The sequence below is a fragment of the Eumetopias jubatus genome, unplaced genomic scaffold (assembly GCF_037043125.1).
Source record: "Eumetopias jubatus isolate StellerSeaLion01/CBP00866 unplaced genomic scaffold, mEumJub1_p1.0 scaffold_3, whole genome shotgun sequence".
In the NCBI taxonomy this organism is placed as follows: Eukaryota; Metazoa; Chordata; class Mammalia; order Carnivora; family Otariidae; genus Eumetopias; species Eumetopias jubatus.
Window position 1 is genome coordinate 120,877,945 of NW_028274809.1, and position 144,179 is coordinate 121,022,123.

At 39.7% G+C, this 144,179-nt stretch overlaps 3 protein-coding genes and 2 pseudogenes across 7 annotated transcripts; 4 read left to right on the plus strand and 1 right to left on the minus strand.

Annotated features, from left to right (window-relative positions):
- Positions 1-6,148: 6,148 nt before the first annotated feature.
- LNX2 (ligand of numb-protein X 2) lies at positions 6,149-85,658 on the minus strand. Of its 4 annotated transcripts, XM_028104716.2 has the most exons (12): positions 84,248-84,449; positions 49,165-49,241; positions 46,985-47,195; positions 39,741-40,254; positions 28,250-28,497; positions 26,816-27,015; positions 21,509-21,877; positions 18,071-18,211; positions 14,490-14,667; positions 11,478-11,709; positions 8,435-8,593; positions 6,149-6,596 (listed from the first exon to the last, which is right to left on the minus strand). In XM_028104716.2, the coding sequence occupies exons 4-12, from the start codon at positions 40,145-40,147 to the stop codon at positions 6,461-6,463; spliced, it is 2,070 nt and encodes a 689-aa protein (XP_027960517.1). In that variant the 5' UTR covers positions 40,148-40,254; positions 46,985-47,195; positions 49,165-49,241; positions 84,248-84,449; the 3' UTR covers positions 6,149-6,460. The 4 variants fall into 4 exon arrangements, with proteins under 4 accessions (XP_027960517.1, XP_027960515.1, XP_027960522.1 ...); XM_028104714.2 differs by lacking the exon at positions 46,985-47,195; XM_028104721.2 differs by lacking the exons at positions 46,985-47,195; positions 49,165-49,241; positions 84,248-84,449 and adding an exon at positions 85,603-85,658.
- On the plus strand, positions 31,265-32,302 carry LOC148164740 (RAD51-associated protein 1 pseudogene; annotated as a pseudogene).
- LOC114211931 (transcription factor BTF3 homolog 4 pseudogene) lies at positions 72,242-72,854 on the plus strand (annotated as a pseudogene).
- On the plus strand, positions 84,674-87,457 carry LOC114210456 (DNA-directed RNA polymerases I and III subunit RPAC2). Its single transcript, XM_028104730.2, has 2 exons — positions 84,674-85,933; positions 86,884-87,457. The coding sequence occupies exons 1-2, from the start codon at positions 85,908-85,910 to the stop codon at positions 87,257-87,259; spliced, it is 402 nt and encodes a 133-aa protein (XP_027960531.1). The 5' UTR covers positions 84,674-85,907; the 3' UTR covers positions 87,260-87,457.
- Positions 87,458-106,773: 19,316 nt separating this feature from the next.
- On the plus strand, positions 106,774-127,645 carry LOC114210464 (protein POLR1D-like). Of its 2 annotated transcripts, none has more exons than XM_088021786.1 (3): positions 106,774-106,932; positions 113,261-113,335; positions 127,103-127,645. In XM_088021786.1, exons 2-3 carry the CDS (start codon positions 113,319-113,321, stop codon positions 127,365-127,367), a joined length of 282 nt encoding a protein of 93 aa, XP_087877912.1. In that variant the 5' UTR covers positions 106,774-106,932; positions 113,261-113,318; the 3' UTR covers positions 127,368-127,645. The 2 variants fall into 2 exon arrangements, with proteins under 2 accessions (XP_087877912.1, XP_027960547.1); XM_028104746.2 differs by lacking the exon at positions 106,774-106,932 and adding an exon at positions 109,288-109,408.
- Positions 127,646-144,179: the final 16,534 nt, after the last annotated feature.

Genomic DNA, 144,179 nt, shown 5'->3' on the forward strand with positions numbered 1-144,179 from the left:
CTCGGCCTGGTTGGCTCCATCCACCGGGCCACCCAGGTGGCCTACTCCTAAATTAGTATCACGTGCGCCCCAGCAAACATCAGTGCTCTTGTTGCAGAGTGGCAGGAAAGGAGGAGTGGAGGTCTGGCCAGTGTGCCCAGAGCCCATCACGTGGGCACAGCCGGCCCAGGTGAGTCATCACCACCACGTGATCCGGTGGTCTCTAAACCCACAGGTGCACAATCCAACTGCAGCAGTGAGCCTGTATCCTGCCTGTGATGCTTTCCCTGACCACCTCTCACACAGCTCCCTCCCCCTGCATGGCCTCCGTCCATCTGGCTTTCGTTCCTTCCTAGCATGTATCACCACCTAAAAGTAAACGATTTCTTCATTTTATTGTTTATGCTTCCCCTCTTTAGAATGTAAGCTAAGAGGTAGCTGGCAACTCTTGGTAACTGATGGGTTCTGAACCCCTAGCACGGTGCCTGGCATGTAAGCAGATGCTAAATAAATCTTTGTTGAGCAAAAGGAAAAAAAAGTATCAGTATTTTGTGTATTGTGCCTGCAATGAATATTTACATATTCATTTAATATTTAATATGCATTTTTAAAGATAACAAAAGAAGAGCTATCCCCCTCTCCCGAGTGTCTACACTCTAGCTGGGGAGAAAGGCAGGGGCAAACTATTACCGAAAGCTATCATTTACAATTACAAACGGAGTCATGAAGTCCCTGTCATGGAAGCATTCAAACAGGGGCTAAATGACCATACTATAGAAGCGATTCCTGTATCAGAAAAACACGGATAAGGACTTCCTGACTAAGGTTCTGTGATTTGGGGTCAATGGGGGAGAAGACTATCGAGGGTATGGGGACTTGCATGACACAAGGTCATCGCATCCTTTGGAAGGACTTACAGGTGAGAGGAGACGAGAACTCATTTTCCTTACACATTCACTAACTCTTCACAGGGTGAGATTTGCTGCTGTGAGCACCCACCTCTCTGCGTAGCACTCACCTTTGTTAGCACAGGCTGTGACCCCAGGAGCAGGAAGATAGCCCACGCTGTCACGAGGGCGGGCAAGACCTGGAGGCTTGCACCACGGAGGAAGGAAAGGGGCACAGAAGGAAGGGGGCAAATCTGCAAAACTGCTCTGGGTTGTCACTTCCCCGGGAGGGCTGGTGGTGGGAGGGTCAGGGTCATGGGTATGTGACTCAACACCTCCCATGACCTTAGACATTCTTGCAGAGTTGTGGGTGAGAGAGAAGACTTCCTAATAAAATCTCAGTAAAGATGTCCTTTATTTATTTTTTTTCCAGCTGCCTCCACCCTCAGGACCTTGACACTGGACAACCGTGGCTTCCCTACATCAGAGTCTGAGCAATAGATGTTTCCAACATGACCTCTTTTCAACTAGCGGTCAGTTTTTGGGCAATTCAAGGAAGGGTTGTTGGTGGATTCACTCTTAAAACTCAAAACTTTTGAGGAACAAAGCAAACGTACTGGTAGGAATTTGCAAAACAGCCCAACTTCAAAGCATGACGTGCAGGTGAGTCATTAGGGTTCAAACAGAAATCTTGGAGCACTCTGCATGCAGTCACCCTTCTGGCTGGAGGCATGCCTTCTGCTGTGTGCGGGGAGGTTGCTACGTCTTCAAGGGCTCGAGTTTACTCCGTGTGTGATTACATTTCAGCACCTCTTACCTTGGGTGATTTACAGCCTGTAGGCCCTGAGCCTACATGTTCAACTTCACTTCTAAAGAGCTTTTGTGTTGCCATAGAAATTAATTGCTAGCATAGTGCAGTGGAGATTTACACTGTAAAATGGCCAAAGCTTTCTAATAAGGACCCTGAGTTGAAACCTTTCCTTCAGCAGGCAGAGAGATTTCAGAGAAGGAGCTTGCTTCATGACTTCCTGGCCTGTGACTGGGCAGCAGTTCACCCTGCCATGTAACCTATAAGGTTTTATCACTGGATATGGACAAATGGAAGGTGTGACTTAGGAAAGATGAAATCAGGCGTTACAAAGAGGTGATCCAGAGCCTAAGTGTCACGCACACAGTAGGTGCTAGGTGGACTCTTGTTTAAATGACTACATGGGAGAGAGAACTACCAATCACTGGAACGGGCCTGGGTATTCAAGTGCTTAAGGCAACTTGGAAACTGTATGCTTCAGATGCAGCTTAGAGCTTAGATACCCCACTCTCACTTTTTAAATGTTGATTTAAGATACTCATTCTTTATATAAAGTGCCAAGGTAAATCCAACTCTGTTTAAGCTTTCAAATTCCAAATTAGTTAAGTCTGAATTAATGGGACCTTGATGTATTATCGCATGGGTGCTTTAGGCATGATGTACAGGCTGAAGTACCCTTAGCAGCTGAAATTCAGGTTTGTTAACTTCAAATTTAAACCATCCACTTATCCGACTAAGGCTTCAAACACTTGAGGAATCATAAAGCAACAGCCTGCTTCAATATACAAAAAGAATGGAAACCAAGTTTGGAAGTTACAGCAGTACAATCTGCAGACCACACTGTCTTTTCGTGAGAAAGCGCAGCAGCTAGTTTGGAGTGTGAGGACTCCGCTGTTTGCGAACCTGCTGGCAGGGCACAGTATCCTGAGAGGATACACCCTCTAAGTCCTCCGGGGCCCCTTCTTTCCACCCACGAGGCCTCCCTAAGCAGCACCAGAGACCCTCTCGTTTTGCTGACCAGCTCAAAAAGCATATAATCCTCCACACCTATGTGGGCTGTGCACAGTGACTTCTGTCCAAAGACAACAGTGTAGAGGGAAGAGCAGGCAACTTTGCTGTGGAGAAACCCGACACACACTCTCCTTAGGCCAGGTGGACAAGGTCAACGCCAACAGCCACAGGTCATGCTGACGGTAGGCAGCCTTGCTGTACATGAGGGAAGGGCACTTTACCGGCAAAGCCACCACCCCAGTCTAATCATGAGGGGGGAAAAGCAGACATATTCCAATAGAGGGCATCCTACAACATCCATGACCAGTGCTCAACATTGTCAAGGTCCTCCTCAGCAAGGGAAGTCTGAGAAAATGGCCCTGGCATGGGGAGCCCAAGGAGACATAACTAGATGTAATGTGGCATCCTGGAGGAGATCCTGGGACACAGAAAGGACACCAGGCCTACACTCTCCCTCTCCCTCTAGAATACCTGGGCTCTTCAGAAGATACAGAATCTGACATTTAATGTCCAATTTTAAAAACTGCTAGACACAGTGGTAATCAAGCCCCTACCTGCAAGTTTTTCTTCTTCCTAGTACACATCCATGACCAAAAGTATAGTTTAATAAAACCTTTTAAAAAAGAGACAAAAAAAAGGGCTAGCCCAGGAGGTTTGTGAAGATTTCCCAAAAAGAGGTAATGCCACTTGAGCCAGGTCAGCCCGAGAAGGCACAGGCATGGTGGCAGTTCTTAAATGAGGCAAGGAGTGGGGAGGAGAAGCAAGGGGAGAGATGGGGGCGGGGGCAGATGGTGAGGGGGCTTTTCTGCAGCACCAAGATCCCTAAACAGTGAAATGACCAGAGCAATGACCAGAGTTAGGGTTTGTTGTTTTTTTTTTTTAAGATTTTATTTATTTATTTGACACACACACAGACAGAGAGAGACAGTGAGAGAGGGAACACAAGCAGGGGGAGTGGGAGAGGGTGAAGCAGGCTTCCCACCCAGCAGGGAGCCTGATGCAGGGCTCGATCCCAGGACCCTGGGATCATGACCTGAATTGAAGGCAGACGCTTAAAGGCTGAGCCACCCAGGCGCCCCTAAAGTTAGGGTTTAGAAAGGTTGCCGGTAAGAGTTCAGACTGAGAGAGAGAGAGAGTGGAGATAGATAAGTGCATGAGAAAACTCAGAGTCAGGGTGCAGAAGTGAGGTTAGGTGCCTTCAGTCTGCAGACTGCGGGAGCTGCAGCACCAGGGCCTGAGCGGCCTTCAGAATTGCAAGGTGGCATCAGACAGGACTTACAACTCTGAGGGTACTTAGGTCAGAGCCATATAAAGGCAGATAGAGGCCTGCGGAGATTCACCTTCACACGGAGGGTAATTCTCTTGAAAGCGGGGAGTACGGGCCGGAGAAAGCTAATGGGCAGCGTTCAAGCTACGCCTCCCATTATGGCGCACCCTGGCCATGCACAGAAGGGCGACTACAGGCGTGTGTGTGGAAGCAGGACTGAGGGTGTGGGCAGCCTGCCGGGCCATGAACCAACATAAAGATCGCATACTGAGTCAATGTCTGCTGCTCAAGAAAAGAGACAATGTCACTAGTATGTAAAGGATGACTTTTATTTCCATCCTAAATGATTATCACACCATTATTTAAACACATTTGAAAAATCCTGAAATAATTTAAACCGAAGGCACAGAATAAATCAAAATATTTGAACTATTTACGCTTAAGATGAGAAAATTCAAATATTTCAACAGTAACAATAAATTATGAACAAGTTTCCATCACCAAATATCATTCTGACCAAAAACTATCATGTTTTGTAATAAAACCAAATTAGCTCAAGCGGAGTCTGAGATTTCCATGATAAAAATAAAGTCGAAAAAAGTGTCTTCTTTCAAAATACTCATTATATCCCCAGGTTCAATGTAAGTATTTTATATATAACAAAGTAGCCATTAGGATATTTGTTGATGGATGGCCACTCCCCAAGGAATGACATATTCTTACAAAATGTTTAAAAAAATAGCAAAGTAGGATATAAAATTTCTATTTGGGGAGCAGGAAAAAAAAAACTTGTTCCATGTCAATTAGAATATCAAAGCATTTCAATACCAAATTGCTTCAAAAGCCAATCATCACATAACAGTAATATACTGTATGGGGCATTCCACTGTATCTTGGTTATATGTTGACCATACAGTGTAGCTAAGGGGTTGGACAAATCAGTAGCAATTACTATTGCCATTTCTTATTTATTCAAAAGCGATATGTTTAAAAAAAAAATCACTAAAAAACTAACAGGAATAATCAGTGACATGCTACAGACACAATAAGCCCTAGCAATACAATTGCCAGTTTGAAAATAAAGTGGTCATGCTTCATAATATACTGTAGTGTTTTTGAAATATATTCTCTGATAATCAATACCATTTATTACAGAGGGCACTTGTAAAGGAGCTCAGATTCTGAACTAGGTTTCTAAGTGAAACTCTTTTCAAGTATGCGTAATATTAAGAAGATAAAGAAATTTTGATCTTATTCGCTTCTTTATGCGTTCTTCCAAGGAACAATCAAGTGGAATGAAGGACTAACAAAATGGGCTGGTTGTAGTTTTCAAAAGCATTTAGAAAAATAAGAAATAGCCTCGTGACCAAGAACTGACTGAAAGATATTAACATCTAAAACCTACTATTTTAGATAAAAATCCAGGCCTTTCCAGTCTTTTTCTTGAAATAATTAAGTTCACAAGAAATAATGGGGAAAAAATAAGGATTTCTAGAACACTGAAGGCTCTTCTCGGAATGAAATAAAAAAAAAGTATACCTTCTCCTACACTGAGCTGCGATATAGATCAATGTGTGTGGAATAGCAACACGGTTTTATCTTGTTTAACTACAGAAATCACAAAAAGCATGTACAGCCAAGACTGCTGATAAGTACAATACAGACTCTAGAAAATGAATTTTAGCAAAATCTGCTTCAAAATTTCCCTGCATAACAAAACATTCCTTTGGAAAGGAATCTTTAATGCTTCTGGACTTCTGCAAGTAAGTGTGGCTTTTACCATCTCCAGCACTAAACTATAGTTACTTCCCAAATGCCTCTGTCAATGGAAAACGTGACCTTTGATTATCTAGTATTCTAATTAATGGTACATTATTCTTTAAAAAGCTCTTTAGTAGTGTGAGACTTCTGTCTTCAGCATCTATGAGTACTAAGAAATTAAAGGAGAAACAAAACAGTCAGAAATATCACTTTATAAACAGTATGAAGTTTTGAAATGTTGGCACTGATGGGGAGAAAACGGGGAAGGGCTTCCGCTAAACTGAAGTACATCTTCATCCGTTCATGGCGCCGGCTGCACCAGGGGCAGCGAATGGCACAGCTGCGGGCTCCATCGGCCCGCGCGCTGGGACGCGAGCTCACTCTGTGATTCGGGCGGGAAAACCAAGGACCAGACCCCCCCCCCCCCCCGCCCCGTCCTCTAAGCCAGCTGGCTAGATCGCAGCCTGTGCGCACTTCTTTCATTATTTTAGGTCACATTCTGACGATGGAGAGTCTGATTTTTGAAAATACGAGCTTACAAGGGTTAGTGGAAGACCAAGCTAAAAGAAACGTGGCTAACTGGAGGAAAGCCGTTTTACTAATAACAAAAGGACAATCTCAGTGGTTTTGGGCCCTGCAAACACCAGCTGTGTCTGTAGCTCCTAAACAGAAACACAATCCAACGAAAGGGGTTTCTTTCCAAAGCCTAAAAAAGGAAGATGTTCGACTCACAACTGATTTCAAATCCTACACCAGGCTTCCAGGCCAGCAGGTAACTGTCAGAGTGACTTTGTTCCTCTGCTCCTTCAACATGGGAACTAGTGCGGAGTGGCTCATGCCCACCGTTGACAGGCCGTTGACGGCTACGATCATATCTCCACATCTGGCCAAAGACAAACAGAAACGGGCTGTTAACTATCTTCACGCAATTAGAAAACATTATCCTAATGGAGATTTGTTTAGCACGAAATTCACAGCTTCACTTAAGCATCAGCTGTCAATGATGAGGGTATATTTTCTACTTTGCAAGACATCTGGGGCAATTTTTAAGCCTGTATTGGCCTTCCCTTGCCAGTCACGGGGCACCCCTGGGCCCACCCCTCTTCTAACTGCTGGGTGATTTTGAGGGCAAGCAAAATAATTTTCATGTAAGCTTAAGCAAAATGTAATTAGGAGAATAAATGTGCTGGCTCTTTAAGAAATACTAAATAATGCATTCGGAGGGGGTTGCTTATTATTTTGATGGTTCTTTCCCTGTTCATTCTTAAAACTCATACATTTGAGGGTTCAATTACGTTGAGAATAAGACCCACACCTCCTCTTCTCTCAGCTGCTGCTGCTTGCTGTCCTGACAGGATTATCATAAATGGATGATAAATCTGAAGGCCTTTCTCTCCTTTATGATTTTTGCTCTTTAGTTTGTAATAGCAATATGCTATTTTATTGTTAGCTACTTCAATTTTTTTGGAAGTAGGTGGAATGCAGATTATAAATTAATTAACTGAGACCCAGATTGGTTGAGTAACTCAGCTAAGAGAATGGTTAATTCATTTCCCCCCTACTCTTTCCACCTAAAATACTGATTTTTTTCACCCATCTCTGTCAATGTAGTAAGACTGATCGGGAGCATACTGACCCTGATCAACTTTTCACAAGACTATTCGGATGGCACTTTGTCTTTGTGATCAGTATACACTCTCCATTTGTGTGGCACTCTAATATGTCAAGTTACTTTTTAAGAATTGGCTCTTCCATCAAAAAACCAAGCACTAAGACCTTACACTAATCCATTTCCTCTCTGTTTGTAGAATCTCTTGATCTAACACCTCTTTCTTCTCCCAGTGCCTGAGCTTTGATAAAGGAAAGAGGCTGCATGAGGTTGGCTGAGGACTTCCTGCCCAGAAGAGGGGTAAACAGCCCAGGCTCTGGAGAGAGAGTCCTGGGTGTGAACTGCAGTCAACCATTTCCAGCTATTTGACTTTGGGGAAGTTTCTTTATCTTTCTGAGACTTAGTTATCTCGTGTATCAAACAGGAATAGCAATGACAACACTAACCTCCCAGGGCTATTAAGAAGATTCAATAATACAATCCCAAGCATTTAGCACTGTGCCTGGCAGCTCTCACACATTCATTCATCAAATATTTATTGAGACCTTACTATTTACACAAGGCACTGTTACGCTGGCCAGGAATGTAACAATAAATGCAACAAAGCCCCCCACCCCAACATCCCTTCATGGAGCTTGCATAAATATAATGTTAGGTAGACATAAGTGCTGTGGAGAAAAACGAGCAGAGTCATCTAATGACAGGACTAGACCTAAAGGGTGTGTGTGGAATGACTGCTCAGAGCTAGCTGTCGTATCTCAATGTGTTGAATCAGATGACTCAGGTTTGGTCCCTGTTATTAGATTAGCAAAATAGAACTATCAGCTGCAAGATGGTCAAAGTGATGCTTCAGTCGAGATCTGGCTGGCACATTGTTTCTGTAAAGAGCCAGTTAGTAAACAAGTATTTCAGTCTTTGTGAACCACATGGCCTCTGTCACAATGACTCAACACTGCCACTGTGGCTCACAGGCAGCCACGGAGGATGTGTAAGCAGACGAATGCAGCCACGTTCCAGGAAAACTTTATTTACAAGGAAGGACAAAGGCTGGGTCAAGATTGTGTCCATCACAATAAACATAAATCACATTATCTGATTATCACAAGACTCACTTTAATCTTCCATCATAATAAGCAGGAGTCCCCAAGACGATGGTTTTAATGAAGAAAGGCTGATTGGTGTGGTTCTCTTCATATCCACCAACAATACTAAAGCCCCAACTTCCCAAGTAGCTTCTTCGTAAAACTATATCATGGCAGCTATGAAGGGCACTATAACAAACACAAAGATCAAGAAAAAATTAATGGGGAGGCTTTTATACCCTGTTCACCTTTGTTGTAACTCCATACTTACCACTGCTGGGAAACGAAAAAGGGCTACTTTATTTCCTTCTGAACACATTATTCTGACAACCCATTTTCTAGCAGACTCAGTCCTAGGTAGACTGGAATTTCTCCAACATTTTTTGGTCTTCTTTTCCCAAGTGAACACACACACACACACACACACACACACACACCCACACACCCACAGAGCTAAACACGCCTGGTTACAAGTTACACCACAGAAAGTCGTATAAAATGGTTCTGTGCCTACGTTTGCCCTCTGCACTGTCAACAATGTCCTCAATTCGGATATCCATCTGTATCTACAGAGTTTGTATCTACAAAATGGTGGTACAGAAGGGATCCAGTCCTGCTAATCTCAGCACTAAAATGAAAGAAAGGTAGAAAACTTTCTTTTTAATCTATGTGAGGAGTTATTTGTTGTTCTTTCCTCCTTCCCTTAAAATGCACTCATGTTAAGGGAGACAACTGACAAAATAGAGAACTCAATCTAGACAACACTAATGAAAATCATCTCTTCCTTCCCCCCTCCCCTTTTTTATTTTTAACCAGGGACACTGAGATGCTTCAGTTAAAATGCCACTGTCAGTTGGAAGATGTGACACGTCAGAGTTCGATGAATAAAAACTTAAAAATAAAAACAGAAAAAACCCCCACCTAAATGATATAGAAAAAACCTCTCTTTATATGAAAGAAGTCTCTTTCATTTTTAGAGGAAATTGGATCTAGTCATCTAAGGCAAGGTTTCCTGTTTTTAATCTATTAAAAAGATTTCTTAATTCTGTAAGCGATATACGAAATGCTAGAACTTTTAATCTGGTCCAGTTTCTTAGCTCACCGATAAGAAAGGGCTTTTAAAAAGGCTTCTGGCATAGAGCAGGGTCCCAGGCATTAGCCTGGTATTTTAGAGACGATACAGATTATTTTCATGATTCTGAATCTTCTGCAAAAAACAATCAAAACAACACAACACAAAGCAAGTAACTGTTTTGTCTGGTACACCCCTAGCCAACTGCAGAGGAAGAACCTCCCTTTTCAGAAAGAGCAGAGCTGCTACCCTGTGTGATGTGAAACCTGCTTGAAGGAGGTTTCTGACACGTGGCCCTTCTGACATGTGGTTGTGAATACAGGTCTGCACATAACAGAAGACCCCCCAAGACTCCACAGAATAGTGACCGTTGATTGACAGATACTCTTTCGATACAGGTGGACCCCAAAACAGATTTTACTATCCCGTGTATTTTTCATCTGAAATATTCATTAGTCTTCCTGGTACACCTGAAAATGCTCTGAAGACAAGAGGTAAAGAGCTGACCACAAAGCTAGCCTGGAATACGAGATAACGAGAACCAGATAAGAAGCCCCAGCGCGGCACAGCGCCAGTGTCTGCCTGGCCACCAGCAGCCGTGCGCATGTGCAAGGCCACTGCACAGCAGGGGAGACCACTTCTCACCCACTAGTGTGGGAGGGGGCCTTCCTGACACGCTAGGTTTCAAGTGACAGGTCAATGTATTGGGCTGAGTACTTAACAAGATCAATGAGTTCCCTCTGATGGCTGACATCTCACCATTAGGTAGCATGTCTGCAGTTTCTTAGCAACCGTTTGAATCGATCCCTACAGGTCCCTGAGACATGAATTCTATTACAGTTTTAGGCCTTTTTGGTCTTTTTCAACCAAGAGGACAAGTCAGAAAGTTAGATGATTGACAAATGAATTCCATTCATCCTTGCTTTCTCTGCTACTCTTTATGTGAAAGTACTTTTCTTTAGTAAATCATATAGAACTATACAAATGCTAGTTACTACAAATTACATCCAAATGAAGCTAGATGGCTCAGAAACTGGCATTCCTATTGTATATTTTTATTTTAAAAAATCAGTCATTTTCATACTTGGCTCAGAGTCAAAATGTTTCATCATAGTTCAGTTTTAGGATTCCTCTACACATTAAGAATCTAAAGTGATCTGGAAACAAAGACAGTAATACACATTCTTCCTATCTCAATACCAAATTATACAACCCTCAGGAGGTTGCAAACACTTTCATGACCAGACAATGACCACTTGCAGAATGTATTGGCAGGTGACAGTCCCGAAGCAGTGAACTCTTCACTAAGGTCACGGTGAGGGGCACCTATTCTTGAACACCAATGGTTTGGCTTAAATGTCCAATAAAAACCGAGTTTTACAACCTGCCTTTTTAGGGAGAATTAAAAAGATTAAGAAAGGGGTTTTAGAAAAGCTTCTGGAGTAGGGAAAGGCCACACACTTTGACCTGGTTTTTCTGGTGAAAAGTGCACATGAAGTCTAAGCATGTATCGGAATGCATGGTGGTAAATGACAGCTTTTCTAAAGCAAGAGACTGAACATGGCTGGTCCACTTGAGAACCTTAATAGGAATGGACAGAACAGCTTTATTCATTTTTACAAACAGATATAGTAAGTCTTTTTAGCCTAGTTCTTATTATTAAACTTAACTTACATTTTTTAAGAATGTTTTAATTTTTTAAAAATTAAAAAAAAATTTTTTTTTAAAAACTCATGACCCTGAGATCAAGACCTGAGCTGAGATCCTGAGTTGGATGCTTAACTGATTGATTCACCTAGGCACCCCTTAAATTTACCTTTTAAAATATAATATTCTAAGAAAAAAATACCACTTTCTTTTGTAACTTGATATGCCATTGCCACTTTTATCTCTGACTAGGGCCTTCCCCCCGCCCCCCAGATGAGTGAATTTACCATGTTACACACTGAGAAAGGTTGTCACTACGATTATTCCATGAAACCACCAAAACGTTGTCAGTACCTTGGAAGCCCAAGCCACATGACCCATGATGGGGACCAGCTGGCGTCATATTCATTCTCACTGAAGGTGCCGGGCTGCTCTTCAGTGGCCTGGGATGCCTCCTCGACAATCTGGACCTCAAGTGCTTTCAGGACAACAGCAGGGGATGCGGCACTGGCTTTCAGCATAGCAACGGCCTCACTATGACTTAAATTGGTCAAATCAATGCCATTGATATTCAGCAGTATATCACCTGTCCAAATGAACAAACAAGAAAAATGAGATGAGCTACCAAGTCATTATCTTCCCTGTACATCTGTTATTTGTAATTTTTTCACTTCTCTGTCATTGTTACGATACCAAAGGAAAATCCAATTCATGGAAAACATTCCAAAACAACTCAAAACCTTAAGATAATTTCATCATATACAGGAAAAAGTGTGGCTTGAGGCACTGTGATTCGACAGGAAGTCCAAATCATTAGACCTAATTTTGCTATGTGCAGGACCTGGGCATGTTCATTTCTCTTCTTTGGGCTTCAGTGATTTCTATAGTTCTTCTCTGCTCAAAAATTATTTGATCCTTTGCTCTTAGAAATGAATTTGTAATATATCCTGTCTTATAGTTACACAGTTTTATACATAAAGATAGCCCTACATAGTTTGCTCAGCGCTAACATATCAGAATACTTAAAGAGAAGAGATCCTTGGGCCCACACAAAGAAATGAAACTTGTGATTTGAACATCTTCTCTTGCTTGAGGAAGAAAAAAAAGTGTTTGTTGCCCTGCCAAGTAATATAATAAAAAAAGGGCAACGAGGATTATGTAAAAGGTTAGGAAGGAAAAGTTTAGTTTTGTAGGTACCAAGAAAACCTATGGAAAGTTCTTCTCTCCCAATTCATCACTTATTTTTCAGATTATGAAAACAAAACATTCTCATTGCAGAAAACCTGGAAAACAAAATTACCCTAAATTCCACAATTGGGCAAATAACATTTTTTAAAAAAAAATTGCAGCCTTATGAAGGTATAATTCATATACCACTCATTCCACTCATTTTAAAGTATACAACTTTTGGTTTTTAGTACAAACACATTGTTGTGTAACCGTCACACATCATTTTTAGATCCCTCCCCCCAAGAACCCTGTATTCACTAGCAGTCACTTCCCATCTTGCTGCACACCCCCCGCCCCCAGCCCTGAGCAAACTTGAACTATTCTACTTTATGTCTCTACAGATTTGCCTATTCTGGACATTTCATATCAATGCAACCAAACATGGTCTTTTGTGACTGGCTTCTTTCACTTAGCATAATCTTTTCAAGGTTTATCCATACAGTAGCTTGTGTTAATACTTCATTCCTTTTTTTTTTTTTTTTTTTTAAATACTTCACCCCTTTTTACGGCCAAATAACATCCATTGCATGGACATAATACATCATGTTGATCCATCCATCAGGTAGTGGACATATGGATGATTTCTACTTTTTGACTATTATGAAAAATAATGTATAAGTTTTTGGGTGAGATGTACATTTTCATCTCTCTAGGAACAGAATTGCTGGGTCATGTGGTGACCCTGATTTTAACTTTTTGAGGAACCGCTAAACTGTTATCCAAAACAGTTGGACCATTTTATGTTCCCACTGGCAATGTCTGAGAGTTTCAATTTCTCCACATCTTTGCTAATATTACAATATTACTGTCTTTTTTATAATATTCATCCTACTGTGTATGAAGTGGTTTTGACGTGCATTTTCCTAATATCTAATGACACTGAGCATCTTTTCATGTGATTTTTGGCTGTTTGTGTATCTTCTTTGGAGTAATGTCTATTCAGATCCTTTGCTCACTGAAAAACTGGGTTATCGGTCTTTTTTATTACTGAATTGTAAGAATTCTTTATGTACTCTAGATAGGAGTCCTTCATTAGATATAACGATCTGCAACTATACCCTTCCATTCTGTGGGTTATCTTTTCACTTTCACTATCTTTTTGCTTTCTTGGTGGTGTCCTTGGTAGCACAAAAATTTGTGATTTTGATGAAGTCCAGTCTATCTATTTTCTTTACTGTGTTGCATGTGTCTTGATGTCATATCTAAGAAAACCGACTAATCCATTACCTAATCCAAGGTCATGAGGTTTTATGCTTGTGTTTTTTTCTAAAAGTCTTAACTCTTACTTTTTTTTTTTAAGATTTTATTTATTTGAGAGAGAGAGAGAGAATGAGAGATAGCACGAGAGGGAAGAGGGTCAGAGGGAGAAGCCGACTCCCTGCTGAGCAGGGAGCCCAATGCGGGACTCGATCCTGGGACTCCAGGATCATAACCTGAGCCGAAGGCAGTCGTTTAACCAACTGAGCCACCCAGGTGCCCCTTAACTCTTACTTTTAGGTCTTGGATCCACTCTAAGTTAATTTTTATATACTATGGGAGGTAGGGATCCAACTTCATTCTTAGAAAAATAGCTTTTAAGACTCACTTTCCCATATGAACAAACCAAGTGTATGGAGAAAGCTCTTTTCACTACTACCACCCCTACCTCTACAAATTGTACAGTACTGGTGGGGGGTGGGGTGGGGCAGGGAATGTGAAATTATGAGTGAGTTAATCCCTAAAACTGTATCTTTTTATTAAGATTGTCTTCCACTCTACCTCTTCTGTGAGATAAAGTACATAGGTACTTTATCATGTAAGCAACATCTGTTATTTTAGTGAGATAGTCCTTTAGAGTATCCAGTCTGCCAGGATGTGAGAAGTGTTAAATCTTTTAGAGGGTCTTTTCCAACAGAAAATAATCCAATGATCTGAGTAAACATTAGAAAATAATGGAGACATCATCAAACTGCCGCAACTTTCCTTCACATTAGGCGTTTTTCTACCTTACAGAGAGGTTTACACTTATATATGAAGGGACATTTTAAAGGATTAAAAAAAGTCATGTTTTAATAGAAAACTTTCTAGATACTTATTTTTTCAAACATGAGCTGAACGCAGGGAGATGTGGTGAACCTGGTCCCGGCCCTGTCTTACCTCTCCTGACGCGGCCGTCACGTGCAAGGCAGCCATGAGGTGGCACGCTGGTCACAAAGATGGGCAGCTCACCACTCTTACTCCCTCGGCCCCCAGCCACTGTCATTCCCAGGGACTCGTGTGGTTCCTTCTTTACCGTAATGTGTTTTTCTTGGCACGTAACACACTGGCTAAGATCCTAACACATGAGAGGAAAATTTATTGGATAATACATAATACACAGCTGAAGTAAAGTAAAGGAAACTGAAGGAAAAAGTACCATGACAATGATGAAGTCATTTTTAAAATCACTTACTATAGAAGTAATACACAGTTCTTCGTGGTACAAACACTACATCAAACACTGGGGATCACAATGTCAAACTTTGGACTGCTGTATTTTCATATGACTATTTATGGAACGGAAAAATCTCAGGACTGCTGACATACGGAAGTCAAGATAAAAGAAGCACACCATTTGTATAACTATCTTGGGCTCCAAGATATGATTCATTCTACCAAAGTAAATAATGAATTTATTCTGAATGCATTCTGATTCTGAAGACAAGCCAATTAATTTTATTTCCATCTCTGTCCTCTGTTCTTTGAAAGAAATGCTGACAGAATAGTACAAAAGTAAAGTGCGGATTTCATTAACTTCCAGAAAAAAGCTACAGATCTCTCTTCTGTTTCTTACTCATGAGGATTATCAGAATGCTCAATCATGAAACAGGTGCAAAGTGATCTTCAAAACCTTCATGGAAAGCTACAAAGATATGAAGTAACTCAATTTTTTAAAAAGTTAATGAAGAGAAAAAATTCCCAACAAACTATGTTCTCAGGAAAAAGCAATTTTTACTGACATTTATTGTTGCTACTTATGGAAACACTCCTAGAAGAAAAGGAGAATTTAAAACATCACCTTTCTTTTTAATTAGAATGCAATAAAAAACAAGGTGTACATATGCAACATCAACATTAAAACAGCAACAGTAACTACCATGTATTGAAGATTTACTATATGTGTAAAGTGAATGGCTTTACATGCATTATTTCGTTTTAATCTTCACAATGGTCCTGAATGTAAATCCTATTGTTGGCCCCATTTTACAGATGAGGGAACAGCCTTAGAAAGATCATGTGATTTGCCCCACATTATACAGCTATATGTGACTACACTCGGATTTGAACTGATTCAAGTTAAAAAAAAATTACATACACACACCTATGCAGTATGTGTATATACATATACATGTATTCATATATGGTTTGTGTATGTTCATATAGCACGATGCACTATGTATATACTGGTTATACGCATCCACACTACAAGGGCACTATCCCATTAAATGGAACAATGGAAGTTAATATCTCAAAAGGTTCCTAACACTTATCAACTGTAAGAGCGTACTGTAGATAATAAGATAACTTTAAAATGATTAACAATATCAACAACAGAATTGTAACATTTCCTTTAGTGACACTACTTCAGAGCGGACAGGTACCTATCTGTTAATCAAGCCCTGGAGCTGCAGGAGCATCTGCTCTTCTCTGGTCCTGGAACCCATACTCTTAAAATTTTATTAAGGTAACTACTTATTGTCAACATCCTAGAGTTCCCAGAATTTTGACCTCGTAGAAAACCTGTAAACGGCTAAAGGTGGTATGCTAGCCTTATGACATCTATGTTAGCATCCTGCAAATCTGGGCAAGACCCATGTTATTATGAAGACAATCCAGGTAAACTCAGTGGTGAGTACATTTATTTCAACAGTTTTGGCTGTCAGGTATTTAATCAATTAGAGGCAGTTGTTTTATTCCTCTATTTGGCTGAGAAGTATGCATTTTAGCCAAACTTCACAGATTACACTTGGTACGCTTCACGGAAACTTCTAAGGGCTTAACACCGCATGAATGTTTATCCAAGCAGTTACGCAGAGGCTTACTAGTACACTAATGTGCACTTTAATTTTTAACAATGATTATCCTCTGAACAGATTGTTTTGGTGAATCTGTGTTTGTTTTCCCTAGGAGACCTTTATTTTTCTAAATCAGGACTTGGCATAACAAATGCTGTATGTTAACACTAAATTGTTAAATTAACGCTTAAAAGTACATTTCTTGTGGTTGTTCCAACCAATCAGGTTTGTAGAGTACCTAGAAGAATTCAGCATTGCTATTTAAAACACTGCCACATAAAATTAAAGAATAAGAATTAGTAAAAAGAAAAATATATGTGCCTAAAACAAATAAAATGACATAAACAGTTCTCTATATGAATGTTGAAATGATTAAGTAGTTTTTAAAATGTCTTAAAATTGTAGTGTCTTCGGACCCCCATATTTCAAATTACTGTAGAATTCACTGATATAAAAGATTCAATGATCAACTTTTGCCTCACATTGTAATTCGTTAGGAATATGTGTATATACGTAACTTGTAAAGCAAGGACCAGCTATGTGAAACAATAACCACTTTTCATAGCCATCATTGTGAAAGCAAAATTAGAGGTTTCCTTCACACATTTCATCTTCTGTTCAAAATTAACAAGTTTGTGGTTATAATTTCTTAGAAGTATTAACTGAACCTAAGATCAGTGACAAGTCTATACTTCAGCTCAGAAAACCAGATAAACCCAATGGGCCAAAAATACTTGTGCCTTTAAGCGATGCATTCTTGGGCACCTGTGACATTCCAGAGGTACTCTTTCAAACTGTACTTACATTAAGAAGCCACTTTAAGCTAAATATGAGCTTCTAAAGTTATTCTCAAGTAAAATTAAATTGCTTTACTAAATAAAAACTTATTTATTGGTCAACTTAAAAACTATAGGAAGTTTCCTATGTGCAATTTTCACACAGTTGGTAAACAGCATTGCTTTAAAATGTCTGGCCTAGTGGAAGTTGAGTTCAAATGAAAGATCAAATGAAGTAAATAATACTGAGAACACAGTAAAGTACCACTGTTTTTGATTTCTACATCTAAAGTGAGACAGCATCAAAATTCTCAGCACAGATAAATGACCTAAGAATATATTATAAAAGTGGTGAAAGAGTAAAGATGCAGAAAACGCTCAACATAAGGGAATTTAAAATGATTTAGGGTAGTATTCCTATAAGCTATAACATAAAGAGAAATGCTTTACATGCTTTGCATGTACCTATCAGAATGTATGATTTATGCTTAATATTCACATAGAGAATTCTGTTGTTGTAGGCAACCTGCCCAACTGCTAAGTATGGACTTTTCGATCATTGTCTTCATTATGCTTTTTCAATCACACAACCAATTGTTACATTTGAATGAGCAAACCAAGATAAATCCCACTTTAAAGAAGGACCAAACAAAGAAGTTTTTCTAGAAGATCAAACACTTCTCATCAATCACCTGGCAGAGGGACCTTCTTACTAAGAAACCACCCCTACTGGCTGAGGAACTGAGACTGTACAGTGACTCTCCAGGTAGCCAAATACACATTTCACATCCCAAACACTTGAGTTCATCTTTTCCAACAGAGTAACAGCCCTCATTTAAATCTTACCAGCTTGTAACAAGGACCCTTGAGGGTAGATGAATGAAAACATGCAAACACAATGCCTCACCTTATGTGAGCTGGGTCTGTTGTTATACAGCGGCTGTGCATGATGCTGGCTGCTACTCTGAGCTCCTGTGTCTCGGACAGGGTTACCAGGCTGGGATTTCCCTGGTCTAGCAATTGTTAAATCCACCCTCTCTCCACTAGCCTAGAGAAAACACACATACATAACCACCAGTCATTAATAATGCTTCTCACTTAGAAGATTATAGAGAGTATAATTTTCAGTGCACTTATCATCTCTGTACCAGAGCCTCACCTGAGTGGTGACTGCAGGCACCTGCTGGGTGGGGGCGGGAGGGGGGAGTTCATTTCAGGAGCTAATACTTTAAAACTTCTGCAGTTAAAACACCCAACACAGGCCTCTTGGGTAGGCCTTCCCTAACCCTGGAAATACCAAGGACATAACCAAAGCAAAGCAGTCGAAGGGTAATTGGAGGGTAACTGTCTTTTCGTTCTTCTTTCCCCTGCAAGACTGACCTTAGCACTGAGACAAAGAGAGCAAAGGAAAGAAGATAAAAGGAAGAACTGGTTCAAAACTGGATTAGAATCCTTTGTGACTTCTGAAATAAATTCCAGGGTGGCTACTTTGAGAGTGATAATCAATGAAAATATGTACAGCTTTGTTTCTGCTTGCTACAGGTTTAAATTAAAAATAGGGTATCAGCTTAAACAGTCCTGAAAAGAATGGTAACAACGGTCCTGTAAAACAAGATTAGTATTTATGTACATTGCATACTGTGTGCGTATATATATCACATACGTGCACACACACACAAATGTTATGTTAAATTATTTTGGAGGTTATGACTACCACCTTGAATTTAGAGGTCCATTATCTGTATTTATAGATCTATATTTGAAACACAGATTCACATCTATTGTATTTTTTAAAGCTATTTTATCTTTGCTTTTAATGTACAGGCCTGATCTATTTGATGCTGATTCTTGGTCATGACTACAAGTTCCCAAGTTTACTATTAATTCCTACGGTAAAATCTGACAGCTTGCTTTCAAGAAGCTATTGTGGAAAGTAGAACCCTCCCCCATGATGATAGTCAATAATGTTAAGAAATCACTCCATTTTCAGTTCTCAAGTTGGAAAATGAGTGAAAACCAATTTTTTTAAAAAGATTTTATTTATTTATTTGAGAGAGAGAGAGAGAGAGAGAGAGAGAGCAGGGTGGAGGGGCGGAGGGAGAGGGAGAAGGCAGCTCCCCGCTGAGCAAGGAGCCCAATGTGGGGCTCGATCCCAGGAGTGACCTGAGCCAAAGGCAGCCGCTTAACTGACTGAGCCACCCAGGGGCCCAAGTGATAACCAATCTTAAGGCCCTATTAAAAATCATTTACTTATTCAAACATTTCATTAAACTAGTTTCAGATAATTCTTCAAAATAACTGAAAGAGTAACACTACACATGCGGCCAGAGTCTGGGGACTTGATCTAACAGGTAAATGCCAAAGTAGAACATTTAGAATCCTGATATTTGAGATCCTGACACTTCCAATTATTAGATCACACAGTGTGAAGCGTGAGGAGCCCCTTTGTGATCTCATTTCAATGTACAGAATTGTTTGCTTTATTGCATAACACTCACCAGCACCAAATACTCTATAATCAGTAATTGAGCTTTATTGGAAGGTCACTGCTTATGCAAACCCATTAACATTAACAAACAAATCCCTGATCTTTCTTGATTTCCTGAAAGACAAAATTCTGGGCGCATGATAGAAGTGGACATATAAGCTTTAAACGATGGTTCTACATTTCGGTTTAGGCTAGTTTTAAATAGCACATCTAACACTTCAGGGTTTCAAATACAACAAAAGAATTCTGTTAAAGTCAAGATTTTTAAAAATGCAGGATGCCTAAATGACAATACCTGTACTTCATAAAAAAGTGGTATGCCCTACTGCTGGGAGTATATATTGTTATGATCTTTCTAGAGGGAAGTTAAGCAAAATGTCTTAAACTTGAAAACAAAACGTTAAAGTCTGTCAATAGGGGAATGATTAAGTAAGCTTTAGTACAACATGCCTCCTACACAGCTCTATCATGATGAGTCTATTTTCAGGGTAAGAAGTCCACAACACTGCTGACATAAAGAAAGGTTGGCAAACTGAGAATCTGCAAGATGAGTGCATGTGTAAGTATCTACGTAAATATGTACCTATTTATTTGCAGTCCTCTACAGAAAAATGTAACGATGTTCTCCAAAATATTAACATCAGTTTCTTATGGAGTTTAGATTGAATGTGATTTTAACTTTCTTCTTTATTTTCTGTATTTTGTCTTCATTAGTCTCCTTTTTAGACATGCAGTACGTGTTACTTTTAGAATCTAAAACAGTTAAGATTTAGTTTTTTTCACAAAGAAACAACTTGAGCAATACATAATATTTGATATTATATATATTATGAGGTATCTGTATCCTCTTTTTTTAAATCTCAAGTCTGTGACATGAGACCAATGCCTGAATCTCCCTCCTAATACAATATGGCTACCGGGTGTGTGTGTGCGCGCGTGTGTGTGCGTGCGCATGTGTATTATGGTTATAATGAACCAAAAATTTGTGAAAAGGAGTAAGTTAAATGGGATTGAGACTTGGGTTTTCTTATACAGTAGCTTAAATCTTCACTGTTATTCAATTCTGTCTACTATACACATTTCTCAGTGACTATCGACCTACTTTAATTCCTGATGCTCGATTATGTTAATGCTTGGTTTCCTTTATGTAAGAGTGTTTTCTTGTGCTTACTTAAAAACACAAAACAAAACAAAAAACCACACACATCTTTGTTTCAACCTTATCTCTGTAGGAGATACCCATCTCGTTAAATGCTGTGTCAGGTTACAGAACTGGAAGATCTGCTCTGGATGATTTTCTACTTTATATTAATGCTCTTATTGAAAAAAATTTTTCTAATAATAACAGTATATATACTGTAAGAACACAAGTTATGATGTGTTTGAAATGCTCTGAAAGCTTTATAAAAAAGGCACTATAAAGAGTTATTCTTAATAAAAAATTATCTCCCCCCACTTGTATGAAGCTGAAGCAGAGAGGGAAAATTACGAAAGTAAGGTAAGAACTTTGGAGCCACAGCTCCTTCAAGCTTTGCTTATCTCACCTGTTAAATGTGGACACCCCCGTTTTTATGTCTGGGCCTAGGCGGAGCCCAGGGAGCAAATGAAAAACCCATGTGAAAATGTGGAGCCTTCACTCTATGTAAAGAGCAAGGCTGAACATCCACAGGGATACAGTTTTCCAGAAAGGATTCTACCTGTAATGAAGTTATACTATTGTGCATTTTGAAGGATTTGGGAGCCATGTTTGATTTCCCGATGAAATATCAAATATCCTTGGGATTCTCATGTTATGAAAACAGACATCAATATACAGTAATAAAGGTTGAGCATTTGGAATGAACATCTGGCATGTACCTGAATGATCTGGGCGGCAAGCTCAGGGGTCCCGTGCTTCAGGTCATGTCCATTGATGGCGAGCACTCGGTCATTGCTGCTCAGCCTTCCGTCCTGTGCAGCCAGCCCCCCCTCCAACAGGTCAAGAATAAAAACGCCTGCCTCATCGGTCCTTCGTACGAGTTTAATGCCAAGCTGTTCACCAGAGTCCCGTTTGTGAAGGACCACGTGGAAGACCTCTTCCCGTGGAGAGCTCCCATCGGAGTGGCTGTACGTCCGGTTCCCAAAGCGCCTCTCTCGCAGCACAGTAAGGTGCAGCGTGGTGCAGGGCTGGGAGAGGGCGGCTCTGGCATAGTTGTGAGATACATTGCTGATGTTACAGTTGTTGACCTGGAAGACAAGAATTATGACCAAAGTGTGACGATCTTTTATTTTCTCAACTTGTAGAAATGCTTATACACCATTTCCAAAAGAAACTAACTTTGGAAAATGACATACAGTCATTATTTATAAAGAAAAGCACTCCAAAGATGTTTTAAAATACACAGTTCCTAAGCTTCACTCAAAATGACTAGCATGAAGTAGAGAATGACAGCATCTCAGGCTTCAGTGATAGTGTTGAATCACAGTCCTTGGTTCTGCCACGTACTAGCGGGACGGATGTCCGAGTGTCTGTCCCCTTGGAGGTGAGATGGGTTTACTCTCCACTTCACGGGACCAGGAGGAGAATGCAGAGACAGCAACAGCATATGGCAAGGGCTAATGAAATACTAGTTCTAGTAGAATAGAAACTGAAGTTCTATTGGATTGAAGTGGCTTTTCCAAATGAAAAACACTTAAGCTGGAAAAAATACACTGAGTTTTATTTTAAGGACATTCCAGGTACACAACCTGATCTCAGATCAGTGATTTTTTACTTCAAAGAAAAGCAGGTAATTACAGTTTCACTCTAAGTGTTCAGCACTCAAGTGTAATATCTAATACAATAAGCGTAACTCAGTACTCACAGAACATTTATTTACTAAACCTTATGGCCCTAAAATGAGTACAGTGACTGACCCTGGACATGTAACATCACTAAGAAAATACACCCAGCTTCCATTATTCACCTAGTCAGAGGAAGGGGCTGGCACAATTCTTAGTATTTATCACAATTAGAATTCCTCTCTTCGTCTGTCTGAAACAACAGTGAGGGTAAAATCAACATTCTCCGAGCATTGGTTATGTGGCAGGCTCTGGGTTAGGTGTTTGTGATCACCCAAATCCTTCAATCTTTTTCACATGAATCTATGTTAAGGAAGGCCTTCCCCCTTCCTATTCATCTAGGGTTGATGGTTTTGAGCACTAGTAACTTGAATTTTGTTGATTTGGGCCTGTTGACATCTTTTAAAATTCAGGCATCAAATATCATAGATATCACACACAGACTTGCTATTCTCCTAAGTTTGCAACATCTGTGCGTTTGGTCGCCATCCAAATCCTTGATTAAAAAGTTGAATAACACAGGGTCAAGAACAGAACTTCAAGACGGATTCTAAAAAACCAGCCTGACATGGATTTGTTAGTCAAAACTCATCATTTCTGGTTATTCAGCTAAAAAGCCACTTATTTCTAGGTTTTTATTTTTCTATCTTAAATTCTCATCTATCAAATGACTTTACAAACATCTGGCTGGAATCCAGCGATAGCCACGTGCAAGTATGTAGCTTTATATCATCTTTGTGATGTGGGTTGTGGAATACCCTACAATTAGAAGATCTTCCCTTCACAAATGCGCGGTTGCCAGTGAAACTCAGAGAAAGCAGAGACCAAATAAAATACTGTTTCTAGATTTTGTAAAAATAGCACCAACATAGTAAACTCTACCAAATCTTTAGCTAAATATATTTTGTACCAATGCAGTCAAGACATGACTGCAATTCTTTTCCTTCAAAACCAAAAGGGAATAAATCGCTGACAACTCAGATCACACTGACAGTACCTTTTTTTTTTAATTATGTTATGTTAATCACCACACATTACATCATCAGTTTTTGATGTAGTGTTCCATGATTCATTGTTTGTGTATAACACCCAGTGCTCCATGCAGAAGGTGCCCTCTTTAATACCCATCACCAGGCTAACCCATCCTCCCATCCCCCTCCCCTCTAGAACCCTCAGTTTGTTTGAAAATATCTACTCTTAATAATGTTCTAAAATTTATATTATTTTTAATAGTGATATTGATGTAATCTCTTACAGTATTTTACTCTTCAAACTGCTCAAAATGCTGCACAGCAAAAGGCCCTGAGGGTATATGGTTCTCCTTTTCAAAGAAGTTATTTAATAGAGTAACGTGTATGCGTGTGTGCGTGTGTGCGTGTGTGTGTGTGTGTGTGTGTGTGTGTGTGTGTGTATCAGGCAGAAAAACCAAAGCTACACATTGTTACTACATTTAGTTTGCTAAACTAAAAGCACAGGCTAGCTAGCTCTTTCGTCTGTAAATAAACCATTTTAATGACTCTAAGGTATTTTCAAATTGGCTCACAGCATTATTTATGCAGCTTATACAAAGTGGAAGATAACCAGGTAGTAAAAAAAATACCAAGTAGCCTTCTTTCCAAGTGTTTCCTTCTGAATGACCATAAATACTTCATATTTGGACAAGTGGTGTGGCTTTACTTATTGGCTCCAGCATACCAGCCAAAGGCCAATGAGAGAAGTCAGGCCCACAACAGGAGAGACCCTTTGTGAATTCACTAATCAGGTTATGTGCTCATAGTTTTCTTATCAATTTGAAAACATTAAACTGGATTTAAGATTGCCGTTATTAGAGTTATTAATACGTATGCCTCCATAAACAATAATAATGCACTGGAATTTCTACAATGCAGATTTATAGCTTTGAGCTAATTCCCCAAATTACAGCCAATAATTTCAGATAATTAGATTTTTATTTGAGGTATATGGATTCAGTTATGTTATTAAACAATTCTTGTTATTAAACAATTCTCCAGAGCAGACCGGTAAAAAAGCCTACAGACAAAATACATTAGCAAACAAAACCCGAAAACTAACCTCAATTATACTCAAAGAAATGCAAACAAGAACAAAGCATTTATTTTTACCTTTAAAATTCAGAAAAAGAATGAGAAATGTGTAAAAACGTTAATATCTAAAGCTGGCACACTGCTGGTAGCAAAGAACAAAACACAAAAAAACAAACGTATATTCAAATTATAGCTAGAAAGGCCAGAAGTGGAGAAAAAAAGAACACTATGTAAGCTGCAGAAAGGGCAATCTGGTTCTTTTGGCCTTGGCCACCAGGGTGTCAAAATACAGGGCAAGGTGTCCAGAGAGCTGTGCCAACCTCACGCAACCAGAGTACTAACATCATAAAATGACAGCAAACACAGTAATGCCGTAAGTAGCTAGCTGTGGCTGGATCAGAAACTGGATTTTATATAAGCTGGATTAGTTATGCTTCCTGTATTCTCCTATTTCCTCTTAGGATTTAGTAAAGAACAAAACACTGGAAGTTCAGTCTGTGTCAGCCAGACTAAGTGCAATGAAGGAGGGGAGTGTTGAAGTGGAAATAATATACTGCAAGAGGCAGAATACAGATGGGAATGCAAAGCCAGGAGCCCCGAAAGGAAAGGTCAATCCTTGCTGCTCTGGGAACTTAGTCTTTTTTCCCCATCTGGACATTTCTTTTGAAGAGCTAAAAATCCTAGAGGTTCTAAGTTTTGTTTTAATGAGGGAGACGGCTATTCCCGATAGGATATTATATCCAAATCCACTCTTTTATTGATTCAGCAAATATTTCCTGGGCACTTACTCCAGGCACAGCACAGTGGGAGGTCTGTACCATAATATGTACCATTAAGGTGGCGGCAATCACCATAGAAAGACAGTGCATTTGAATACTCTGTGATTGATTATGTGTGAAGTGGTGAAGAGAAAAGCAAGGAATGCTGTCGGTACCTAAAGTGAGGAGAGGTCTGAACAGGTGAAAATGGCAGGGCAGGGCTTTCAGGATGAATGTGGCGAAGCTGCAGCACAGTGGGGACAGGCTGGAACGTGGGAATAAGCTGTTTGGAGGGAAGCAAGGAGATTGCTAGGTCTGGTTTCTCTGCTAGATTATAAATTCCATGAGTGCAGGGGCTGCTTTCTGCTCTTAATTATACCCTCAGCTCCGAGCACCATGCCTATGACGTTTCAGCAATACACAAATGGCTATGGCTGAAAGTAAAAGCAAGGGTTAAGGTTGAGGTGACAGACCACAGACGACCCTATTAGATTAATCAGTCTAGACTTGATCCTCTGGTCAAATCTTCCCAAGGAAAGCAGAGTCACAGCTGTATTAATCTGGCAATGGTCGTGCCGGATTTCAGAGCAGAGAGCAGGGAGGCAGGGATGTTGACTCTACTGGGTTAGACGTGAAGCAGTGAGGGCACAGACCAGAGAGGTGGCAGGGAAAACGGAAGGGGTGAATACCAACAGACGGTGAAAGAGGCAAGAGTCCTTGAGCTTGGGTTCCTAGAAGACATCTTTTCTCATTCATGACTATTTCTTCTCTCCTAAATATCCATTTTTTTTTTTTAACTTCAAGTATCACACTTATCTGGGTCGTATATGCAGGCCAATTTTCACATAAACTCTCGTCCTGTATAGTAAAATTCTGGCCATCCCCACCCCCTCAGTGTCAACATGCCCTCTACTATAACAGTATCTTGTCCTAAGCTAGTTCTTTTGTTGGAGTAGCTTTTTCTCCTTAAAGAGAAGAGGGAGAGGGTAGCATCAAGGGTTAGTGCAGAGTCAGGTTGTTTGGGTGGAGGAGAACAAATTTGAGAGCCACAGCCAACAAGAGGTGGCCATGATTTCTAAATTCTATCTTAAGTTCAATGGTATAAGTTTTAAGTAACTTGTGCTGCATGATCTGTCTTTTCTAGATTACAGTAATCAGTGTAGAGAAGGATAAGTTAGACAATGAAGCTAACTGATGGATGGTACACTGGATTAGGGATACAGCCAAGGCGACAAGAGAATTTAGCAGTGAAGGTGGCCCTGAAATAGCCAACCAAGCCAGGAAGAATCCAGCTGGCCCAAAGAGCCAAGCACTGAGTTACACGTGGGATCAAATTTAAGATAGGGAGGAAAAAAATACATTCCATGTGTTTGGGGAAATAGGAGAAATTACAGATAAATTCTGATCTGTTTTGCATATAAAAAACAGTAAAACTTACCTTTATATAATTCAGGTTCTGCAGTACCACAATTTCCTAAGTTTTAAATTTATGAATAAGAGCAAAGAAGATGCAAGTTAACAAAATAATTTAAAATTGATACCTGAAGAATCTGATCTCCAGCAAGGAGTCTTCCGTCTCTGGCGATTACCCCATCCCGATAGACTTCCTGGATAACAATGTTAATCAGTGGCGTTTCATTGCCGCCCACAATGCTAATTCCTAACTGAATATAAGGATTAGACCGGTGAATTTCAATGGTCGTAATTTCGCCTTCCGGTAAACTAACTGGCTGTTGTGTAGCTGCCAAGTTAAAAATGAGAGAGAGAAAAATAGATGGAAAGAACAACATTTTATATTTTGATTATCTTCAGGTAAGTAAGTTATCATCTATCATTAGTGATCACCTTATGTTAATAGATGATTAATAACAAAGCAATACCACTGGATAAGAAAAACAGAATGACAAAAAACATCTATAGGTTAAGATTACCAAAACACTTCCTCTTCTAAAGGTAATCAGTAAATAACCAACAAATAACCACTATGTATCAGATCACTAGGGATGACACAGTGATCTGATAAAGAAAAATACGGACAATGTCATCTTGTCCTAATTGATCAAAGTTTGACCCATGAAACAACTGTAAATAATGCAAGGCAGTACATTAAAAAAAAAAAAAAAAAGACGAACTCTGTGGTATACAATCACCACAGTGGTTGACAGAGTAACCAGATTAAGCTCTAAGAAGAGGAGGGTCTTGATCTGAGCATTAGGAGATGGAAAAAGTGTTATAGCCGTGGCCGGGAAAATTTGGATTTGGAGCAAAATTTGGAACGTTCATAAGAGAAAATCATATTTAAAAGTAAGACGTGGGCCAACTATCAAGATATGCCCAAGATCTATGACTAGAGGCTCTCTGCCTATTTCCTGCTGGGTCGTACAGACAGATCAGTGGCTGCTACCAGAGGACAGCATAGTCAGAAGCATGACCTTGGAGTCAGACACGTACGCAGCCATTTCCTGGCTCTCGGACTATGACCAGTTGATTTCTCAAGACTCAGTTTCCTCACCGTTAAAAGAATCCAGTACTGGTACAAGCATTTAATCAGTTAATATATGTCAAGTGCTTGGCACAGTGCCTGACAGAATAAGCACTTAGGCTGAGGTATTACTTTTGTTGTTCTCGATGTTGTGGATTTCTTAGTCAAGAAGCAACAGGCTTCAAAACAAACAAGAAGCAGCCTATTAATGACCAGTGAATTCGTGGACTACAACAGAAGAGGGGCAGGGGGAAGGATAACCAGCCTCAGGATAAGATTCACCTTCTGTTTCTAAACTGGAAACTGTTAGAGCTGTACACTTAAAGGGTGAGTATGCGGTATGTGAAGCCTAGCTCAATAAAATTATTTTCTGAAGAGGAAAAAAAAAACAAAAAAAACGCATGTCAGGAAAGTAATAGGGAGTAGTGGGAAGAAAGGAAATGTCTGATTTGCAAAGAGGGATGAAAGCCAAAGCAAGGTGAAGAGCACATACTGTCAGTGGCTGCGTTCTCCTCGAAGGCGGGATTGTCCAGGCCAGGCTCCTCAGTCCACGTAGGAAGAGACGCTGACGTCAAATTGCGCTCAGCAGGCACCGTGCCTGTCCCCGAACAGTCTGTTTCAAGTGATAAAGTACCTGGTAGATCTATTACAGGGGTTCCGTTTTCATTCTCAATCTCTGTCTGAGTTTTACCAGTTTTCCTCCTCTCTAGGGCAAGTCTCCGATGAGAAGCTCCAGGACATCTAGAAAGAGACCATCAGGTGGTTCCCAGGTGATTTGAAAGGAAAAACGACTAATAGCTTGTGCTACAACAATAGAATAGCCATGGCTTCGATGCAAAACTCACCAAGAGTGTTGCCTTAGTTAAGTGTCAAGTTTCCCATTTGTAAAATATGTAGTATGTAATCCTGATTTTAACCTCTGCTCAAACTAAGTTCCTACCACACTGCAGAGCAAATTTAAAACAAGGCATAAGGCATGGTGGCTTCGTGCGTATTTCAAAGAATACTTCAATAAAAAACTGTATTCAGATATATACTAGTACTAGAAATATCCCGGTACAGTTGATACTACACTGCAAATATGATTCTGAAATTCTGATTACATAACCCTTTTTTCACAGGTCAAACGGCTTAACCACAGGAGTGGAAACAGCAGACTTCTTCCACAAAGTGCTCTTGCATCCCGACTTGACCCTGAGTGACACTGTGTCTTTCAGCTCTCACAGCCAAGGATATACATTCATTTATTAGTGAGTAGCAATACATTTGAAGCTCTGCCACTTGCAGGAAAGCACAGCAAAGGCCCAAGAGGTTGCATACAGTGGATGGTGGTCTTGCATCTAGGGCTGCAGACTTCATTCAACGACAATATTTTTAAAAATCTAAAATTTCATTAAAAATTAAGTACAGGATTAAATTCAATGAAAACTGAAAGCTATCCCTTAACTGTAAAAGTAATACATTTCCCCTCACAAACTAAGATAAGTTGTGGGTTTCAAGTTCTTGAAAAAGATCATTATGGAATTTCTTTATTCAGCTTTTTCTCATTCCTTGTTTTCTCATCACCTTGTTAAGAAAGGGGACAACTGATATTTCCTTCTGCATTGTTGTGGAGCACTCCAGGAAATGTTCCTGCAAGGGCCTGATGAGTATCTTGGAAAATTGTATCTCTGAGAAAAATTATTTTTGTCAAGTAAGCAGATTTAATGAGAAATGCATTTTAAAAAATATTTCATTCAATAAAAAAATGGTGACAGAAACTGGATCACAAAAAAATATTTGAGACTAAAAATACAGGTAAAGATTCGATTCCCCAAATGCGTATCACACACTGGTATCCACATGGGAAACAGCTGGTCTTTGATAGGGAAATGGACTAGGAACAGGAAGTGGGGAGGAAACACAAGCAGAATGTACACAGCTGGGAGAGAGCCTAGCTAACATCTTATGCAAGAATAAATTTAAAAAAAAAAAAGGGAAACCTGAAGTCGTTGGAGAGAGGTAAAGAAACAGGTGTACTTCCATCCCAATGGGGCAGCAGATGGCTAAGAGGGACTCGATAAAGGTATCGAATTGGTGTCATGTAGAAGTACGGAAGAACGTGCTCGTGCGGCACCCGAGGAAGGTTACAGAGGGCTGCGCACTCGCCTTTGAACGGACGGGCTAGATGCTCAGAGACAGGACAACGAGCCAGGAGGAGACCACGATAGAAAGACTTCAAACTAAACAAGGGAGGCAAGAGTGTCTACAAAGAAAAAGTGGCCAGCAGTGCAAATGCCACAGAAGAGGCCAACAAGGTAAGGAGCAAAGAGCATTTCTCTGACTTGGCGGTTAAAAGGTCATGGTCACCTTAGAGAGAACACTTTCGGGCATGAGCGCAGAAGCCCAGAACTACAGTACAAGCATGTCTGCTCACGCAGTGCATGCCTTCTCTAAAAACCGCACCCTAAAACTCACTGGGCTTGGAAAACGATGATTGGGATAGACGATTCAAAACCTGGGCATCTAGGGAATGGCTGCTAATGGGTATGGGCTTTCTCTTTGAAAATGTTCTAAACATTCAGTGATGATGGCTGCATGCTTCAGTGAATACACTAAAAGCCACTGACTTGCACATCTTAAAAATAGGTGAATTCTATGATAGGTGAAATATACCTCAAAAGAACTACTTTTTAAAAGACTGTTAGGGAATGAGTAAATCAGAGCAGGCTTGGAGCCACAGACAGCTCAAAGCCATTGTTCCTCCAGTCTGTAAACACTTGGAAGTGAAAGAGAAAGGAAGAATCATTTGTTGAGTGTCTACTCTGTGCCAGTCACTGTGGAAAGCCCTCTATCTACCATATTTCATTGAATCCTCACAACCACTCTGTTATCCCTATTTTACAGATGGGAAACTTGACACTTAACTAAGGCAACATCACACAGCTGTTAAGTTGCAGAGTCAAAATCCAAACAAACTCAGATCTGATACCAAAGACATCTGCTCTTTCCACTACATCATGCTAAATTCATTCTTTGTTTTCTTAAAGATATTTACTTGAGAGAGAGCAGGGGAGGGGCAGAGAGTGGGGGAGAGGCAGAGAGAGAGGGAGAGAGAAACTTTAGCAGACTTCTGTGCTGAGCGTGGAGCCTGATGTGGAGTTTGATCCCAGGACCCTGAGATCATGACCTGAGCCGAAACCAAGAGTTGGAAACTTAATTGACTGAGCCACCCAGGCACCCCTTTGCTAAATTCATTCTTATGAAGTTCTTTTTCTAGGCCAAAGTGAATTTGTTCCACAAAGTGGTGTCCAGAAGCACAACCAGAGAGTATGAGAAAGTCCTGAGTGAAAATTAAAAAGCAAACAAAAATCACAAACAACAAAACGGATGCATCTTTTTAATTGGAGAATTTAGCAAAAACACCACAAACCACAACTGGCATCGGGGTTAACTTGGATTATTCAAGCAGGTAGGTCAATGTAGCAGGAGGCTAGTATAGAAAATATTAACAATGAATAGAACCAGGATGGCTGGTAATCACTGGAGGACTGGTGGCAGGGGGTGCAGAGCTCCGGTGTCTGGTTGTGGGTGGGAACTGAAACCGCACTGCAGCCAACAAGACCTTGAAAGCTGCATGTTTCCAGCCCTGAAGGGGGCCACACTGCGGCCCGCGAGGCATAACAAACCAGTCAATTACTCGTAGTTTGAGGACTCTGACGGCAGTGACGATTTTGTTTCTGCAACTGCACCTTGAAATAAGAAGCCCAGAACAACACCAGAGTTAAGAACTAGAAACACCAAAACCTAAAACTGAAGAGTCTCCAGAAAAAAGACATTCCACTACAAGAGAAAACCCCTAGAAAAGGATGGCTTTGGATGAAAAGCCCTGCCAGAGAGACTTAAGAGTCATACTGGCTCTATCGGTGAAGCAACTCAATAGTCACCGTGGATGTGGAGGAAGCTCAAGATAAAAGCAAAGGAAAATGGGCAACAGTGAACAGAACAATGACTAAGTCTCCCCATATCTCCAACTGCTGTGTAACCAGTGATTATTTAGATCTGGGTGAAATTCCAGAGGAAGGGGATTTTCACCGTGTTCCCGGAAAAGAAAAGCAGCAGTGCATGCCAGGGTATGACCCAGGAAGACCCACAGTGGTGGGGGCAGGGCGAATGACTCTGAACTAGACTCTGCAACTGGTGAAGAGTCTGAGGGTGATTCTGATTTTTGTGAGAGTGAAGACATGATGTAGATGTACCTATGAGAAAGAGTAAAACCAAAGAAATTAAGAAGTGAAGATAAAATCCCCAGCTGAAGAAAAAAAAGAGAAGAAAGCTAAATCCAAGTATAGTACTTTGAAGGCCTGTAGGAAACCATCACAAATACTCAGTCTGTCAGCAGGAAGCAGAAAACCCAGGCGGGTCCCACGGGTGGTATGCGGAAGTAGCAACAACAGCAGGAGCCCAGGGGCAGGAGTGTCTGCTAAGGCTCCAGATCAGTCCCCGCCTTGGCTTGTCCAGATTAGCAGGAGTTAAACCTCTGCATCCAAATGCAGCCAGGAGCTAGGTGTGGTAGTAAAGAAATGTTTCATTAAGAGAATCAGTTCTACAAGTGTTTATACTTGATGTGTGTTTCTGTTTACGGAAGGTACCTAAAATAAAGGAATCCTTTAACGTCATATAAATGATTTCTGCCCGTTCTGTGATAATGTTCTCTGAAGCTATTCAAGACTTTGATAAGAGATTTGTTTACAAGAATTATACTGTAATATCATTTCCTTCTGAAGAACATATTCTATTTTTCTTATGTATGGTAAGTCATTGTCATTAAGTGGTTGTCAGTTTGACATGGAAGAAATCCACATTACACAATGTTCTTTTCTAGTAACACGAAGTTCCTTTCTAGCCTGGTCGAATTTATGGTACCTTAACTTGAACTGTTTAGAGTTTATCTGGCAAAAGGAAACATTCCCATTTTTTTCCAGGGGACACTTCTGAAATCTTACTTAAGTTACATTGCCAATTTTGTTGCAAAGGTGTTTCATATTTTAGCCATACATTTTTATAGAAAGAATTCAGAATTATTTTACACATTAAAATGGTTGCTATAAATGGCATGTGTCTCCAACTTAGAAGTAGAGGTTTACTGTATAACAAATGGAATGTAATGACATTTTATAAAGCTCTCATTGTCAAAACCTTTAATAAAAGCGAAAAGGTTTTGATACACTCTTTTCCTTGATACCATTGTATCCATGTCTGTTATATGATTAAATGAATGCTTTGGGGGGAAAAAAGGAATAAAAATAGAAAAGAAATGCATGCAACAGCTAATGAGATCAGAGTAGGCATGTGCTGACACAATGCAGCCGGAAGGGGAGCTCTGAGACAGCGGGCTGCCCCTTAAAAGGACACTGTGATGTGCCACAGGCTGAGGGCCACACCGCCCTATGGAGGTATCTCTATATGCTGGTGTGTCTTTTAACTGTCTTAAATAAAACCAAAAGGCTCTTACAGCAAGCAGAGCCAACGTTTCCTTTCCTTTCCTGCTGAAGGTGTTATACCTCTATTCCCACTATTCTGGCTCTCTTTAGGAAGAAAATTACATTGAACTAACTTGATTTAAGATACAGTAGCATCAAATTAAAAGAAAGAAAGAAAAAGATATAGTAGCATCATTTCCTGATATAACAACGATTCTAGGAAACATGCAGTGTAACAGAACACACTGTATAGTTAGGTGGTGTGGGTGGTGGTGGCAGCAGCAGCAGAATTAAAATGAAATGATTTACAGTAAGTACCAGCACAATGCCCAGGTAAGGTACTTAATGAAACTCAAAGAACATGAGCATCTTAAAACCAAGAAAAATGATAAAACTTGTTACGAATTAAAATATTCAAAAATCAGTTCAAGTGCTATCAGTGAAAATGGTAGATTAAGAATGTCTGTGGAGCTAGAGTGTATTATGCTAAGCGAAGTCAGTCAGAGAAAGATAAATACCATATGATTTCACTCATGTGGACTTTAAGAGCAAAACAGATGAGTATAGGGGAAGGGAAAAAAAGTGAAGGAGGCAAACCATAGGAGACTTAACAATAGAGAACAAACTGAGGGTTGATGGAGAGAGGTGAGCAGGGGGGATGGGTTAAATGGGTGATGGGGATTAAGGAAGGCACATGTTGTGTTGAGCACTGGATGTTATATGTAAGTGACTAATCACTAAATTGTACTTCTGAAACCATTATTACACTATAGGTTAATTAACTAGAATTTAAATAAAAAAATAAAAAATAAATAGGTGATGGGTATTAAAGAGGGCACTTGTGATAAGCACAGGGTGCTGTACTGAAGTGCTGAATCACAACATTGTACACCTGAAACTAAAATTACACGGTATGTTAACTAGAATTTAAATAAAAATGCACAAAAAAGAATGTGTGAAAATCCTCTCCTCCATAAAGCAATGAGAATTCTGGCAAAAATCATTGGAACCAACTATTTCTGAGCTCTGGAAATTAGTCAAAGTTCTGTAGGAATCTGGAGTGCATTTATTCAAAGAAAATGGTGGAATCTCAGTAGGAACAGTATGTCCAGAGAGTTTATTAAAAATGTCTAGTGTTCAATACAAAATTAAGTACCATGCAAAGAAACAAGGAAGTATGGCCCATATATAGGAAAAAATAGCAGAAACCATCCCTGTGGAAGTCTAGACATTGGCCTTAGCAGACAATGACTTAAATCAGGTATTACAAATATGTTCAAAGAACAGACAAAATCTTTCCTAAAGAAGTAAAGGAAAACCTAAGAATGATGTCTCACCAAATAAAAATGTCAACAAAGAAATAAAAGTTATAGTAAAGAACCAAATAGAAATTCTTGAGTTTAAAAGTATAATAAATAAATGTATTCACAGCAGATTTGAACAGGCAGAAGAATCCATGAATTCAAAGATAGGTCAATTGAGATTATCCAGTCTGAGGAACAGAAAGAAAAACAATGGAAAAAAAAAAAAAAAGGATAGAACCTCAAGGACCTCTGAGATACTATCAAGAGTATTACTAGTAGTATGTAGAATTGGGAGTCCCACAAAAAGTCAGAGAGAAGAGGGCAGAATAATATTTGAAGACATAATGACCAAAATCTTGCTGAATTTGATGAATCTTGAAAGCAGCAACAGAAAAGTACCTCATAACACATACATCTGAGCCTCAATAAGACTGACAACTGATTTCTCTTCAGAAACCATGGATGCCAGGAGGCTATAGATAACACAAAGTGCTAAAACAAACACTGTTCACCAAGAAGCCTATGCCTAGAAAAACCATCCTTCAAAAACAGGAGAAATGAAGACAGTCCCAGATGAAGACTTTGTTGCTATCAGACCTGCCCTACAAAAAAACACGAAAGGAAGTCTTTCAGGCTGCTATGGAAGGAACTTAGTATTTCATACCCACACGAAGAAATGAAGAGCACTGGTAAGGGTAACTACATAAACATAAAAGCATAAAAGTAGTTTTTGGTTCATAACTACTTTTTTGTCCTATCTGATTTAAAAGACAACTGAACAAAGAAATAATTATAATTGTTTTGATGGGCATATAATGCATAAAGATGTAATTTGTATGACAATAACAGCACAAAAAATGGGGAAGGAACAGAGCTATCTATGAGCTGAGTTTTGTACTCTAGTGAAATTAAGTTTGTATTAATCTGAACTAGACTGTTATAAATTGTTAATTATAATCCCCAGGGCAACCACTAAGAAAACAATTAAAATATATATATATCAACAGAAATGACAAAGGAATTAAAAGGGAATACTAGAAAATACACATTAACACAAAAGAAGTAACAGAAAAACAGAGAAACAAACAAAAAAAATGACAGAACAGCAAAATGGCAGACATAAATCCTGCCTGATCAGTAATTACACCAAATACAAATAAATTAAATACTCCAATTTTACAGTGATGAAAGGTTCGATTTATCAAGAAGCTGTTAACAATTATAAACCTAACTAACAACAGACCCTCAAAGTCCATGAAGGAAAAAATGACAGCATTAAAGGAGAAACAGAAAATTCAACAATAGTTTAGGACTTCAATACCACACTTACAATAATGAATTGAACAAACCGACAAGAACAGGAAAAGAGAGACTTTAATAACACTACAAATCAACCAGACCCAATGGACATCTGTAGAATACTCCACCCACCAATAGCAGAAAACACATTCTTCTTCAGGATACATGGAGCATTTTCCAGGGTAGACCATGTGCTAGGTCATAAAAAAAAGCCTCAATTAAATTTAAAGGACTGAATTACACACAGCATGATCTCTAATCACAATTAATTAAAAATGGATCAAAGGCTATAAAAGTCCTAGAAGAAAACAGGTGTAAATCTTTGTGACCTTGGATAGGCAGTGATTTCTTGGCCATGACACCAAAAGCATAAGCAAACAAAGAAAACAGAGAAACTGGACTTCCTAAGATTAAACCCGTCTGTCCTTCAAAGGGCATAGGAAAGTAAAAGGACAATCAAGAGAACAAAAGAAAATATTTGCAAATCATATATTTAATAAGGCTCTAGTATACAGAATATATACAGGATGCTTACAACTTACAAAAAACAAACAACCCATTATAAAAATGGACTACTGAAGGGGCGCCTGGGTGGCTCAGTTGTTAAGCGTCTGCCTTCGTCTCAGGTCATGATCTCAGGGTCCCGGGATCGAGCCCCGCATCGGGCTCCCTGATTGGCGAGAAGCCTGTTTCTCCCTCTCCCACGCTCTCTGCTTGTGTTCCCCCTCTTGCTGTGTCTCTCTCTGTCAAATAAATAAATAAATCTTTAAAAAAAAATGGACTACTGATGCTGAGCATTCATTCGCATGCTTATTGGCCATTTAAATAATCTTCTTTGGAGAAATATCTATTCAAATTCTTTGCCCATTTAAAACTGTGGGTTACTTGCCCTTTTTGTTGGGTTGTAAAAATTCTTTTTATATTCTGAATACTTTCATAAGGTATATGATTTGCAAATATATATCTGCTTTTTACATTATACATAAGAAAAGTATGCTGGTAAGAATGTTCCAAACACAAACCCAAGCCAAAGGCAGATGCTTAACCAACTGAGGCACCCAGGTGCCCCTGAAATTCTATGAATTTTAATGAAACTTATCAATTTCTATCAGATGAGTGAGACTGTGTGCAGAGATGGCACAGTCAGAATAATCATATTCTGTGACTCACGGTACCACTCAGTTGCCTGTGTTGGTTTTAAAACACGGCTGCAAATGTTTGACCTCCTCCCATCACAAAGTGAAGCCCACGCCCCCTCTCCCATTGAATCTGAGTGGACTGCTTCAAACAGAGTGACATAAGGGATGCTATGTAACTTCAAGGCTAGTTCATACAAAGCCATGCAGCTTCTGCCTTATTCACTGGAACACTGAATGCCACGTAAAAACTCTAAAAACCCTGAGACTGCCATGCTGGAAAGGCCGCCTGTAGGCTCTCCTAGCTGAGCCGGTGTCTCTGGTTATCTCCATCAGGGAGCCGGACATGTGAATGAAGAAGCCATCTCAGAAGTAGATTCTGCAGTTCCAAATGTTGTAGTCCCTGGCTTTCAGTTCTTCCCTGCTGTGGCCCAGATAACACATAACAGGGACAAGTCATCCCTGCTGTGCCCTGGCTGAATTCTTGACTCACAGAATCCATGAGCAGAATCAAATGCTTGTTTTATGTCACTATATTTGGGGTGGTTAGTTTCTCAGCAACTGATAACCAGAACGTAGATTAACAATTTAATTGAAGAAATGTTAGCTGAGTGTCGGTTTTGGGCAAAGGGATGAAAAGACTCGTAAAGACAATATACAACCCAGCATTAGATTCTAACTTGCTCTCAGCTTGCGGAGACTACTTAACATCAACATTTTTAACTGAGAAACTAGAGAAAGGTCAGGCTGTTCCACCCATGTCTTTTCCAATGGGATATAAAAATTATACTTTATAATTTCCCTTTTTATTTTTCGTAGTCAATAATCACTCTTAGCTGTTTATATCAAGCAAGTCATTTACCTTTTCAAATCATTCACCTTTTTCAATTGTTCCCTTTTTCTATCATTCACTATACAGGCCTAAGATGGTTTGGAAATGACTGAACGAGTAGCTCAAATATTAACAAGCTTACTTGGAAAATGGAACTTGCAACTGGGCATGACGGCTTAGCCTTTATCAACCTACAAATGAGAGGAGTTTGCTGTCCCAAAGTTTTTATATCATCAACATAAACTGCTTGATCCAAAATACTAATGATACTTCAATTACATATTAAATTCTTGTAGGCATTTTAGTTAAGTGAATGTTCCCAAATATTTGTGCAACATTTATCTCACTGCTCACAAAATAATTGGTAACTGAACCGAGACTTTGTTCAGTTCTTCTGACATCCTATAACTGATGTTCGTAAAAGAGTCACAGAAGAAAACTATCCCCTAAAAAGAAAAGTCCAACTGAGAGAAATAAGGCAAGCCTAAGATATTCCTCAACCTCAGTAAGTAGGCCCCACCCAGAAGACCACATTCACAAGTCCGGCATCGATTTGCACCAGGTCTCTGCTGTCGTGCTCAGATCCTACACCTGCTGGTGACTGAGGACACACGGAAACCTAAGGCCACATGCACTTTCACAAGTCTCTGTACCTACCCTACACGTTTTCTTACCTCTTACTAGACAATACAGCTTAGATTTAAACCTTTTCTATTAATCTTACTGTTTCTGACAATGTAATAACATCTTGTTCTTTCTCATATATCTTAACAATTTCTAATGAGTACCCTCATTTTATAACACTGATATTTAGGAACAGAAGGACCACATATACTCATGTCTATAGGAAACTTACTACCACACAGCAGTAGGGAACACGATTTGTTTGACCTGTGGTCAAGTCAGTGCAGTATATTAGAATGGTAAGTAAGAATATTAGAAGTTTAGGCCTAACTATACCATTAACTAGCTCTAAATCTTTGTGATTCAGTTTCCTGATTTGTAAAGTGAGGGGATAAGATTAGATAATCTCCGTCAATTCTATGATACCCCATATATTGTACTGTGAATTTTTTCACAGCAATCCCAGCTTTCTACTGCACAACTGGCTGAACTCTGAAATCTAGAAATCAACACATTTATTTCTGTCATATTATATGATTCTTCATACATAAAACATGAGATGTATTTTAACCCTTCCTAAGGGTATAAATAATTCTAAAACTCAAGTTTTTCACCAAAGTCAAATTATGAAACTCACTGATCAGCTCAATAAATTACTTGACCTTTTAAAAAGCTTTGTTAGAACAAAAATCTCCATTGAATGCTTTAAGGTTTCTAACCCCTAGTTCTTACTCAGTCTAGTCCTTGAACACAGATTCTTTATAAGATTCTAGTAAATAAAATCAGTACCCTCATTTCCACATGGCAACAAAATTACCATTTGTATTGTCTGCATAATATCCCATGGAGTTGATGTACTACGGTAGGTTTAACCCTTCCCTACTGTTAATTAGATCGACTCTGATTTATTGAACTATGCACAATGCTGCAGTGAACACACCTTTATACATAATTTTTCCTTCTTTTGGATTATTTCCTTAGGATAACAAGCTACATAAAAGGATATTCACATTCACAATTTTTGAAACAAACTCCCAAACTGCCTTGGAAAAAAGTCTATCACTATACCCTGCTGCCCATATGAATGTAACAGCTTCATATTATACCAGCAAAAATATTAATAGGTACTTCTTCACTGAAGTTTTTGTAACTACGTTTTTGAGAAATCATCATGTAAAATACTGTTCCACACAACTTATTGTCTCTCTTGTATTTGATTTGTCCATTTACTTACTGATGCCTTGATACTCTTTATGAAGTTTTTGTCTGACCAACCTTTTTATAAAACCTAGACTTTACTTCTCTTTCCTTCATATTTTTTGCTTACCTGTTTTTAAGATGTGCCTCCAGATCACAGCGTTGCATGACATCTTGGCACACTGAAGAAAATGGACATAACACTAATAATTTGTCCAGAAGCTTATGAACTAGAATACTAGACTTCTTACACAACTTAAAGTGGAGTCTTTTCCGGTCCAATGGACAAAAATCCTTCTCCTGTAAGAAGTTTCTGAGGCACTTGCAGCAGAACGTGTGTCCACAGGGGGTGTCTAGTGGCTGCAACAGAGGCTGAAGGCAAATATGGCAGACCAGGTCGTCATCTACTTCATTCTGGTAATTGTATAAGTGGTTCTCTCTTGTCCAGTGCTGCTGGCCACATTCAAAACACAGAGGATTGAAGGAGGAGGAGGAGGTCTGCTCCACAGACACCATCTCATCACTTGTGGTTCCCATTCTGAATCAACCAAAGCAGTTTCTGTATCTTCATACGTTAGACTTCCACTTCAGGTATGGTTTCCTTTAATGGGCAGTGATGTATTTGACTAGAATCAAGGTTTGTTCTAGATAAACAAAACAAATCAAAAATGTAATTAGTATCAATCAAGGGGGGCTAAAAGTTATCAATATAGTATCACTAGTTAACTTTTTTTAGGTAAAAGGTAAAATAAAATTTAGACCAGGTGATAAATTAGTCATAAAAACCTAACTAATTTGCTAGCTGGCTAAGCTACTTGGCTACATTGTCAAGTTCTTGGTGAAAAAAGAACTTGTGATTAAAAGCAAAAGATGCTGCATATAGTGTGACATAAGAAAGAATCAATCTGTTTTACTGACTGAAATCCTCCAATACTTCACTGCTCAATGGTAGTTTTTAAAGCCAATTAATCTACACAGCATGCTAATAATGCAAATTGAGGTATATTATGCAATACATTTGCATCTGTCATCCCAGTCATGGTTCTTTGCTTCTGATTTTATGGATTTACATTGCTATACCAAAGACTGTGTCTTTGAAATGTTGCCTCAAGGATAATTCAGTGTCTATTTAAAAAATGACCTTTGCCCTGTACTATATTTGGAAAAAATGGATTTCAGAATATGTATGATTTAAATATTCTCTATATAGCACAGATTATAGAAAGATAAACTACACAGCATATACAAATAACATCTGTGCAAGTTCCATAAAGTGCAATACTGTTTTAAGGCATTAAAGGAAAAAGCCCACTGTAACTCAATTAAATCGGTAAGATGTGATATAAATAACAATTCCACCTCATATTATTCCACACTTTGATCTGTTCTTGCTTGCTCAAAACAGCAATTTGTGTGTGCGTGTATGTCTGTCTCCTCTCCAACCCTAAGACTCTCAGAACAGCCTCTCCAGTTTAGTGCAAGGCCAGCTAGGAATGCTTCCCTCCGGTTCCCCAGAAGCACCAGGGGTTAAAAATCAACTGCAGAGGCAGCAGCTGTCTATATCTGCTCTTCTGTAAATATTTATAGTCTCTAGTATTTGCTACACATTGAACCAGGAGACAGGAGAGGTAGGAAAAGGAGAGTTAAGAAAACCCATCATTAAAATTCAATGTACTCCGAGAAAGCCACATGCAGGAGACTATTATGTGAATACAGAGAGGGATGAGGAGAACTGGCCTCTAACTCAAGTCTGGCTTTATAGCTGGAAATATTTTCAAAAGGGGAAAAACATGCACTGCTGAGTTGTGATAGGGTGTGTCGGTCAGACGGAAGCAGACAAGGGCCGCTGTGCGGAATTTCAGGGGCTTCAGAGCACCTGGCACACTCAGGGAGTACGCAGCAGGTCAAAATCCCCGAGGCACAATGTGCTCAGGATACCGGAATCATCGAACCTGGGTCTCCCTGCCACAAGAACGGAGAGGGCAGGGTACCATGTCAATGCTCCCAACATCTGTTTCAATGAGAAAATTCTCCTCCCATCACACATACGTATTTATTATTTATTTGGAGTTTTTATTAGAAAAATATTAACATTTTAACAAAGTCAACAAGAAGTGCCATGAATTACGAGCAGGTGGGACAGGATTCAGATGGGATGGCTGACCTTCGATAAACTGTTTTTAAAAACTACTTAATAAAATAACAACAGTAGCAGCCTGTGATCTAAACTCCTATCAGGACCAACATTAAGAGAGCAAATGCTTCTTGTATTTTGTAACTCACGAGGCTTGTTCTTCACCCTCTGGGCATCATAACTTTTCAAACATCAGTGCAAAGTATGAGATTAAGAAGAGAAATGGCATTTATCCCACACAGACAGACTAGGTATTTTAATACAGAATGCCTACAGACTCTTATTCCCCACCCAATTAGCAAGAAAATTCACATATCCTTTGCTCTTCTTTCTTTGTGATAGTGTTTATTCTAATTTTTCTTTTCGTCAAGAAAATATACTGCAATTCTAGCCTCCCACATAATGACTAAGAAAGCATTTCTCTTAAGACTATTATGTTTTAGTTATTTTTTAAATCTCTAAATAACTTTTAGTTCTTTATTTTCATTTTATCACAAAATCTTTTCATGAGGAAAAATAACATGTTCCCATTTAAAACACCAAATAACAACTGCATTATCTTCCATCCCCGAAATACCTCTGTTACCATGAAACAAACATTAAGTGACAAATTATCATGTGTAGATCACTAGCATGTGCACGTAGCATGTAAGTACGATTAAAGAACTGCAAGGCTGTATGGCATAAGTACTTACTTAAGAGCACATACTCTGGGGCGCCTGGGTGGCTCAGTTGGTTAAGCGACTGCCTTCGGCTCAGGTCATGATCCTGGAGTCCCGGGATCGAGTCCCACATCGGACTCCCTGCTCGGCAGGGAGTCTGCTTCTCCCTCTGACCCTCTTCCCTCTCATGCTCTCTATCTCTCATTCTCTCTCTCTCTCAAATAAATAAATAAAATCTTTAAAAAAAAAAAGAGCACATACTCTGGAGCCAGTCTGTGAGGGTTCAAGTCTTCGCTCTGTCACTTACTAGCTTGACCTTACTACATGTCTGTTTCCTTCTCATATATAAAATGGAGGTAATCATAGTGCCTATTTCAAAGGTTTGATATAAAGAATAAATGATGTATAAAATAATAAATGGGTGTAAAAAATAGTGCCTGGCACATAAGAGGTGCTATATAAGTATTAGCTATTATTACCATTATTAAAGATAAAGAAACAAAAGTTCAGACAGATGTTACGATTTGTACAAAGCCAAACAACTTATAATTACTTGGTAAGAGATAAGGAAGATAAATCTAGTTCTTTCTTGCTTCAAAATAACTCAATAGTAAATTAAGTAATTATAAGAAAGAGGAGAGGTATTTCATGAAAGCCTTAGTTGTATGAATTTTGTAAGGACCAAAGGCAGCCTGATCCTGTCTTTCTAACCCCTAAACCCATCCCTCTATTCCCAACCCAGGCAGATGATTTCATTCCTTCTTAGTGTGCAAGTCTAATTCAACATCTAATACTACTTCTCATACTAAACTGTGAGCTCCCTAAGAGCTGGACCCTCCCACAGAAGAGCAGCTCAGTAAATGCTGAATGACCACATAGGTGACAATTTACTTGTGCACTCTTACTACATTTAGGCGGCCAGAAGTACATCTATGTTTATAGGAGGATATGCCCAAGTTAATATATAATTTTGATTTCAGATATTCTATGAGCACAATCTGAAATATTAAAATACAAGTTAAATAAGCAAGTCTTAAATATTTTTCATAATATAAAGGTAAAATGTAGTATAATGTGTATCTTTACAAACTACATTGTCTGTATAGATAATATTCCATGAATAGTAGAGATGGAAGTTCTTAAATTGAGAATATTACAACACATCTTATTATTTTTTATTTTTTTAAAGTTTTTATTTATTCACTTGAGAGAGAAAGAGAGAGCAAGCTAGCAAGCAAGCAAGCAAGCAAGCACGCACGCACGCACAATCAGGGGGAGAGGCAGAGGGAGAGGGAGAAGCAGACTCCCCGCTAACAGGGAGCCCACCACAGGGCTGGATCCCAGGACCCAGAGATATTACCTGAACTGAGGGCAGATGCTTAACCATCTGAGCCACCCAGGTGCCCCTTTCAACACATTTTAAATAATATCTTGAAAAACAGCCAGTACAATGGAAAGAGAGTAAGAAGACATTGTTTTCTACCTAACTCTAGTTACGAATAACAGGCTTGCTCTTCCTGGTTTATGAGATAAGAATACCCTGGTGCATCATAGAGACTCTCAGGAAGAGCTATGGTTTTTCATAGTTAGTTTGCAAATTCCAAAACTATATATTATTCAGATCATTTCTCTTGGGCTTTTTTTTTTAAGATTTATTTATTTGAGAGAGAGTGCACAAGAGAGAAGGGGGAGAGCGAGAGACAGAATCTTAGAGAGACTCCCTGATGAGTGTGGAGCCCGACTAAGGGCTCAATCTCACCACCGTGAGATCATGACCTGAGCCAAAATCAAGTCGATCGCTTAACCAACTGTGCCACCCAGGTGCCCCTCTTCAGGTTATTTTTAATTCAGACTGAAGGTGTCCTCACGGTCCCTAACCCTGGAGATCCAGCCCAGAAAAAAGGCCATGAGCTAAAGATTCCCACCAAAGTATGGTTAGATGGGAAACCCCTAGGGTTCCTTTGACTCATCAACATCAAGAGTCTCAGGCTACTCTCTCAAGTGTCCTCCTGGCAAATTCCTACTCAAACTCTACTTGCTCTGTAGAATCCATCAGCCTCCCTCCTACTCTTGGGTACATTTCCCTTCCCTTATGCTCTTGCTGCTCTTTACACATGCCTTCATTTCAGCATTTACTACATTTGCCTACTTGCTTATCTGTCTTCTCAGCTCTTTGAAGGTAAAGATAGCATCTTCTTTATCTTTTGTATTCCCCATTCTTGGCACATATTATGCACTAAAAATTTTTTTGTTCTCAGGCTCATACTTGAGCCTGAAATGTTTAAGAGTCCTGAAATGTATAATATCACTATATAAACATATAGGAGAAAACCTTGCAATTTATGGCACTGCAAAGCAGTCGATATATTGGACCTTGCTCTATGATAACAAAGAACGAGACGTAACTTCCTTTAGTCTTCAAAAGTCTGAGAATTTTAAAGTTATTTTTTTACTTGATATCAATACAAGAAAACTCTTATTGTATATGTTACACATCAACTTTGATAGTACCTTTGTATAAAGCAATGGATGTCAAACTTTTACACCTAGTGATCCCTTTATCCACTCTGGACAAGTTTGGCAGTTCCTTAAAAAACTAGCATGCAACTACCATACAATTCAGCTACTGCACTCCTGGATATTTATTCCAAAGAAGTGAAAGTCACGCATAAACGTACAGCTTTATTTGCAATGGCCCCAAACTAGAAACAACCCAGATGACCTTCAGTGGGTGAGTGGGTAAACAAATCATGGTACATCTGTACTGCAGAATAGTACTCAGCAATAAAAAAGAATGAATGATTATTGCTACACACAACCTGGATGAATCTCCAGAGAATTATGCTGAGTGAAAAAAGCCAATCCTAAAAGGGTGCATACTACACTATTCCATTTAGAGAACATTCTTGAAATGACAGTGGAATTAATTGTTTAAATATTCATTTGTTAATGAAACAATAAACCCATTACATGCCAGGATTTTTACGAAAAATAACATTTCTTTTTCCAAAATAAAAATACAGTGAGAAGAGAGGCCATTGTTTTACATCTTTGTAAACCTGGAGTCTCAAATCTGTTTGCTTTCAATTTGCTGTGAGATCACATGTATCCTTTGGAAACTCCATTGGGCACTCATGAGAGAATGACAGTGAGAAAGGCAGATAATGTCTTAGCATTAATGGGAAAACAGTTTTGACCTTGTGGACCCAATATAAGAGAATAAGGGACCCTGGGTCACACTTTGAGAACAACTGGTACAGAGCACTAAAGGGTTCTGATACCCTTTTTTCACAAGAAGTACCAGTAATAACTAACACTACTTTTGAAAAAGACAAAAACTGAAAAAGGTAAAATGTTGAGATGAGCCTATACTGGAGAAGTCTGTCTTTCCTGGAATAAAGTTCTTTCCCCTACTGGAAGAAGCACGCCTGGGTATTTAGCTGTATAAAAATACTTAGCATGCTAGATGACAGTCTTAAATAAAGTCTATTCCTTTTTTTTTTTTTTTAAGATTTTATTTATTTAACAGAGAGAGAGAGAGAGAGTGCACAAGCAGGGGAAGCGGGAGAGGGAGAAGCAGGGAGCCCGATGCGGGGCTAGATCCCAGGACCCTGGGATCATGACCTGAGCTGAAGGCAGTCGCTTAACCAACTGAGCCATCTAGGTGCCCCAAATGACTTCTATTCTTAATCAAAACTTATTTCCTATTGCATGTCACTAAGAAAACTACCAAAGAGCAGTTTCCAACAATTCCTCATATATAATTCTCTTTTTCTACATAAAACTGTAATTCAGCACACTTAACTATTTGTCTATCCCTTCTTATGGTGTTTGAAAAACCTTTTTAAAATTCTTAAGATGCTACTTGTAGTAGCATGTACCCTACTTAATAATCTAGAAAATTAGTAAGCTAAGCAAAAAATGCTAGAAGCTATGAAACTTAGGCTCTAAGCTCTACGCCAGCTGGGTAACTAGGTCACTATGCAATTAACTCTTTCATTCACCAAATGTTTATCCAATGTCTACTATGTGCTAGCATATCATATATATTCTGGTGCCTTGGCTTCCTGTGTATAAACTATCAGCTTTGCCTAAATACTAATTGATCTCTCTCTCTTTCTCTCTCTCTCTCTCTCTCACACACACACACACACACACACACACACGGAGTTAAATGTAGTTCTAAAATTCTTATGATTCTGTCTTTTTATATTTAATAAAAGGCTCAGTGATATGTCATATTTACCTGTCAGTCCCAACATTTGTTATTTTTTTTGGTAACTTCAAGATTTAAATATTCTATAAAATGGAGGTTAAATTGTGGTGAGCAGAGAAATAACCAATCTGAAATGTCCTTCTACCTTTAATCTTCTAGTTTTGAACCACTAAGCTATGATGAAAAACTTTTTTAAATGCAAAAGGATAAAGGCCAAAATCAAATTGCATTACCTTCCCATGTCTCAGAGGTTCAGATAGTGATACTAAAGCTGTATTTTTAAAAAATCATACTATATTATGTTACCTTAGAGTAATTTAACAATAGAATTGATATAAAACTATTTCGAAAAAGAAACATACCATATGGAATGCTAAACATGTCTAGACAGCTAAGTATCCAGACAAACCTCTGCCAATAATTAAAGACCTCTGTGGAAAGAACTTTATTCCAGGAAAGACAGGCTCCGGCAGCACGTGGGCTCTTCCCAACAGCACTCCTCACCAGCCAGCTGAGTTGGGGCAATTTCTAATGTCTTAGAGAGTGTCACAAATTCCTAAGTGTTGCATATACCTAAAAGATACAGGGTTGGTGGTGAGACAGAACTACGGTTTTCATTGGTTCGGTTTTATTGCAGAGGTTTACCTGCTGGCTATCATTTAAATGCTTCTATTACATTCAAAGGCGAGGGTTCTCATCTTAATAAATTAAATAATCTGTTTTCTCCTAAAGGATGAAAATTTTAACTTCTTGCACAGTACATATAGAAAACATTTGTTTCCAAGTGATAAGTTCTTAATTTTAAGGTCTTTTAAAAAATCTCTAGTTTCAATGACTGTAGATCACAATTCCTCCACTAACTCTCAATTATCCAAGGGAGTGAAAAGCATCGAAAGAGCCCCTGGAGTTAGTTTGAGGATTTGAGACCTGGGTTCAAAATTTGGCCCTGCCCCTCCCTCCCTCACTAGCAATGTGACATCGTGATGTGCACAGCACTTAAACGTCCATAAATCTCAATTTCCTTATGTGTAAAATAACAACGGTTTCTTGCTTACACACAGGATTAATGTGAAGCTAAAAACGTTACATAGCGGGAAAGAAAAAGAAAGTACAGCAGGGAAGACAGTACTGGGAGAAGGGCAGTTTTTTAAGTGGGGTGATCAGGAAAAAGCTCACTGTCAAGGGACACTTCACTTAAAACCAAAAGGAGTAACTAGAAAGCCACATAGGTACCTGATATAAAAATGTTCGTTCCAGACAAGTGCAATACTAAGTATAAAGGCCCGGAGGAGAGAATGTGCCTGGTGTGTTCACCGAACAGTGAAGTGGCCAGTGTGGAAGAAATGCACAAAGCAGAGGGAAGAAAACAAGTCAGAGCGGTAATGGGGGCTAACTAAATCTTGCAGGGCTTATAGAACTTTGGCTTTTACTCTGATTAAGTACCTTAACAGGATCACTGTGGCTGTTGTGCTGAGAACCAGTGAAGGGGCCAAAGGCAGAAGCAATTAGGAGCCTACTGAAATAGTCCAAGCAAGAGAGAACGGTTGAAAGAACCAGGTGGGCATGGCTGAGATCATGAGAGGAGACTCAATTCTGGATGTATTTTGAAGACAGATCAATATTGATCTGCTGATGAATAAAATGTATGCATGGGCTAATTGTGGGGGGGGGAGTCATAGATGATCCCAAGGTTTTTGGTCTAAACTAGAAAAACAGAATTAACATAACCAAGATGCAAAAGTATATCAGAGAGTAGGTTAAATGGCTCTGCTCAAGTTTGGACATCTTAAGATTGAAATGACTATCAGATCTCCAAGTAGAGACCCTGAGCAGGCAGCTAAATATACAAGCCCTGTTCAAGGGAGAGGACTGAGCTGGTCATATAAATTTAGGAAGCATCAGTGTGTAGAAAGGAAAAGTGTATAGATAGGAAAAGATCACCAAAGGAGAGTGGATGAGTATAAGCAGAAGAGAGGTCAGGGGACTGAGCCTTGAGACAGTCCAACATTATAAAGTCTATGAGATAAGACGGGACCAAGCTGAGGCAGAGTGGATACTGTGGTAGGAAGAAAATTAGGAGAGTACGGTGAGCAGAAACCAAATAAAGTGCTTCAAGGAAGAGAGAAGAACTGACTGTGTTAAATCCTGCAGGCGAGTAAAATAAGATTAAGACTGAGAAATAAGCCTTGGATTTAGCAACATGGAATTCACCAGTGACCTTGATATAGTTTTGGTGGAATGAGAGGAAAAGCTTCCTGGAAAGAGTTCAAGAGAGAACTGGAAGAGAGGAATTTGAGCACAGACAATTCTTTTGAGAAATTATGCCATATGGAAAAGGGGAAAATCTTGAATTCTGGGAGGAATTGAGACTATCAGAGGTCAAAGCAACCCCCCCCCCTTTAACAAAACACTTTTCACCTCCACATGTTCAAGATTATTGTATTCACATACATCCTTAATTCCTTTCTTCTTGCAACAGATCTCCCAATTCCCTGTCTGAAGGTGAATTCCCCACCCCCGACCTGGGCTCAGTGTCTCATACCTTTGGCAATCTCTGTCATGTTTCCTGTTTTTCCTCAACCTCTCCTTCCCCTCCACATGAAGTTCATGTCTTGACAGCTTTAAAAATAAAAACAAAAGATTTGTCTACAATTATTACCCTTTCCCCCACCTTCATTTCAATATTTCTGACATGTAAGACCATCAGTGCAGTCTCCAATTCTTTACCCAAAGGGTTTCCATCTCCATCAGCCCAAGACTGGTTTTGTTGTGGCCAGAAGGGTCTAACTGCCAAATCTCACGGTCACTTCTCAGTTCCAGCTTCTGCTTTACTTCCAAAATTCTGACTCCTACCAGCAATGTGTAAGCATGCTAACATCTCCCAAACTGTTCTAATCCTGGTTGATTTTATTCTTTTTATTATTTATAAATCTGACCATTGAAAATACCAGTGTAATATCTAATTTTTCCTTCAGTTTGCATCTCTTTGACTCTCACTTTATATGATTATTATACTTATTTCTCTTGTGAGCACCTCTATATCCTTGGCCCATTTTTTTTCTATTGAATTATAGTGTTTTTCTTGACATGAACTTAATATATTGAGGATCAAAGCTCTTTATCGATTATAATTTTTTCCCAGGCATCCTGTGTGCCTGTGTGTCCCGACATAGAAAAGTTGTCCATTTTCATGTAACTGAATACATTCGTTCCTTCAAAAATTCTTCCACTACTCTGTTCTTCCATAAAGATGTGCCTCTATTTTCTTTATTTGTATAGTTTTTAATAAAACGATTATCACACTGTTCCGGTCAGTATATGAGAACAGATCTACCTTTATTTTTCTCCCAATAGGTATTACATAATTGTCCCAGTTCCCATATATCTGACTCACACTTATGTTCAAAAACCATGTCATTATTTCCTTCTAAATAATCCTATTACAGCACTTCCTAATGGCACTTCTAGTCTCCCAGCACCCTGTAACTAGAACCAGAGAATCCTGTTTCTTTCTCACTCTCTTCCTCATTTTTCAACACCCAGTCAACAAGTTCCCACCGACTCCCCCTCCAGAACATGTTACTTGTGTGTCCTCTACCCTCCATCCATTCCACTACTACTCCCAAATTAGACTGCAGTTATTTGTTGCACCTGTTCTTTTAGCCATCACTCAAAAGGGTTTCCAGGCATGCTCCTCCTGTCTTAGCTACCCCGTACAACACTAGCAACCCCAAAACAGTGATATTATTTTCTTCACATTCTTCTGCAGCCCCCAATTGCTTCTACAAAAGGAAAGCCAAATTCTTCAACCTGGCACTTAAACCTTCCAGATCTGGCTCCTCCAGTTTCATTTCCTGACACAATTCTACACATTCCACCCTTTGGCTATGCTGAACTACTTACAACTTCCTGACCGCAGCATGCTAGTCCCTCTGCTTGGAATGTCATCTCCTACCTTGTTGGTCTGCAGATCCCCTGTCCATTTAATGGCCAGCTCAAGTGAACCCTCTGCTACAAAGCTGTTTCTCATCCAGCCAAACAAAATCACTCATTCTGTCCCGTGAGCCACCATTTTATTATTATTTCATTATGCCCTTCACTGCTGTAGTGTGCAATCACTTGCTTAGATGTGTCTTCCCTACTGGGCATCCCTTAAAAGCCAGGCAGCATGTCTTACATTAGTCATAGGCCCAGCATCTTGTAGCATGCCTGACACAACACGTGGTTAATAACAATCTCAAGAATGAATAAGTCCTCCGCTTTCACTTGCCTCACCAAATCTGGATTCTAGCTCTAGAATTTTTATTCCCACTGCCTCTGTTCTAAATCAGGTTCCTGTTACTTCTTGATTACCTCCCATCTCTCGTTTCACCTCCCCATCACAAAAGGTGATCTCATGACAAACAACTATGATTCTATCATTTCCCCCCAGGGGGGGAAATCTGTTAATAGAAGAAAGGCCAAGTATCTTAAAAGATACTCTGACTCTTATTCCCACCTCTAAGGCTCCAAACCCTGTATTCTAGCCAGACGCTGCTTCAAACCACTCCCTGAACACAGACCTCATACCACTCTGTTTCCAGGGACTGCTGGTTTGTCACTCTCCTCTGATAATATCTTCCTGAGTCTCTCCTTCCTTTTTCTCCCTACACTGTCCCTCTGCACCCCCAACATTATACTCCCATTACTCTTCCCACCAATTTCCTAGGCTTCTTCCCTGTTACATACTTATCTTCTTAAATAGAAAATATTAACCATAAGTTTTTATCTAAAAATTATTATATATATATATATATCCATGGGATTCTTCCACATAAAGCATTACAGTTGAGTCAATTTGTTAGTTTTTCTGTCACCTCCCTTAATGTTTGCCACCTAATGGCACTTCTAGACTCTCAGCACCCTATAACTAGAACCAGAGAATGTTTCTCTCTCTCTCTATCCCTGTCACAGATACAATACACACACACACACACACACACACACACACACGCACGCACACTTGTAGTTTGTCGCTGCTAATCTGCTCTAGGCTGGGCATTCACATATCCAAACTTGTTAGGAACCTCGAGTCAGGAGCTGGGCTTGGTGAGGCTTGGGAAAAAAACCACAAGGTGTGTGGCTTCCATGAAGTAAATTGGACACAAATGGTTATGGTGCTCGCCAGTCTTTTTCATGTCTGGTATTTCACTGTTCAAGGTGGCTTCCTTAAAAATGAACTCTAAATGAGAGTACCCGATGGAGCAAAAAGTACTAAGATTGGTCAGGATTCCAGCCGATCTCAAGAGTGACCCAGCACAGCTGAGTTACCAGAGCTGCATTATAGCCTTGCCAACGTAAAAACTCAACTGGATTTGTTTACTCAAGAATGGTTGGTTCTCTCTCTACCCCTCCTGCTCATGCTCTCTCTAATCAATAAATAAAAACTTTAAAGAAAAAAAAAGAAGAAGAATTTTACTATGAGATTTACCATTTTCAGATACAATATAGGGAGAGGAATTATTGGGAAATGAAAAAAATCAAATCATACTGTAGAATAGGGTTACTTCTGGACCATTTTTTGTCGAGTACCTATTCTTAAATATGGGATGTAGATTCTTGTTCAATTTCTCAAAGACTGACAGTTCTTGAACATGTTCTTAAATTTTGTGATTTTTTTTTTGTCCTGTTGGGGCTTCTAATTTAAGATAAATATTATGAGAAGCTTTTGAAAAGTGGCAATAATTACCATTAGATATTTCAATGGTTTTATCATTAATATTAAGAGACCTTTAGCTAGAGACAATTTAAGAAAGAAGAGATTTCACAATTCTTATTGGTTCCTATATCCTAGTCCTAAGTAACACCTCCACAAAAATCTAATGGTCTTGTTGAAAAAAAACCTTAAAATTTAAAATCATTAATACACACACACACACACACACACACACACACATATATGCTACTATTTGACATAGTCATTTTCTACTCCAACATCTTGTACTGTTGCTTTTCTCAAATTTATTTATTAAGAGAGTGGACTTAAAGTTTTTTACTTTATTTCTCTCGATGTACTAATACATTCAGAGTTCATCATAACACTTTAGAAATGCTTCTTCACTTTTAAGAATGCCTAAAGTGTTTTGACCAGTAGGAAACCTAGTTTAGGGAATATGAAAAATATCCTTAATTCCCATGTTTTTTTACTTAAATATAGAAATTTAAAAATTATACTTCCCTTTAAATTTAAATGAATTCACATAAACAATTAAGCAATTATAAGTTACCAATTACCTTATATTTACATTTCTTGTTATTAAGTACATCTTAACATATGGTATAAACAGCTCAGCACCATATGCTTATTTAATATTCTGAATGATGACTACGTCCTTCTAGCTATATTTCTGCAGTGGTTGGAGATACACAATAATACACATGAAAAGCGTTGTGTTGCGACGTATGTATGACGTATGTGGGGGAGTGAAATGCACAATATGTAAAATATTATTTCACCATATAACAACTTATAGTCAGGCTTAGTAAAATTACATTAAGTATATGTATACTATTTTTAAAGTAGATGAAATGCTATTAACTACTCAAATGTAAATAGCAAATATTAGCTGTAGTGCACTTAATAATTGAAAAGGGCAGTTAGATGAGTCAGTCTTTATACCATATAATTTACAAATGCCCCAAACTTCTAACACCAAATTTCGAAGTTGAAGGAGGAATGAAAAAGATATTACCGAGTATATTAACTTCTGATAGAAAAGGAGTTAATATAAGTTAATTATTGATTTTAAAAATATTTTCCCTTAAACACTATCATCTTCTAACTATCATCGCCCAGGCAATTGCCTTTATTTTTTTGGCAGGGGCTGGGGATAAGTATGCTTATCATTTAAAAATATTGACTTAAAAATTTTAAAGCCATATATTATTCTAATTTACATCAATGAATTATAAATCATTGGCAAACTGGTCAAATAAAAAAATGGCTATATTAGACTTAATATATTTGTCCTTTAACTTAAAACATAACATACAGAACATTAAAAGCAGTACTAACTGGGATGGGGATCACAGGTGACTATTTTCTTCTTATGTTTACCTAGATTTGCAAAGTTTTCTAAAATGGCCATGTACAACTTGTATAATAAAAATCAAGTTCATCTGTTTACTTAAGAAGCAATACATACTCTCCAAATGAACAGACTAGTGTGTGAAACTGATAAATGAAGAAGGGAAAGGAAGAAAAACAGGACCTACACAGGGACGGGGCACGTGAGGACAGTTCCCCAGCTTCTTAGCAAGTTCGAAGGTTTCCTACAATTCAAAGGTGGAAGCATGACACGGATGGAGTATAAAGATCTTCAGGATCTCTTTGGCGTTATTATTTCTTTCCATATGCTAAATATAAATGTCTAGATTAAACTTTCTTAAAAATGGAGGATTTCGGTAACATATCCCAAGGAGGTGTTAAATGGGACTGGTTAGACCAAAGAATTCCAGAGGAAGGGGATCAAATAAAACAGCAACTTCTGTTACAGGAAGCTCCCCATCTCCGTAAATGCACTCACTCAGAGACTACCACCCCAATGAAGCCAGGCATGTGAATCTGAACAGGATCTACCCTTCCATGCCTCCCAGGATAAATAACTGTGGAGGCCCAGAATTCGGCCAAACACCTGTGGAAATTAATAAAGGGAAAGTTCACTAAATAGAGTGCAGAGGCTAGAAGTAGGAGCCATACCACTCAACCATCAATTACAGGAAGAACCGTCAATTACAGACTACAACAGAAGAATCCTGAACAGGAAAGACTCAACCAATTACAGGCCCCAACAGGAAAAGATGGACATTGCACCTCCTACAAGGAATCAGCTGCCCCTGACAACTCATCCAATGAGAAACCATCATCACCCTGAACTCTTGCTTTTCTCCAAGGGACTTTTGTTCAAAACAACCCCTCCCAACTTCCTCCTCCTTCTCCATAAAATGACATTCCTCTCCTTTGTGGGACTTGCCTATTGTTCTGCCAAACCTTGCATGTCCTAAATTAAAATTCTCCACTAGTCCCAAAAAAATTCATTTTTGCTGTTAAAGTAACTTTTATTTATAAGGTTAACACACATAAATAAGAGTACAAAAAGAGTTCATTCAGTTGTATCTAATCTTTTTGCATGAAAAGGGCTTATTAGCCTGTGAAGAAGTCCCAAGGACCAAAGGGTCCTATTTTGACCCTCTCCATCCCAATGAAGAGCTTAATAATCTAACAGTGTTTGATCAACTCAAAACAAGTAAGCCCAGTTATTCTCTGCCCCTATAGTCCTCTATACTCGACCAACTAACTTTTCAGCCTCTTTACATCTCAGGTGTAACTGCAACCCCCTACTATTACTATTCTTGGACCATTCATTTAGTGCCCATCCCAGAGATCCAATGACCCATAATTTGCTCCCTCCCCACAAATCCTCTTCAAATACAGATTTCCCCCACTATCTGAGAGCAGAGCATTCCAATGAAATCTATTGCTAAGTTGAAATGACATAAAGCAAAGAAGCAATCACCATTAATTTATATGGAAAAAATTTTGAGCATTCCCAGACCCCAAAAATAACCTCTCTTAAGCTTTTCTGATACCTTAGGACACATCCTGCCAACAGATGCACAAAATAAACAGAGACAAAGCACAGATGCTCACAGACACAGTTCAAAGCTGTGGCAGCTTGATGGCAAGATGCTGAGTGCAGCTCTCCAGGAAGGGCTGTGGGGCCGCTCTGGCCACTCTGGCCAACCCGGATGTGCGCTGCCTCTGTTCACTGCAAAACAAACACTGAATGCTGTTTTTGCTTTTGGGTTTTTTTGTTTTTTTGTAAAAGCAAAAATCCTCTTTGGATTTCTTTCAATTAGTGAAAACAGATACTACTGTAGATCCTCTGAAAAAGCAAAGTGGCAGAACACAAACTTTTGAAAAGTGGGGATACCTGTTATTTTGCCTGTGTAACTACTCTTAATAATAAAATACACACATAAAATTACTGAGAGCTTCAGTTAAGCATGAGAGCCAGTTTTTCAAACGCAGAGGTGTTAAAATGGTGGCTGCCTATTTTACTGAGTTAAATAATTCCACGAACATACAGAAAACAAGGAAATTTATGGCTTTTGAGAAGTTTATTCAGCTTTTCAAAATATTATCTCAGGATATTGCTTCTGAATGGATTTAGAATTTCACGGCCATAGATATTATACTGTGGCCTTTAATGTAATTTTTAATTACATTAATTACATTCATCTTTAATATATTAAATTGCACCCCATGAATACTTACTGAATGTCCAGTACGTGCTAGGCTGGGAACTAGGCAAATAAAATTAAGTACCTAATACACAATTCTATTAATTGAACACATTTACATCTCCATTTTCAACCTGTATATTTAACAACAGTTTTTAAGAGAACAAATTTGATCAAAATTGGAAATAATAACAAAAGAAAAATTCATTTTAATTTGTGGCTCTTGGCAGATAAAATGTTTTCAATGTACATTCTCTTCATTTTAATTCATTTCACTGGAATTTGAAAAGCAGATAGAGGCACACGGTAAATGCCCATAAAAGGAAATCCTTTGGCTTAGAGAACAATCTTAAAGCAGGTCAGAAATCCACTACACAAAAATAAATATTTTCAACTAAATATGACTTATATAATTATTGTGAGGGCGACTTTTAATCTACATGAGTACTGAAGTATCCAGTTCACAGAGTTTACAGATTCATTAGTTAGCTAGATGAACTTTACTCTAAAAACAAATTCTAACAGAAAATATGGTAAAAAGGAAAGGACCTGCTGGAGGGACGTTAAACTTAGAGGTGGGGCCAGTCCTCAGATGAATGCTATGTCATGAATTTATTTTCTTAATCTTTTCTCTCATCCCTGTCCTTCCCTTTCTCTATTTCAATATTATTCTCTACCCTTACCTGCCTTTTCTTTTTTAAACAAAATCTAAGGTAATAAATCTCAATAAACTGGTTTGTATACGATCTATGAAAATTAATATACTACCTTGTTCTAAGGACATTTGTTATATACAGAAGACAAAATGAAATATTAAAGGAACAAATATTTAATTAATTTAAGATACTGCCAAAGAAGGATATCTGAGTGGAGCTGACTTAACAAGGAGATTTTCTCATACTCCCATTATCATAAGACATGGATAGATGCCTCTTTGTAAAGTTTAACCTGCTGGCATGAGAGTGTTGCATTTTCCCCTCAAAAACGATCAGGCTTCCTGTCAGCCTTCCTGTTTTTTCCGTTATCAATAGTAAAACTCTCTATCATTAGATAGATTATTGCTGGAGGGAAATGATGTGAATAGGTCCGCATGTTGGGGAGAGGACTATGGCAGCAGATTTGGTACAGGTTAGGAGGTATGGCAATAATGCAAGAAGGCAAAACAGGAAGTTCCTGCAATGGTCAAGATGAATGGTAATGAGAACCTGAACTAATGTAATGAGTAGGAATAATCAAACGAGGGGTGGATTTGAGCAACAGTGTAGGATGTTCAAATAATAAAGAGAGAAACAAGAGGGCAAGGGGTCAGCATATCAAAACCAGCACAGACATATCAAAGAAAAAAGAGCTATAAGTGAACTTTCCTCATATTTCCCACCAAAATACAACTACTTTCCCTATAATTCAAGATTAGTTTCTCAATCATAAATATAAGAATTTCCTGATACTTCCTAAAGCCCAAATTTAATAACCCATTTACTATCATACTGTGATTTATCCTCTATGGAGAAATAAAATGTCTTGCAAGATTTACAAAAAATGCCCATCGTCTGGAGGAGTTGTAGTCTCAGGCTCTAACCTGCTTTGAAGAACAAAGGCACTGGGCTAGACAATCAGCAAAACTTCTTCCAGCTCAAACATTCCAGCATAGCACTGGGCAGGGAGTAGGGGGAGCTTAGAGGAAGGAAGTCTCGCCACTGTTCAAAAGTAAAACACAGAACAGCTACGGTCAACACCTATGGCCCACCCTGTCTGAAATATCGATGCCCAGTAAGCTAAGGAAAAACATACAGTGTAGCCAGAAAAAAAATTGAGACCCAGGCAACTAAAATGAGAACAAGTGAAAAGAACAAGACCATGGGGAGAGGACAAAATATTAGGATTTTTGTTGTTAGACAAGGGCCATAGGACTGATACCATGAAGAGACAAAGAGTGTAAATTAAACAGGGATTAACTCATGAGAGCAATTTTAAAATATAAAAGGAATCACTGAGGAGATAATTATAATAGCTGATATGTACTGAGTGCTCACTCTATGTCAGGCATGGTATTAACTGAGATGGGGAATTAAGATTTAATCTTCATGAGTTTGATACATCAGCAGCAGCAGCAACCTCATTTTTCAGATGAGGAAGCTGAAAGAAAGAAATATTAAGTAACTTGCCCATCATGCCAAAGCTAGTAACTGAGTGAACATGATTCAAATCAGGCAGTCTGATTCCAGAGCTATAATTTTGTAAGTACATACACTTACAAAATAAATATGTAGAGGTTGCACAAGCCAAAATATGCCAAACTCATATATGTTCATATAAATAAATGGATGATAGACCCACAGGGAAATTATTTACCCTCTGTTGGTAATTGTAGAGGCTAACTTCCAGAAGAAAATAGATATTGCTATTTGTATAAAAGGGCCAAAATACTAGAGAGACCTCATATTTTTAGTCTCAAGGGAATTTCCAGCAATTTTGCATTTTCATTTTTATTTTTACTGTGATAAAACGGGGCCTTCAAAATCAACATTCCTCTTTAATTCACAAAATCCAAATAACTTTTTGCTTCTGCATTCAATATCAAAATCAATTTGAATGAACATAAAACTGTATAGCATCTCAATTTTTGAGCTGTCCATCAATCTCTAAAAGCTTCTTGGAAAACACTCACTTATATTTGCCATGGGACATAAAGTTTTTACAAAGTTTCTGAATGTAACCTTCATATATAAAAGGGTATATAAAGAAATGTTTTAACCATACTTACAGCTTTCTTCCTGGGCCTTTAAGGTATAAAAGGAAAGTTTATGTTTCTTCATTGCAACAATGCTGTCACCCAAGGCCATCTACTACTACCTCATAAATTAATGTCTCAAGATCTGGAATCCCACCTGTTTTTTCTTGTCAGTGGCTCTGAGTTATAGAAGTAGTTTTGGATATAAATGCCTCTATCTCTACCAGCATCCTCAATGCAACATGAACTTTTTTTTCCCCCAAAGATTTTATTTATTTGAGAGAGACAGAGAGTGAGAGAGCACACACACAAGTGGGCAGAAGGGCAGAGGGAGAGGGAGAAACAGACACCCTGCTGAGCAGGGAGCCAGGCTCAGGTCATGATCCCAGGGTCTTGGGGTCAGGCCCTGAGTCGAAGGCAGACGTTTAACTGACTGAGCCACCCAGGCACCCCAACGATCCTAACTTATGATTCCTAGTAAGAGAGGTTCACTTATATTACAGACAATATAATTATGTTCTAACTATGTAAAGGTTTATTAGTAATACTTATTAACAAAGCATTCATTAGGAAAGAAAATCAGTAAGTGATAGACAGTAGAATGAAAACAAACAACAAAGTTATCTAGCAAAAACAGAACAGCATTCATGCTTACCAACACCTGGAGCTCTGCAGCAAACTATTTTAATGGAAAGGAAGACCTTCAAAAGAATACTGGAAAAAAGTGAATATTGAACAACTCTCCCTCAAATTAAATTTTTATACTTTGGTTCTCAAAACTCAAGAAACCTCTATCCGAAAACTTAAACTTCTGTGTCTTGGTTAACAATGGCAGCAGCAAATATCACCTACAGAGTATTAAGAGTAACCCCAACAATCTTGGTTGCTGTTTCCATGGAAACAGTCCAAATTAAGAAAACCTAACAGTAAAACATAATGTATTAAAAAAACAAAACACTTTGTTTTTCCCTATCAGTTAACTAACATGGCATATAACAGGTACATAAATTAAGCACTAGAAAGTTCAGAATTCACTCAAAAAACATTTGCTAGTTATATGCTATGTGCCAGGCACTGTGCTAGGGGAGAGGGTTACTGTGGAGAAATAGACAGACAGTCCTTGCCCTCACGATCTTAATCTAGTACAAAGGTCTCAATTAGCCAGTGATACAAATATATATAAAACAATAAAAATACATGATATATCTTTAGAAGAGCTTAACAAGGACGTTCAAAGTAAAGCTTCCCTGAGAATGTGACATTTTAGCTGATATTTGAGGAAGGTCAACTGAAAAGTCCTCAGAGAGCATGAGGAAAAGCTGGGAAGACTGCAGGGGTGCAAGTAATTCACAAGACACTAGGGACAATGTTAAGGATTTAGATGTTTATTCTATAAACAAAGAGAAAATAATGAAGGGTTCTAAGGACAATGACGAGATGAGATCTGTAATTTCAAAAACTTATTCTGGATATATTGTGAAACAAGAATTAAGGGGAAGCTTGAAAGAATGGAGGGAGTCCAGTTAAAAAAACCATGAGAGTAGTCTGAAAGAAAAAAGAGAACTTGAATTAAGACGCTAGCAGTATAGAGGGAGAATGATTATCAGGAGGCAGATAAGGACTGAAGAGACTCCCCACATTATATTATACCTACAAGATAAGGAGCCACAAAAGGAAAACTATCTGGGGGAAGGTGGCATCCTTCATAGAATGATAAAACAAAACACATACCTGGTTGTTTCAAAGACACCATAACAGACCCAAAATCAAACCCAAGATCATTTCCACCAAAATTTGGCCCTCCACTGGAGAATGGGCTCATTAGCACTCACCATATAGGCACATAAGCCAGAAACTCAGAAGTAACCTTTGATACTGCCCTCTCCCTTACCTCCCACACCTAACCCTGTATAAAGTCCTACCAATTATACTCTGCATAATTCTGCTCTGACTTCACTCTCCAACTATTACTTCTTCCACAGTCCTCATGCATTTCACTTCTCTATTCCACAGATTCTCTATTTGTTCCTTTACAGTGTCATGCCCCGTTTTGACTCAAGGCCTTTGTAAATGTTCCATCTGCCTGTAATATGTAATACTGTAATACTCCTTCTCACTATCCTCTCCTAGATAACTCGTTTTTTAAAATGTGATGTCTAAAAAAAAAAAAAAATGTTCCATATGGCACTCAAGACTACGACAGATCCCCTATTACCTGGTCTTAAACACCCTTGTGTTTCCCTCTTAGTACTTATCACAGTAATTATTCATCTGTATGATTATTTAATATGTCTCCCCCACCAGAACGGAAGCTCTGTGAGTGATGGGCTGGTGCTCTGTTCAGCATTACAGCCTTAGCACCAAACATACCACCTAGCACACAGGAGAAGATCAATATTTTTTAAATCTATCATTAATTCAAAATTACTGATAAATTACCCAGGATATATAAAGGAAAGAATTTAGGCTAGGTTTACATATCTATACGAGAATGGAAAGTATTTAACAGGAGTAAGATAGTCTTTTCCCTCAAAGAACTTCCAATCTAACCAGCAGACAACCATTATATAAGCAAAATATACATACATAGAGACATAGAAGCCTAACTGGAGGATCATACACTAAGTAACGAAGCCCCTAAGCAACACTACTTATAGATACAAACTGAATGAGCGTCTCTGTAGGATTCTCCCAGTTGCAAATGATAGAAAATCTGACTGAAACTGGCATAAGTAAAAAAACAAAAACAAACAAAAAAACAAGTCAGGTGACTGGACTTAGGACTCTCTCCCTCTCTCTCTCTCTCTCTCTCTCTCTCTCTCTCTCTCTCTCTCTGCTTCCTCTGGACACACAGGCTGTATGAACCTGGAGCTGGGAAACTTTTTACCACTCCTTCCCTCTTCCCCCTCAGTTAAAGAAAAAAACAAAAAGGCATTATATAAACAACATGCAATAAACTCCCAGAGAAACCACACAACTTATAATAATCTATCTAAAGACACTGCCACTCAGCCCCACTTTTTCCTTTTCTTTCTTTTTTCTTTTTGCGAGGTGGGGAGGGGCAAAGCGAGAAGGAGAATCTGGAGGAGGCTCCATGATGCGGATCTCAATCCTACACCCCTGAGATCACCACCAACCCGAAACCAAGAGTTGGAATCTTAACCAACTGAACCACCCAGGTGCCCCCAACTCTTTGTTTAAAAAAAAAGAAGAAAAAAAAAGGAAAACTGACAAGCCCAAAGAAAGACAATTGTATTAATGAGCTAGAATTACTTCTCTGTACTCTGACTCCTCAAATAAGGCTATGATTTAGTATAATTAAAAATACAGACTAAATATCACCAAAGCAAAGAGAAATAAAGTTTATATAACAAATCATGCATGAAAAAACAGGCCATAAAAAGTTCTATTATCAATTAATATTTTTCCAACAATTTACTTTGAAAGTTTTCTAAGTTTAACATTTTTTACAGTGAATGCCTGTATCTTGCAAATCTACCATTAACATTTTATACATTTGCTTTATCTCCTATCTACCCATCCTTCCCTCCATCTTAGCTTTTCAGGTACTTCAGAGTATAATACAGAGGTCAGTACACTTCTCTCTAAATATTACAGCATAGATATCATTAACTGAAGTTTTATATTTGTTGATATTTTTCTTTTGAGGTAAAATTAATATTTCTGCATTGTTTAAAGTGTATATTCACTGAGTTTCTGACAATTGCATACATCTACATAACATAGACCTCTGTTAAGATATGGGACATAATCATCACCCCAGAAAGTTCCTTCATATCCCTTCCCAACCACTGCCCTGATTTTTTTTACAATAGATTAGTTTTGCTTTTTCTAGAATATCATATACATGGAAACACAGAGTATGTACTCTCTTGTGTAAGACTTCTTTTACTCAGCACCCAAGTTGTGGTATATATTTAGCAGTCTGTTTCTTCTCATCCCTCAGCAGTATCCCACTTTATCATGCTGCTTATTGGTGGACAACTGGGCTGTTTCCAGCTTTTGGTGATTATAAATAAAAGCTTCTATGAATATTCTTGTACAAACCTATGAGCATATGTTTGGGTAAATACCTGAGAGTGGAAGGCTTGGGATTCAAGACAGGTATATGCTTGGTTTTATTTAAACACACAGTGGGGTGCCTGGGTGGCTCAGTTGGTCGAGCGTGCAACTCTTGGTTTTGGCGAAGGGCATGATCTCCTGGTAATGGGATGGACCCCGTGAATGGAAAGTATTTAACAGGAGTAAGATAGTCTTTTCCCTCAAAGAACTTCCAATCTAACCAGCAGCACAGCAGACTCTGTGCTCAGCATGGAGTCTCCTTCAGATTCTCTCTCCTTCTCTCCCACTCACTCTCTCTCTCAAATAAATAAAATATTAAGAAAAAAAATAAAATAAACACACACACACACACACACACTGCCAGATCTTTCCCAAAGTGGTCGTACCAGTTTAGGCACACACACACACACACACACACACACACACACACACACACACACACACACACACACACACACACACACACTGCCAGATCTTTCCCAAAGTGGTCGTACCAGTTTAGGCTCCCACCAAGAATATACGAGTGGTTGCTCCATATCCTTGCCAACATTTGATATTGTCAGCCATTTTATTGTTAGCCATTGTGTTGTATGTGATTAGTTAACACTTTACTTTTGAGTTGCAATGATTTGAGATTATTATAGCACAAGAATAACTGAGAGGTACATAAAATATAGGACAATATTAAGAAAAATTACAATATTATAAATTTTATATAGAACTTTTATATAAACCTTTTTCCACTTTCTAGAAGTCACATGACTGAAAGTATACTTTCTTCTATAAATTTTAATTTTAATGTATTTTTTATTCTAATTCTAGTAGTTAACATACAGAGTTATATTAGCTTTAGGTGTATAATATAATGATTCAACAATTCTATACATTACTCAATGCTCACTGTGATACTGTACTCTTAATTCCCTTCACCTATTTCACCCATTCCTCTACCTTTAGTAACCATGGGTTTGTTCTCTATATTTGAGTTAATTTTTTAGTTTCTTTTTTTCTGTTTTATTTCTTAAATTCCACATGAATGAAATTAAATATTTGTCTTTCTCTGATTGACATATTTCACTTAGCATTATACCCTCTAGATCCATCCATGTTGTTGCAAATTACAAGATTTTGTTCTTTTTCATGGATAATATTCCATCACACGCACACGCACACACGCACACACAATCTTCTTTATCCATTTATCTATCGATGGACACTTGGGCTGTTTCCATTAATCTGGCCATTGTAAATAATGCTGCAATAAACATGGGGGTCTATATATCGTTTCAAATTAGTGTTTTTTAATTCTTTGGGTAAATACTCACTAGAAAATACACTTCCATTTAGTTGTCTTAGGAAACAATTATGCTGTCATACGTTAGCACTTTTACTTAGGAAACTGGAGTCAAAATACTAACTTTTCTTTCTGTTCATCTCCTACTACTTAATAACTTCCAACAATTCATGGCTCACCTAACAAGCCATAATTCAGGATTAATAATATGAATTGAAACACATTTGTTAAACAGAATATTGCCCAAGTCTCCCTTTAAAACATAACTCGTTTTCTATTACTAAAAGAATGTCTTCACCTTTCCCAACATAATTCCATTTTGGAATTGTAGTTAATATCTTTCAATTAAGTTCTAGGGGGACAAGAATAGCATCTGATGCCAACCCTTTAAAATAAAAACAAATACACACCTTGGTACAATGGCATATTCTGAATTACCTTATAAAAAGCAAGAGCTTTTTATATCCTAGAATATCCTAGAAGCAAGAGCAAATCATTACTTGGATATATTATGACCATTTCCCATAGGATATGCCTATGTAAGTGATGCCATTATAGAACTCAGCATGTGATTATCCCAGTTAGTGAACTGCCATACATCCACCGATGACAAAGAAATACTAACAACAGTGGCTTGTGGAATCCACCAGGAATGCTTGAACAGGTGACCAGCTTCAGAAATGGCCAGATCTCTCTTTTTATGCACTTGTTCCTGCACGTATATACCAAGCAGCAGCCAGAGCCTACACAGCTATTTTCTATTTTCCTTCTACACAAATTCCAGCAATGGGGCACAAAGTTATAAGAAATGCTTCCTGACTAGCCTAATGTTACTACACCATACGGTGGTAAATAAGCTTTTGTTCAGTGAAAGAAAATGACAACTCAAATATCCTTCCACCAGAAACTAGACGTCCAATTGCAATTTTAATAAACACATATCTTATTAGTACCACTCTGCAAAGCACAGATTTGTTTCTCTTATGTTTTCTGAAATGTTTTCCTTACTAAAAAACTCCATAATATAAAAAGAAAAACCCCACAGCACAGAGTTAACCACTTTTGGCATGCCATGCTACGGTACAGGCAAGGAGAGCAAGCCCGGCCAGGGGAGCCGTACACGGGGCAAAGTCAACTGCACACACAGTGCAAATGCTCTTCAGCTAATGACTACTCTATAAGGCCACCCAAAACTGAATGTGTTCTGCAAAATGAATTGTTTTCTCAACTTTGGTCTCTCTAGCTGCTCTTTATTTCAACAGTCATCATCCGTATGACTACAAAAGGTATGCATATAATCGTGCTGAAAATGAAGGATAAGTATCTCCCTAACTTTAAATGAAACCTTTACTGTATAGGCTGAGGCACTTTCAAGGAAACAGTGGGTAAAGAATAAGAAACAAGTGGGTAAGGAGGAATTAGGGGACATCTTTGGAGACTATGAAAAATTATCATCAATCTCACCCTAAGTCTCACTGCAGATTAGGAAAACTGTCCAACAATTATAAATGGGGACAATAACAAACAGGTATATACCTGGTAGAACGGATTACACATCATATTTTTCTTACTCTTGCTTGTCTGTTTTCCAGATTTTCTATAAGTATCTATTATCTAGTGTTTTTTTTTTTTAAGATTTTATTCATTTATTTGACAGAGACACAGCGAGAGAGGGAACACAAGCAGAGGGAGTGGGTGAGGGAGAAGCAGGCTTCCCGCCGAGCAGGGAGCCCGATGCAGGGCTCGATCCCAGGACCCCGGGATCATGACCTGAACCGAAGGCAGACGCTTAGCGACTGAGACACCCAGGTGCCCCTATTATACAGTGTTCTACCACTTAAGTACTTTAATAATATAAAAGTAAAAAAACTCTATTATTCCACAAATAAAACTTTTTAAAAAAAGAAAGCCTAACACTCCAAGGGTCACTATGAAGAACATTAAGCTAGGAAAATGTTACTCTTTTTTGTAGTAACCTATTTCTTTTTTTTTTTAAAGATTTTATTTATTTGAGAGAGAGAATAGAGATAGAGAGAGAGCATGAGAGGGGAGAGGGTCAGAGGGAGAAGCAGACTCCCCACTGAGCAGGGAGCCTGATGCGGGACTCGATCCCGGGACTCCAGGATGATGACCTGAGCCAAAGGCAGTGGCTTAACTAACTGAGCCACCCAGGCGCCCTGTAGTAACCTATTTCTTATGCTTGCACCTAAACTGCCATTTTTTAAATCAAATTTTAATGCGGAGGTTGGGGGGGGAATTCCTTGTCCAAAAACACCATACAGAATAAATACACAAATCGTGCAGGTAAACATCTCACTAGGTACCGTTATGAGAAAGATTTGATAAAACAAAATAAAATCAGAGTAAAGCTCATTACAACAGTCAAGGTAAATATACTTTTTAGGTGCCAATCTCTGAAAAGAAGCAATTACTATCTCCCAAAAAAACAAAAGTCCAGGACCAGATGGTATCACTGGTAAATTCTACTGAACATTTGAAGAAAAATTAATACCAGTCTCAACTCTTCCAAAAAACAGAAGAGGATGGAACACTTCCAAATTCATTTTATGAGGCCAGTATTACCCTGATAGCAAAACCAGACAAGGATACCACAAGAAAAGAAAATTAGAGGACAATATCCCCAATAAACATAGATGCAAAAATCCTCAGTAAAACATCAGGAAACCAAATTAAACAACACATTAAAAAAATTATACATCATGTTCAAATGGGATTTATTCCAGGCATGTGAGGATGGCTCAACTCCACAAATCAATCAATGTGATAGATCATTTAAATAAAATGAAGGGTAAAAACTACCTGATCATCTCAACAGATTCAGAAAACACATGTGACAAAATTCAATATCGATTTATGATAAAAACTTTCAACAAACGAATACAGAGAGAATGTACCTCACCATAATAAAGACCATACATGATAAGTCCACAGCTAACATCACACTCAACAATGAAAAGCTGTAAGCTTTTTCCTCTAAGATCAGAAACAAAACAAAGATGCCCATTCTTGCCACTTTTATCCAACACAGCATTGAAGTCCTGGCGAGAGCAGTTAGGCAAGAAAAAAAAAAGGCACCCAAATTGAAGTGAAGAAGTAAAACTGTCACTAAATGCAGATGACATGATATTTTATATATAAAACCTTCAAGACTCTACCAGAAAACTGTTAGAATAAGCAAAATCAGTAAAGTGACAGGATATAAAATCAATTACAAAAACCTGTTTTGTTTCTATATACTAATAATGAACTATCAAGGAGACATTAAGAAAACAATCCCATTTATAATTGTATCAGAAAAAATAAAATACCTAGGAATAAATTCAACTAAGGAAATGAAAGCCCAGATACAACTAAAACTGTAAGAAATTGATGAAACACACAAATGAAAAAATATTCAATGCTTATAGATTAGAAGAATATTGTTAAAATGGCCATACCACCCAAAGTAACATACAGATTCAATGTAATCCCTATTGAAATTCCAATGCCATTTTTTCATAGAAAGAGAACAAACAATCCTAAAATTTGTAACCACAAAAAATCCTGAATAGCCACAGCAATATTAAGGAAGGAAAAAGCTGGAGACATCGCACTTCCTGATTTTAAACTATATTACAAGGCTACAGTAATCAAAACAGTATGGTACTAGCTTAAAAACAGACAGGTAGATGAATGGAACAAAATAGGGGGCCCAGAAATAAACACACGCATATACGGCCAATTACTTTACGACAAATGATCCAAGTATATACAACGGGGAAAGGACAGTCTCTTCAATAAGTGCTGTCGGCTAATAAGACAGACAAATACGAAAGAATGCAGATGAACCACTGTCTTACATCATACACAAAAATTAACTCAAAATGAATTAAAGTCTGGAACATAAGATCTGAAATTCTACAACTCTTAGAAGAAAACATAGGTGGTAAGCTCCCTGACATTTGTCTTGGTGATGATTTTTTGGCTCTGACACTAAAAGTAATGGTAACAAAAGCAAAAATAAACAAGTGGGACTATATGAAACTAAAAAGCTTCTGCACAGCAAAGGAAACCACCAACAGAATGAAAACATAACCTATGGAATGGGAGAAAATCTTTGTAAATCGTGTATCTGATAAGCGGTTAATAACTTAAATTACATAAAGAACTCCTAACAACTCAATAGCAAAAAAACCAAACAATCCAATTTAAAAATGGGCAGAAGATCTGAATAGACATTTTTCCAAAGACGACATATAGATAGCCACAGACACATGAAAAGATGCTCAACATCACTAATCATCAGGGAAATGCAAATAAAACACACAATGAGATATTACTTCACACCTGCTGGAATGGCTAATATCAAAAAGGTAAAAAATAACAAGTATTGGCAAGAATGTGGAGAAAAGGGAACTCTTGTGCACTGCTGGTGGCAATGTAAACTGGTGCAGCCACTGTGGAATATGGAGGTTCCTCAAAAAATTAAAAATAGGAATACCATATGATACAGCAATTCTACCTCTGGGTATTTTTTTTTTTTTTTTAGATTTTATTTATTTATTTGACAGAGACACAGCGAGAGAGGGAACACAAGCAGAGGGAGCGGGAGAGGGAGAAGCAGGCTTCCCACTGAGCAGGGAGCCTGATGTGGGGCTCGATCCCAGGACTCTGGGATCATGACCTGAGCCGAAGGCAGACGCTTAATGACTGAGCCATCCAGGGGCCCCTGCCTCTGGGTATTTATCTGGAGAAAACAAAAACACTAATTTGAAAATATATATGCACTCCATGTTCACTGCAGTATCATTTATGATAGCCAAGGTATGGAAATAATCTAAGTATCCACTTAAGGATGAAGGGATAAAGAAAATGTGTGGACACGCGCGCGCGCACACACACACACACACACACACACACACACACACACACACACACACAAAGGAATACCATTCAGCCATAAAAAAGAATGAAATCTTGCCATTTGCAACGACATGGATGGACCCTGAGAGTATTATGCTAAGTGAAATAAATCAAAGACAAATACTGTATGATCTCACTTATAAGTCAGCAATCAACTTTTCTCTTTCAGGTTTCAGAATTAAAACCACAATTTCTGTAAAATCATTCAACTGCATTATAGCAAAACAATCCCACTTAGTTTCTTTTGAAAAATCATCTCATTATGAGTCCTAGAATAGGTCTATGACCTTTTACACTTGAAACCTACCTCTTCTTTGGTCAACTATATGGTTGAAAGAAAAATGATCTATGAAATGCTCTTCACCAAAAAGGAAAAAACAATTAGGGCTCTATCAGAACTTTATCTTTTCAGAGAAACAACTTAGTAAAGAGTAATGGCTTTCAGATCAAGTAAGTATGATTACCAATCATAGGTAACCACTTAACCTTGTCCAAATCGTATATTATCTCTGAAACTTTCTGAACTCCAGTTCCTTCAATGCAAAGTGCAAGTGCTGACCTCATGGGATTACTGTCACAATTAACAGCTGAATGAAAATTTAAAGCTCCTAGCAGAGTGACAGCCAGAGTAGTCACTCAAATGGTAGTTATTATAATGATTAATATTGGCAGTTCTACTATTCTGCCCATTATGTTTCACACCCAAAGGGAAGGCAGTTTAACAATGAAAAAATTAAAGCCTCTAGGGTGATACACTTAAACTACTGAAAATAATTTACTTTTTTGTCCCTCCAGATCAATATCATATTCTAAATGGACTCAAGGAAAAGACCATCTTTCCCCTTCCCCTTCTTAGAATAAAATGGATGCACTCAACACTTCTTAAAATGAAAGTTATCCTAAGAGTGCCCACTACAAACATTAATACAGTAAAGGTACAACCTGCAGAACTGATCAACACTGTAAAATGCACCAAGACATTTATGATTAGCAAGAAGATTTGTTAAACAATTATTAATTCAGCGTAATTTGTACTACAATATTCCCTAATAACCAAACTTTTTAGCAAAATTTAAAATGAACCAAATAGATATTCTTCCATGGTTGTACTGTATTTGCTAGATCAAAGGAACCTAGTAAGAAAGTTATCATCAAGATGACTAAATCTTTATTATGTTTAGCTATCCCTTTAAAAAAGCATAAACAACAGGGTCATGATTTATAGTTTCAAAAAAAGGTCAGATAATCCTTTTTTCTATAATTGTAACCAGATGAGAAAACCCCTGCATGGTAATACGTGTTCTTCAAGAGATAAACACTTTTTTAAGGTAATACAATTCAGGTGAGATCAGCAAACACATAAAAAACTGAATTTCAAAAAGAAGAATAAATTAAAACAAATTTTGAGCTAATTTAAATCAAGATACAGAACAGTATGTATGTATTTATTATTATTTTTAATCCGAGGGGCTTGAACTCAGGACCCTGAGATTGAGACCTGAGCTGAAATTAAGAGTCAGACACTTAACTAAGTCACCCAGGCACCCCCAAAACAGTATGTTTAAAAACATCTGTCCATGATAGATACACACATGAACTTTTATGCACAAAATATGTCTAGAGGGATACACTACTACTAACTACTACTAATAGTAGTCCACTCTGAAGGAACTGAGTGGCTGGGACACAGGAGTGGGAGTGAGGCTTCTTTTTCATAAAATATCTATTTGTGCAGATTGACTCTTTTTTTTAAGTTCATTTATTTATTTTTAAGTGATCTTTACACCCAGTGTAGAGCTCAAACTCATGACCCAAGCTCAAGAGTCACATGCTCTTCCAACTGAGCCAGCCAGGTGCCCCTGTGCAGGTTGATTTATATGCGTTATGGAAGTATACCATGACAGGAGCATGTACTAAAGGAAATAAAGTAGAACATAGCCAAGCTTGGCTATGATTATACACGACTAAAATTAAAAAGCAAAGTAAGCCAACAAGACATGGTCATCAAAAATCACAATATTATGGAGCACTAAAATGAAGTGTTGTGCCCAAGTGTTGTGCTTTTTCTTCATCTGTGTCTCATCTCCGTGTTTCACAAATAAGTAAAACACAAGCCTAAATATTAAGTAATATTTATCTGCAAAGTGAGTGCATACCATAAAAATGGGAGAAATGTAGTTACCACGTAACAAAAATACTAAGAATTTTGTTGCAAGACACATACACAGTTTATACCTATTCTATTCAAACTCATTGAGATGTCAGGTGTTGTAACACACTTCCAAGAATCAAGTTAACATACAACTGTAATACCACCCACAAAGATAGGCTCATTTGTGTTTTCTTGTATTCACTTCCACTACTGCTGCTTAAGGGAAATCTGCTGTTGCATTGTTTCTAAAAATGTACCACAACGTCAACTGATGAGTCATGAGTCACACTCCAAATTCTTATGTACCAAAGAAAGCAGGGCACAAAAGTCTTACACATCAATTGTAGAGATGTTTAATCAGCTAAGTTACAAATCAAGAGTTCCTTATGACACAGATCATAGTTTTTTGAAGAAATATGAGAAACTTGACAATAAAACTGCAAATTCCGTAAGGATTGATAAAATCATTTGCCCTTGTTCCCTCCTAATAACTGGAAGGTTTGTTTTTGTTAACTCAGAACATACGAATAGTAAGTACTGCTGAGATACTGACAGGTACAAACTGAACAAACTCTCAGCTTCATGAAAAGACAAATTATCTGAGAAATGATTTGCCAGATGCCTTGCTTCTCCTCTAAATTCCTTCCAATTTTTGCTGTTTAGCAATTTCACTGAGTAAGAAACCTCCAGGAAAGGATAAGGCAAAGGACAGGAACCAGAGATGCCACTATTTTTCTTTGGCAGTATTAATTAAAAGTTTTCCTGGTGAAGAAGACAAACTAATGGCTGAAAGGAAATGTGAGGACCAGCTGTAGACTTTAGTCACCAGTATAACAGACTATTAATATCTGACCGCATCATCTTATTTTCTTCCTGGCATGTCATTATCCTTTTCATTAATCTGCTTACCTGTTTATTGTTTCTCTCTCCTCCCCACCCCCACAGCATGTAAACTCCTTAAGAGCAGGGATCCCACTTGTCTTGTTCACTGCTATATTGTTGCCATCTAGAACAGCCTGGTACATAACAGGCATTCAATAAATAGCCAGTGTTGGGGGGAGGGGAATACATAATCATTACTTAACTATCTCAGGCCCTGCACGATCACAAATACGCTGAAACTATTTTTCACTGGGGACTACTCTTTACCTATAATGTATAATAATAATTACACTACTGCCTTGCCACAAGATTCTATGCCTAAGTTTTACTATTTAAATGTCGTATTTGGATCTTGCTCTTGCCGTGTGTTGTTGTTGGAGGACCCTCCCTGCTTCAGATTTACCAACAGCGTGAATCAAGAAAAGTTAGCCAAACTTCAGGCTCAGGTCTGGATAGGGGACTAAGGGTACAGCTCGCAGAAAGAAGGTGGTACATAGAACAGCTACAGCTGATGACAAAAAACTTCAGAGTTCTCTAAAAAGACTGGCTGTGAATAATATAGCTGGTATTGAAGAGGTGAACATAATTAAAGATGATGGGACAGTTATTCATTTCAACAATCCCAAAGTCCAAGCTTCCCTTTCTGCTAACACCTTTGCACTTACTGGTTATGCAGAAGCCAAACCAATCACAGAAATGCTTCCTGGAATATTAAGTCCACTTGGTGCTGACAGCTTAACAAGTCTTAGGAAGTTAGCTGAACAGTTCCCTCGGTAAGTGTTGCATAGCAAAGCACCAAAACCAGAAGATACTGATGAAGAGGATGATGATGTTCCAGATCTCATAGAAAATTTTGATGAGGCATCAAAGAATGAAGCTAACTAAAATTTTTTCTGGTGTTTGGAAGCTGGCATGGACTAGATTTAACAAATCAGCTATGTGGTTCCAAAGTTTTACAGACATGGAGAACATCAACTGTTACTAGTTCAGTCATATAAATATTTTGTATATTAATAATGCTGTTTGTTCAGCATTTTTCGGTCATTTGATTTTGCATTTTGCACTTCCTTCCAGGACCTATTCTTTCGGTCAAAATACGACGTATTGGTGCAGTTTGAGGGTGTTTTGGTGTTTGAGTCTCAGTTTTCTGTTTTGTTTTTTTGTTGGGGTATTTTTGGTGTGTGTATGTTTATGTATGTGTGTGGGTATGTGTGTATACAGTGGACAGCAAATTGGAAAATAGTTCTATTTATCCTTCTTCCCCCAGTAGAAAATAAAACAAATCTTTACATTTGGAAAAAAAATAAATATATTTGTATCAAAATATAGTAATTGTGATAAAACTATAACCTGACTAGTCTCAATTTCTGAGAACAAGAACTTTTAAAATTCACTTTCATATCCCAAATAGGTAGAATGGTACACAAGTACAGAGCAGATATTCAAATATTTGAACAAACGATTTTAAAAGAATTTTAACTGGTGGCATTATTAGCCATTTTCTATTTTCTTTGCATAGGATTTCCTAAATTTTCTACACCTAGCATTCCTATAATTAAAAAAAATACAGTGTTAGAAGAAAAACGGAAACCACTGTACCCTTATGCCCCAATGTTCTTGATAATGTATGCAACAAGGCAAATCAAACAGATGTACTGTTTGCTTCCTAAGAGTTATCAGACAGAAAAATATTCTTTAAAAAAGAAATATTGCTATTTTAAAAATGAATTCGAAATATTTTTAAGAACATTAAGCTTTATCTTGCAGAAAGATATCCTTTCATAAACCCTAGTATACTTCAAGAGTAATTTCTTTGTTTTTTATTTTTATTTTTTTTTAAGATTTTATTTATTTATTTGACAGAGAGAGACACAGCGAGAGAGGGAACACAAGCAGGGGGAGTGGGAGAGGGAGAAGCAGGCTTCCTGCCGAGCAGGGAGCCCGATGCAGGCCCGATCCCAGGACCTGGAATGACCTGAGCCGAAGGCAGACGCCCAACGACTGAGCCACCCAGGCGCCCCTCTTTGTTTTTTATTAACAGAACTATTTTGCTTTCAAATAACCAAAAGATTAATTTGTTATGGAGACATAAGGAATGCTGTACTATGAATAAACATTTTAAGAACTACTTAATAATCTGCTTTCTCCAGCATCAACTTTGATTTATTGCCTCTGGTGAACCCAAACTATACTAAAGAAAATTCAGTCACACTGTCATATTTAGAAAAACTAAAAAAATCATACTGAACACAGCTTCATAACACGTAAACCCTTTACAAGAAAAAAAATTAACACAATACACATTAGTTGAAAGTTAATTTTGATGTTTTAATAGATTTTATCATCCTTCTATATCCTGCAAAATGGTTTCACTGAAATTTTTAGTCCTTTCTGTAAATAGCTACTATCTATTTAAAAAAATCCAGACTCACAGAATAAATCTTGAAAGCTTTCTTAATGTTATTATATGCTTTTCAAAGGTAGAAAAATCATTCAAATGTGTTGACAAATGTACTCAATATACCAGGTCAGAAACCTAGAAACCTAGAAAAGGTCAGAAACCTAGAAAAATTATTTTTAATTTTTTAACAAACTCTGAAATTAGTCTATTGAAGCCTCAATTAATGTATCTCATCTATAATGAAAGCACAAAGCCTAAAATTAGAGAAATTAATGAGGCTAATAAATATTTCATATGAGATCTAATTGCTATGGATACTTTTGAAATCTTTTTAAACGGCCCTGACAGAATGGCCTTAAAAGTTATGCTCAGCAACTGACCACATGCATTACATATTTGTAATAAAGGGGCACAAAATGCAATCACCTGCACTCTGATACTTGGCTTCTTCCCAATCATTTTATGTTTTAGCTTCAGCTAGCCCTAGACTACTGATTGTTTCCATACTGGTGTCTCACAACTGTAAGAGACAAAAAGGACAGAGAAACTCACACTAGAATATATTACTAAGTATCATGTGAGAACTGTGTCCTAGCCTAATTACTGTCATCAGTCCCCCCAAATTAAATTATTCCATGTATTTCAGCCCTTTTCCTCTTGTTTCCATAAGCAAAGTCTCAGAAATTTTGTTTGGACCCTTATGTTACACCATATTCAAACACTGACTTAGGTAGACTAAAGAACTGAAACTATAAAACTCCTAGAAGAAAACAGGGGGTAAGCTTCATGACACTGGATTTGGCAAGCATTTTTTTTTGGCAAGGATTTCTTGATTACAATACCCAAATTATAAGCAACAAAAATAGACGACAGGACACACAATCACATATATCACATCAAAGGACACAATTAACAAAGTGAAAAAGCAACTTAAGGAACAGGCAAAAGATCTGCAAATAATATACCCAATAAATGGTTAATAACTAGAATACATAACTTCTACTAATCAACAACAAAAATCAAATAGTCCAATTAAAAAATGGGCCAGGACTTGAATAGACATTTCTCCAAAGATGATCTACAAATGGCCAACAAACATAATGAGAAGATGCTCAATATTACTAATCATCAGAGAAATGCAAATCAAAAGCACAATGAGTTATCACTTCATACCCATTAAGATGGCTATAATCAAAAGCTACAATCAAAAAATAGAATAACAAGTGTTGGTGAGGATGTGGAGAAACTGGAATCCTTGTATACCACTGGTGAGATTATAAAATGGTGCAGCCTCTATGGAAAACAGTATAAGGGTTCTAAATAAATTAAAAATAGAATGGCCATATGATCCAGCAATCCCACTTTTGGTATTTAAAGAACTAGAATCCAAAAGAATTGAAAGCAGGGTGTCAAAAAGATATTTGCACATCCATGTTCATTGCAGCACTATCTGTAACAGCCAAGAGGTAGAGGCAACCTAAATGTCCAGCAACAGATGGACGAATAAGCAAAATGTGGTATATACATACAACGGAGTATTATTAAGCCTTAAAAAGGAAGAAACCCTGCCACATACTATAACATGGATGACCTTCAGGTCATTATACTAGTGAAATAAACCAGTTACAAAAAGACAAATACTGTATGATTCTACTTATATGAGGTATCTGAAGTAATCAAATACACAGAAACCAGGCCCTAAGGGAAAGAGGAAACAGGGAGCTTTATTTAGTGCGTACAGTCTTAGTTTTGTAAGATGAAAAAGTTCTGGACATCTGTTGTACAACAATATGAATATACTTAACACTACTGTACACTTAAAAATGGTTAAGATGATAAATTTTATGTTATATTTTTTTACCATAATAAAAATTGAAGGAGTGTAAAATAGTTTTGTTAATTATCATTATTTTTTTATAAGGATTTTTTATTTATTTATTTTGACAGAGAGAGACAAAGCAAGAGAGGGAACACAAGCAGGAGTAGTGGGAGAGGGAGAAGCAGGCTTCCCGCGGAGCAGGGAACCCGATGCAGGGCTCGATCCCAGGACCCTGGGATCACGATCTGAGCCAAGGCAGACGCTTAATGACTGAGCCACCCAGGCACCCCTAAATTATTATTTTGATAAGATTCCTTTTACTTTACTTTAACCACTGAACATTTAGTGTCTGCATTGAGATATGCTTTAAGTGTAAAATATAACCAGATTCCAAATACTTAATAAGAAAAAAATGTCAAATACCTTACTTTTAGGTTGACTTCATGTTAACACATTTTTAATATATTGCTTTAAATGAAATATAATGTTAAACTAAAAAACTATTGTGTTATTCTGTAAGAAGAATAACTAGAGGGAAATGTAGGGTCAATGGAGCTTTGTTTTAAAGGTTTAAAAAGACTGGAGCATATTTAGGCTGGTACAGAAAAGCCAGCAGGGGGAAAGAGATTATAAACACAGATGGGAGTTAACTAACAAAAGCCTCTCCTGAGAGACTCTGCAGGATGGGATCAAGAGCACTGTGTGGAAAAGCTAGCCTTCCACAGATCCGAACTGTACATACATTAGTGAGGAAGGGCAGGGACAGAAACCCGAGAAATCAAATCAGATCATCACTAAGTGACCAGATTACTTCCAGACTGTAGAAGTGGGGCTTGGACAAAAGGGTTTGTCAGTAATGAAGGTCTGGAATAACCCATGAGTGATGAAGAACACGTTCCTTATTTAGGGCCAATAAGGCCTATGTGATCTGGCCCTGCCTTCCTCCCTGGCCTGAACCCAGGCCTCTCTCTGATATTCTGAAATATCAGAAGAAACACTACTCTCTGCCACCTCCCTCATTCATCTTCTCACCCTCCTTCAAAAGGCCATCCACCTGACTGCTTCTTTTCTTTTCCTTTTTTTTAAGAGTTTCTGGGGGAGCGGCAGGCAGAGGGAGAAGGAGAAGCAGGCTCCCAAGGAGCAGGGAGCCCAATGCGGGACTCGATCCCAGGACCCTGGGATCATGACCTGAGCCGAAGGCAGATGCTTAATGGACTGAGCCACCCAGGCACCCCGCCCGACTTCTTTTGAGGAGAGTTTACCTGTGCAACGCCTACTCAGCCAGGTATCTGTTCAAAGACAACTTCCTCAGGGAAGGTTTCAGGGACACGGAGCTGCCCAGAGACTAGTTCCCCTCACTAGTGCTACCTAATAGAAACAGGGTATGCTCCACACAGGTCATTTTAAATGTTCTTGTAGCCACATTAAACAAAACAAAATAAGAAACAAGTGAATGAGTTACTTTTAATATTCTATTTAACCCAATATACCCAGAATTTATCATCTTATTTCAACATGTAAATATAAAAATTACTGAGGTATTTTACCTTATGCTGATGCTAAATCTTCAGAATCTGGTGTGTACTTCACACTTAGAGCACATCTCAATTCAGACTAGCCTCATTTCCGGGCACCTGAGTGGCTCAGTCAATTAAGTGTCTGACTCCTGGTTTCAGCTCAGGTCATGGTCTCAGGGTCATGGGATTGAGCCCCAGGTCGAGCCTGAGTCCAGCCCCGAGTAGGGCTCCATGCTCAGCAAGGTGGCTGCTTGAGATTCTTTCCCTCTCCTCCTTCTGCCCTTCCCTTCACTCGCGGTACGCACTCTCTCATTCTAAAATAAATAAATAAAATCTTAAAAAAAAAAGACTAGCCTCATTTCAATAGCCACATGTGTGACTACAGTATTGGACAACATAGCCCTATACTATTTCTCCAGAGCACTTTACTATAGTGGGTGTTATTACTTGATGAATGTCTATCTCCCCTGGAATGTAAGCTCTATTAGGATACCCCAGTGTTCTTAGGTCAGTGTCAGAGCACTCATAGGTGCCAAATAAACATAACTGACTGGGGGAAATGGTAGGGAGGGGTTGTTTGAGGGACAATTACCTGCATCTAGGGCCTGGCCTTTCATTGGTGTTACCAAAGCAACTCCCGGAGAAAAGGCAGAGTTAATCAGAACAGGGATATTATCTGGCAGACACAGCACAAAAACAAGTTCAAGAAAGGCAGAGGTACCAGTGAAAGCATATTCCAGGTGCTTAACAAGGGCTTCCAAACTGGATAGGGAAGAAGACCTTGACGCCAACAGATGTTAATACAACAGGGAAGGGGAGGTGGAATTAAGAGATGGGCAAGCTGTCTCTCTCAAGAGGAAGGGCACTGTAATAGAAAGTGTGGGTGGGAGAAAGCGGGAAGGGCAGGGTAGGAAGCTGTGGTCAGAGAACTGGATATATAAATTCAGGATTTCTGATGTGAAAAGTTTGGAGGAATGTTAAAATACAGTGGAAGTGAAGATCACTGGAGGTGAGTAAAGGTACTAGAAGTGAAAGGCATTAGTCACCCTGCTTGGAATGACTAACTCCTTGACTGAATGTCTTTTAAGATTTTAAGCTGTACAAAGGCAGGGACAGTCTTTCATGGTCTACACAGCCCAGTGTTGATCACATCAAGCATGCTTATACAAATACAATTCAAAGTTCAAACATTAAAATCATGTGGAAGAAAAGTGGCAATGGTCACAACAATGAAGATATAAGTGAAGGACTCCAATTTATTTGTTCAATATTTATGTAGTTTGGTTGAACAGTATTAAGAATTCTGAATGATGCATTAATTTTTTAGATTGGTAGCCAAACTCTTAATTTGGGGGGGGGGGGGCGGGATAGGAGGGCAGAGGAAAGGGTATAAATATTTTCCAGACTTACTTTACTTTTATCTATAAAACAAAGTAATAGCCAACAGAACCTTTAGAAGCTCTATTATAGTCAGGTACATCTTATTTTTATGAGAGATACAGGTCCTCAAAACTTGGTTATAAACATTTCTTACAATGGCTATTACACACTTTAGGGCAATTTGTTATTTAAAAGAACCCTAAGATTACTCTTTCAATAAAGAGAAAAAATTAAAACCTCATTTGTTTTACATATGAAAGTGGTATGTTTTTTAAGTGGACACATGACTGTTTATAGCATATTTATATATATATATATAAAAGCACATATATACTTGTGTGTATATTGTATATAGTTTTACTGGCTTATTGCCTATTTCCTGCACTTTTTTTCTACTTCTCATTTCTCTTACCCAGTCCAATTTTGAGCAAAAATAATTTTTCCCCCAAATAATTTTTCCACTGAGGGATTCTGATTGTCAGAAGTAACAGTACTAAACCTCAAGGCTGGAAAGATAAAGGTGTAAGCTATGCTTAAACCCTCTACCCAAAAGACTTCTACTATTTTTTCAGCTTTTCTAATCAAGCAAGACTTCCAGAGTTTTGCTAATAACCAAGAGAGGACAGAGTTATGACACAGCTATTGTCTGTTCGACTCTGAACCAAGCAATAACCCTGCCTAAGTCTGCTCCTCCCACCACACCCCTCACAGCTGTCAAAGGAAAATGTGAAAAAGGAGGGAATCATGTAAATAATTACAGTAGTAGGTATTGAAGTCACTGAATTGGAAGAGCCATAAATTCTATTACAGTTGCTGTACCTTCCTGTGGGTACATGAAGCGCTTGAAGTTTCCTTGCTGGCTCAATTCTCTTTTGTTTTCCCTCTGACCAATGATTGTTCCAAAGATTCAGAGAAATCTGTGAGCCAAGACTGATCAAAGCCAACGAATCCATTTCATTCATTCATGCGTACATTACTATTTATGATTCTAAGCACTTGGGGATTGTTCAGTGAGCAAAACTGATATGATCCCTGCTCACCTGAAGCATTCTCTCTAAAGAACAGATCCTACGATACCTGCTTAAAAGCACGCTAACCAGATGACAGTTTATTATCATGATGTATATTATGAGCACTTGCTTTTTAAAAAATTTCCTTCAGGGCGCCTGGGTGGCTCAGTTGGTTAAGCGACTGCCTTCGGCTCAGGTCATGATCCTGGAGTCCCGGGATCGAGTCCCACATCGGGCTCCCTGCTCAGCAGGGAGTCTGCTTCTCCCTCTGACCCTCTTCCCTCTCGTGCTCTCTCTCATTCTCTCTCTCTCAAATAAATAAAATCTTAAAAAAAATAAATAAAAATAAATATTAAAAAATTTCCTTCAAATTTTCATTAGACTAATACACAAAATAGCCATGTCTTTTAACTCCAACCAATCAAAAACTTACATGATCAGACTTTTCTACTGTTTTGTACTTTCAGAGGAAGAGACATAGGAGAGGAAAACTGAAAGGAATTTTCTTTGTAAATCTCCCAGGCCCCATAACAGAGTCATTTTAGGCCTGGCCAAGTCTTCTACAACCATAATTCGACATGCAAGATTTGCACATATGTGTGTGTGTATGTACACACATATATACAACACATATATGTATACATGTGTGTATATATACACACACATATGTATGTGTATGTACGTATATCCTGCGTGTCAAATCATATATATTACACACACATATATACATACATGTATCTTTTTTTCAACCAACACTGCTTCCTGAGTGGAACCTTTGAAACAAGACCTTTGATTCTTCTAGAAACCTTGTTGGATTTTGATATATGAAAGTGGGCCTGGAGTGAATTTTAGCCCCATAAGCACGGAAAAGTTAAATGACACTGAATAGTAAAAAATAATTTAATTTGGGGGGCAATCAGAAAGGAAAGAAAGAGGAGGGGTAGAAGGGAACAGAGCCAACCAGATTATGAGCCCAGAGCTTCCCTGTGATGGTGGCCAAAACTCATTTTAAGGATAGAGATGCCTAATACTCAGCATGAACACTGCTGACACTGCTATATTATAAGCCTCTTCTTTGCCTCCCCTTTCCTCAAATCTTCCAAACAGCTAACCACAGGGGCACCTGGGTGGCTCAGTCGGTTAACTGTCTGCCTTTGGCTTGGGTCATGATCCCAGGGTCCTGGGATCGAGCCCCATGTCAGGCTCCCTCTTCTCCCTCTGCCCCTTCCCCTGCTTGTGTGTGTGCACACTCTCTCTCTCTCAAATAAATAAAATCTTAAAAAAAAAAAGCTAACAACACCCACAAAGGCTTTATACGAACTCTTTATTTCCTCTTTTCCATTCTTTTCTAGCTCCTGCCCAGCACATCTATCCAACATCTTCATCACAGAAATCTCAACCATTCATTAGCACTTCACTGGATTGGTCCAAAACTAATTATCTTCTCTTCCCCATTTCTACTTCAGTTGCTTTTAATCACTCCTTTTCGTATCTTCCAACATTCTACTAGCTCATTAATGTCATCATCACTAAAGGAACAACTAATATTTACTGAGTACTTGTAACATGCTAGGTACTCTGCCAAGGGCATTTTATGTGTAATTTCATTTGATCCCTACTAGACAGGTACTACGATTATTTCCTAAATATTAGGAAACCAAAGGTCAGGATGGTACTTCTATGGGTAAACAATGGAATTCAACTTTTGTACTGACTTCACAGCCAGTTTAACCAGTACACTCCAATGCCTCAAGTCAAAAAACCTAGGAATCATCCTCTCATTGATCATATCTAATCACTTACCTAGTCTAACCAAATATACCTCCTCAGTGCCCCATCAGCTCTACCTCCGCTACCTCCACACAGAATAACAACCAGCATCTAGCAAGTCCTCACTATGTGCCAAGCACTACTTTTTTTAAGATTTATTTATTTATTTGAGAAAAAAAGAGAGAGCGCACACATGAGCAAGTTGAGAGAGGGGAAAAGGGAGAGAGAATCCTTAAGCAGACTCCCCACTAAGCACAGAGCCTGCCTCTGGGCCCCATCTCAGGACCCTGAGCAGAAACCGAGAGTCCAGTGCTTAACCAACTGAGCCACCCAGGTGCCCCATGACATTCTATTTAAAATCAGCAGCTTTGGGGATGCCGGTGTGGCACAGTCGGTTGAGCAGCTGGCTCTTGGTTTTGGCTCAGGTCATGACCTCGGGGTAATGAGCGCAAGCCTCCCTGCTCTGTTTCAAGTGGGCTTGGGATTCTCTCTCTCTCTCCCTCTCCCACCCTCACCTGCTCCCCACTCACCCTCTCTCTCTTCTAAAATAAATAAAATCTTTTGAAAAAACTTAAAATTAACAGCTATGTATCACTAAGTAGATAAAGTCCAATTTTCTTCGATTGGCACACAAAATCCTCCATGTTTCTGTTCAAGTCAGTTCAACAAGTATTTAAGTGCCTACTGTAATCAAGGCAAAGTGCTAAGTGCTCTGAAATGAATAATACACCAGCCCCTGACTACTATTCCAACGCCAAACAATGCGCCCCTCAGCCAGAGTAACTACATGTGGATCTCATAATGCAACACCCTACATGTTAGTCTCTTTGCCTAGAAGGTACTGAGAAAATTCCACAGCAATTTGAAGAGTTAAATACCTAGATGAGGTCCTTCCTAGCAAACTCCAGGCAGAAATGCTCCCTTTTCTAAGTCCCCACAGCACTTTATTCAAATTACTTTCAGGTAGCTAATGGAACAGGTATGGATCAGCTTCCAATAAGACTATGATCACCTTTGGGGAAAGAACTGACCCTTGCCATCAATGTCTGAGCATGCAGCAGGCAACAGGCACTCTACTACATGCTGAATAAATAAATAATGAAAATGTTCTAACTTGATGAGAAGAGAGAAACAAGATACAGAATTGGGAATGTTAACACACAAGTGGGCTAAATTAAAAGTAGTGTTATTGTACTTTGGTTCTGATTTGGCCTACATTTTATCCCTCCGGGAAAACTCACATGTGGGACTTGGACAAGCAAAAAGGCAAAACTTTGTTTTTCATGGCTCAACAAAGCTTTGACAGGCCAAAAACGATACTAGATAAAACGAAGTCCATTTTCTAAAGGGTTGTGGAGATGCGAATCAAACCTGTCAGAGAAAATAAAACTGATCTACTGAGATCCAACTTCATCAGCGCTGCGCCACACTACATGCAAGGAAAAAAAAATTTAAAAATCGGTCCTGGGAGGAAGGCCAATTGACAAATAAGTACTACTGCTGCAAGAACGTGAAATTCTTAAAGTGAAGGCAGTTCCTATAAACCAGGGCTCGCAACTAGTTCCTCCTGCCACTGCTTTACACTCAACTTCGTTTCTGGTTTCTGTGATTTAAGGAGAAACATCTATACAATTAAGCCCATGCCTCAGTGTACTGTAGCCCCAGGTAGATAAGAACGTCTTGATTCCTAACCTAAACTGCAAACTGAAATATCAGAAGAAACACTACATATGCCAAAAGTCCTTGTCTGAAACATACGGCATAAAGCTCTGAAAGCGAGCGAGGTCCTTTCTGAATGGTGCTTTGTGTGCAACTGCTTCCAAATCGAGATCCATATTTTGAAATTACCCCCTTGAAGACGTGAGATCTCCCACCTCTCCAGCCTCAAGGGGAAGGTGAGAATTCATAGGCAACAGGCTGGGACGGTGGGTATCTCCCTATTCCCTTCCTGGAGAACAAGATCCGATGTAAGGTAGCTAGTGCCACTCTCATTTACAACACACACGCAGGAAATAAAAAAACTCATCCCCACCTCTCCCCTCCTGGAAAAAAGCAAACGACGCAAAGAGGAGCAACACTGTGGCTGGAACCACCAAATGGTAACCGCCGGGGGCCTCCCGCCTCTCCCAGGCGCCGGGCCGGCGGCGGGCACCCGGCTCAGGATAGCCCGTCCCTCCCTCCCCGGACCAGCGCGGCCAGCCCCACAGCGGGTCCGGGTCTACGTCCCCCACAGCCCGGGCGAGCGAGGAGCAGAACTGCGGAGGTCGGCCGCCTCCCCCCGCGCGCCCCTGCCCCACACCCCGCCGACGCCCGCACCTGAGGCGGCTGCCCGGGACCCGCGACAGGGCGCGGGGCCAGGCGGGCAGGGCAAAGTTACTCACTGGGAAAGCGCGGCCGCCCCGGGCGCGCACCGGCTCCCGGCGCCGCAGCCCAGCGCCAGGTCCGCTCTCCGCGGCCCGCTGAGGGAGCGGGGAGCCAGCCGGCCTCCGCTCCGCCGGGAAACGCCGCCGCCGCTGCCACCACCGCGGATTTCCTGGCAAGAAGTAAACTCTGGCCAAGACTTCACTTCTCAACCGCCCCTGCTGCCTTCCCGGGGGCGAGCGCCGGGGCCGAGCCGCCCAACCCGACACGCACCTAGGCCAACCGGCTGCAGCACAGGGCGGGAAAGAGGCGGGCCAGAGAGCGGCCCCACCTATCCGAGAGCTCAGGGGGAGGGCCAGGCCGGGGCCGTCACTCCCGCGTTAGAGTGAGCCCACTCCGCCCCTCGCCGCCTGCCCTCCCCCACCCGGTCTCGGCTGTCCCTGCCGCCCGCCTGATTACCCCCGCCGCAGAAGACACGCTCCAGAAGTGGATCAGCGCTCACCGCGGACCGCCGCAAGGAAGTGGAACAGCTGGGGGAGGCAGTGAACATCTAGGGGAATCGGGTTGGGGGTATGAGAACAGGTGGCGCAGGAAAGCAGAAATACAGGTGTGCTGAGGCGAGAGGACTCTGGGGTAAGGTGCGAGGGACGGAGACTGACCGGGCTGAAAAGGGCGAGGGGAGTAGGAGGTTGAGGAAGGGAGAAGGGGGTTTTTAGCGAAGAACACCTGAGGGGACGGAGAGAGGAGAGGTACGAAGGAAAAAGCAGGGCGGGGAGCGAGTCCGGGTGGTTGAAGGGTTGCCGAGGCGGGGGCAGGGGCACCTGGGAACAAAGGTGAGAGGGAGGTTCCGCAGGTGAGGAGGTTTAAGCCAAAAGGGTAAAAGGAAAAGGAAGTCCAGAGCAAGGAGTACGTACGTCTTACAGGTGTAGAAAAGATTCTAGGAGAGAAAGGAAGGGGGGAGAAAAGCAGTTTCCTTCCAAACTCTCGCTCTTCCCCACAAAGATAAAAACGAAGGCTTATTTTGATCCATTTGAGGTGTGCAGCTGCAAGATCGCGGATGACAAAACACAATCTTAAATTCATCCTTTTCTGTTGTGAAATTCATCAAGGTGTATTGATCAACTATAGTTTAAGCCTGTCATCCCTTGAACACCCCCCCACCCCCGCCAGGCTTGGGGTCCCGCCAGAATAACACATGCCCCACGGGTCAAGCGGCATGTCTGAAAGAGGTCTGATTCCGCCCCAAGGAGGAAAGTGATTTGGGGGCGGCAGGTAGGGCCCCGCCCCCTTCGCCATCACCTGGCGGAAGGTGCCAAGGGCTGAACGCAAGCGCCCACAGGCGGGTCTCGGCCTTGAAGTGGGCGGGGAGACCTACCCCACCTGTCCCCGCTAGCTCAGCAGGCGGACTGGCTCCGGGAGCTCCAGGTGAGCGAGTCCAGTCTGGCCACCGCCCTCCTCGCGCCGAGAGCCTGGCCTGTGGGCGGGGCCTTCGGGCGGAACGTACACGCCCCGCCCAGCGGCTGGGCCTCGCCGCGCCGCTGCGGCTCCTCCTTCCTCCTTCCGTCCTCGGCTCCTTCCGTCCGTCGTTCCTTCCTTCCTGCTTCGCCTGCACGTTTCGCGGTATGGGTTAGCGCCTCCGATCCGCCAGCACCACCTGAGGATCCCGGAAGCCGGCCCGCGATGGAAGAGGACCAGGAGCTGGAGAGGTAACGGCCGTGGAGGCGGGTGGGCGGTGGGGACGGGCGGGAGTAGCAGGCCGCGCCCTGAGCCGGGAGCGGGGGGCCGAGGGGCCGGTGGCCGATCGGGGCCTCCGCCTCCGCGGCGCGGTCCGGCCCGGCAGCGAGGGCCTGGCTGGGAGGACGGGAGAGGAGAGAGAAGTGGGCGCCTGAGCGGGGAGAAGGGGCCCCGACTGGGAAGGGAAGGGAGGACACATGTATTTGAGTAGAGGCGCTCGGTACAACCAGGTGTCCTGGAGGGAGCACAAGTTATGAGGCCGGAGTTAAGTCCCTAAACTGCCCACCCGAGCGAGAACAGCAAAAGTAAATGAAACTAAGGTAAGACCACGCACCAGGTCTCCGTTCGCCGAGTGCTGATATTGGTGCGTTCTGTCAGGCCTAAGCCCCTGTAACTGTGGCCCAGCTTACTCTGTGTAGATTGCTAATAAAGCCACTCTGTGCGCTCCGTTCTTTCTCCCTCCTGCTTGATTGACACTTTTCAGAATTTCCATTCTAGTTTATCTCCTGCAAATGGAAACCATAGTGGGGCCTGCGCGATGATAATCTGCAGTCCCAATTTTTCAGAAGATTTGTGTTTTTGTATGCCTTTAAATACCCTTTCATTCTGTAGCAGAGCCCACCCTATTCTAATCCTATCCCTTTCTCGTGATTCTACCGAAAGAATATTTTAGGAAACATTTAAGTTTGTGCCCTTGTGGCCATGTGGACGGTAAAATGGAGTAGGGAGAAACTGGAGGCAATAATTAAATATTTACTGATAGAATATGTGGAGGCAGGAAAATAAGGGACTAATACAAATAATTCTTTGTAATTGGAGCGCATTAGAGTAATACGTTACAATTGTGATATAGTAAATGAAAAAAGCTAGTTACAAAACCATATTCAGTATGATCTCATTTTTATAAAAAATATGTGTGTAGAAAAATATCTGGATTGAAGACCTCAATGGCTGAAGGCGAGAGGAAGACAGCCCTGGAAATGGTCCAGGCAGCTGGAACAGATAGACACTGTGTGACATTTGTATTGCACGAGGAGGACCATACCCTAGGAAATTCTCTTCGTTACATGATCATGAAGAACCCGGAAGTGGAATTTTGTGGTTACACTACAACCCATCCTTCAGAGAGCAAAATTAATTTACGCATTCAGACTCGAGGTGCTCTTCCAGCTGTTGAGCCATTTCAGAGAGGCTTGAATGAGCTCATGAATGTCTGCCAACATGTGCTTGACAAGTTTGAGGCCAGCATAAAGGAATATAAGGATCAAAAAGCAAGCAGAAATGAATCCACATTCTAGTCCCTTATGCACTATACGGGGAGGACTATCCTCTAGGATATTCTCTTCGTGATCTTGCAAAACCCAGAAGTAGAAGTTTGTGATTACAACACGATCTGTCCTCCAGAAAGGCGTGCTTCTAGCTATGACCCATTACAGCTGTTGGAATCCCCGCAAGAACCTTTGTACTCATCTAATAAATTCCCTCTTTTATTTAAACTAATTTGAGTGGTTTTTGTTGCTTCATCTGGAAGATTGTTTCAGGGGTTTTTTTGTTTTTTTTTCTTTTAATTGAGCCAACAGTGAAAGTAAGAAAGCTAGGAGAAAATTAGAGGCCTAGACAAGGGCTTTGATCAAGGGAATTCAAAAGAATATGCATTCATGGCTGTGATTGGGGGAGAGGGAGAGATGCAATAGAGCATGACCCCAGATAGACTGTGGTTGGTTGAATGAAAGAAAGAAAGAAAGGTGGAAGTGGGAGGAGGATTTAGCTTCTTGCTAGATATTTCTAGTAAATCATGAGAGAATTACATCTTTTGCTATGACTGGTAGGTTGGGCAAGGGTGGGGAATAACTTGAAAGAATTGTGAGAATTCTGGTTTCACAGGAGAGTTAGGTAGGATCTAGCTCCATCTTTGTGGTAGCATATTCTAGGATAGATGCCAGTGTACTGCTTTAATTTCAGGACATTAATAAAATATTTTGCCAGAAAGGACCTAAGTAGGTCCAGAGAGTTTATATTATAAAAGGAGAAAGCTGGCATGACCAGGCAACATCTTCAGTCCTTATGTGGGTATCTAAGTATAGCCCAGGGTTACAATAAGGATGGGGAAAAGGAAATTTCCGTGTTTGGAAAATGATTTTTTTTTTTTAAAACTTAAAATATTAGTGAACCACTTCTGAGCTGTCTTATTAATCTCATCAACCTTGTCTCATATCTGTCCTACCCCAACTTGACTCTTAATTCACCCTAAATCTTTTGTCAACTTTGAACCTGAGCATCCCACCCCCAGCACTCTGTGCTTTGGGGCCTTTGTTTTTGCTGTTCCATATTCCTGGAACACCCTTACTCTGCTGTGCCCTAGGGTACGGAAGAACTTACAGGTCAGGCTCCCAACCTAGTTTGGGCCCTTGTATGTGCTTTCATTTTACTCCTGCGTTTCCCAGTCTTGGATTTACTATGCTATTGTTAGTGCTTATATTGTCTACCCACTATATTGACTTGCAGCACAATGCCTGATGGGTAGTAAACAATTAGAAAATACTAGCTAAATCCATGTCGGCAGTTATGGCATGTAACCTTTTATTCACTCCAGTCAGACCTCCTCCTACTAGTCTGGCCTAGAACCTACATTTCCTGCACTCAACTTCTTTGGATAAATATATTTCTGTATTTATTGAGCACCTGGTATATACCAGGCCCTGGGATGGAACAGTATTGGATGAGACACAGGTCTTGTTCTCCTAGAGTATACATACAGGAGTGAGTTGTTTTTTGTTTTTTGTTTTTGTTTTTGTTTTTGAAACTTGTAATTCTGTGAAAACATACAGAATCAATATAGAAAACATGGGAGGGCAGTCAGCTTTTGGTATGGAAGGCAGGGAAGCTCTTCCAAAGATTACAGGAAGAGAAGGAGCTAACTGCAAAAAGAATGTGTTTTGGTGGAAGAGCTGTGCAAAGGTCTTGAGGCAGAAAACTGGAGGTCTGAGGAATTAAAGATGTTGAAAGATTTGCTTATCTGTAGCATGGTAAGCAAGAAGGGCATAGGCTATGGATAACGGTGAGAAGAAGAGCCGGGGTGGTAAGGGGTTTGGATTTTAAGTACAGTGGGAACGACATCTGAATACTTTGAGTACAGTGGAGGGATGAATTTGAGAGGAACTCTTAAGAGTGTCATTGGCCTGGAAGGGCAGCAAGCTAGTGATGGACAAAAGAAGGTTGATTTGAAATATATTTTAGAACTGAATTGGTACAGGATTGGTAAACCTCAGGAATTAGATATGGAAGGTGAGACATGACTCCCACTTAGGTTTGGGGCCAAAGTACTGAAAGGGGAATCTTAAGGGGAAAAATAGGTTGGAAAGTGGAAAAGGTAACTAGAATCAAAAGGTCCATTTTGAATGTGGTAGGCAGTGGATATATGAGTTGGAGGCCATGCACAACATCTAAGCTGTAGAGAAACTTTGTGAGTTCTTGCCATCCAAATGATGTAAAATCCATAAAAACGAGTGTGATAAAAGAAGTAGGTCCAAGACTAAGCCCTCAGAAAGCTCAGCATTAAAGGTTAGGTATAAAAGTAGCAACCAGTGAGGTGTAGAAAGGAGAGTTGTGGAAGCCAGTGCTTTCAGAGAGGGAAAAATGATGTTGAATGAGACACATGAGGACAGAAAAGTGTTGATCAGCATTAACAAGGAGGTTGTTGGGCACTGGGCATATTTAGTGCCTGAGAAGGCTAAACATGAGCACTCATTGTATAGAAAAAGGGCTTAGTTTGGGTTTTCCAGTCAAGAAAATTCACTGTAGGGCATTGGAGAGTTAAATGTTAGTGGGAGCAGGGATGAGGGAAGAAGGTCAAAGTCATAGTGCTAGGATAGGGAGTGTTCTGGAGTGATTTGAAAGAGATTCTGGAAAGCCGGTGTCATTGCAAGGAAATTAGCACTTGAAGATGTCAGGAAGACCTAAGGGGGTAGGTGGGAAAGGATCAGAACTTTCTTTGCCTCATCTAAAATTTTGCCTCTGAGTGTTCCTTGTGGGGATGGTAAACAGGATTATTTAAATGAGGTTTAATACCTCTGAACCAAGACCTTCAGGAGATGAAAGCAAAGCTTAATTAGTGGACGTAGAGGTATAGGATGATGATAGTAGACTGAAGTGATTTATAGCAGTACAGTGGGAAAGGCCCCCATTGGTAACTACTGCCACGGCTCATGGCTTCATTGCTCTCAAGAGGATTTATCCTCACTGATAATGTGGCTTGCTGGCTTGCCTCTGTTTAGAGTGGCCATAAACTCACAGGTTCACACAAAACAACTTCAGAAGGCAGATGGGGGGAAGGAAAAAAGTAAGGGCAGGGCAGGCAGGATAACCAAGAGTCAGGTATGAGTGGAAGGAATTTGCATAAAGTCTGGAACCTGAGGGAAGCCTGAATTGTTCTATAAAAGGGTGAGGGACATAAATAGGAGTCAAATGTATTTATATAAACTGTGAAAAAATAACTTGATCAGTATCTCCGATTTGCTCTCTAATAGCTTTTCACTTTAAATAAACTAATATTAATGTTTTAAAATTAGAAATCTTGTTCAGCTGTAAAGCACTATGCCTTTTGAAGAGCCAGTCATTAAATAAAATGATTCCATACCAAAGCCTTTTAAATACATACTAATTTGAGTACTTGCGCAGCACTTTCTATTTTCAAAGCACTTTACAAACTAATTGTTTATAAATTGCATATAGCTGTAACATGTAAGTGCTCTAAATAGTTGGTATAATGCACAGGTGCCTACAAAATCTCTGTAGTGATTTAAAAAAAAAATGTCCACCCGAAAAGTAGACTATTTACTACCATTCTGATCGAAGAGTGTCTTGCATTTCAAGAAATAAAGCATATCAAGTTTTATGGCACACCATTCCCCACCCTTCTTTTTGTCTCCTTGAAACTTTAAGATTGTAGATAGTCCCCAGATCGCTAGACAAGAGTCATCTTTTTGGTTAGCATAATTTAAAGTCTGAGACCATCGCTGTAACATCCCTCGGACTGGGCTCCTAGGAAGTATACCCAAATCCACCAGTCTGCTTTCAAATACTTATAAAGTCCCCAAACCCAGTGCTTTTGTCCTCAGATTCTTGGGTTTTTGTCTTTGTTTTTGTTTTTCTTTTTGAAACTTTATCAACTGTCTTGGCAATTTTTTTAATGACTTCCTTCCATATCTAGATTATTGGATCTCCGTACAGCAAATGTGAACCTAGCAGGGGCACAGCCCTAAGAAATGGAAAAGATAACAATATAATATGGGTCTGTCAGAAAAAGCCTTATGCGGTTTTGGAGAGAGGGCAGACAACAGTTACACATGTGAAAAAGAAAACAAATTGTATTTATGATAAAGTGTCCTCTAACGTACAGTGTTGGGTAAGTATCTCAGACCAGGATGGGTGAGAGATGCTTGTGAAACAAGGATTGTTCCATGAGCATCTACTCTGCTAGCCACTGTCCTAGGCACTATGGAGAGCACATAAGATGGGCATAGCCTGCCTTCCAGTAACTCATTGAGTATTAAAGTTGGCAGACTTGTAAAATAAATACAGTATTCCAGGATAAATCGGTGTCTCTTTCCCAGTGTAAAGGAGCCAGTAAAGATTCCTGAGCTAAGGAATGCCCCAAAGTTTTTCATTTTTTTTCTTATCCCCTGCCTGCGCAGAATGGATAAGTGGAAGGAAGCATTGTAAGACAGTAGTGCATTCCGTGGCATTTCTAACAGTCCAGGTGTAATGTAAGGAAGGCGTAAGTGTAGGAATGGAGATAGGAGGATGGATACACAAAACTGCTAAATAAGAATCAAAATACTTGGAGACAAGAGTCTGTGTAGGAGTAAAGGTGAAAGAAGGATTGAAAATGGTCCCATATCCCTGTCTTTTACCCCTTTGTTTTTCCACCACTCCCTCACAACGAAAACCAGTATGGCAGGATTTACCATCTCCTCACCTCCCCAACCTGTCCTTGCTTCTAGGTGTCCATGCATGCAACCACCCTCCTCTCCTTCCCTCACCCACATCAGAATTCACATCTTTAACCAGGCTGGGAATCCAGGGCTGCAAGTGGGAAGATGGAGGGTCAGGACACTGAGCTGGATCTTGATCTTGCTGCTGTCTGCCCTCAACCAAGTTGCTCTCCTCAAAGGCAACATTTCATTCATTCATATTCATTCCATAATATTATTTCAGGTACAATTTAGGTAGTAGGAATATGGCAGAGAACAAACTGCCCCACACGCAGTTTATTTTCTAACAGCAGACATAAAATACATACGTGATGTGATTTAAGGTGGTGGTATAAATGGGAAGTAAAAGAAGGATGGGGATAGGAAGGGTGGGAGACTGAGTAGTTAGGGCAGGCCTTTCAGAGAAGTTGACGTTTGAGCAGAGAAATAAAAGAGAGACCAAGGACATGTGAGACTATACCCAGAATTTTCTAAAAACATTATTCAACAATGAAAAAGCAAAACAAACCTTTCTAAAGGAATAAACTTTCAGCACTGTGTGTATGTGTTGTGTGTGTGTCGTTCTTAATCTGTGCCTAAAATTATATCATTTATCTTTAATCTGTATATGTTTTTATAATATATAGTAAAGAATAATTATAGTAAAGAATACCAAGTTACTGGGACAGTAGGATATTGTAAGAGTTTTAGATTGGCTAGTATATGTAGGGGAGTTGATTTTAATGGGCTCTTTTTTTCCTTTTTTTTTTTTTTTAAGGAAAGCATATCTTAGCAGAAATTGATGTGCTTGGGATCCTGAATATCTCAGTGTATGAGTTAAGAGGTTGCAGTGTTGGAATCACACTTCCTGGGTCTTGTATTGGCTGTAGAGTTTTTAGCTATGTGACCTTGGACAAGCTGTTTGACCTCTTTGTGTCTGGGCTTCCTCATCTGTAAAATTGAGATAACAATAATACTTGTCATATAGAGATATTATAACTATGAATTTAGGTAATATTTTCAAAGTTCATAGGACAGTATCTGGCCCATAGAGTATGCTCTTAATCAGTGTTAGTTATTAATGTTATTATAATATCATGAATTGTGTCGAACAAGCTGGTTTCATTCATATTTCTTCCAAGTGAAAACTTGAAGGCAAAAGACCTATTATTTTTGTTTCCTCTAGCCCAGGGCAGCACTGTAGTAGAAATTTGTGGACTCCTGTATGAAAGGTTATCAGTCTGCTACAGCCATTGCTTTTAAGAACAATATTTTAAAATAACATTTCTACTTATAGAATATAGGTAAAAATCAAAGAGAAATTGTGTTTCTCCTCTTTTCACAAAGAAATTAAGATGGAACATTCATAATCTTTCCTAAGCTTCAAGACAAAGGTTAAGCAGGAAGGAAAGCAAGTTCTATAGCAGATGGCCACCTGTCTTGGTGCTAGGTATCTGAATTTTGATAGGAAACCAGGCTAAGCATAAAATTGCATGAAATAGAATATATCAATATATTGTATCTAATACTAATCCTCAGTAGGTTCCATATTTGTTACATAAGACATTTAATATATATCAAAGAGAAGAGCTGCCTGTGTTTTTCTAAGTTTACCATGCCATTTGGGTCAGACCTCAAAAAAATTGTAGATAATGCCTCGACCAGTTCCATTAAAAGGATCCCACAAGAAAATCAAACTCCTGGAGCATGTAGCAGATGGAGACTGCACTATTGGCTTAAACAGCAGTCTAGGGTTTGGAGTTTTCTTCTTTCTTCTTTTTTTTTTTTTCCTTTTTCAAGGGGTGAAAGAGGCTTTCTTTCTGGGGCCTCTTTTTCAAGATAGTACTGTATAGAAGTGAAGGATAAGGCCTCTGACGTCAGAGGCCTGGTTTAAATCTCGGCTCTACCACTTTCTAACTCATAAATACAGGATAGTGTCTTAGCATTTCTGACCCTCGGTTTCCTTATCTATTAAAATACCAACTTTATTAGGGTCATTGTGGAGAATGAGGAAAATAAAGCACTTAGCACAATTCCTAGTATAAATACTCAAATATTAGCTATTACTGTTGTTGTTGTATTGGTCATTGTTTAAGCCAATTGGTGGTGATTAGCATAGTGGCCTTCATAGTATTGGTTCGGTCTACATTATCCATGGGAGACCTCAAAGCTGGCTTGTACCAACTGGTCTCTGGCTTTCCACATCATCACCTGTGACTGTCTGCCCCACTGGCCTCAGTTCTTTCATATCTACCTAGCTGGTTCCCCTTTCAGAGCCTTGGCACTTGCCCTTTACTTCCCTAGACTCCCTTCCCTAAATCTTCACATGGCCTGTCTCTTTTCAAGGTCATTTACTCAGAGAAACATCCTTGACCACTGTATTACTTATCCATTGCTGTATGACAAATTGCCCTAAAACTTAGTGCTGAAAACAAAAAAAACATTTCTTACAGTTTCTGTGGGTCAGGAATCTGGTTAGAGCTTAGCTGGATAAACCTGACTCACAGGCTGCAATCAGTGTGTCAGCTGGGCTGCAGTCCTCTCGAGGCTGGAATGGGTGGATGATTTGCTCCAAAGCTCACTCACCTGGGACTGCTTCCTGCCATGGGATCTGGCTTCTCCCAGAGCAAGTGATCCAGGAAGTCGAGAACTCAAGATGGAAGCCACAGTCTTTTTATACCTTAATCTCAGAAGTGACATGTGTCATTTATTTCTGCCCTATTCTGTTCGTTAGAAGTGAGTTGTTAAGTCCAGCCCACACTGAAGGTGGGATTATACAAGGGTATGAATATCAGGAGGTGGAGATCCTTAGGACCAACCTGGAGGCTGCTTAACCACAACTGCCTTCTCTAAAACAGCCTGTGCACCTGCGTACAAACCTCCATCATTTTCTGTCCAGGACCTGCCTCATTCCTGGCAGCACTCATCGCTAACTGACCTTGTATTATGTATTTATCTGTTGTCTGACTCCACTTGAATACAGGCTCCCTGAGGGCAACGGCTTTGTCCTTGTTTGCCTCTGTACCCCCAGCACTTGAAGTCATTCAGGCATGTACAGGCATCCATTAATATTTGTTCAGTAAATGAATGACCGTGTATGATTGCATGTCAGTGTCGGTGTGACTGCCACAATAGGGAGGAAAAACTGCGGAGAAGGACTGAAGATTTGTAATGACATTATATTGTACACCCATCAGCTGACATTTGCCTACTCAGAGAGCCACTGCAGTAACAAGCCTTTAAGAAAAAAAAAAATTCTAGGGCACCTGGGCGGCTCAGTCGTTAAGCGTCTGCCTTCGGCTCAGGTTATGATCCCAGAGTCCTGGGATCGAGCCCCGCGTCGGGCTCCCTGCTCCGAGGGAAGCCTGCTTCTCCCTCTCCCACTCCCCCTGCTTGTGTTCCTGCTCGTGCTCTCTCTCTCTCTCTCTCTCTGTGTGTGTCAAATAAATAAAATCTTTAAAAAAAAAGTATAAAAAAAAAGAAAAAAATTCTTAGGGCGCCTGGCTGACTCAGTCAGTAGAGTATTGCAACTCTTGATTTCAGGGTCTTGAGTTCGAGCCCCACATTAAGCGGAGAGATTACTTAAAAAAGGAAGGAAGGAAAGAAGAGAAAGAGAAAGAAAAGGAAAGGAAAGGGAGGAAGGAAGGAAGAAAGGAAAGAGAGAGAGAGAGAAAGAAAAAAGGTTCTTGAGTGAGGCAAGGAAGCATGCCTATCCTGTGACTTCGATGGGAAGAAGAGCTGCAGTGATTAACATCTTAGCATAAATAAGGGTGGTTGTACTTTATAACCTATTTACGTCTTCTCCCTATCCCTAAGAGCCTTTGATATTGCCAACCCTTACCACCTTTTCCCAAGCTACATTTATCTTTCTCGTATTGGTCTAAAAGAAAAGGTAGCATATCTCCCACTTGAGGGTGATCAAAGGACATTTTTATTTTGCAATATTGGAAGGGTGGTCCTGATTGTCCTTGAGATCTTGTGTCCACAGAATTCTAGTGGTGCCAAAGTTGTAGGATTATTGTTTTGGGTACTGTGAGATAGAATTCAAAGGGTTTGCTTTTAAGGTATGCTGTTTTGTTGATACCAAATACTATATCCGTTTCCTGATTGGCTGTCTGATAAACCTGTGCCATTATTACAAATAGCATTGCTTTGGCAAAATACAGAATATGGGCATTTTTTTCCAGCAACTATTTTAAGTCCTGCTATGTCCTAGGTACTAGGGATGCAAAGATGTATCTCATTTGGTTCCTGAGCTATGTATTACTGAAGTCCTGAAAGAAAGGTATCGTTTCTTCTAATTCTTCCACCTTGTTTAAAATTGTGGCCCCTCCTCTAACACCCTTACCCTCAGCATTTTCTTTATACAGCACTTAATGCCTTATGACATACATAGAATTTACCTATATATTGCATATATTCTATATTGCCTATTCCCCCGCCCCAGTCACCACCACTATCACATAAGCTCCATGAGGGCCGATGTCTTGTCTGAATGCTCACTGCTGTAATCTGTAGACCCTGGCCCATAGTGGATGCTCAAAAAACATTTATCAAATGAATAAATAGAAGAACGACTCCATATTTTTTTTTCATTGACTATCCTCTAAGACCTTAATTTTAATTTGAAAGGTTAAAATAACTATCCTATAAGCTTTGGGATGGTCAGGGAGGAGACAGACAAACCTAGGAATTCATTTAGGCAAAAGATGCCCATGAACAGAGCAGGCAAGGATAAAATGCCAAAGGGGGAGCCTGCACAGTGGGAACAAAGTGGATCTTATGAATGAATCTACCAGGTGGTAGGTGGGTCCATAAAGGTCACCTAAGCTAAAAAGAGCTGGTTATGTCATTTATACACATCTAAGAAGGTAAGGCTTTGGATCTGGAGGGCCAAATTGGCAAGTGAGTGCATCTTACATTAGTGAGAACTGACCCCCAAGGCAGCCACTGTTGGTTTCGAGAGCATATGCTCTACCTTATATACCTACTATATGGTTTCAGATTTAGGGAGTTCACAGATTAATATTTCCCAAAATAAAATCTAATAGGGTGAACTACATAGGATTGCTTAGGTTTTATTTTGCCATTGAAAACGAACTTTCCCTTACTTTGATGGAAAATTGTCAGAAATCTCAGTCTCTATGTGGCCTGATAGCACATGAAGCCTTCCAGTGTGTGTTTTCCAGTACCACCAAGCAATGAACTCCATTCCGTTTTGACACTTTCTACCTGAAGACAGCATCAGAGTTCACTGGTATGGGGCTTAAGTGCCACAGACTGTGCACCCTTGCCTCACCCCACTTGAAATGCAAATCATGAGTCCAAATTATTGCCTGTGCTTCTGACCTGCTGGCTATAAATTGGAGGCCCCTACAACTCCCTACTCAATTTGCTAGAGCAGCTCACAGAACTCAGAGAAACATTTACTTAGGTTTATCAGTTTATTATAAAGGATACAGAGGAACAGCTAGATGAAGAGGTACGTAGTGTGAGGTGTGTGGTTCAGGTGTGGAGTTTCCATAACCTCTCTCTCCCTGGATCTCCACATGTTCACCAGTCCGGAAACTCTGAAACCTCTCCTTTGGGGATTCGAGGAGACTTCATTAGGCATGATTAAATCCTTGGCCTTTGGTAACAGCTTAATTTCCAGCTCCTCTCCCTGCCCCAGAGGTCTGGGGGTAGGACAACCAGTCCCCATTTTTAGGTGACCTAGGGGCTTTCTAAAACTCACCTCCATAACAAAAGACACCTTTATTGCTCTCTTCATTTTGGAAATTCCAGGGTTTTAGGGGCCCTATGCCAGGAACAGATAAAGACCAAATATTTATTTAATATAAATCACAATATCACAAGGCCAAAACAAAGAATAAATGGACCATTCTATAATTTGATGCCTGGTGTGCCATTTTTATTACATTAGCTCCACAGTAAGATGAGGAGATTATTGCAGTTTTCCCTTGGATCCTCATGAACAGCCCTTAATTTCCCACCACCATACTTGCTAAGTTATATATGGGATCTCAGAATCAATTTTAACTGGAACTCAGATTTCAAGTTCAGGTCTTTGACATTCCGTAAAAAAAAATTATTTCAGATCCTGGTTTGTTTGCTTACTCTGTTCTGCATACTTACACATAAATCCTGGGGCTTGGAATACTTAACAGGATTTTTATTCCAAAGCGATTAATATAAAATGTAAGCATCAATTATCATTTCATTCCCTGAAAATGAAGAATAAAGAGTATAATCATCATGTTCTTTGTGTGTCAGAGTAAATGCGATGGATTTATGTTCTGCATCAGATTTTATAATCTAAGCTTTCTGGACTTGGTCCTACGAATGTATTCCTGTTTGTTTCTTTATTTACATGGCAAAGATCATACTTTGTTCTTAAATGGATGGAGAAAATTGGAATGTCTGATTAGACACTATTCTGCTGAAAATGTCTGTCTTTTGAAGTGTCAGCCTACAGGTGTGTCACTGCCTGCTGCCCAGGCTTGCAGCAAGCACGCCAAGGGTTCCCTTCTCTTTTCTTGCTCTAATAAATTGGTCCCCATCGGAGAGCAATGTGCTTCAGAACAAGCCAGGACAGGAGGAAGCCAACTGGGCTTATCCCTAGCCAGAAGCAGACAGCCAAGCAGACACGTAACTGTGACTGTAAAGTAAGATGATTGATTTGCCTAGCCACGTGGGAAAACCAGTTTACTTTTCCTTCAAGGTAGAGAGTGTTTTTCCCATTTACAGGAAAGGAAACTGAAGCCCGGAGAAGTAACCAGACTAAGGGTATACGGCTAGTGTGTGGATATGACGCAAGACAGCCTGATTCCTTAGGCTCAGCTTCTCATGTCTGTGATGATGCCCATGTTACCTCCCTCAGGTACATATGAAGATAACAGAGCTTTGTCAGAGCATATGCTCCAAAGAGTTCAGTTTGAGGGAAAACCTGTGGACCAGTAATTCTTGTTTATTTCCAAGTTCAGGCTGAAACATGATGGAAATGAGGCTGCTCTTTGTATATCTTAACCATGAAAAAAGCCAGTGAGTTAGAGAGTATCTGGTTAGGAAACCAGATAGGGATTTCCTAATACTTGGTTGTTGAAAATATCATTTTCCATCTTGTTAAACTTCATTGGCATTATCTTTACATTCATTTTAACTGTTTAATCCATGTTGTACCAAAGCAGCCCTTCATCATCCTGAAAGTGTAGAAAATATCTTTACAGATCAAGTAAATTAAGGGTGTGTATTAGTTGAAAGGACTCTGGATGTGGAGTCAGAAAGGTCTGGGGGGAGAAGCAGGTGTACCCCTTACCAGTTGACCTTGGACAAGTCAGCCCTAGTTACCTAACGAAAAGGGAACAATAACTTCAAGGGTTCTTCTGAGGGTCAGTGAGATAATTTATTATGCTGTTAGTCATTATGCACATGATAGATACTATTACATAATATTTGTGTGTTTTAGTTAACACAATTATCAATACTATATAGCCATTTTTTTTAATTTCTTAAAATAATACCTTATATTTGTTCAGTGCTTTATAGTTACAAAGTAATTATATGTATGATCGTATTTGATCCCCATAAGAACTCTGAAAGATCAGTAGAGGTATCTTTATTTTACAGATAGGTAACCAAGATCACAAGATCACTGAGCCTAGTAAGTGGCAGGACTGGGACACATCCTTCTCTCTGTCATTTTCTTAAGGAGACTTGAACATGTCCTTGATTGAGATCTCGAAAGTAAGAACGGCATAATCCCTCTCTGAAAAGCATCAAGAGATGGAGTAGGGAAGGTAAAAAGATAGAACAATTACCTGGAAATTCCATTCAATCTAGGTCTTTCAGGTCAGAAACCCTGCTCTGAAGCTTGAACTATCCAGAATGTGTGTTTTTGTATTGTACACATTAACTAGGAAGTTATCCACCTGCCTATATTGCCTGGGAGCAGACCCAGTTCAAGAATGAAAGCAATGAACTGTTTGAAAAGCTGAAGAACCGGACCACTGGCTTTCTTTTTATACATAGGATCGGGGGCTTTTGTATAATTTGTTTCTGATCCCATATTTCATGGGTTCTGGCTGTTTGAGGTCTTTCTCTTCCAACTGGTTCTCCGCTGTCTCCCTGTTAGCCCTTTAAAATCTCACTCAGTTTCACCAGAGGACTTGGTTAGGTCTGTCAAGCAGGCTGATTATTTTGATATCAAGTATATTGTACACAGGAAATTTCCTCTGGCTATATATAGGAAGATAGAATTTCCTTTATGTTATTTGGACCAATATAATTCTTCCACTTTTCATCAAAACAGAAATAATACAAGGGATAAAAATGAACATTCTGGAAGCTTTACAGAATAAAAATGAAAGAAAGAGATATTGAGATTAAAAAATATTTTGTTTTGCCAAATTCAGATCCTTAAGGGAACTACATTGTCCCTCCCAAGAAACATCAATACAAGGAAAGCCCTTTATACCTCTCATCTTTCTCATTCTTCACAATACTATCTGCAAGCTAGGCCTTAATCTCATTTTACAGAGGGAAACACACTCAGAAGGTGCATAACTTGCCCTTGAACACCCAGTTGGCTGGTGGAGCTGGCTCCCACTATACCACACTGTTTTCCAAAATAAAACACGGGTTTGAATATTAAAAGGTTTTGATCTATCATGCTTTGAAGTTAATAATTTAGGTAATTTTTATGTAGATTTTCATTTTTATATGATTAGGCAATCATAGTAAATTAAGAAACATTTGCCAGGCCAAGTGAGTTCCAGTTGTACCACTCCAGAATCCAGCCAGGACTAAGTTTCCCAAAAGCCCTTGCTGGGCAGGGTTTGCTTCCTGCGTGTGTTTCAGAACACAATTGTGGACATATTGTAGCACTGGGATGGTGTTAGTGCTGCTCTTTGCAGTGTTGGTCTCTAAAGGTAATGATCCTGGGCGAAAATATCATAATTATATGTCTATCCGCTTACATTTCCTACCAGGATGATGGAGAAATGCCATCTTAGGATGGGGAGCGGGGGAGAGAAATACTGATAATTTTGAGTTAAATTTTCAAAAACAAAAGATAACTATTTAGTTTTTCATTTTGGTTTCTTTCCTTCCATATTATAGTAAAAAAAAAAAGAGGCCTGTATATATTTGGACTTGAGGCCTCTCTATATTTGGACTTGAGGCCTCTCTGGAAACACTGTTTAGGAATTATAGAAATTTAGTGTATGGCCCAATTTCTATCAAGCAAATGCTAAGGGAGAATTGTGAATTTGGGGGTTTGATATTTCAAGTGAGATGTGGAATTCGGTTCTGAGCCTTTGTATTGAGAACACAGTGCCCTTTTCTGTAAGCATAAGTGTACATCAGACGTTGGGAGCAGGCCAAATTATGCTGTTTAGATAATCAGCATGATATATCTCTCTCAGAATTTTCCCCTGCAGTCTCAATTGGATACCTATTCCATTTTTAACACAGTTCTAAACTCTTCATTAGCATTGCTCCAGCCAGTGAAACGGCAGCTGCTGCCCCATCCCTAAGGACAAATTACATGTCAGTAATACACACAAGGACTCTAGTAGGTGCAGCTACTTAAAAGCATAGCAGTAATAAAGGAACAGGATGAGTTGTGTTTGAGGTTTTTGACATTTATCTGTAAAATGCATAGTGAAACATTTGCTCCAGAGCATGCTTTCCTATTTCCGTTCTTGGTTAGATCATCACAGGCAAGTCATTTATCGGTCTGAATAATGGAGTGTTACTTCAGAGTTGGCTAGATCTTGAGTGTCTTGTAGCTAGCTGGTGCCCAAATCACCAGTTGTATCACCCTGAATGGATCCTTTCTTTTGGCTGTTGATCTGTTGTTTGTATGGTATGATATGAACCTAAAGCTTGGGTTAGCCGGCGATGGAATTGTCTCTGCTTTGGGCATTTCTCCTGCAGCACTTAGCCCTCCTGTGCTGGTTGGCTCCTACCCTTTGGGTATCTCCGCAGCCTTTCTGGTGCTGCCTCCTGGGCTGTTCATCTCACCATCTGGAGGAACGTGTTTGCATTACAGTGGAGCTCCGTACCTTCTTTGGGCTGCAAAGGAAGCCTCTCTGGGGGCTTTAGAAGGAAATATAAAACCTTACTTGCACAGTTGTGCGGTTTGGGCTGACTTGTTTAGGGAAGCCATCTAAGTTGAGTACTTTGAACTTCTTAAAAGGTTTTCCTCAGAGGGATACTACTCCCAAAGTTAGGTTCATATGTGTGCCTACCTGCTTAATTCCATTAACTACTACATTATAGAAATAATGGAATTTCCCCCCATGCACTTGTATGTACAATAGCCAGGAATTTTTTAAATTGGAAAATGGGATTGAAAATTGCCCTGTTTTACTTAAATTCATTGTTATATAAATTAGTGCCTGAAAGACAACTTGAAATGCTGGAGGGTTTATAAAAAGTCTAGAACATAGTGATTGGTTTCAATAAATTATTTTTCTATGGTACATTCTTGTACCTAATTACCAATGTAGAAAATATTGTCTGTGTGTATGTGTACTTTTTTTTTCCCCCAGAAACTCTCTGCCAGTTTTGTAGGGGAAACTACTATATCTCTCAAAGTACTAGTCTTTGATGCCTAGTGTGAAAGATAAGAGAACATGGGCGGTCCAGAGGAGGCCCAGGGCTGGCAGTCCACAGGCGTGAGGGACACACACTGCTCTGGATGGGCTCCTCTCTTCCATGGGCTCTTCATCATCTCTTGCCTCTGTAGGCTGGACTCTGCCTTGCACTGAGAGGCCCAGGTGGTCATGGGGCCTGTGTTGGTGCCTATGAAGTGCAGGCTTTCTCTTCCGCTCAACTCGCTGTGCATTGCTGGATTTCTAAGAATTAGCTGTATCAATAGGTTTTCTTCCTGTCCAATTCCTAAAAATTGCTTAATTCAATTGATGACAGGTAAATTTTTTATCTTGACATGCTCCTTCAAGAGAATAGTTGCTGGGTGCCTGGGTGGCTCAGTTGGTTAAGCGACTGCCTTCGGCTCAGGTCATGATCCTGGAGTCCCAGGATCGAGTCCCGCATCGGGCTCCCTGCTCAGCAAGGAGTCTGCTTCTCCCTCTGACCCTCTTCCCTCTCGTGCTCTCTATCTCTCATTCTCTCTCTCTCAAATAAATAAATAAGATCTTTTAAAAAAAAAGAGAATAGTTGCTAAGGTGTGTTTTAAAATGAAAACACTTTTTAAAGATCATGAAATGATTAGGAAATCCTACACATTCTGGAACTTTCTGTCTTCATTTTTTCCATTCCTTGGCTCTTGGCTCTTGGCTCTTGGCTCTAAGTATGGTTCATGATCATGTGTTGACACAAACACTGAGATCTACAAGGAGGGGGGCAGCTGATTATCCAGCAGGTTCCTGCGGCCCTGCATAACAGAAGGAGATAGCTTCAGTGGGGCTGCCAGACTTTCTGCTGAGGAAGCATTGTCTAGGACAGTCTGCAGAGCCCTGCAGGCCGCTTGTGTGAAATGGAGCTCCTTTAGGATTAAGACAGTGATTTCCAGACCACGCTTGTGGTGAGGTGGTGTCTCTGGTATGCACTGTCTTATCAAAGGACGGCATGCCAAACTTCAACCCTCACTGAAGAAAGCTGTGCAGGCACACTTCAGAGGCTTTATACTGTCGTTTTTTTCTTTTGTACAACTGTCGTGGCTTGCTTTCTTTTTTGCATTTTGAATGACTATTTGGTGAGAGTTTGTGAATTTTATTTTATATTTTGGCTTTTGTGGCTTTCTGCTAGGTTTTCCTCTCCTTTACCAAATTCAGGCAGCTGCCATGTTAGTTTCTCTTTGCTTTCATATTGGCTCCCTTCCACGGCCATCTTTCTAGATGTTAAACACTTTTTTTCGTGCAGTTTTCTTTTCATCAGCTTCAAGGCATCTCTTCTCTTAAGAAGATAACAAAATGCTTTCATTGATTAAAAGAGCTCAATAATAATTTTGACCTTAGATTCTCTGGATTTATTTCTCCCTACTAATAATTGAGCATGCACAGATTTGCCCTACCAAAAAGATAATGCTGCTGTTCTTAGTAGAATTCATGGGCTTTTCTAGAAAAGTTAGAATTTACTGTTTTCTAAGTTCATCCTCCACTATCCTCACCCCATCTCCACAAAGTTTTTTTAATAAGAGATGCTTTTCTCCATGACATAAAATGTACCATGGCACACGCAATTAGGTCTTATGATATAAACTGGAAATGAATCCCTGTATTTTCTGCGTGTGGCTCCTTAATCAGGATTTGAGAATAAATATCTGTAAAAGATACTTAACTACTTTGAAAATGAGGTCATTTCATTTTGAGGCCATTCCTACGGCGAAGCGTCTTATGACCTGAGCAATAAGGTTTTCCTCTAAGAGCTAAACTAGTAAGAGGCAGCCCACATATTAACTATTAATGGAAGTGTTCATCTCTCTATAATAATAACCCACGCTCGGAAGTCACCTATAACGGAAGCTATAGAGATCTGAGAATGTCAAAGTCGAGGTAGAGGGTCTGAAGTGTTACCTTCACTACAACAGTTCTTGTCAACTGAATACAAATCAATACAGTAAAATATTAGTACCTTCCCTTAAATGCCTCTCTTTCACTAGACGGAGCTTCTTGAGGTTTGGGAGCGTGCCTTCTAATAGAGTAGCGTTAAGAGTTAACTAAGATCCTGGGCCCCAGAGTTCACATCCCAGGCCCCGTCCCCATCGCTTACTGGCTCTTGTGGCTCTTTTCCTTACTTTCTCCTTACCTCTTTCTCAGTAAACTAGCCATTACATAGAGGAGTTGTGAGGATTAGGTGAAAGATACATGGTATGTAGGTACTTTTTTTGCCAGTATTACATTTCATCCTAACCCCAGAGGTGCAAGTTAAGTGCTTATTATATCAATATTCAAAGGAGACTTTCCTTGAACCTGGGCAGAAAGGCAGCCCCATATATCACAAACACACATAGGTCCCCCTGTCACTAGGTATCTGGCACTCAGTGAAATTTGTAACCCGGGAGACACCCCCCTCATGTTTTGACCTGCATCTTTGAATGCAGATTGGTGGGTTGTACCACTGTTGACTTTAAGGCAGATACTACTTTAGTGTACAGGAAGGATTTGAGCTGCAGAAGGGGCTAGAAGAGAAAAGACACATTAGCTTGTTGAACCATCTCAGCATGGATGCAGTGGATTGTACCAAAAGAAGATGTTTCCCAGAAGTGCTGTGCTTCCATTTCCCTGCTTGTTTTAGGGTTTTACTTCATGGCTCTGCAGGTTCTGCAGTATTAGGAATGGTTCTACATGGAGGCTGAATGACATTTGCAATGTTAAACCATATTACTTGTATATATGTAAATATATAGGTTTATATAGAGCATACAAGAAGTTCAGTAGTGATTCATTCATCATTTTATTATTTTACAGGGAAATTTTAAAATATTCAAAACTTGGGTTTTCAACTTTTTATGTTGAAGGTAATTAACCTTTTGGCAAATATATTAAAATTTTATCCACACTAAATGCAGTTACATATTGTTTTTTAATACTTTAGATTATTAGAACATAATAGGACACTATTTTTCTAGAACATAATTTATGGGGGCCTCTGGGTGGCTCAGTTGCTTGAACGTCTGCCTTCAGCTCAGGTCATGATCTCGGGGTCCTAGGATTGAGCCCCACATTCTCTCTTGCTTTCTCTCTCTTTCAAATAAATAAATAAAATCTTTGTAAAAAAAATAACTTACGTAAAAATCTTGATTTTAACAGTATGGTGATTTTGCCAAAATCAAGGCAAGAAAATAAATCTTATGGAATAAATACATAATATATGAACGTATATCTTTCTGTATCTTTCTGTATATATCCAAATATTACCAACTCATAAACAGAATTATCAGTGTGTGCAATAAGTTAATACTATCATCTCTGGTGTTTTGCTGACTTTCAGTCATTTAAAAAAACATAGCTCGTCACATGTTTTTTATTTTTATTGTAATGAAGGTATATTGAAAATGGTAGGAGGAATGAATATATTTAATAGCTTTTCGCTGATTTTATAACTTGTAAATATTTTGAAATATGGTGTGTGTGACTTTATTTGTGCCTTGCTGGGCCTAAGAGAAAGGAGTGGTAGTAACATCTGGTGTGGAGCACACAGGAGATGAGGAAAGTTCTGCAGAGAAGGTAACACGTGATCTGGATGTCTGGTGACAAGGATGTGGCTGGCGTGCACAGCAGTTGGAACAGAGAGTGTAGCCTGAGCGGAGCTCCACCCTGTAATAGCAGATACAGTGCCACTGTTGGGCTGGGTGTCCCAGCCCAGCTGGGCTTCTGGACTCACAAAGCTAAGGCCCAAGAATGTGGTAATCCCAGCGGGCACATCATGTCTGGCAAGGCCTCGGGGAGACAGGCCAGGAAGCTCTCACCGCGGTCTCCGGTCTCTGTTAGCTTGCTCAGACTCCCAACACAGTACTTTTATTTCAAAGCGCAATTAGCATCTCCACTAAGAGACGGAGTTTAGAGAAGAGAATGCGAACAGAGACGAATGAAGTGGGCTTCGCCCATTCGCATAATGATGCAAAAGAATGATATTAGAAGCCAAACAAAGGTCATTTCTCTGTGGTACCACACAAAGGAAAAAGTGTTTTCTAGATAGGAAAGCTTGCTGAGATTTTCAAGCAGCCCTAGAGGATGAAAGACCTTCATCCTGACCAGAAAGATTCCAGCTGTGCCTCATTCTGAGCACTGACGCGGCCTCTTCGGTCCCCGTCTAGGCATTTCCGCTGTGGTCTGATACTCCGTCGCGCCCAGGCTGCGGTGCTGGTGTGCCCCTGTCCCCGCCTGGCCGCCACAGGGGTGGGGGCTCAAGTTGCCCACGACCATCGGCTCCTGTCATTGCATTTCTTTGCCCTGTGACATGTGACCTCACTGTCGTGTCTTCATCATCCTTGTCTCTTCCATCTCCCCCAGCATCTCCTCCTCTGGCTACAGGTACAGCATTTTTACTTTTAAGTCCTTGCGTTGTTGTCCTGTCCCACTCACACCCAGAACCCATTCATTCCCCCAAACTTAACTGAGGACCAGCCGTGTGCCAGACACAGGGAAAACTAGAGTGAAAAAGACCAACCTCCTGACCTCTAGGAGTTTGGCCAAGTAAAAAACACCTTTCCTCTGTCTTGTGCTTCTGATCAGAATACTCTGATCAAAATGAAATACTTTATCCTCATAACAACCTTGTAGGGTTATGATCATCAAAGTAAAAAGCAATCCATGTTTGATTTTTCCAGCATTGCTTAAAATACCACTTCCTTCTTATTTTCTGGTCTGTGTTGGCATGAAATCATCAAGTTTTGTTAATCCTGCATTCAAATTCATGCTCCTCCATTGACCTCTGGTGTTTTAGCACCATAAGTTGTTTTGAAAAACGAAGCAACTTTTCTCATATCTCCCCCTGTTTTGTTATAAATATATACTGAGGCTCCCTCCCCACATTCCCCTAAGTAATCCAATATTTATTTCTAATGTACACATACAGGTCTTTATTTGATATGCAGTCCCTACTATAAGCCTCTATAGGGAAGGGCCTTGGCTCACCAGATAAATCATATTACAGAGCATGTGCTTGATAGAGGTTGGCCAAATTTAACATAATCTACAGAATTAACTTCTTGTGCTTCCAACTTTTAACTATAAATAATTCTTTTCATTTCCCAAATGATCTCAATGTTCCTATTGAGTTTTACCTTTGAAATCCTTAACCACAATTTGATTTTTTTTTCCTTTCTTTACAGCAGATAGGTGAACCCAGACAATTTGATGTTTTCTGAAATTAAATAAGGATGGCCTGAATTTCTTCATCTATATCTATAATCAGATTACTGAATAATACAGAACCCCACTTTGTGCTATGGTTTCTGCCAATCCACATGGTCACTCAACTGCTAATTACTGCTGACTGATTATGAGCCTGTAGGCAGATGTCCAGCAGTGATCCAAATCATCTGTCCCTATTTTTTTATCAGAGTGTTCTGTGGTCTGACATCAAATTCTTACTGAAGATCAAGCAAATTTTTCCATTTTTTTTTTCTTCAAAACTTACTACTCCATGGGAAGACATTGAGATTGCTATAGTAAAGTTGCTTTTAAATTTTGCCCAGTGCCCTGCTGTATGTGGACGACCTGGGCGTGAGCTGGTGGCCTTCCGCACTGATGATACGCTGGGCCTGGCAGGGGCCTTCTGGTCAGCAGCGGCCAGTGGTGCTGCACTGGTTTCTGCCCATTTTCCGAGTCTTTGTGCTTGTCACCAGGTTATGCTTGTTTGAACACAAGACCCTCAGCTAGTCTTACACGACATTTGAACCGCTTTTCCCATCCATCACGTGACAGGTACTGTACACTCAGTTGATCAAAGGTAGCTTTTCTCGTCATCTTTTTTTTTGAACTATAATGATACATACAGAAAAGTGTACAAATCCTAAGTGTACAGCCTGATAAGTAGTCGGAGTGAGAGCACTGTGTCACCAGCACTGTGATCACAAAATGCAACGTTGGCAGCACCACAGAAACTGCTTCGGACTCTCTCTCTCCTTTTTTTCCCTGTGTTTTTTTTGTTTTTTTTTGAACAACTACTTGATGTTTAGCTTTTCTGATCTTATTCCTTTAAAGATCTCATTTTCTCATGTTCTCCACTATTTAATTTGCCACCTGTCAATCTCTGTTGTTTGATTTCAGTTGCCTTGGTTTTCTCCCTCCCCTTTCTGTATACTGATGGAGTTAGTTCACCCGGTTGATTTATGTGAGGAAAAAGAAACACAGACCCAGATAACTCAAAACTAATTTGCTCGACTTTGGATTTTAAGGTGATTTTGCACCAGATTTGCATTCCCACTTGGCTTCTATTTCAGCTGCTATTATCATCCGTTTACATTCCTTAAGCATGTGCCAGCTGGCTAATGGAATGAACAGGCCGTCCTGCAGAAGCCCCGCCAGGAAGGAAAACTGGGTGGAGACCATACACGCGTGGATGGTGGAAAACTGAATTGCAGTTGGTGCCTGTGCCCAGAAAACGGTCTGCTTAATGAGCTGGCTTTCTTGGACTTTTTGTTTGCATCCAACTGTATATTCTAATATAATGAATTTGTTTTACAAAGAAAGCTTTAGGATGTTGAAGAATCTCAGTATAAAAATTACCCAGAACTAAATTTGTGTCTGAATAATTGTTTACTTCCTCCAGTTCTCTGCGCTTAGTGCTTCCATATCTTCCTGCTGCTTGCTTTTCTTGTATTTTAATGCAGCTTACACTTCCATTTCATCCTCTCGTTAAATAACTATCTTGTTTCCTGAGGTTGATGTTTCATAATCTTTGATGATTTAAGCCTCTGGGATAACGTGCAGTAGAAGCTGGCTTTGCTCCTTCCTTACGCAAGAATCATTAGCAGGACTACCAGGAAAAACAATAGAGGCCACAGTAAGTAGCCAAAAGAACTACCTGACTTTCTCTTCTTCTCCCCTGAATTTCGAAGCCTGTGTTGTTATTTCAAGGCCAGAAGGCGCGATTGCTAGGGATCGTTCTTTTCCTATTTGGAAGTAAAGCCCTGCAGACGGAGCTCTGGCAGGGCAGGAGAATTCGGGGTGGGAGGTGGTAGCAAATGCTCAACATTCTTCGGGCAAAATAGTGCAGAGTCCTTCCTTCCTCTGCCTCTCGCCTCTCCGGTTCTCCGAGTGAGTGCAGACTCAGCAGCAGCTCTGTTCAGCCTCCCTCCTCTCCTTCATTTTATTTTTTGCCTTTAATGATAAAGGGGAAACAATTCCTCAGGACTTGCTGTGCACACATTTGTGGAGAAGATGGGTGGTAGAACGGGAAGCTCAGAGGATATGTAGCCTTAAACCTGTGCAGGGGCTGTTTTGCTTCTCCCTCCTCTCCCCTTGCCCTCCCTGCTCCATGCCTCCCTCCCCTGCCCCCTTCATCCCTTCTCCCCCTCCCCTACTCCCTGTCGTCCTCCCCGGCCTCCTCTCTCCCCCACAATCCCCTCTCCCCTATTCCTCCTCCAGGATCACTAGCGGCGCTGCCTTGGGCAAGTTAGGCCGGATACCACTTTCCTCTTCTGTAAACTAGTCACCCTAACTATGTTGTCCTGTTCAGATAGGACAGCACTTTGCCAAAGGTAAAGCTCCATGCCAGCGTTCCTTAGTGTTAAACCAATTACAAATACCAAACGTGGTAATACCCCAGCCTGGGCAGTGGGGTCCCACCTCCCATGCTTGCTGGGGACTGAGCGTGCCCCACCCCGCTCCACCTCTCCTGTCACAAGTGAATTCCTCCTACCCCGGCAGCCTTTCTCATACCTATACCTTCTTTTCTCTTGGGTTGTGGTTGTAAGTCAGATCTCTGAAATCATGGCCGAGAAAGTTAATGATAATGCTGGAGAGGGTTTTACATAAGATCAAAACTATATAAAAATCAACCTCTGGGGCACCTGGGTTGGTTGGGCATTTGCCTTCTGCTGGGGTCATGGTCCCAGGGTCCTGAGATAGAGCCTGTGGGGAGCTTGCTTCTCCCTCTCCCTCTGCTGCTCCCCCTGCTTGTGTGCTCTCTCTCTCTCTGTCAAATTAAAAAAAAAAAAAAATCAACATCAAACTCTTGAAGGTGCCTAGAATATGGGCTCGGGATCTCTGCAAGGTCTTGGACTGAGTATTGTTTTCTGCAGATGTGCAGCATTTCAACTGTATTATGACACAAATGGGCTTTTTGTGGGCTGGTCCAAGACAGCTAGGTAAACATTTTAACATGGGTTTTATGGGAAAATACATTATAGTTTATTTGTGACTGATAGTTTGTTCATAATTGGGGAACTGCCCGAACAAGGTTTTCCCTTAAGATTTTTTAACTTTCTGTTGTCAGGAGAAGAGATCTAAGTATGGGTGGATCTAAGTATAATGGATTCCTGTTTTTATTTAGAAACTACCACACTTACTGATGGGAAGGGGGAGGAGGTGTATTTAGAATATTTTTACGCTTTGATTTTTTAACTTACATCTGTGAGGGTGAAAAAGGATCTTTGGAGCTAGAGAGGATACATTTTTCATGAAATACTGGATGAGACAAAGGCCTCAGATCACACCAATGGGATGTATTGTTATTGTAAAGAGATGGGAGAAACAATATGTAGGGGCCAAGGGCAGGCTGCCCCACGATGGGCCACTTTGCATAAAGATTATTTTGAATTCATGAAAACCCAGCAGATACAAGAAAAAAAGCTCTCTGTCTTCCCCTCAACTGCCTAAATTTACTTTGTAAAGGAGAGCCTGTACCAGGAAGAGAGCTATTAACAGAGACTTGACCTAAGAAACTGATCTGCATAATAGGGAAACCTCTTTTTCCAAACATCTCCTCTCACCTTCCTGCTAAAGGCCTTCCTCCCCTTTGGATCCTCAGGCCCTACCCCTCTCCTTAGCTCATTCATGTTGCCTCACTGTCTTTGCAATTTCTTGTCTCTATGGATTCCCCTTCTGTACACTATTAAATTTTATTTTCTCCTGTTAATCTGTCTTATGTCAGTTTGGTTAAGTTCAGCTCAAGGGGGCCATAGTGCAGAGGAGGATCTGTGACGATCTGTGGTAAGCAGATGCACTTACCTATTCCTGATGCCAGGAGGCTGGGCTGTGAAACACAGTCTGACTGAACAAGTCCAGGGGGTCAGAGGGCACATCAGTTGGTCAGTGTTTGGTTCTTTGCTGACCTGGTCAAGTGGGCTCTCCAGGATGGAGCAGAAAGTGTCCAGCTGCTGAGTCAGCTGAAAAGACTTTTTTTTTTAAAGAGCTTACTGTTAATGGGAGTTTATTTAAAAATGTGTAAATTATACAAAAATAGCCAGATAGATTTGTTGAAGATCAAGAGGGTGGTGAAATAGTTTGACAGCATACTAAATAGAAATATGGAGGTGAATACCAGGAGAAACAGATTTTTGTTAAGGGTTGAAATTGGATTTTTTTGGTGAGTAGAGAAGGATGATGTAGAGGACTGCTACATTTTATTATAAGTCTTTAAATAATATTTGCTTTTTAAGCTATGTGCTTTGCTAAAATAAGAATCATTATAAAATATTCATAAATGTTTGCATCATTTGAGGATTATGTAAATTGTATCCATAGTAGTGCTATAATAGCATAATTAAATGTTTTTATATAGAATCAATGTGTAATTACCAGTTTCAGAATTTTGTGATTAGATACATAGTTCTGTCTTTGGGCTGTATTTGTTTCCAACTTTATGCCTCTCTTTTCTTAACTTCAGTACTTATATGTCATAAGTACTAGTAAAGTCAGGAATGATCATCTTCGCATTTTACTACCCATAGCACCTGGCACAGTAGCTTGACATAGTAAAATCTCAGAATATGGTTGATAAGTACATTTTCTGGAATTTTTTTTCAATATCTTTCTAAAAATTGCACAAATAACACAGATTCACTCTAGAAAAAATAGAAAAGCAAACAAAAAAATTAAAAATCACCCAGAAACTCATCTTACCATCTTGATAACACCCCTCCAAATGTTTTCTTATGTAATATATACATGCAAATAAATTTGAAATAAAAATTATCCAGGGGCGCCTGGGCGGCTCAGTCAGTTGAATGGTTGAGTGTCTGCCTTTGACTTAGGTCACGATCTTGGGGTCCTGGAATGAAGTCCTACATGGGGTTCCCTTACTTGGCAGGGAGTCAGCTTCTCCCTCTCCCTCTGCGCCGCACCCCCCCCTTGTGTGCACGTGTGCACGCAAGCTCGCTCTGTCTCAAAGATATAAAATCTTAAAAAAAATTATCCAATACACACTGTACCCATGTTCTTAAGATACTTAAGTAGAATTTTTAAGTCAACAGGTATGTATTATTCTGAAGGCTCTTTATCATGTTGCCAAATTGTCCTCCAGAAATGTTATATCAGCTTCAGTCCCCATTAATAGAACAAAGATTATTCATTTCTCTCACTAACTAAGGGGCAGAAACATACTTATCCTTGATGGGTTCATTATTATTTCTTAGAATAATAATACATTTGAAGGTTTTAAATATGGATATAGCTTGTCATTTTGTCTTTAATTTTCAGTGCTTTTCCCCTTCATATAAAAAGTTTCTTCTTAATGTTATTTATATGTTCAAAACTATCAACCATGTTTTTTAAATTTTAAAAATTTCTCCCCAATTTTGAAATTGTATGCTTCGAAAGCTGTTCATTCTGCAAGATCATATATGTGGAAAGAACTGATTTTTCAGAATTTAGTGGAGTGACTACCTCTTAAATCTCTTCTTCTCCCCATTAGGAAAGCAATTGAAGAACTGCTTAAAGAGGCAAAACGTGGGAAAACAAGAGCAGAAACCATGGGACCTATGGGTTGGTAAGTTCTTGAGTAATCTTCCTTAAAGCAATATTAAAGAGGAAGTCTTGACTGGAAATGTGGATATGTAAATCTTTTAGCAGCCAGAGGGAATATAAAACTGTGCCTGTGGAGGAAATCACCCAGAGGCCAGCAGGAGAGTGGGAGCCCTGCTGAGGGCCAGCACTGGAGGAGCTCTGAGACCCTGAAGAAGAGGGCAAGGGGTATGGAAAGGAGAGTAGCCCTTAAGGGGTCTTTAAGATCCCTTAAGCCCTTAAGATCCCCAGGAGACATGTAGATATGACTGCCCAAAGGCACTGTGTGAGAGTGATATTATATCAGTGTCCATTGTTTAAGGATCTCTGTTTTAATTATAGTCCTTAGTAAATTGAAATTTCTTTTTAAAATTCTACTTGTAAATATTTTGATTATATGACAGTTCAGCTGTGTGGAACTAAAGTTTGCCTTTACAGTTTCTACATATAAAACAGAGCTCTAAAACTTAAAGTTTAGAAACAAAGGAAGAATTTAACCTTAAGAATTTAGTTTTAAACATTTTTAAGCTTTACTTTAGCAATAACGCATGCATTCAATAAATATGCTGATTTTAGATCTTTTATCTAGAATATAGAACCCACTACAGTGGAGGATTGTGGGTGATTAAAAAGAGTAAAATGTAAAAATGAGATAGGAGTAGAAACTAGGCTTCAGAATATACCTCATTCTGTAGATTTGACTCTTAGAACCATGCACATGGTTTACATAAAAATATAAAACAAAGTTAAACAGAGGGAAAAGGCAATCCTTAAAAATCAAGCAAAATAAAGCCAATAGACCTAAAAAGCCATTTAGTGGATGGCTTAGCTGCACATAAAGGAACTCCTTCATGTGATCTGAAATTGGACTCTATGCAAAAGAACTACCAAGAAACCTTAAGTTGTTTTCAGTCATCATATGTCAACAATACTGATGTTTTTCTGAAACTATCATATAACAGAATAAAGCAAAGTAAATATTTATATGTTGTAAATACCCAGATCTCCAGTGTCAAAGAGATAAAGATATAAAATCAAAGTAAAAACATATAATCCTACATTTGAATTGGAAATAACAGTACAAAGCCATGCTAGATTTTCTCTTTAAAAAACAAAAAAAGAAAAGAAAAGCTTTTTCCAGCTCTGTTCATGGAAAAGTGCTAGAAATGATGACCACCCACTCAGTAGCAGTGAGTGCCCCTGGCATCCAGATTGTTCTATATAAATACCATTTCTCTCTGAAAGAAGACCAAGAACCTTAGAGAAATAACTGACTGCAGATCGGAGGTAGTGCCTGGAGTTCACCAGACAGCAAGTTAGAGGTCACTGTCCCCAGGACTGCCCTCACTTCTTACACCGCTGCAAATTCAGGACGTTCCCCACAGTACCTTCAACTTCCTTAAGTCACTGATGGAATCATAATTTACAGAAAACTATGATACTGACAGTTACCGTTTATTACAGGGAAAAGATACAGAATAAAATCTGCCCCAATAAAAGGCATAAAGGGCATTGTCTGAGAGGGTTCCAAACACGAAGCTTCTGTTTGTCCTCCCCCCATGGAGTCAGGACACGTTACCCACCCAGCTTATCAGGGAAGCTCACCCAGGCCTTGGTATTCAAAGTTTTTATTGGGATTCCATTACTTAGGCATGATTGATTGATTGTTCACATGGTTGATCTCAGTCTCCAAGTTGACCAAGACTTTGTGACTCAAAGCTCCCACCCTAAATCATGTGGTTGGGTTTTTTTTTTTTTTTTTTTTGCAGGGTGGGGGGCATGGTCAGCTCTTACTCTAAGACCATCAAGTGGGGCCTGTCCCATCCTAAGATCCAAACAAAGACATTTCTGTCAGATGTGACATTACCTCCCAGAATTGAGATTACCTCCCAGAAGCCAGACCTCTCTGTGGGTAAGGCCAAACTCTTACTACACAGGCAAGAAATGTGTAAGAGGATCCAGAAAGTGATGTCAGAAAGACTTAGGAAACAACCTGAAAGGCCTCCCACCACATGGGATAATTTGATCACCAAGAAGAATAAAGCTATAATGATTGAGATACCTAAAACATGTTAAAATCCATAAAGTCATAATGATAATCACAACAAGAAGCTTAATGAACCCTTTTGGAGAATGCTATGGAACCAAATCATTATTCATAAAATTGGCAAGTAGAGAAGAAGAATAAAACATTTATCCTGTTCCCTGTACAAATTATACCTCAGAGTTACCAAATAATTGATGAAAGAAAACTTCCTTGTAGAACTGTGTCTATTAAATGTACAAGGACTACAGAATAAGATCGTCATTCGAATTCTTAGCAACGCAATAAGAAAACAATCTGATTTAAAAACGGACAAAAGAGTTGAACAAACACTTCACTGAAAATGATACAGGATTGGCCAATCAGCATATGAAGAGATGCTCCAAACATTAGTTATCAGGAAGATGCAAATTAAAACCATAGTTAGTTACCACTATACATGCACTAAAATATCTAAAATTAAAAAAGACTGACAGTACCAAATAAGGATGAGGATGTAAAACAATTAGAACACTCACACATTGTTGGCAGAAATGAAAATTGTACAGCCATTTTGAAAAATAGCTGGCTGTTTCTTATACATTCACCATAGAGAGTTCTTCTAACCAATTACCAGAGAATTGAAAACTTAAGCCTACATAAAAATCTGCACAGTAATATGCGTTGCACTTTTATTCATGATAACTCAAAACTGGAAACAACCCAAATGTCCGCTAACTGATAAATGGATAAACAAATTGAGGTTCTAGCCATACATTCAGTGCTACTCCACAACAAAGAGGAACAGAAGCAGACAAACTGCATGAATGAATCTCAGGGACACCCTGCTCAGGGAAAGAAGCCAGACACAAAAACCTTACACAGTGTAAGATTCCACTTATGTGGCATTCTAGAAAACCCAGAACTGTAGGGACCAGAAAGGAGATCATTGGTTGCCAGGAAGTGGGGGCAGAAGGAAGGGATTTACTGCAGAACTCTGTGGATGACAGAAACAGTCTACATCTTGATTGATGTGGTGATTACATGACTTTGTACATTTGTCAAAACTCTTCACACTGTTACTTAAAAAGGATAAATTTTATTCTGTATGAATTATACCTCGTAAACCTGATTTTTAAAATAAAAAGAATGTCCTCATTTTCAATCCCTAAGGACCCACTGGTCCTAGGCAAAGGTCACTGGCCACTAACCTGACCAGATAAGGAGTTGCTGGGGACAGTTCTGGGACAGGACAGGCTGACCACACCTGAACTCATTAACCCATCTCCGGCCATGAAAAGATGCAGTAGGAAGAGCACGCCACCATTTCTGGGATATCCTTGTCAAAAGATTGAACCCAAATCTGATCAGATCTCCAGTTAGAACTACTAGTTCGCAGGAAATAGCGAGGGCGGAGGAGCACATTAACTGACACCAGAGGGACATAATCACAAAAATCCAGTATGTGGGGAACTCTACAGGACAAACAACCCAGTTTTTTTAACAAATTGCAGAGAAAAGAAGGAGGAGTATCCTATGAACTAATAGATTTGAGACACATCAAATAAAATGTATATTTTATTTGGATGCTTATCCAAACTAACTATAAAAAGACATTTATGAAACAATTGGAGTATTTGATGATATTAAGGAATTGTGGATTTTTTAGGTGTGATAATGGTTTTGCTATTATTTCATTTTTTAAAGCTATTATCTTTCAGAAATTCATTCTGATGTATTTATGGATGAAGTGATAAAAAATGAAATAATCCAGTGCGAGTCAATCTGTATGTAACATATGTATGTAATCATCTTAGATTCAATAAAATACCCTCCTCGTGGAAAGCTGGTTATACAAATGTGGTGAGATAAGATGTCAGGAAGCATTTGGCATTTTTCCCATCATGCAACAGTCGGTCAGTGTTAGTTAGATCTGTTCTTACCTTCTTACCAGCCCTCCTCTGTCCTTTACAGAGAGAAAGGTGCCTCTACTCAGGTGAATCAAATTAGTACAAATTTGGTTAGGGGCAGGCTGCTTAGGTGTTCAATATAAAGCAGGACTTCGATCAGGTTGACCATAGCCACTGGCCCAATCCAATACCATGTGTGAAAGAATCAGTGTAGAGCTAAATCATGAATTCGTGGCTTGACAAGTAAATAAGAAAATGTCAGTCAGGATTCTTGCTATGTTAGAAGTGTTCAAGGAGATCATTTGCTTCTAGGCAGCTCTCCGGATGGAAGTCATTTATCCTGACAATCTTTCTGCCCCTTACTGGCTTAGTAGAACTTTCTGATAGTGAAAGAACTAGTTTATCAGTGTTAGCTCTGTTTCCCCTGGAGAGAGTTACCACATGTACAGGTCATCTTGACATTTGTAGGAGTACTGATGTGCACGTTGGGCATTATATCAGTAGGTCAGCAGTTCCACAAAGTTGTCGAGGACCCAGGTCGCTTCCAGTTTTAGGATGTGATGCTTTTCCACTTGGCCTAGTATGGTGGAAGCCATTCAATCCCATTTCAGTTAGCAGAAGGGAAGAAAAGAAGGAAGGCATGCCTCCCCTCCCAGAAGTTGCCTACACCATTTCTACATATATGCCATTGGTCAGAATTTCTTTTCATGTTTTCACCCAGCTCAGCTACAAGGTCAGGAGTTCAGTCTTTTTTTTCCCCAGGAAGTCATGTGCCAGACAAATATGTGGGGTTCTTTTACTGTAGAAGAAAGGAAGAACGGATATTCGGGGACAACTGGCAGCCTCTTCCCATGAAGGAGGGAGAAGCATGTTGAAAAGGGAGGAAAAGATGGCAGGCCAAGTAAAGCATTCCAGACTTAGAAGAGGCAGATCCTGGGAGAACAGTATGTGAAACTTCCAAGTTCCCATTAGTCTACAGGATAAGAATTCCTGCTGACATAGCTGTTTTCCTCAATTGTCTTGTAATGGTGGTCCCCGACTTTTTGGTTTTAGGGTCCAACCCTTAAAAACTGTTGACCACAAAGAACTTTTTTTATGTGGGTTATCACTATTTACTGTATTTGAAATTAAAATTGAGCAATTTAAAGGATTTATTTATTAATACATTTAAAATAATAAGCCTATTACATGTTAAAAGAAATAATATACCTTTTATAAAAATTACTATATTTGCAGAAAAAATACTGCGTTAAAGCGATATTGTTTAATATTTTTGCAAACCTCCTTCATGCCTGGCTTATAAAAGACACCTAGAATTTCATGTATGCTTCTACAGTCTGTTGTTTTGATTAAAGTATATGAAGAAAATCCAACCTCACACCAATATGTCTTTGGAAAAGGAAGAAGTATTTCAATAGTCTTTCCAGAAAATTATGTTATCCTTTAATCCTTCATCAAAACTTTGCAAATAACCTCGAAGAGTGGTAGTTTCTTAACGTTCTTTTTAATAATGTAGACTTTTCATGTTTTGCTATAATAAAATCCCTTCATCTACCTTGCACCTTGACTGGATCTTCTCCTCATACATGATTTTGTAACATCATGCATTGGTCATCTCAAAAATGTTGGTTCACTGAGTCATCCTCCAAATGTTAACACATTTCATTATATAATATTAAAAGAATACATTTGTAAGTATCACCACTAATCTCATCAGAAAAGTCTTTTAAATGTTGGGAACTTGTCAAGTGCACAGTTTTCCAAAAGTCTAATTTTCTTTCACTTGAAAACTCAAGTTTTATCATTGTCACTGAAAACTGTGAGTTATTTTCCTTGAAGTGACAGGCTCAATCACATCTGAATAACCAGCTAGTTCACTTGCAAGTCAAACATTCACACAAGTTCTCTTCCTTGAGGCAGTTTTTGGTTCAGTACACCCAGACAGATACGGGCTATGCAAACGGATCTAGCTGAGGGACAGCCATGACTTGCATCTGCTCCCTGTTGCTGAGACAAAGAACATCTCCCCCATCATGCTCATTCTGGGAGATAACTGGTTTTCCATCTGTTTCTCTCTCTCTCTCTCTCTCTCTCTCTCTCTCTCTGTGTGTGTGTGTGTGTGTGTGTGTGTGTGTAAATAAAAACTTTTAACTACTAATTCAGTGGTTCCCAAACTTATCTGCACATTTGAAATCATCTGGGAAGCTTCCCAAAATACTAAGGTCTGTGTCCCACCACCAAAGATTATTAGTTTGGGTACGGCCTGTGCTTTGGGGTTTTAAAAAGATACCCAGGTGATTCTAAAGTGCACACAAATTTGAAAACCACTGTAACAATCCCTATATATTATAAAGAATGAAACCAACCTGCTCTGCAGAATTCAGAGCATTCCCACACCTCTCCCAGGGGCAGACAGCTCCATAGCACTCGGGTAGCCGGATGCTCAGCCACGGGAGTCCCAAGCTCCATCCCTGTCAACACACCTTCTTGGACAGATCTTAAAGGAGTAGACAATCTGTTGCTTCCTAGTGGGCCATGGTCTGTTTTTCTAAGCATCTGGAAGACCTTTATATTTGCTTTAAAGTTTAAAATAGAACTAGAGTGCCATTTTTTTTCCTCCTGGATATTCCATGAAAAGATCTTCGTGAGGTAGTTGAGCCATTGCCAGAAAGAGATTGCTGAACTAAAGTAAATGCCACGGAATGCCATTTTTTATTTTATAAAGAAAGAGACCATTTGGTGCTCTGTACTTCCATGGATGTATTTCAGCAAAAGAATCTCTTCAGAAGCTGTTCTTGACAGAAGCTTCAAGGGAGCTGAAATATGGGCCCATATGACTTCCTTTTAGTCAACATAAAGGAATTTATAAGCACAAATTTCAGAAATTCATCTGACTTCATTGTCCACAAAGCTGTTTTTATTCTAGTCACTTTCACATCAGCTGATCTGTAGCCCAATGTAATTTTTTAGTCCAGTGCTTGCAGAACCTCAGCCTTATACTTGGAAACGCTTATATTCTGGTATGAAAAGTTACAAAGATGGAGTTTGACAGAAAATGAAAATTCAGTTTTTTTAACCCAGTTTTAAGGAAAATGGCATTTTGGGTGCTTTTCTCTTTGGTGTGGTGGTCACTTTGGTGATAAGAGGAGAAATCATTTACATTGTTCTTCCATTGTATGTCATCCGCTTGTTGGTTATTTCTTGAGTCTTTATGCAGGCATTTTTTTTTTTTTAATTCATTTGACTGAGCACCAGTAAGTATATTAAGAGGCCAGGCTCAGGCAGCAGTAAAAAAGACTCCCTGTCCTGGCCTTAAAGTTGTTAATCCATTGGTGGATATGGACAAGTGAGCGGGTGAGCACAATGCAGTGTACTAGAACAAGCAGGCAGGGAAGGGAGGGCTCCCATTTCAGAATAGACTCATGGACGAGGCTCTTGGCAGTATTTCAGGGCCCAGAGATTGAAAGCCTTTACAGCTAAAGAACATGGGGCCCTAAGGCCCCAGCTAGCTAATTGCTGATGAATGGATCATCATTTACTTTCTCGTCCCCAGCTTGATGCTCCTTGTACTACACCACCTCTCTTATGTGTGTTACTGTCCGGTAGCATACAGGCACGTCAGTGCTCCCTGCCCCCAGCTTCCCACATGCCTTTCAGATCCAGTTATGAAAGTGAAGCAGAGAGCCCTGCGTGTGTTAGCACTGGATCATATCGCCATGGAAATAGTGTGTGCAGCTACGGGAGTAGGAGGCCGAGGACAACAGCCTTGTCGTCTCTCTCAGGACACCACCATTCACATAGCTGCTTCGGAGCTTTATCTTCACACATCCTCTGTTCCTCTTGGTAGTCTGCTAAAGGGCACAAATACGTAGGCAGATAGCCCGGGATTTATCTTTGCTGCAGGACCCAGCCTAATGCAAGATTCTCAGACTTTTAAAAATCAATGGTATACGTATATATGTACATACACGCCAACCCTACTTTTGGGTCCAGCGTTGGGGAGCGAGTATGCTGAAAACCTACCTTGGGCCTCAGGACTGTTGTCCACGAGTAAATAAGGACTAACAGTCAAGTAATGGCGGTTGTCACGCTATAAAAGAATTTCTTGGGTAGCCACGTGCTGAGGCATTTGACTGTCAGATTATAAACTGTAGGCACCATGGGTGGTTGTGGTTGTGGCAGCATTAAACGACAAAATGAGTTGCAATCAACCGCAGCACCAAGGTTAAAAATATTACTTTACCCTTGTCTCGTGGAGTGTTTGGGGTGCAGTCGTGCTTTTTCCTCAGGGTGTTCTTTTGTACTCGCATCCATGATAGTGCAAAGGACCGGACAGAGTGGAGATAAACTGCTGCTTGCCGGTGCAGGGCTGAGTGTGGCTGTGGAATAAAGGAGTGAATTGGAGAGCATCACATGAAAACTTGCTCCTATGATCCCAAGGCCTCTATTTCCCTCACCACAAAAATAAGAATCATAATTTCCCAATGCCTGTTGTACTTCACAAATCTCCAAATCCAGCGCATTTAGGGAGTTTTCTGCCTTTGCCCCAGCCTTGTCCGTGTCAGTGCCTCTCCACTTGACACTGCATACAGACCTGCTTCGTGGTGCCTGTGCCGGACGGAGCAGCCTTGGCAGCAGGCGTGCCGACAGCCTCTTCACCTGTGGTTTCTTTGCCTCACTGCTCTGGTGACTGGCCACCTGGTTCCACCGCAGCGGGTCTTTGTCTCTCTCTGCTCCTTCTTCCCCATCTGGGATGGTGTTGGGAGGGTGGACCTTGGCATCAGACCCCCTGATTCCAATCCTCCTAGCTTGGGATCTCAGATAACTTGCTTTTCTTCTCCTGTCCACCCATAAAGTGCTGGATGGTTGGAGAAATGGAACAAGGTGACATCAGTAATGCGATGGCATGGGCGATTCCTTCATGGAAGTCAGTGTTAGCGGTGTTACTATTCCCATTGGCTAGTGATTGTGTACCACTATCTGATGGGTCATATTCATGGAACTATTTTAGAATTCAACAGTGGCGGGTCTGGGGCACCCGGGTGGCTCAGTCAGTTAAGCATCCAACTCTTGGTTTTGGCTCAGGTGATCTCAGGGTCCTGAGATCGAGCCCCGTGTCAGACTCCAAGCTCAGCCGAGTCTGCTTGAGATTCTCTGCCCCTCCCCCACCTCTCTCTCCAAAATAAATAACATCTTTTTAAAAAGTGGCAGGTCTGACTCTGTAGCATGCTAGATATTACTACTTCTGTCCTTCAGCAGTAAAGACAAAAACTGTTAAAACCAGAAAGAAAAAAAATCACGTATCTCTTCCCCTTTCTGTTCTCTAAGTTGGTTTACAGTCTACTGTTTTTCCTAAGTCAAGGATGATAACTGCAAGGAGCAAGTGCCTTATTTTTACACGTTATGTTATGTCGTGTGCCCACTCAGAGAGAGAGAGAGAGAGAGATGAACAACTTACAGTCCCAGCCTCAGTCAGTCCGTGCGTCTCTCTAATGGCAGATTCTCCAGAAATCTACCTCTCCTGGGGCATGCAGAAGCCTTCACAGCTTCTGAGCTGACAGCTTCGGAAGTGAAGTAAAGTGCTTCCCTTTTAAAGTTTACCAGAGCAAGGATGTCAGAGCTTAAGTCTGACAGTGCTGTCATGGGTACTCTCCCAGTGCAGCTGTAAGCGGGCTCATTATACTTTATATCCCTTTATACTAAAATCAGCTCCTCCCACATGAGCTAGTATACTTTTCTAAAACCAAAAATAAAAACAACTGGCCAGGGTGAGAAAGCGGACACTGTGTGGGTCAGAGCTACAGACAGGGAAGCAGCCGCTCCGTGCAGTGGCCTCTTCGGTCCCCAACCCCGGCAGCATGTCGTGGGACATAGTTAGTGACATTATATGGTGCAGATGCCCCAGCCTCTGCTGTCGCTCCAGGGCTCAGGTTTTACCTCAGTGCAGATACGAAAAGCTCTGGAATGGTGGGTACCCAATGCTAGCTTATCATGTCATCTCAAGTATGGGGGGAATGGCACCAAGAAAGAGCTGAGAAACAAGACAGAGATCAATGAGATGAATTTTATTTTTTTTAAGATTTTATTTATTTACTTATTTATTGTGGGGGAGGGGTAAAGGAAGAGGGAGAGAGAATCCCAAGCAGACTCCTCGCCAAGCGCAGAGCCCAGTGCGGGGCTTGATCTTACTGCCCTGAGACCATGATCGCAGCCGAAATCAAGAGTCAGGTGCTCAGCCAACTGAGCCACCCAGGTGCCCCAGAAATGAATTTTCTAATAGGATGAATGAGAGGAGAGTAATTTTCTAAAGGCTTAACATGCAGAACACGGGCAGAGAAGTTTAAAACTGGGACAGACTTCAGAAATCATCTACATACCTCAGCCTTCAGTGTTACATTTGAAGAGCATCTACAGAGCTTACACAGTATTAGGAAATGCAAATTATAATGTCAAGTGAAACTTCCGGGTATAGAAATCTAACCATTTGAAGTACCAAATTTTTTTTCTTTTAAACAATTTTATTTATTTGACAGAGAGAGAGCACAGGTAGGGGAAGCGGCAGGCAGAGGGAGAGGGAGAAGCAGGCTCCCCACTGAGCAGGGAGCCCGACGTGGGGCTCGATCCCAGGACCCTGAGATCATGACCTGAGCCAAAGGCAGACACCCAACTGACTGAGCCCCCCAGGTGCTCCACCAAAGCTTTTTTTTAAGATTTTTTATTTGAGAGAGAGAGTGCACATGTGCACAAGCAGGAGAAGAAACAAAGGGAGAGAATATCCAACTCCCACCAAGCACCAGCCTGCCGCTGGGCTCCATCCCACCAGCCTTGAGACCAGGAACTGAGCCGAAACCAAGAATCGGAAGCTTAATCGATGGAGCCACCCAGGTGCCCTGAAATACCAAAACTTTTTAATTTTAACCATTTTTATGAAAATTTCTATAAAATCCCATTAACTTTTTCTTGATGGCTCAGGTTTTATTTGTTTTTAATTTTTTTTTTCATTGAGAAACACCAGATAGCCTGCTCTGTTCTTGATTAGCTTCTTATCCCAGGTGATTTGAGACTTTAGAATGTTATCTTGAGTTGCTGTCAAGGAGAAATCCCTGCTATGTTAACTAATCTGCTATATATATTCTTTTTCATGAAGAGAGAGTGAATAATAATAATATAGGTCCACAGTCCCTTGTTTAAAACCCTTGAATCCCTCTAAGTTTCTAAGTTGAGATATTTTCACATTTTAGAAAGGTACGTAAGCACATCCAGTGTGCACTGCGAACGCCCCCAAGGATACTTGTTCAACACATTATAATTTCTGCCCCCACACATATGCTTATACCAAAGGGGATAAAGACTAGACATAAATAGCCCAGTGTCAGGTTAGGCCAGGTTTTGCTGCCAAATGAGTTTCAACATCATATAAAAAAAAACTCGATTTTCAAAGGTTTTAACATTTTGAAATCGTGTATGAGAAATTATAGACCCAGCAGTAACATCTATTGAAGATTTACCGTGCGCCAGGTACTATGCTAAGTGCTTTATGCTTTATCTCAATAAATCCTCCCAATGGGTCGATACTTCTATTACTCCTGTTTAAAAATGAGGAAAACTGATGCACAGGGGAGTTAAGTAACTTGCCCGTGGTCACACAGCTAATTCGTAGAGCTAGGATAGAACCCAGAGCTAACATGTACCAAATGCTTGTTATATGTTAGTATTATTCTAAGCATTCACTCATTTGATCTGCAAGCATTCCGTTAAGATAGTCACTCTTATTATCCCACATTTAACAGATAAGAAGCAATGGGGAGACTATAGAACATGCTCAAGGTTCAATCTGATAGATCGTGTGATTTCAGAGCATGTGTTCTCAGCCAGTACCATGTTGTATGAGTCTGTGGAAATGAAACAACCGGCTTCAAGGTTCAGCAAAATAAGTTCCCACACTGAAGGCTAGAGCGGTTCTCTCCCAGCGGATTTCCTCAAATGTCACTGTTAGACTCCTTATACCGTGATATTTTCACTGCAGATTTTATAATTTCCTTATATGGAATCATTTAGTACATGTACCTCCACATCTGCTTGCGACTGCCCCTCTATCTCATTGCCCTGCCTTACTTATTATGAGTATAAATAAGCACTTACTCTCATTTCTAAAGCATGTCCTGGCATGTTCGGGAGAAGTCACTCTCAGCAACCCCCACCCCCGCCAGGTAAACCAAATTCTGTCCCAGCTGCCCTTGACCCTGCACCTGGAATAGACTCTTAGGCACGACCAACATTAAAATCCCATCTCTAATGTTAAAAAAGAGATGTAACGGCCACTTTTCTTGTGGCTTGATTCTAGAAAGTCCTCTCATTCTCCGAACAGCTCTTTTGGGGGCCGTGTTGAGTCAGTGGGCCACGCTAGCTTCTGGAAGCTTGCAGCCATCCCCTCCGGCGCGGCCCCCTCTCTCAGCAGGAACTCCACTGGGTCTCTAGCAGAAGAGCTTTGTTCTCCTCGGACAAGCATATATGGTGGTAAAGATGATCTTCCATGGAAGATAGCAAAATAGAGTGGAATTCACCAGGAATTACCAAAGGTTTTGTTTTGATGATTGTCCCATCTGGCAATACCTGCCTTTCCTCATTTGTCTAATCCAGAGAAGAACTGACCTGTTTTGCCAGCACTGAGTTGGCCCACTCCCAGGAAAAGACCCCAGAACGCTTCTGGAGCTGGCTGTCCGTGTCCTCCCAGAGCCAATAGGACACATGTGGTCCATTTACTCGTACAGACGATCCTGCTTCTGCTCGAAGCACAGGGCCACAGTTGGCAAAGAAGGGCACGCTCAGCTCTTTACATTCCGTGCTGAGGGGCCCTTTTGTCCTGCTGACCAGCCATATCGTGCTCTTTGGTAGCATCAGTGTGTTGACACCAATGACGGCAGAGCAGGGCAGCCTGTCATCAATGCCGCCCAGATTGCGCGCTGCGACCCGACGCCCGGGTGGCTCTGCCTTAGGACTACTGAGCACATCACACTGGTCCGTGTGCTTCTCTGGAAGCTCCGTGAAGCCCCCTGGGGCTCCAGGGAGCTACGTGGTGTTGTGCCCTCAGGACATCACATCTTTGTCACTGCCTTTCTTCTTTGCTCCTCATCTCACGCGCTGTGGCTTCTAAACTCCGGCGCTATAAGAAAAACAAAACAAAAACTCCACCTCTAAGGCCCAGAGGGTGGGCCTACATGAAGTGCTCCCCAACAGAACACACACTAGAGGCCTGATATGGAACGTCTCAGAGATTCTTTCAAAGGTAAAATGTGATTATGGCATTTTTATAGATTCTTTGGATAATTTTTATTTCTGGAGTAGAGCATTTAGCCCCAGCATCCAAGATATGGCAAGAGATACTTCTTTTGTTCCTTAGAGGGGGTCTAAACTTTACTCTTTGGTAATTAAAAACAAGCCACGGTCAATTTAGCTCAAAATGCAGATTATATTCAAATCCGGGCATTTATTATTCAACGAGAAAATGGAAGTGATTCCGTTCTTTCACGTTGTGGCCAATACCTATGCATACATAGCCGTAGGAAAGTTAGTGCCAAGAAGGAAGAAAGGGGTGAAGTATTCAGATAAGGTCCAGCTCGGTCATCCCCGGAATTCCAAGCCTCTTGCCTTTTCCCCCTTGTACTCAAAGTTTACACTAGGTGGCATGCAAGGAAAGCCGAACACATTCAGAAACTTGATTCTGTGGACACAGAATTCTTTGGCACGGACCCGTGACCGGTGGGTGCAGCTCTGGGGCAAGCTATTCGGTTTGAGAATGTTCTCTTTTTTCCCTCCCCAGGATGAAGTGTCCTCTCGCTGGGACAAATAAAAGATTTCTCATTAACACAATTAAGAACACGCTGCCCTCCCATAAAGAGCAAGACCCTGAGCAAAAAGAGGGCAGCAAGGAACCTGCAAAAAGCCAGAGCCAGAAAGAAGAGAACCGGAAGAAGCACAGAGGCCACCCCTACAAGCACAGCTTCCAGGCTCGGGGCCCCAGCAGCCGCTCCCCGTGCAAGAAGTGCAGCAAGCAGGAGAAGGAGAAGCGCTCCAACAGGCGATGAGGCGGGCCCCAGCCGCCGGCGCTGTTTCCTCTGGGCCAGGGGTGTGCGGACGAGCCTGTGAGGACAGGCCTTGGGCTGCAGAGCAAGCACCGAGGAGTGACTTTCAGGGTCAGTCCTTTGCTGTTGTGACAAGGAAATGAGTCCAAGGGGACTTGCCCTGAAGGTGTTCGAGCACGTTTCAGCTCCTTCAGCCGGGCGTCCTCCTATACATGTGTCCTGTTTTCATTCTCTTGTTTGGAAGTTGGTTTCAAAATAAACCTAAGACTTCCAAGTTTTCAGAGATTGTTATGACTAGTTCCGATTTTTTTTTTTTTTTGGATGTGTTAACAGTTGTGGTCGTCTCTCCAATTTTCTCCAAAAAATAAAACCCTTGTAAATGCTATACGTTATCTTTTTGGATGATGAATTTAAAATTCAGAAGTCATCCCACCGGTAACCACAGTCAGGAAAAGAGGTAGCCCTTCAAGGGCTAGAAATTTACCATGAAACTCTTTGTTTTGTTTTCCTGTAAGTGAGCAATGTAGGAAATTCTCAAAATGGTTTTGAATTTAGTGTTTCATATCAGTAACCAGAGGTTAAAAAATTGGCCCTGTGGTTTCCTTGTGCATTCTCAAACTCACTCCTAAGATAGAACAACTTTTCTATATTTAATTTTTTGGGGAATATGTAAGTTTTAAGTGGTGCTTTAAAAAGAACCCTTAAAGTTAAAATTAACGTTAAGTATTTTAGTGCTATGTCTTATTTAGCTACAGACTATAATACCACTCAGTATAGTTGTTTCAGAAATCTTAATTTTAAATAAAAGTGTGTTTACAACGCCTTTTTCTGGTTTTTTTTTTCCAATATGGATGTGTGTCTGTTTTAATGTACAATTACAAACCTTTCAAACCTGTATTCTTCCTTTCATACTCAGGAAAATGTCACCAAGTACCCTCTTCCCTGGTCCACAAAAGGAAGAAGAATCTGTCTCTCTGTCCCCACCCCTCCCAGTTTTCCAAAGCGTCTAAGCTTATGCCTGGCTGCTCCCAGATAATCACTCACCACAGCCTGCTCCCTGCTTCCTGGCAGCCAAGAAAAGCCCTTTCTAAATGTTAGAAAGGAGCACATCCGAAAAGTTAGCTTCGGGGTGTTTATAAACTAGAATAGACGAAGTACTGGCTTTGCCCATCAAGCCGCTGGCCACACCCTCAGTCTGCTCTGAGCTAAAAGCTCAGGAGTGACAAACCCCAGGCTTTCTCGCTTGACCCACCGGCCCCCCACCCCCCGGCAAAGACCCCAGGGCCTCATCCTGTGACTTTATAACAACACAGCAACACACTTTGCTTTCAAACATACAAAAGGAATAGTTTGGTTCATAGGACTTTATCCAAATCCATTTATGCATTAGCTTACGCTGTTTGTGCTAAATTTGGAACGTTTTGTATTTAAATACTAGAAAGAGCATAGAGTCATGAGTTTTTGAAAATTCTTGTTATAATTAAGTGAAATAAAGTTGGATTGTATCAATTGTCTGTTCTCCGTGTTTAGAGCAAACTGCCAAGTTCATTATTCTTTAAAAGAAAATGATTATAATGAGCACATTCTAATTCTTAACAGAAGCCCCTGTAGCCTACTTGTACTGAACCTTATTTGTGTTCAAGGACGAGTGTTCTGCAGGATCACTTTCCCTTTAAAAGGAATTGTTCTGCTTCTGAAAACTATCAGAATCTTTAAAACTTTGATCAAGAGCAGCCATGGTTTCTTGTACCTAAACGTCAAGAGCAAATTATCCGTTCTTTTTCCCCATCTTGGCAGTGGATGTTGGCGAAGGTCTTGGTCCTGAGATCTCACCCGTACCAGCCACGTCCTGTGTCTGCACCTACCGTGCAGGCCCCGCCGAGAGCTTCCTCGGCCTCAGTACTGTCTGCCCTCCTGTATGAGGGTCTGTGGAGTTCACACAGCCCAGCACAGGTCGAGAAGGTGAATGCAGCCAGCCTCTGCTGTTGGCTGGCTGTGGGGCCCTAGCTGGTGGCTTCTCTGGACTGCATCTTCCCCTCCTGGGAACCAAGCTGTTTGGACTGAGTCCCTAATTTAGCAGTAAGTAGAGAGGGGAGTACCAAGTGCTTAGCCCTCAGTTTTAGGAACTGCTTTTCATGCTTCCTTTAGAAAGCTACAAGACTTGAGCACAAGTGGGACTTAGCAGAATTCACTTTCTGCTTTACCGCGTTTCAGAAAGCATGGTCTCTGAGAAATGTAAACCAAAAGCAATGGTCTCCGCTGTGGCTGGTGACCTGTTAGTGTTAGTCCTTCCGAATGGCCCACCTGTCAAGGAGAGGGAGCCAGAACGGGTGGTTTTACTTAGAGCAGGCTGAGTACTGAAGAACACTTCCTCAGGTCTGATTGTGGAAGGTGGCTATGGAATTTTGAATTTGCCTGTGCTTCCCCCCCCCCCCAGGTGGGGTGAGGTGGTACAGATCTGCCTCAAATCTACTGATAGAATTTGTCATTCCTTCATGGATTATCCATGTGACTTAGCATGGCACTTATATTTTTATATTTATATAATTCCTCTCACTCTAAGAGGACATGCCATTGTCTTTGGATCATAAAGAGTATCTGGTCCATAATCAGAGCGTATTTAATAAACATGACCTGAGGTGAATTCCTGATGAAGTGAAGCCTCACACTCCCTTAAGGAGTGCTAAACTTGTAAGTATTCTCACCAGGAGGCATAGGTCGGCTATACCGAAACTGTGGACAGTAATGCTTATTGTGTATCACCTGTGGGCCAAACATGGTAGGCCTTTTTTCCCCAGTTTTATTGAGATATAGTTAACATATAACTCTGCATCCGTTTAAGATATAAGATGTGGTGATTTGATGTAAGTATATATTGGGAAATGATTACATTTAGGTTAACTAACACATTACCACACAGTTAACTTTTTTTGTGAGTAGTGAGAACATTGAAGATAGGCCTTTACCTGTGTCCATACAGTCACCTCAACCCTATGAAGAAGGTGCCATTATGCCCATTTTATACATAAGAAGACAGGACGGTTTGCCGAAGGTCTCAGAGCTGGGAGGTGGCAGGAATGCTCTCTGAAGCCACCACTGTCTGAATCTACAAAGCTACATTCTTTCCAGAACTTTCTTCCAACCCGAATCCGAACTCAGCTCCCTCAAAACACAGGACTGGGATGTCTTGGTGTAGAATGGGCCAAGGATTCCCTACCTAAGAGCATAAAGAACTTACGTAACTAATGCATTTTATTTTATTTTATAAGATTTTATTCATTTATTTGACAGAGAGAGACACAGCGAGAAAGGGAACACAAGCAGGGGGAGTGGGAGAGGGAGAAGCAGGCTCCCTGCTGAGCAGGGAGCAGGTGTTCATGTCCACCAAATTTAAAGGTAGAGCTGAGCAGGGAGCCTGATGTGGGGCTGGATCCCAGGACCCTGGGATCCTGACCTGAGCTGAAGGCAGACGCTTAACAACTGAGCCACGCAGGCGCCCCTAGCTAATGCATTTTATTGGTTACAATGTACTCCTGGTGACCAGACTGTGCAAGGCCCACCCAAGGAATGCCAGCTGGACCAGGGTTTCCATGCAGGCCAGCTTCGACAGCCATCGAAATCCAAGAGGAAAACTCTTATAATTCTCTGGTTAAATAGTTAAGTGGCAGCTGATGGAATACCTGAGGAAAATTAAACCCCACATGAAGGAAAGATTTTAAGCTATTCCATATTTAGCCTCTCCTTTTTTTCATCCACAAGAATAGCAAGATTTTGGAGTTAAGAAATCTTGGCGTCAAGGCCTCTTTGGTACCTTAAATGAGAACATCCTATGACCCACGGAGAGTGTGCTGCGCCCACCTCAACCACCTTGGAAAGGCGTGTCAAAAGGTATTGGAATAAGGCCAGCCCTCGTCTGAGGCTCAATAATGAGAAGGCTAGTTTGCCCATATTCTCAGGTTTTTTGGGAAAAGACTGCTAAGAAGCATGCACTCACACCCACGTGGACGCAAAAAAGGAAGCAAATTAGTTATCTACATTAAACTGCCAACACAACATAGTAAGCAGAATTCAGAGGAATTTTATAAACAAATAATTTTGGTCTGGGTTACCATGCTATAAGTCTCAGCAGAAGGCCCTGGGCATTATCATGAAAAGGCCAATAATAAACAGATTTGGGAGCATCATTAATAGTTGAGCTATTCTCCCTCTTATCTAGCCCTATAACTTTCGCTTTTGCTTCTCATGACTTATGGAAATTCCCTTTGTGCAACATGAACTCCAAATATAACATCCTTATGAAATACCTGATGGACATTTTGCTCCACCAGGTAGATGTATAGCACATCTTCAGTGGTTGTCCAGCATCCTTCCTAAGTGTTTTATTTCTCATTACTTCCTCAGGTGTAGTTCCTTCAGGATGAACTAGTATATACTGCCCAGTTACAAGCCTATATTTACTCCAAGTTACAGCCCTGTCAGTCTGATGGGTAGTCTTTCAAAGCTAAGGGCTGATTTACTGACAAAAAACTGCAAGGCTGATTTTTAATCCTATAGCCTACATGAAGAACGAGCCATTCACTCACTCACTCACTCGTTCTGTAAGAGAAGCAAATGTGACAAGCACATGCTGGGCCCAGATTAGAACAGTCGAACTCCTGGCCTCAAAATCTTCTAAGCCATGTTCATGTCCACCAAATTTAAAGGTAGAGAGTATTTGTGCAGCACGATACCTGCTTCTCAAAATTTTTTTTTGCCCTGCCTGCTGGTATTCCAGTTTTCTATATTTGGGAAGCAATTGGTGGTTGGTCATCAGCACAAAAACAAAACAGATGCATTCATTTTCAGTTTTTTTAAGTCAAAATTTTCATTTTGATGAGTCCTAAAAATATGCATTAGTCTAGTGAATATATTTAGTGAATCTCAAAAATATGTGTGTGAATCTCAAAAATAAACACAGAAGGCAATATATAATACATAACTAGATCATGTAAAAATATTAGAAACACACTAAGAACATGACAAAAAATTATGAATAGATTATATGTTCCCAGAAAATACAAACATCCAAAAAGCATATGAAAAGTGTCTAATTCACCAGTAAAGAAAAAAAATGCAAATTAAAATGATTTTTTCTTTTTTTCAAAATAGCTAGGTTTGGGTTTTTTTTTTTAAGTACTTCTGCTGGGGCACCTGGGTGGCTCAGTCGGTTAAGTCTCTGCCTTTGGCTCAGGTTATGATCCCAGGGTCCTGGGATGGAGCCCCACACCTGCAGAGCAGTGAGCCTGTTTCTCCCTCTCCCTCTGCCTGCCACTCCCCCTGCTTGTGCTCTCTCTCTCTCTGACAAATGAATAAATAAAATCTTAAAAAAAAGAATTTAAAAACAAATTCAGTGGAGAAAGAGTCCTTCCAACAAATAGGTCAGATCTGAAACATTAGATACCAATACATTAAAAAAAAATCTAAAATTAAAAATATTGACCATATCAAATGTTAGTGAGGATGTGGAGCAATTGCAGCTCCCACACACTGATCATGGGATTGTGAAATTGTACAACCACTCTGTAAAACAGTTTGACATGTTCTTAAAAAGTTAAACATACACTTACCATATCATCCAATCATTCTACTCCTAGGTATTTTACCCAAGAGAAATGAAGTCATATGTCCATACCAAGACTTATTCACGAATGTTCCTAGCATCTCTGTATTAGTCAAAGACTAGAAACAACTCAAATGTGGATCAAAAGGTAAACAAATAATCAAATTACGATATGGAATATAGTACACAATACACAATGGAATACTACTCAGCAATTACAATAAGTCAGTCTTGATTCATGTAACAACATGAATCACATGGATGAATGAATCTCAAAAATTATGCTAAGTCAAAGAAGTCAAACCAAAAAAAAAAAAAGTACATAGTTCTTGTTTCCATTTATATAAAATTATAGAAAATGTAAATACCTATAATGACAGAAAGCAGATCAGTGGTTTCCTGGGGGTGGTGATAGTAAAGTGAGGGACAGATGTACATGGATAAGACAGAATAGGGAAATGTTAGAGGTGATGGATATATTCATTACCTTGATTGTCATGCAAAATTTTCTAACAAGCAATAAAAGTCATATTTAAGAGAAATCTTGGCATCTCAGTCCTTAGAATTCCTTGTTAGAAAAATTTGCATACTGGAAATATCAAAGGTAGTTTGATATCTATTTCATTTTAGTTTTTTTCCCCCTGATAACATTTTTAAATAGCTATATGGAGGTATAATTGACATATAACAAGCTTCACATCCTTAAAGTGTAAAACCTTGTAAGTTTTACTTATGTAAACACCTGTAAAATCATTACTATAGTCAAGTTAATGAACATATCTATCATCCCCAGCGTTTCCTCCTTTTCCCTTGTCCAAGTACATCTGTCCCTTGCTTTAAAATCACTACCCCCAGGAAACTACCAATCTGAGCTAAAACATGAGTTTTAAATAAGTTCCAGAGTCTCATAATACCAGAAATTTCTAGTTCACAATAAAAAAAACTCCTCATTATACCAAGAACCAGGAAGATCTCAAACGGAATGAAAAAGACAATCAATAGAGGCCAACATCAAGATAACATAGGTATTAGAACCACCCTAAAGATTTTAAAGCAATCATTATAAAAATGCTTCAACAAACAATTTTAAACACTCTCATAACAAATGAAAAAATAGAACATCTCAGCAAAGAAATAGAAGGTATAAATAAATACATTAAACTAAAAAAATTAAAATGGAAAAATACATTAAAATCAAAAAAATTAAAAACTTAACGGATGGACTCTACAGCAGAGTGGAGGAGACAGAAGAAAAAGTCAGCTAACTGGAAGCTAAAACAATACAAATCACCCAATCTGAACACCAAAGAGAAAACACTAAAGAAAATGAACAGAGCCTCCATTAATTAATTAATGGAATTTCACAAAGAGAGGAGAAAGATGATAGGGGTGAAAAAGTACTTGAAGAAATTGGATGAGGGCACCTGGGTGGCTCAAGTCATTAGGCGTCTGCCTTTGGCTCAGGTCATGATCCCAGGGACCTGGTATCAAGTCCTGGCTTAGTGGGGAGGCTGCTTCTCCCTCTCCCATTTCCCTGCTTGTGTTCCCTCTCTCTCTGTCTCTCTCTGTGTTAAATAAATAAATAAAGTCTTAAAAAAAAAAAAGAAATAATGGTTGAAAACACCCCAATTGGGCAAAAGATATAAACTTACAGATTCAAGAAGCTGAATGAATCCAAAATAGGAAAACAAAAAAATCCACACCCAGACACATGATAGTCAAACTTTTGAAATCTAAAGGTTAATAAAAAACCTTGAAGCAGCTATAGAGAAACAACACTTTACCTATAAAGGTAAAACAATTAATGACAGTGGATTTCTCATCAGAAACTGTGGAGGCCAGAGAATCACCACATATTTCAGATGCTGGGGGAAAAAATAACAGTCAACCCAGAATCTTATATCCAGCAAAAATATCTTTCAGGAATGAAGGGGGAATCAAGATATTCTCAGAGGAGGAAAGAAAAAACACTAAGAGGATTTGTTGCTAGCACATCTACCCTAAAACAATAACTTAAGTTCTCAAAATAGAAAGGAAATTATAAAAAAAGGAATATTTGAACATAAGAACAAAGAACAACATAAAGAGTAAAAATTATGGGTAAATACACTACATTTTCTTTCTCCTCTTGAGTTTTCTAAATTATGCTTGATAGCTGAAGAAAAAATTTAAACACTGCCTGATGCAGTTCTAAAGGTAAGTAGAGTAAATATTTAAAACAATTATATTATAGACAGGTTCTATCCCTGTACCATAGTATTTGTGCATAGCATAGTGCATTCTCCCCTTCTACTATCATTCCTTTGGGGAAAACCGAAGACAATATATTCCACATTCATCCTAAGCAAATGTCACTGGGTCCAATACACTCAGAGGAAAGAAAGAGAATACAATATTTGAAAGAAAAAAAAAAACAGTTATAAATGGAGAAAAATGAAGGGATGTAAAGAAGGTTATGACACTTCACTGGAAATGGTAAAATAATGATATCAGCAGACTGGTAAGTTATGTATATATAATGTAATAATCAGAGCAACCTCTAAAAAAGTTATGCAAAGAGATACAGTATATAAATCAAAATGGCATTTTGCTTTATTATTTTTTTAAGATTTTGCTTATTTGATAGAGAGTGAGAGAGATTGATTGGGAGAGAGAGAACAAGCAGGGGGAACGGCAAAGGGAGAGGAGGAAGCAGGCTCTTCACTGAGCAGGGAGCCCAATGCAGGGCTTGATCCCAAGACCCTGGGATCATGCCCTGAGTCAAAGGCAGACGCTTAATTGACTGAGCCACCCAGGCACCCCCAAAATGGCATTTTAAAAAATGCTCAAATAACCCACAGGGAGGTGGTAAAAAGCAAAGAGAAATGAAAAACAGACCAAACAGAAAACAAAAAACCTAAGATTTAAGCCCTAACATATAAATACATTATACTGTAGCACAATCCTTTAAATGAAAAATTGATGTTAGGCTTCATCAAAATTGAAAACTTTTACTCTGCCAAAGACCGTGTTAAAAGGTTGAAAAGACAAGTTAAAATCTAGGAAAAAATATTTGCAAACCACATATTCAAAAGGATTAGTAACAGTATTACATAAAGAACTCTCAAAACTCAAAGGTCGAAAAACTCCAATCAAATTAGAAAATGGGCAAAGGATATGAACAGACATTTCAATGAAGAGGACAGACAGATGCCTAGTAAGCACATGCAAAAATGTTCAACATCATTCCATTCAGGAAATGAAAATTAAAGCCACAATGAGATATCACTGTGCAGCTATCAGAATGGCTAAAATTAAAAATAGCACCGAATGCTGTCAGGGATGTGAAGAAGATGGATAAAAAATACACTGCTAGTGGGAAAGTAAAGCCCACTTTGGAAAACAGTTTCTTTCTTTCTTTCTTTCTTTCTTTCTTTCTTTCTTTCTTTCTTTCTTTCTTTCTTTCTTTCTTTCTTTCCTTCCTTCCTTCCTTCCTTCCTTCCTTCCTTCCTTCCTTCCTTCCTTCCTTCCTTCCTTCCTTCCTTCCTTCCTTCCTTCCTTCCTTCCTTCCTTCCTTCCTTCTTTCCTTCTTTCTTTCTTTCTTTCTTTCTTTCTTTCTTTCTTTCTTTCTTTCTTTCTTTCTTTCTTTCTTTCTTTCTTTCTTTCTTTCTTTCTTTCTTATTTTAGAGAGAGAGAACGTGAATGGGAGAAAGGGCAGAGGGAGAGGGAGAGAATTCTCAGAGTCCCCACTGAGCACAGAGCCCAACACGGGCTCAAGATCATGACCTGAGCCAAAATCAAGAGTCAGCCACTTAACCAATTGAGCCACCCAGGCGCCCCAACTTGACAGTTTCTTAAAACACTAACCATGCTACTACTATAAAACCCAGTGATTGCACTTCTGGGCATTTGTCCCACAAAAATAAAGATTATATTCTCATAAAAACCTGTACAAGAATATTTATAACAGCTTTATTCATAATAGCCAACAACAGGAAACAGCCCAGATGTCCTTCAATGAATGAATGGTTAAACATAGGACTGTATATCCATACCACAGAATTCTACTCAGAAATAAAAAGGAACAAACTGTCTTAAAACAATCTAGAAAGTTATCCATATTCTTTGAAGACAACATCTCCATTAATTTTTTAGATATAATGGCTCTTCATCAATTCATGACATATATTCATTCATTTGTTCAACAAATACATAAAGAACAACTGCTGTGTGTCAGTCATTACTCCAGGTGCTGGGGACAGAGCGGTAAATGACACAGATATAATCTGTGTCCTCATAAAATGTACATTCTAGCAAAGAGAGACAGTCTGTAAATAAGTAGACAAAAATAAGCAAAAACAATGTCAGATAATTGTAAGTTTTTTTTAAATGCAATAAATCCAAGTAATAAGATAAAGCATCGGGATGTATAAGGGTTATTTTTAGAAAAAAGGATCAGGGAAAACCTTTGTGGTATTTTTGCCACAAAAGATGGCATCTAAAAAATATATATTTTAGGGGCGCCTGGGTGGCTCAGTCATTAAGTGTCTGCCTTTGGCTCAGGTCATGATCCCAGGGTCCTGGGATTGAGCCCCGCATTGGGCTCCCTGCTCAGCGGGGAGCCTGCTTCTCCCTCTCCCCCCCCCCGCTTGTGTTCCCTCTCGCTGTCTCTCTCTCTGTCAAATAAATAAATAAAATCTTCAAATATATATATATATATATATTTTTTTTTTTTTTTCTGAGAGAGAGAGAGAGCACAAGCGGCCAGGGGGGAGGCAGCAGAGGGAGAGATTGAGAAGCAGGCTCCCCACTGAGCAGGGAGCCCAATGATGTGGGGCTCTATCCCATGACCTTGGGATCATGACCTGAGCCAAAGGCAGATGCTCAACCGACTGAGCCACCCACGAGCCCCAAAAGGTGGTGTTTTTCTTAAGATGTGATTGTGCAGAAGGAGCCAGCATGTGAAGATCTGGAGGAAGAAGATTCCAGGCAGAGGTAATGCAAAGGCAAAGACCCCAGGGGCAGGAAATCACTTGGGAGCTGGAGGAACAGAAGGATGGACAGTGTGGATGGAGTGAGCAAGGGGAAGTTAGTAGCAGGTAAGGTGAGAGGGGAAGATAGTGAATGGATCAAACCAAGCCTTGTCAGAGTGGTAAGGAGTTTGTACTTCACTACTGGAGTACAGAAACCACTGAAGGGTTTAAACAAGAGAGTGAAATGATGTTGTTTACAGATTAAAAGTCTACTCTGTCTGCCAAGAGAAGAATGGACAATATGATAAAGAGGGGAAACTGAGAAACCAGTTAGGAGATCATCGAAGGTTAGAAGTATAATGATTTTGACATTGTGGTAACAATGGATATGGACAGATTGTGATTTGGAGGGAGCACTAAATTTTTTTATGTATTAGATATGAGGTGAGGAGAATCAAGAATGATTTCTAGGATTATGACATGAGCAGTTGGGTGAATGGTGGTGCCATTTGCTGAGATTCAGAAGACTAGAACAGAAAAGAGTTTGGGGTTGACAAATAGCTAGGTTTTAGAAATGTTAAACTTGGGATTTATATTAACATCAGGTTCCCCAAGGCCAGTTGCTTCTGTGTCTATCTTTTCACTGGTTACTTCTCCTACAAACACATTAATCTCTGCCCTATCTTAAAAGTCTAGGGAGAGTCCCTGGTGTTTGGCTAAAGGGAAGACAAGGGTTTTTTGTTTGGTTGGGTTTTTCTTTCTTTCTTTCTTTCTTTCTTTCTTTTTTTTTAAGGCATAAATGGGAATTGTGGCTTCGTGTATGGTGCCAATTGGGTGATAATGCTTTGAAAGTGTGGGATTCTATTTTTTCCAGTTTCCTAAAGTGGAAGCTTATATCAGTGACTTTAGATCTTTTTCTCCCGCCCCCTTTTTTTAACCTTAACCTTTTTATGTGTTTGTCCTAGAATTTGCAAAATACATTTACAACTAATCTAAATCCACTTTCAAATAACATTATATCACTTCAAGGGTAATGCAAGTATATTATAAAAAACTATTCTCAATTTCCCCTCATCTCTTATAATTTTGCTGTCATTTATTTCATGTATCCATGAGCTATAATCACTGAATACATTGTTGCTATTAGTATTTTGAAAATACTGTTACATGTTAGATCAATTAAGAGTAAAAAAAATAAAGTATTTTATTTTATTTTACCTCATTTATCCCTTCTCTATCTTTTATGTAGATCCAAGTTTCTGACCTACATCATTTTCCTTCTCTCTGAAGAACTTCTTTTAACATCTTGCAAGGCAGGTCTATTAGTGACAAATTCCCTCAAGTTTGTCTGAGAAGGTTTTTATCCTTCACTTTTGAAGGAGAATTTTACTGAATACAGAATTCTAGGTTGCTGGGGGTTTTCCTTCTTTCAACACTTTGAATATTTCACTCTACTCTATCCTTGCTTGCATGGTTTCTGAAGAGAAGTCTGATGTAATTCTTACCCTTGATCCTCTATAGCTAAGGTTTTATTTTTCTCTGGTTTCTTTTGAGGTTTTCTCTTTGTCTTTGATTTTCCACACTTTGAATTTGATATGCCTAGGTGTAGGTTTTTTGGTGTTCATCTTCCTTGGTGTCTCTAAAGTTTCCTGGATCTGCAGTTTGGTGCTCTTATTAATTTCAGGATATTCTCAGTCATTATTGCTTCAAATATTTCTTCTGTTCCTTTCTTTATTCTCCTTCTAGTATTCCCATTATGTATATGTGACACCTTTTAGAATTGCCCCACAGTTCCTCGATATTCTGTTTTATGTTTTTAATTCTTTTTTTTTTTTTTCTCTTTGCATTTCAGTTTTGAAAGTTCCTACTGACATTTCTTCAAGCTCACTGATTCTTTCCTTGGCTGTGTCTAGTCTACCAATGAGAACCCTTCAAAGGCATTCTTCATTTTTGTTTGGTGTTCTTTTTATTTCTAGCATTTCTTTTTTATTCTTTCTTAGTGTTTCCATCTCTCTGCTTATATTACCCTCCAATTCTTACATACTGTTCACTATTTCCATTGGCACCCTAAGGATATTCATCATAGTTGTTTTAAATTTCCAGTCTGATAATTCCAACATGTTTGCCATAGCTGAGTCTTTTTCAGATGTTTTCTCTGTCTCTCCAAACCATGCTTTTTATCTTTTAATATGCCCTGTAATTTTTTGCTGAAAGCCAGACATAATGTACTGGGTAAAAGGAACTGAGGCTTTTAGTGTGAGGTTTTCTGTTTATCTGTTTAGGAGTGAGATTGTGTTTCATGTTTGTTGTACTTGTAGGTGTCTGGGGGTAAAATTTCCTCTGGTGTTTTTTTTGTTTGTTTGTTTTGTTTTCTTCTCTGTTATCTTTGGTCTTCTCTAGAGACTCCTTAAATAAGGTTTGGGGTGTGTAGTTCTTTCTGTTGTAATCTTGTTATTATACAGGAAACCTATTGATGTGGTGGTAAGCTAAGAAGGGAGAGGAAGTTTCTACACTTGTATGATTAAGTTTCAGTCTTTCAGTGATCCTGTGCCCCTGGGCTGTGACATTCACAAGTGCTACTCAGTTCTGTTTTGTTTTTTTGTTTGTTCTGTTTTCAAAAGTTACACTGGACGGCTAGGGAATCCCTTTCCCCAGGTTGGTTAAGCTCTGGCAAAACATCAGTTGGGTTAGGCTCTGGTAAAATAGTTTCTCTTGAAGCAGGTCTTCCTAAGAAGAACAAAATGCTCTGGGCATTTTTTGGAAGGGCTACTTTTCCTCTCCTTCTGCCAGAAGCACAAGGAGGTTTTTCTCCAATCTTCACTGTGAGAACATGATAGTAAACACTCAAAAATGTGAGTACTCCCCTAAGACTGGGCTCCTTGAGTTTTAAATCTCACATAAGTGTCCACATAGAGTCTTTAGCAATTTTTCAAAAACACATTAAGTTTTTCTACTCTGCTACTGGTCTTAACAGAGGTTTCTGCTCCTGGCCTTTTGCTATGGGTAGCTGAGACTCTCTGTATCTACCCATCTTCTCTCCAAATTTGAGGCCCTGGTTTGCTCCATGACCTCAGTTCTCTAATGGATCTAAGAAGAATTGCTGATTTTCAGTTTGTTCAACTTTTTCTCTTTTTGTAAATATAAGAGTAATGAGTTCCAAATTCTTTACATGCCAGAACAGAAACTCATATATTGTATTTTCATTATTATTTAGTTCAAAATAATTTCTAACTTTCCTTCTGGTTTCTTCTTTGATTCTAGATTACTTAGGAGAGTATTTAATTTCCAAATATTTGAGCCTTAATCAATTGCTAATTAATCATAATATGATTATAGAACATACTCTATTATTTCAGTAAAGAGAGGGAAAATATACTAATTCTGTGGACAGTTTGTTTAGTCATAAGAGACATATTTGTGAAATATGTCTATTGTTCAGTATTTTATTTTAATTTTTATATTTTTAAAGATTTATATACTTAATCTAGAGAGAGAGAGAAAGTGTGACCATGGAGAAGGACAGAGGGAGAGGGAGACAAGCAGACTCCCTGCTGAGCTGGGAGCCTGATGTGGGGCTCAATCCCAGGACCCTAAGATCATGACCTGAGCTGAAATCAAGAGCCGGACATTCAACCAATTGAGCCATGTAGGCACCCCTCATTGTTTAGGATTTTAAAGAGTCAAGTGTTAATCATTGTTAATCATTGATAAATAACACATTTCAATAAGCATTCAATAAAAACATAATACATACTTCTCAGGAATGACATAGACCATTCTGCTGTAGTAGTCTTGTTAGATGGTTTGCAGAGAACTCAGTTGCTATAGCTGGAGAAAACTGCAATGGTTTTGTTAACTCTGTTCCCAGAACCAGTGTTTTCAGATCTATATGTGGCAGAGAAGTATTATAACAAGTTCTTTTTAGTACTTCAGGTAAGTGTATTGAGACTTTTTGAAAAGCCAGTCTATGGTTACCTTGGTAAATGTATCATGCAGACTTTTGAAGGATATAATACTCTATAAATATGTAGTAGAGACACATTATTAGTTAAAACATAGTAATAGTATCGATCAAATTGTGCCTTTACTGACTTTTTGCCTAATTGGTCTATCAATTTCTCATAGAATAGTATTTAAATCCTCTACTGTGATTTTTTAAATTGCCTATGTCTTCCTTTAATTCAGTACATTTTTGCTTCATTCATTTTGTATTTCCTTCCCAGAATTATCCTTTGGTATCATTTTTCTCTGAGACTGAATTAATTCCTTTGGCATTTCTTATAGTGTAGATCTGGTCTAATGAATTTGCTTAGTTCTCCTATATCTGAAAATAACTTTACTTCAACTTTATTCTTCAGGAATATTTTCAATAGATACATAATTTTGGGTTGGCAGTCTTTTTCCATTGATTTTTTTTTCTAAAGATTTTATTTATTTATTTGAGAGAGAGCACGAGTGAGAGAGTGAGAAAGAGCATGAGCAGGAGGGAGGGGCAGAGGGAGAAGCAGGCTCCCTGCTTAGCAGGGAGCCTGATGCGGGACTTGATCCCAGGACCCTGGGATCATAACCTGAGCTGAAGGCAGCTGCTTAACCAACTGAGCAACTCAGGCGCCCCTTCCCATTGATTTTTAAAGCTTTATTGAGATATCATTCATAAATTACATATATTTTAAGGTAGAATTTGATATTATTCAGCATGTGTTTATACCTGTGAAACTCACTCCACAATCAAGATAAGCAGCACATCCATTACAACCAAAAATATCCTCATGTCCCTTTTAATCCATCATTCTACCCTTCCCCATACTCTCTATCCACAGACAACCATTCATATCCTTTCTAGAACTATAGATTAACTTTTCATAACTATAACTATAAATTGCATTTCTAGAATTTCATATGAATGAGGTCATATAATCTGTTCTTTTTTCTGGTCTGGATTTTTTCACTCAGCATAATTATTTTGAGATTCATCCATGTTCTGGTATACAACAACAGTTCATTAATTTTATTTCTATGTAGTAGCCATTTTATTTCTAAGCTGGGTACTAAGTAAATAAAATATACTTTATTTCTTTTTTTATTTATGTCTTCTTATTTTTCTTATGTTTTATTATTAGTTCTTGTTTTTTTAAATTTTATTATGTTATGTTAATCACCATACATTACATCATTAGTTTTTGATGTAGTGTTCCATGATTCATTGTTTGCGTATAATACCCAGTGCTCCATTCAATACGTGCCCTCTTTAATATCCATCACCAGACTAACCCATTCCTCCACCCCCCCTCCCCTCTAGAACCCTCAGTTTGTTTCTCAGGGTCCATAGTCTCTCATGGTTCGTCTCCCCCTCCGATTCTGCCCCCCTTCATTTTTCCCTTCCTACTATCTTCTTTTTTTTCTTTTTAACATATAATGTATTATTTGTTTCAGAGATACAGGTCTGTGATTCTTGCACAATTCACAGCACTCACCATAGCACATACCCTCCCCAATGTGTATCACCCAGACACCCCATCCCTCCCACCCCCCACCACTCCAGCAACCCTCAGTTTGTTTCCTGAGATTAAGGATTCTTCATATCAGTGAGATCATATGATACATGTCTTTCTCTGATTGACTTATTTCGCTCAGCATAATACCCTGCAGTCCATCCACATTGTTGCAAATGGCAAGATTTCATCCCTTTTGATGGCTGCATAATATTCCATTGTATATTATACCACATCTTCTTTATCCATTCATCTGTCGATGCACATCTGGGCTCTTTCTATAGTTTGGCTATTGTGGACATTGCTGCTATAAACATCGGGGTACACGTACCCCTTCGGATCACTACATTTGTATCTTTGGGGTAAATACCCAGTAGTGCAATTGCTGGGTCGTATGGTAGCTCTATTTTCAACTTTTTGAGGAACCTCCATACAGCCACTCATGTAGACTGGAGCGGGGCAGTCACCCAGAGGAAACAAGAGTAGTAGAGAGGCCTGCCACATGTAGGGCACACTTATACACAGGATTTAGACATCCTTCCAGAAAGTGGTCGCTTTTCTGTTCAGAGTTGCTGCTGTTGTTTTCTTCAGTCTCCTGTTGAGTTCGTAGGTGTTCAGAATGGTTTGATCCTTATCTAGCTGAATTCCTAGGACCAGACGAAATTTAGGTCTCCTACTCCTCTGCCATCTTGCTCCTCCCTCAAAGTATGCCTTATTTCTAAGTGGTATCTAAGTAGTACTAAGTAGATACTTAGTATCTAAGTACTATACT

Excerpts from the sequence above, each read along its gene's own strand:
- LOC114210456 (XM_028104730.2), top strand. The coding sequence starts at position 85,908 with ATGGAAGAGGACCAGGAGCTGGAGAG. Across the intron at positions 85,934-86,883 it reads GAGGACCAGGAGCTGGAGAG|AAAAATATCTGGATTGAAGA; the intron begins GTAACGGCCGTG and ends ATATGTGTGTAG.
- LNX2 (XM_028104721.2), bottom strand. The coding sequence starts at position 40,147 with ATGGGAACCACAAGTGATGAGATGGTGTCTGTGGAGCAGACCTCCTCC. Across the intron at positions 27,016-28,249 it reads GGAGAACGCAGCCACTGACA|CTACACAACAGCCAGTTAGT; the intron begins GTATGTGCTCTT and ends TTAACTTGGCAG. Across the intron at positions 14,668-18,070 it reads ACAGACCCAGCTCACATAAG|GATCTTAGCCAGTGTGTTAC; the intron begins GTGAGGCATTGT and ends CTCATGTGTTAG.